This window comes from Cydia amplana, chromosome 27 (assembly GCF_948474715.1).
Source record: "Cydia amplana chromosome 27, ilCydAmpl1.1, whole genome shotgun sequence".
Classification (NCBI taxonomy): Eukaryota; Metazoa; Arthropoda; class Insecta; order Lepidoptera; family Tortricidae; genus Cydia; species Cydia amplana.
In genome coordinates, this window is record NC_086095.1 from 2,981,022 (window position 1) to 3,111,526 (window position 130,505).

At 36.8% G+C, this 130,505-nt stretch overlaps 1 protein-coding gene across 1 annotated transcript; it reads left to right on the forward strand.

The window, feature by feature from the left end:
• The first annotated feature begins 45,567 nt into the window (after positions 1-45,567).
• Positions 45,568-116,630, forward strand: LOC134660402 (AT-rich interactive domain-containing protein 1B-like). The gene is made up of 17 exons (XM_063516139.1): positions 45,568-45,712; positions 70,077-71,673; positions 90,921-92,028; positions 92,146-92,276; positions 92,677-92,761; positions 93,416-93,553; positions 93,962-94,031; positions 94,293-94,540; positions 94,845-95,164; positions 95,453-95,860; positions 97,355-97,512; positions 99,231-99,356; positions 100,127-100,287; positions 112,237-112,400; positions 113,041-113,119; positions 114,750-114,956; positions 116,126-116,630. The coding sequence occupies exons 2-17, from the start codon at positions 70,081-70,083 to the stop codon at positions 116,578-116,580; spliced, it is 5,451 nt and encodes a 1,816-aa protein (XP_063372209.1). The 5' UTR covers positions 45,568-45,712; positions 70,077-70,080; the 3' UTR covers positions 116,581-116,630.
• Positions 116,631-130,505: the final 13,875 nt, after the last annotated feature.

The following is a 130,505-nucleotide window of genomic DNA, read 5'->3' on the forward strand; positions in this document are numbered from 1 at the left end:
ATTTTATAAACTTAAAAGCTAATCACTTTTTTTATACCTCGGTGGCAAACAGGTATACGGGCCATCTGATGGTAAGCAGTCACCGTAGCCTATGGACGCCTGCATCTCCAAAGGTGTTGTATGCGCGCTGCCGACCTTAACGACCTTTTAAAAACCTGTACACTACTTTTTTGAAGAACCTCGTACTGTAGACCCTCGGGAAAACCTCGGAAGGCACACTATTTTGGTGACAGAACGGCGTGGCTCCGTTGAATCGTCTGTTCTTGTGTCGGATTCGGCCATGGCGATAGGACCAGATACCGCATGCGAACGGGTAATCTGTGGGTTGTACCTATATTATACACAATCGATGTTAAGGGCGGATAGCTTCGTGTGACTCTTAAGAGTAAGGCTGGTTTTAGTATCACGCGGACCGTCCGTGCGAATCGCTCCGCATCGGAACGTTCAGGGAGCGTTTTAGAGTAAAGCTGACGGGTCCGCGCGGATGACCGTCCGCGTGGACCGCTTTCTCATACAATTTGGCGGTGCGGAGCGATCCGCACGGACGGTCCGCGTGACACTAAAACCAGCCTAAGCGGGTTTTACTATATATGTATTGTATTTGCGCGTCTTTTTTACAGATTTAATTGCATAACGGGCAAAACCCAAAAAACCGAGAACAGATAAGGATTACGCACTTCCTTTTATGTTTTATATCGTAAGACTATAAAAATAAACACACAGTTCCACATCTGTGCGAATCCGGTATAAAAACCCATTAGATGATTTTATACATAATTATACCTATATGTATACTATGAATGTATGTTATTGCTAACGTTTATCTAGTACCTTACCTACATCGCCTCAAATTTTCAAAATTGTAAAGTTCCCATAAAAATAATGTTCTCGGTATTTTTATCTGCATGTTTATTGCCAAAGCTTACAGTTAGTTTCGATATCTATGACACTTGAAATATACGCCAATGAGTTACGTAAATATTAAATGAAACAGTCGTCAACAGTTACGGACATTGAGGAAGGCTTGTATATACAGGATGACCTTAGCCATTGGACAAACCCTGAAATCCCACGTTGGATTACTTCTAAGGAATGCTCTATCTTTTTTTTTTTAATTAGAACAAAAGGTAAAAATATAAATTTTCAATCAAAAGTTATTTCCAATAATCTACAACAAAAAGAAACATACTGTATTAATTATTGGCAGTGCTTTTGATTTTTTTTTTCGAAAATGTGCGGCAATGATGACATTTGTCAAAAGTCAGAATCTTATTAGTGACATAAATTATAAAGATTATCAAAAAGGTCGAAGAAGGTTTCACACATACAGGCTGATCCAAAGAAAAAATCGTTATTTTGTTAATTTCTTCGTAACCGCTACACCGATAGTTATTATCATACTTTGCATACTGGTTCTAAATACCCTAATTCATATGTACATTTCGGCTTTGTCCAATGGCTAGGGACACCCTGTATATATGTCACCGTAAAATTGTAAACACTCGTCAGTTTATAATCTCGCTAGTTAAATTATAAACTGACGGTAGGGAGATTATAAACTAACCTAACCTAACCTACGTTAGATTGTAAAGTAACGGATTCCCAATCTTACGGTGTCATATATACACCTTTTTCTACTCCCGTACTTTTATTTGTCATTTAAAGGATCGTGCACACCCCTTTAAACCCCTATCTTATAGTTGTCAAGATAAGTTTTTAGTCTATTCCCCAAAAAAGGATTTGTGCATACACGCAGTATCTGTTTGGCACTTTTACGATACTTTGTGTAATCACCTCTTAAAAAATATTGTATGAAATACATTGTTGCCAACTTAATTTTAATTGTCATCTCTGGCAGATGAGTGAACCATAGACATGTTTTTTTTTATTTCATTCATTATTTTCCCGCCCGTTCCCCTTCATTCTTTGCTACTTCTTGAATGAAAAATATTTGTTAAATTTACAATTTTATTTCAAAGTAAGTGCTTGGTCGTAGAAAAAGTATTGTATGCAACGTTGTTTAACTGAGTCAAAAAATACACGTGGCGTCTTTATTAATTTCTGAACACGATTTTTTTTCTGTCCGTGATGAAAATCGCGGGTTAGCATCAGACAATACTTACCAATTTTTTTTTACATAAAGAAGTCACACTTTCACACCGAGTTCCATATGAATTCACTGATTAGTTGGTTTTTAGAGTACACATAAAAATACCTAAAGGCTCAAATTACTACTCCCGTGCCCTGTCCGGAATCTACTTTTGAGCATAATGAAAAACCCTACGAAAAATTCTACATTAGTATCACTAATTTAGTGTCAAATACTTAAACTAGATGATATTTACTATCACTGAGCACATATACTATTAACTTCATTGTGGTAAACAACTCGTGATCGATGTTTAAATTTTGTCCGAGCGCGCGAGTAAAATTTCGTCGGCAAAACTCAAAGGGCTCTGACAGCCGACGTTTGTATTTGAACCGCCTCGTGTCCCGCCTCACCTGTACTGGCAGTATTCGGCTGTCTCTCAAAGCAAGCGGATGTAAGTCAAGCCGCGGCGTGTTCGAGCAAATCGCGTAAGTATTTCGGAATCCGGGTGGGCGACAATTTTTTTCTAATTTCGATGCCCCTTATAAATTTTATTTTCCACATAGCTTTTCAATAGCAATTGTCATATTTAGGAGCCCTTTATGTATCTTTATGTAAGCGATAACATAACAGTTTGGTCAAACACGATTTAAATTTTTGGCGAATTTTTTTATTACGAATTCTAATTTCCGTGCCCTAATTCCCATAACAAATTTACCTAAAACAGCTGATTAAGTGGCACGGGAATTAGAAAGTATTACATATATTGTCAACAAATCTTTTATTGGGGGCACTGTAAGTTAATTGGCAATGTTTACGTCATATTATTATTACATATATATATTGGCATTGAATATATATTATATGTAATAATAATATGAAGTATATCTTTTTATTTTACATTTAAGGAAATCTTAAAGAATGCACAAAAATCTGTGAACGGTTTTTTAGTATAAGTATTATAGTACATACAGGGTGGACCCGAATAACCCGGGCAATTTTAATACGTAAGGTAAGGTGGGGTAAGACGACACCGGGGTAAGACTATCACTTGTATGGAATCCTTGTACTGTTAGTCTTGCCCCACCTTACCTTATTCATTGATCATATTATAACATTAAAATATTATATAAACATAAAACTATTTCTGGAATGATTACATATTATAATACCTGTACCTAAGGTTACATGAAACAAAATGAATCACATTTGCAATGTTTTGTTTTTGTAAATTTGACAGCTGACAGCGTATGCCGTATAAAGTTTAAATATCTGGGAGACCGAGCTTTGCTTGGAAAACATATAGGTACCTAACTACCTAAAAACTCAAAAATGCGCGTTTTTCCAGAGATAACACCTACCTAGATAGATTTTTCACCCCAGAAAACCCTCATATATGATAAAATTTCATCGAAATCGTTAGAGCCGTTTCCGAGATCCCCGAAATATATACAAGAATGCTCGTTTAATAGATTAGTTGTTATAAATTAGCTTTTCTAATACAAGAAAAATTAAATATATCCTATTCTTACTATATTATAAATGCGAAAGTATCTCTGTCTGTCTGTCTGTTATCTCGTCACGCTTAAACCGCTGAACCAATATCATGTTGATGATATTTGGCATGGAGATAGTTTGAGGCCCGGGGAAGGACAAAGGATCTGGGGAGACGGCAGTGCCGCCGCCAAGTCGAGCAAAACAAAGTGGCACGGTCAAAATAACATTTAATTTGAACATGTAATCTAAGAATTAATGCACTTTAAAATCCCTTAGTTTTGTCACTGACACAATCACTCACGATCATCATTATTCTAAGGTACTTCTAGCATACCCACAAGTTCCAAATTTGAAACGTAATTAGGTTTAAGCTTTTTAAGCCAATAAAAATCTAATAATACTGCAATATTAGTCACGTTCTAAAGATCTAATAACTGCATAAATAAGTTTGTAATCCTATAGAAATATATGCGATAACAAATTTACCTTTTAGTTCTTACAATTAGTAGGGAAAGTAAAGGTACACTACGATGTACGATGTGAGTATGAATAAAGATGTATATAGTTATGATATGTGTATACATAGTATCAGTATGGTATGGGTATGATTACCTGAAAAGAAGGACAGCCTACAAAAAGAGATGGGATCCTATCAAAAACATTACATGTAAAAAGATGCAAGTCTCGCAACGCAGTTCTTCTACTACAAAAAAAGTTTTGAGATGTAATGTGAAACCAAGTCGGTTATTTTAGACAATGCCAGGGGGGTATTAAAACCGTAATACTATTAGATACCTTATTAGGGTTCCGTAGCCAAATGGCAAAAAACGGAACCCTTATGGATTCGTCATGTCTGTCTGTCTGTGATAGTCTTACCCCGGTGATAGTCTTACCCCACCTTACCTCATATGTGGTTAAACAATTGTTTGTGTTATGAATTTATTAAGGCAGCATATTCGATTTCTTCAGATTAACTTACACAATAACTTCTTCTCTCTGTGCCCCTATTTATTTCTTAGTATCATTTCCTATACGGCCATAAAGCAGATCATACACCTTGTACCTATCTACATGCAGATACATAATGACACTTTTTAATGAATAGTTTTGTATGTAAGGCGGACATGTTTACGCAACTACTCAAAGTATTGTTTTGAAATATATATATTTTACTAAGAAAGAGAGATTAGTTGCCATTAAAATCAAGGAAACTATTAGTCAAATACGTAGTTTTTAGTGTATCATACTTTCGTAGATTTGTCGTCCGAAACTAAAATTAAAGTAGATAAATATGTTCGATGCCGCTTCAGTATGGTTGAAGTATATTATTGTAGATTAAAATATACATAAATTATAGTTTTAACTACCAAAATAAGCTAAGAAAACAATTCCTGTGCCATGTTCTAATTTCCGTGCTAGTAAAATCTAATTCCCATGGACACACTAATTCCCGTGCCCTGACCAAAATTTTAAATTGAAATAACTTTTATAGTTTTATGAATATTTTTACCCCATAAGAAAATTATTGTTTATTATATTTTTTATCAAATTATCAGCATATTTTTTTTTGTGTAATGTTGGTATTTCAAAATTCCATGGGAATTAGACAAAAATGCTCGTTTGGTGAAATTGACCCAAATTTACGTTTATTTGATAATTTTGATATCGGTAAAAAACCGGAAAAGACGAGGGAAACATGAATGAACGGTCTTTTATTATCGAACTGTAAATAAATCATTAATCATTAACTATAGTGAGGTCATCAGGATCTATAGTAGGAAATAATGGAGATTTACTAGAAAAATATATTATATTTTAATTTGGCTCTATACCTTGACGTGGGATTTAGTAATATGGTTTTCTCATTCAATGGCTTAGTGCACGTTTTAAAAGTTGGATCGTCTGATTTTATAATAATTGCATTAGGGATGTTTGCATTAGGATGAATTAATGAGTAAATGAATGATTCTGGATGACAATTATGAAATAAAAAAATTATACGTAATATTAAAGTCTATTTTTTTATTTGGTAGACTAAAATGACATTTCATAGTATGAAATGACATTTTATGTTCATACTATGAAATGTCATTTTAGTCTACCGAATAAAAAAATAGACTTTAGTTGTATAATGATTGCTTAGCAATCACGTTATGCACTTACCTATATGCCCAATACAATCGCCATTTATGTAGATATTGACTTTTCATTATCATAATTTGTGAAGTATTCTTTAATAGAACATTACAATACAAGTGCGAAAAACTAGGAAATTCGCATCGAGTGGCGATAAATTAAAACACGACCGAAGGCGGTGGTTTAAAACGACACGAGTTGCTAATTACGTATTTGCACATGTATCGTACAACGTTTTACAGTAAATATTATACCTATGGCCCTTTAAATTTTAGACATGGTTACGTAATTATCGCACTAGTGCGGTAAAGTAGCAAGTAAATTTGACCAGCCTCTTGAAATTTTCCATTTTCTTTGAAACAAGACAACGAAAATAATTTTGACCCAACTATGTACCTCACGGGCAACTCAAAAAAAGGGGAAATGTTCTATCTTGATATATGACTGTGTTTCACAGCCTGACGGATGACAGACATATGAGTCATGGCTGACATTTGAGAATATAATTAGAGAACGAACACCTTGCATTGTTTATTAGTACGCGTATGAATATATTAAAACTAAGTACTGAGAGAGGTTACCTCAAATACTTGAGTGTCGAGATTTGTTAGGCCCCAGCTAGACTTGTTTATGCTTATTAGGGTTCCATACCCAAAGGGTAAAATCGGGACTCTATTACTAAGTGTAAGGCCTGAGTGGACGTTCGAAGCGGAGCGTTCGGCGGGGCGTGCAGCGTGGCGTCGGGCTCATCAGTGATGTGAGCAGCGTGCACTAAGGCCGCTCCTATACGCTTGCATTTGTTTAACATGCACGCCGCACGCCCCGCCCCGCTGCACGCCCAACTCGAGCGTCCACTCAGGTCTTACACTAAGACTCCAATGTCCGGCTGTGCCGTCCGTCCATACTCCGAAGTTAACGGAATTCAGTAAAAACACGGTGTATAGCTAAGTACTAGCATAGAATAAATAATAGTACTAAGTACAGAAGACTCACTCTCTAACAAAACGCGTCTGTTACGATCAGCACAGATATGGCCGCTAGGTGGCGACAGCGCCACGCGCGGCTTATGGCTTTCCCCAAAATTGGGGCCGAACGGATGTACTTTTAGTTACCTGTAGCAAAGCGACGAAATCGCGGAGTGAGACACGCCTGGTACTAGCTAGTTAAGACAGACCACACGCACTAAAGTTTTTTTCGGAATAATTATAAACGTAGTTTAGTCAATGACCTTGTCTTGAATTCATTATTGCTGTCAAAAAACTTGTAAATTAAGTTAAAATGACGTAAATTCAGTGCGGAACTGAGTCTGTTTACGAAATCATGGGAATTCGCGAGTTTGAAAAAAAATGGCCAAAAAACTGCATACATATTAATATAAGTATTCATAGTTCACTCGTGTAACTTGAAATTGGCGAACCATGTCGTATACATCACTACATAGTATAAAACAAAGTCGCTTCCCGTTGTCTGTCTGTCCCTATGTATGCTTAGATCTGTAAAACTACGAAACGGATTTTGATGCGGTTTTTTTAATAGCAGAGTGATTCAAGAGAAAGGTTTATGTATAATTTGTTAAGCCGGGGCGGGTCGCTAGTATTAAAATATTATTTTAAAAGCATGTGTAATTTTATTTGGAACTGTGTTTTTGTAATTTAGATGTTATGAAATAGAACAATGCGATACAAGTGCGAAAAGTAGGAACCTTTTCGCACGTGTATTGTACAACGTTTTACAGTACATATGGTTCTTAAAATTTTTGACATAGGCACGTATTGTGCTAGTTACCGCACTAGGGCGGTAAAGTAGCACCATATGTACTGTAAATTATAATTATTCTTTATGCGATTTAATTCTAATTTACGAATTATATACATATGAAAGCATATAGGTACATACAATGTATTTAATGTTTTACGATCAAGCGTAGGTAGCGACCCAGTAGCAATTAATTCAATTTTGGTATATTATTAAAAACCAGTATATGTAGTTCTATTCGTTTAGCATATCAAATGATCAGTTTTATTTGCTGTAAAGTGTATTTGAATGTACGTACATGGAAAATAAAAACATGCGCCAATTTATTTTCATTTATATTTTTTTAATTTTACTGTTTTATTTATGCATCGATTGTACCAATTTTTTGCAGGACTGTACCAGTTTTTGATGATAACACTCAAACTAAATTTGAATAAATTATTCACACTTAAGCCTCTAATGAAAAAAAACAAGATCATAAATTATTTTTTAACCATAAGTAGCTAGTTTGCTAATGTTATAGAGGTTTGTGGGCGTTTTGGACACAATAACATTATTATCTAGGTATGTTTAACTTACATAACTTTAGTGTTAATTCGTTTAAAATTAAAATCCTCGACACGTTTTTCGAGACGTCAAAGACGAACCCAAATATGTAGATTTCGTATATCTAAGGATACGAAAAAAGCGTTTTTTTAGACCATGTTTAAAAAAATCATTAAAAAAATGCATTTATTTCTTTCAAAATCCGGTCAACAAAAATGGAGATAAAAGATTGAAGAACTGATAGCCGTTAGTCTGAAAACCGCAGGTAGCCCCTTAAGTGGGTTTTCTGCTACGGAACCCTACACTGAGCGTGGCTCGATGGCCGATATGCACGTAAGTTTTACTTCGTCCTATCAGCCTATACTATTTTACGTCAATGTGACGATACCATTACCACTCCCACATATAATGTTCCAATTTTAACCCTTTCAACGCCAAAGACGTCAATAGACGTGCGCGACTACTTACGGCCCAATGTCAACCCTCGTGCATTCAGATAAGGTTCACAATGACGCACCGCGCACGAAAGGCGACAAAGGGTTAAACCCATCTGACCAGTTCAACCACATTATGATGACATATGTAATATTAGATTACCATATAAATGCTTCCTTATTAAACATATGAATATGTCGGCGAAAGATGGTCCCGATGGCGGTGGGCGCGTGGGGGTAGTACCTAGATGTATTACTTCACAGCCAAAATAGTAGGTATGCTACCTACGCATGAAATAAACATTCGGACTCATTAACCATACTAGTGCCTACTATTATTTCAGTACTAAATAATCAAAATAACAACGATCTTACGATGGAATCAGATTCGATAAAAATAAAAAGATCACATGAAATCATTCAAATCTTTATTTAAGTCAAACTACACCGGCTCCAACCCTACACCTCTGACCCGAGAAGATTTAACCCGGCAACAAACTCGGCGGGACACATCTTTTCAAAACAACACATAGTTTCTTTATTTTACAAAAGTAAGCTTATAATGGCACATAAGAAATCAAAATAACACTTGGAATAAAACACTTAGCTAAACGGTTAAAGAACGTGAGAATCCATAAACTTTCAGAATAATCCTTCAGGTGTAAGCCTTCAGGAACGTAGCGAATTAGGCACGAGCTTGGCTAACGTCCGATCTCTAGCGCGGTCCGATCAAGAAGAAGGAAGCCAGTTCCAGCGGCGGAGCCAACCGCTCCCGCCTCCAATTCAAGTTGGTAAACCTGCCTGACCAGTCTACCAACATAACGACAAAAATGCCTGCTCGTGCCTACGTTCACTCAAGATACTCCTCTTGACGTTCCAAAGCCTTCTACCTGTCATCTTAGTTCAATAATACGCCAATAGATGGTGGCGCCACTCACTACGCAACTTTACTATTTCGTCACAAGCAAACAATACGCAGCCAAACATTGCTAATCGACTTTTACAGGCGTCTAACTATGAACTGTAATGCTGCAATACGTCTTTCTGGTGTCTCGCTCTGACACGGCCGTCCTGCGTTACACACGTCCTCGTGTGTGGGTGTATGCATTTGATACTGAAACAAAACATACAGCACAGTATCTCATCGCTCGGTCATTCCTGACCAACAATTTGGGTCTCACTCAAATTACTATTAAAATCAAACTTTGTTATCAATCAAACCAGAAAAAATAATTGTTCAAAATTACTTTAACAATCCTCAATTCTCTAGTCAAAAATAGTCCATCGAGCAACGACTAAATAAAAATAATCATCAGTAATCATCGCCGCTATCTAACGGATACACTCCAATAATCATCGCCTCCATCTGGCGGATACTCTCAAATTTATGTAAAAACAGAACAATCCCAAACATCAAAAACACAAATCACAACAGCTCTAATTCATTGCTCGACAGTATCACTACTATTGTCGTCAATATCAATTTACGGGGAAATTATCTGGCATTAAAAAAAATTGGTCATATGTGATCTAAATTTTTGTAAGACATCTTAAAATAAATAACATTCTGAATTGATAGTTCCAATTTTACTCATATGAACACAGTACATAAACGGGAATTCATTTTTAACAAAACGAACACCAGTCCTTCGGTGTATTGCCACTTGCCAGTCCTTCGGCAGATACCAGACCCTCGTCAGAAGTAACCATCTCAGCCGCGTAAGTGCTACTCCTCGCAAAGAGCATTCTGCACATAAAAAGCAGACCACGTGCACATCTTACATGCTCCGGCACTTCTGATGCGGTCACTAAAAAAAATACCCAGTCCATCGGGCATACTTTCAGTCCATCGAAAGCAAAACAGTATTGCCCAGTCCATCGGGCGTGCCTTCAGTCCATCGAAAGCATGACAGTATTGCCCAGTCCATCGGGCGTGCCTTCAGTCTATCGAAAGCAAAACAGTAGTGCCCAGTCCATCGGGCGTAATTTCAGTCCTACGAAAGTACAAGCTTTCAGTCCGTCGAAAGCAAAACAATGTTAACAGTGAACTCCAAAAAAAGAAAATATAAACAGGTCTTTAAATCATGTTACTCAGAACCATTGGTACTATCAGCGTCAACTGATCAACTGAAACTGAACATTACTGATCAAAATCACTAAAGATAGCTTTCTTCTTTAGCTTTAACAACAGAAACTCGCTCAAGACTTCTATGCAGAAGTAAAACATCTCAAAATAATCCCAACGAAATGGGAACTGCTCACCAGCTTAATAAAGTATGATGCACGTGACCAAGTCAAAGGTGGTGGTGGTGAGGTCCAACCCAAGCACGGAGGCTGATCCTTTCCGCTTGCCGTTGCCGTTGCTGCGGCAGATTGCGAGACACGATGTGGTTCAACATAGCTGGCTGTTACTGAAATCATCATTTGCACGGTATCAGGTTTATCATGTATGCAGGCTAAACTCAAAAGGTTTATGAAATGCAAGGTAGCGGACACAAAAAACATGTTTCCAATGTATACGGGACTTCAAAAATCTCAGAATTAAATTTAAACTTTAATGAGTGCGTTTTATTTCATTATATGAACAAACACGTGTTCCAATAATAAGTAACAAGGTAAAATGGGCCAATACGAAAAGTGACAGCTTATTAGTTACGTTCGACTGTTATGCTTCGCCATTACACTCAAAATAAAATTCACTAATAAACAATTAGAACGAAACCTGTCCTTTTATTTCCAAATCTCCAGCACAGAAGATAATGCACAGCTGCTTCTGTGTCACGGGCGTAATGCTGTCTGCAAGTTCGCTCGGCTCTGGCTGCAGGACACTGTAACATTAATTTTCATATGCGTAGCTCATGTTTCCATAGTATGCACTATTTGTGATCTATCACGGCATTACGAGCAATAATTTGTCGCAATTTTATTAATTACTAAACGTTACAGGGTAAAGATTATATAATCCTATGCATTGGCAAATCAGCAGGATCAATTTCTAACGGTGCATTGTATTTTCATAAAAAAAAAAAATTTTGAGGGTAGATGCACAAGTGAGCGATGAAATAATATCACGTCGCGACAGCCAATATTTGATTTTAATTAACAATATGGATTTCATATCAAAATAACTTAAGATCACTTAGATTTAAATGGATTTTAAAAATTAATTGTATGGCAAATCAATTATTGAGGGTAGATTCACAAGTGAGCGATGAAATAATATCACGTCGCGACAGCCAATATTTGATTTTAATTAACAATATGGATTTCATACCAAAATAACTTAAGATCACTTAGATTTAAATGGATTTTAAAAATTAATTGTATTTTCATGAAAAATCTATTATTGAGGGTAGATTCACAAGTGAGCGATGAAATAGTATCACGTCGTGATAGCTAATACTTGGTTTTAATTAACAGTATGGATTTCAAATCAAAATAACTCAAGACCGCTTTGATTTAAATGGATTACAAAAATTAATTATAAAGAAACGTGGCGATACCAGAGATGACGTCACGTCACGACCAGTCTGTTCGACAGCCCCAATCATAATTCACAATTTCACAATAATTCTCACCAAATAACAATGAATTACACTCACCATTCAATCAAGGTTAGACACGTGAGCTTGCCATTACAAAGTGTCCAGATTATGGAATGTAGGTCACCAGAAATACACCACGCTCCCAGGTGGCTGTGTAAGCAATACATGAAACTCCGCATCTATCCCACTTGCTGATGTCGGCGAAAGATGGTCCCGATGGCGGTGGGCGCGTGGGGGTAGTACCTAGATGTATTACTTCACAGCCAAAATAGTAGGTATGCTACCTACGCATGAAATAAACATTCGGACTCATTAACCATACTAGTGCCTACTATTATTTCAGTACTAAATAATCAAAATAACAACGATCTTACGATGGAATCAGATTCGATAAAAATAAAAAGATCACATGAAATCATTCAAATCTTTATTTAAGTCAAACTACACCGGCTCCAACCCTACACCTCTGACCCGAGAAGATTTAACCCGGCAACAAACTCGGCGGGACACATCTTTTCAAAACAACACATAGTTTCTTTATTTTACAAAAGTAAGCTTATAATGGCACATAAGAAATCAAAATAACACTTGGAATAAAACACTTAGCTAAACGGTTAAAGAACGTGAGAATCCATAAACTTTCAGAATAATCCTTCAGGTGTAAGCCTTCAGGAACGTAGCGAATTAGGCACGAGCTTGGCTAACGTCCGATCTCTAGCGCGGTCCGATCAAGAAGAAGGAAGCCAGTTCCAGCGGCGGAGCCAACCGCTCCCGCCTCCAATTCAAGTTGGTAAACCTGCCTGACCAGTCTACCAACATAACGACAAAAATGCCTGCTCGTGCCTACGTTCACTCAAGATACTCCTCTTGACGTTCCAAAGCCTTCTACCTGTCATCTTAGTTCAATAATACGCCAATAGATGGTGGCGCCACTCACTACGCAACTTTACTATTTCGTCACAAGCAAACAATACGCAGCCAAACATTGCTAATCGACTTTTACAGGCGTCTAACTATGAACTGTAATGCTGCAATACGTCTTTCTGGTGTCTCGCTCCGACAAATATATATTATCAATACAACGATTATATACAAAGTATCAGTTTATAATCTTTAAAATTACTTGCTAATGCAAAAGATGGCATGTGCAATTGTGCACACCATTTTGCTGGATATATTTCATATTTTTATTACGATTAGGTATATAAAATAGTTTACACGATGAATGATAATATGGGTACATAAACTCTAATAAAAATTACCGTTCCGGACTAAAAGTTACAGCTTTGTATGTAAATAAATCTTAAATAGGCTCTATACCAAATTTCTGCTTAGAAGAAGTGTCCTAGTATTCTACTAACATCTAGTTTCTAAGTTTTCGATGTAAGTAGACTAACACTATGGATGTAAAAGTCTGAAATAAACAAATTTTATTTTATTTTTATTTTATTATTTATTACTTAGTATTCACATAAAAACCGGCCAAGTGCGAGTCGGACTCGCGCACGGAGGGTTCCGCACCATCAACAAAACATAGAGCAAAAAAATCGTGTTTGTTGTATGGGAGCCCCCTTAAATATTTATTTTATTTTATTTTTAGTATTTGTTGTTATAGCGGCAACAGAGATACATCATTTGTGAAAATTACAACTGTCTAGCTATCGCCGTTCATGAGATACAGCCTGGTGACAGACGGACGGACGGACGGACGGACGGACAGCGAAGTCTTAGTAATAGGGTCCCGTTTTTTACCCTTTGGGTACGGAACCCTAAATAGTAAGTAGATATATATATATATAATATATATATATATAATATATATATATATATATGATCTTTGAGTAGGGCGGCGATAGAGTCATGCACGGTCATAGACTAGGAATCCTCTAGAGGGAGTTAGCAATTATTTCATGAAACCGATGCTGCCAAAAATACGGGGGTGCGGGGGGACGAGGTGAGCGAATCCCGTGCCGTGATTGGTCCGTTCAAAGACATGGACCAATCACGGCACGGGATTGACTCGAAGATGGAGTAAAACTACCGTATAAGTGGCAGAGGGGGTAGCGTTACTATGCTCAGTCTAGAGGATGTCTTAATTGTCTGTGTGCACGGTGCACGGAGCGAATAGAATTCTGAAATGACATCATGGTGGTCTATTAGAGGGAATATCGAAGATAGGTGACCTTTCTCAACTTAAATAGTGACCTTTAATAAGCGGAAAGGGACCCCTGCTGTTATAATATAGTTCATAACACTCTAGGCCAGTATCCCTATTAATTGTATGTCAAAAACCATGTTGCGATCGGGCCGAAATATATCATCATGATTGTTTGTTTAAATGTGAGTAATTAGAGTTTTAATCTGATTTATAAGGACTAGTTTTTGTGTTGATATTGTTATGATATTCCTTGAAAAGGTCGAATATCCAAGTAAACAATACATTTTTATAATAAGATACATAACAAGGAAAAAATAAATAAAAATAATAACAAACAAAGTTACGACTCAACTAATAATTGATTTGTGTCCTAATATTTAATAACTAACCATACTTGAAATATCATGTTACATACACGGTCTGCAATAAATATTTAAATTTAATTTTTATTTTTGGGCTTAACTTAACCTTTTTACTTTTGCTATAGTATTTTATGCAACCGTTGTTTAAGAGGGGTCAAAAAAGGCGAGTGGCGTGAGTAACAATTTGAGGCGAAGCCGAAAATTGTTAATAAAGACGCCACGAGTATTTTTTGACTCAGTTAAACAACGTTGCATACAATACTTTTTCTACGACCAAGCACTTACTTTGAAATAAAGTTGTAAATTTAACAAATATTTTTAATTCAAGAAGTAGCAAAAATGGAGGGTACGGGCGGGAAAAGAATGAATGAATGAATGAATGAATGACATTTAAAAGGTTGGCAACACTGTATTTCATTCAATATTTTTTAAGTGCTCATTACACGAAGTATTGTAAAATCGCCAAAAACATACTGCGTGTATGCACACATTCTTTTTTGGGGCATAGACTAAAGACTTGTCTTGACAACTAGGTATAAGGTAGGGTTTTAAAGGTGTGTGCACGACCCTTTAAATGAAAGTACGGGAGTAGAAAAAATAATTAACCGTCAAACACTACAATCGGACTACAATGTTCCAATTAGACCCATAAACATTACCTATCGTCAAAAGTCAAAGACCAGATTCTCACGACCTTGGCATTAGATCAGATCTAACATCAGATAAGAACGGACGATGGCACGAACTTATGTAATGCTCAATATACGGTTTAGGCTGTTGTATTTGTATTATGCTATTTATAAAGGGTGTCCCAAAAAGGACGCAAGATTTCAATTTGCCGCCATTTTTGTATTTTAGTGCGGGCAACCCTAAAAAAAACTATTTGACAGCTGAATATTTAGGGTTTGTAAAAATGGCGGGTTATACGAAAGATCGACGCATTTTTATTATTGAACAATATTTCAAAAGTAATGAAAGTTTGGCGGGTACGGTAAATCTGTGGTCTCTGCCTATCCCTCCGGTAAATAGGCGTGATTATGTGTATGTATAAATAATAAATTGAAATAGATATTGTAAAAATAACAACACCTTGAAGATATTTATCCATTTATTTTCTTGTCTTCTTCCAATTCACAATAATCTCTTCTCTTGACAACCGCCTGCTAGCACGACTTAACAACCAAAGAGAGCTGTCCGCCAAGTGTCTTTCTTTTTATACCCAACCAATAACAGTCTTCAATTTCAAACTACCCTTAACTTTAAAAACTTATTAAGTAGGTATGCTAGGTCTTATTTCAAACTACCCGTAACTTTAAAAACGAATTAAATAGGTATGCTAAATACCAAAAACCCTACACTCGTCCATCCTGACTCCGTGTATGTCCTCATACACGTGCCAGGTGGAAACCCTACACTTGGCCGACAGACTACGTATACTACTTAACAGTGGATACACTAATCGCATAGGATACGAAACAGTTTCAATCAGGCATCAGCAAGTCAAAATCTCAAAAACATCATCTAAATAACCTTTCGTATGCCTGCCACACAATTTGGACTAGAATTTACAGTTTCAAGGTTATTAATTCAGTGGTAAATTTTGACTAAAGCATACGAAGGGTTAAAATTGTTACTCTTCTGCCGGAGACATCCTGCTGGAGACGGCTCGCACCGGACTCTGGCGGCGCGAGGCGGGCTCCTGCTGGAGACGGCTCGCACCGGACTCTGGCGGCGCGAGGCGGGCTCCTGCTGGAGACGGCTCGCATCGGACTCTGGCGGCGCGAGGCGGGGGACGCCGGTAGAGGTGCGGCGCTCAACTTGCTAAAAATATCCAACATTGGGTTAATAATCACAACAGTGTACACCTTGACTAGTAATTCAGGGTAACAGATCATTAATTGCCATTTATTATTCGATTTTCATGAGTAATGATCATCTCTATCTGCAGGTAGATAGTACACGAACCAATTCAATTCTCGTGACTGAAACAACAGAGTACACGAACCAATTCAATTCTCGTGACTGAAGCACTATCAATCTTCCTGCCATATATAATATGAACCAGTTCAAATCTTTTCTAAAATGGTAGTACTTAGCTGTGTCAGCACACGAATCAAATCAAATTCTCGTGGCTTCAACATCATTTTCCATTATCATGTCAAGAAATCTTCAATTATAAACCTCACTCTTGAGACAGGAATATTTCCCGAGAACCTTTCAGTAACTTTAACCCTGACTATAATTTATAAAATATTACTATGATGAATAACAGCGATAATTAAGTAATTATTGTGTACAACTTGACCTATTATGTTCCCATTATCAATGCATTAATCATCTGGTACTAAAAACCTATACCTAATAGCTCCCCTCCCAATGTTTTCAGAGAAGGTCGTATATTCTAGCCTGTTAGGATTTATCCAAGCTGACAAAGTACTTAGTCCATCAATTGCAAGACGCGTTGGGATTTTCAGACTATTAGATTTTTTTTATAATATGCATATTGTTTTATGAAAGACTTGAACAGTATATTAATTCACTAAACGTCTTTACAGCATACCAAATCCCGCAGTTCGGGAATAAACATAGCACCTAAATAGGCGTGTTTCCGCAGAAAAAGGACCAATAATATTCTCTCTACACGTTGAATTAAATAAATTATACGTTTCAAATGTTACATGGCAGACATAAACGATAGAACTGCAAAAACCTGATGTTTTACCTATCCGTACCTTCCGACTTGTTCTAGAATACAATCAAAAATGTATACCATGGAATCGCATATTTTGTAACTGAAATATGATATCATTTAACTACTGGGGTGATTACGACGACGTTGTAATTATGTTTAGGTTGTAAGAAAACTGCCCACGCAACATGTATCACCAATATCCACTCAGAGATTTCTTCAAGGAAATACTTGCGTTAATTGAGATCTACATACTGGAGCTTCGCCTTTTTGTAAACATAAAATATTAAGAATAAATCTTTTAATTACGATTTGCGCACTAGTATAAATATAATTAACAAATTTCAAGTTCGGCAATAAGTAAAAGTATAAAAGTCCAGTTGAAATTAATATCTCTTATTATTAAATTATCTCTTTTAAAAACTGCCTCAATGGTAATCTACTATTATTTGACGAGTTTTTTATAGTTCATGCATTATTTAATATATCAGCTTATCTAGTAATGAGATAATGTTTATTATTGTACATCTATTTTTATCAAGTCTTAATTTAAACATAATATTTAAACATAATAATATAACCAATAAGAGGCCATCAATCCTCCTCGATCTCGGTTTAATTGTGGTGAGTTCTACAGGTTCAACCATGCACTCTTCATTATCGCTTATATTAAAATCATCATATTAAAATCATTTCAATGTAATGCTGCAACATTAACTGCAGTAACCTATGAATTAAAAATATGATTCAATAATTCAACGATTCAATAATTCAATAATTCAACGATTCTACAATTAGGGCTTGCAATTCGAATATTCGAATATTCGAATTTGTCGAATATTCGACCTGTTTTGATATTCGAATATTCGGCCGCTCAGGTTTCGAATATTCGAATATTTTTTATTACTATAAAAAAATCTATGTCATCCGCTGTAGTTACAGTTTCTGTGTGTTTTACGGGTATTTACAGTGAATGAGGAACGGTAGGTACCCAAATACGAAGGAAATAATATTTTTACTGTATTCCTCTCGATAGACTTCGTGAATACAGTGAAACCTAACTCAATTTAAAAGAAAACGAAATCAAAAAGTATGTTATTTTTACGGTGCGTAAGTTTTAAGTTAATTTGCAATCCGGAGGTCGCGGGTTCGAACCCCGGCTCGTACCAATGAGTTTTTCGGAACTTATGTACGAAATATCATTTGATATTTACCAGTCGCTTTTCGGTGAAGGAAAACATCGTGAGGAAACCGGACTAATCCCAATACGGACCTAGTTTACCCTCTGGGTTGGAAGGTCAGATGGCAGTCGCTTTCGTAAAAACTAGTGCCCACGCCAATTACTGGGATTAGTTGCCAAGCGGACCCCAGGCTCCCATGAGCCGTGGCAAAATGCCGGGACAACGCTAGGAAGAAGAAGTTTTAAGTTAAAGGGTCATTCTGTATATTCAGTACAAGCGTACGTTAAGCGAATTTTTGAAGTCTAAACCTTGCCACTTATCGCAATTCTCAAATTTAATCATACCAAACCTGCCCAACTTGGTAAACTAACCATGCACCTTTAGCTGACGAATAATCCACCCAGTACTCACTCAACTAACTTTTCCCCTTAAATATTCCAATATCATTATAATTAGCCGGTCATTAGGAATAATAACTTGCCAAAACAAATAAAGTCAATAAAGATTCAAAATACAATGAAATTAAAGGCCTTTTTACTGGCCTCTGAGTGACAAGTTAATTTAAATCGGTAAATAATTACCTACTAAAAAAATATCTTACATACCTAGGTGTTTGGATGGTTAAAGTTATATTATTTCACGCAACGACGCATTTATAATAAGTTTTATCAAGAAATATTAAATACGTCTAATTTTGGCGTTTTACTTGTTTTATAAATGTGGGCATCTTATAAATAGTAGGATGATAAAATCTAGTCAGTTAAGTGGATTTCTGCCGAATATCCTTAGTTTTAGCAATATGTGAAAAAAGCTTTTGAATAAAACGATAATAAACCGATTTCTCGTTCCTTTTCTTATTTTTTATAATATTCGAATAATTATTCGAATATTCGAATACGTCGTCAGAAAAAGTCGAATATTCGAATATCTGAAAGTTTCGAATATTTGCAAGCCCTATCTACAATTCAATAATTCAACGATTCTACAATTCAATAATTCAACGATTCTACAATTCAATAATTCAACGATTCTACAATTCAATAATTCAACGATTCTACAATTCAATAATTCAACGATTCTACAATTCAATAATTCAACGATTCTACAATTCAATAATTCAACGATTCTAGAATTCAATAATTCAACGATTCTACAATTCAATAATTCAACGATTCTACAATTCAATAATTCAACGATTCTACAATTCAATAATTCAACGATTCTACAATTCAATAATTCAACGATTCTACAATTCAATAATTCAACGATTCTACAATTCAATAATTCAACGATTCTACAATTCAATAATTCAACGATTCTACAATTCAATAATTCAACAATTCTACAATTCAATAATTCAACGATTCTACAATTCAATAATTCAACGATTCTACAATTCAATCAACCAACGATTCTACAACTCAATCAACCAACGATTCTACAATTCAATCAACCAACGATTCTACAATTCAATCAACCAACGATTCTACAATTCAATCAACCAACGATTCTACAATTCAATCAACCAATGACTCTACAATTCAATCAACCAATGACTCTACAATTCAATCAACCAATGACTCTACAATTCAATCAACCAATGACTCTACAATTCAATCAACCAATGACTCTACAATTCAATCAACCAATGACTCTACAATTCAATCAACCAATGACTCTACAATTCAATCAACCAATGACTCTACAATTCAATCAACCAATGACTATAATTCAAACCCAATAACTATAATTCAAGCCCAATGACTATAATTCAAGCCCAATGACTATAATTCAAGCCCAATGACTATAAATTATGACTTTAATTCAATCAACCAATGACTCGATCATTCAATAAACCAAACGACTCTGTCATTCAATAAACCAAACGACTCGATCATTCAATAAACCAAACGACTCGATCATTCAATTAACCAAACGACTCGATCATTCAATAAACCAAACGACTCGATCATTCAATAAACCAAACGACTCGATCATTCAATAAACCAAACGACTCGATCATTCAATAAACCAAACGACTCGATCATTCAATAAACCAAACGACTCGATCATTCAATAAACCAAACGACTCTATAATTCAATAAACCAAACGACTCTATAATTCAATAAACCAAACGAATCTATAATTCAATAAACCAAACGACTATAATTCAATAAACCAAACGACTATAATTCAATAAACCAAACGACTATAATTCAATAAACCAAACGACTCTATAATTCAATAAACCAAATGACTATAATTCAATAAAGCAATGACTATAATTCAATAAACCAAATGACTCTATAAACCAAATGACTATAATTCAATAAACCAAATGACTCTATAATTCAACAAACCAAATGACTCTATAATTCAATAAACCAAATGACTATAATTCAATAAACCAAATGACTATAATTCAATAAACCAAATGACTATAATTCAATAAACCAAATGACTAATAAAACAAATGACTCTATAATTCAATAAAACAAATGACTCTATAATTCAATAAACCAAATGACTATAATTCAATAAACCAAATGACTCTATAATTCAATAAACCAAATGACTCTATAATTCAATAAACCAAATGACTCTATAATTCAATAAACCAAATGACTCTATAATTCAATAAACCAAATGACTCTATAATTCAATAAACCAAATGACTCTATAATTCAATAAACCAAATGACTCTATAATTCAATAAACCAAATGACTCTATAATCCAATAAACCAAATGACTCCATAATTCAATAAACCAAATGACTATCAATACTAGATACTAGATACTAGATACTAGATACTAGATACTAGATCCTCGATACTAGATCCTCGATACTCGATACTCGATACTCGATACTCGATACTCGATACTCGACCAATAAATAAACAAAGCAACAAATCAATCAATTCACAGAAAATGTGCCGTTAATGAGCTAATTATTGTCCAATTTTGTTTATAATCAGATGGCATTATAAATGTGGAGCTTCCTTGCAGTTCAAATAGAAATCACAAAAGTTGGTCAAAGGCCTGACCGGCTGAGAACCACTCATAGATCGTATCTATTATTTCGTAAGATAAGATATATACGCGTTATTATATCGCATTGACATATTTAGGCAAAAATTTCTCATAATTGGTACACAAGTAATAGTTTCTATCGGTTCATCAAATTTATTTTTCTCAACTTATCCTCTGGCAATATATTCATCTTATACTTATGTTATATGTGCTAGATGTCGATGAACGAGATGAAGTCAAGCAATTCACGGTATCTAACACACATTACCATATCAAATCATTCATAATATAATAGTAAAAGTAGGTGTACATGACCTGATGTCCAGTGGCGCGTGCCTCTCGCTAAGGCTGTCGAAGCGGGGTTATTCCTGACATTCACAACAAGACTCTGCTTCGGTCTGGATTCCTTTTTCACTGCCGCTGTTATTCCAGCTACATTCCCTTTCGCGAAGACCGAGGCTTCTGGTGTTCGCAAGCGCCGTTGATCATCATGAGTCATCGTCAGCCATATTCTCCAACAACTCGGCATGAAACGTAAAAGTATCCGGTGTTACATATACCTATATACTATATCATAATACTAACCTATAAAGGAATTATATGACAAAATAATGTTTAATGGTAGTTCAAATTATAAACATTTATCTCAAAAACTATGCGTCGTAGCCATAGAATTAATATGACTAGAACAACTGTCAATCTTCAAAAGTGCGACCAAAAATGAAATGCAAGTGTGTGCGTAAATTGTCTATGTGAGATCGAAAATAGTGATGTCATGTTACAACATATTAATAATCTGTCGATGTTAGATTGCTTTATCGACTACTTTTTCAAATGTGTTATTTTAAACATTAAAATTCTACGACATTATGACGTATAAATAACACTTGCACTGCGTGTACTATCAAAATCGTTGCAGACTTATCTTAATGTAACTCTTACTGTGTTGGAAAGTGAAGTTTAAATTTACCGCTAAACATGAGCACCTTCAAAAAGGTATAACAATCGTTATTATTTGAAGTCGGTTATAAAAGCTAATATCTTAATGATGTCTTGTGAAGAAATAATTACATAGCTATTAATATACCGACAAGTTATCGATACTGTCATATGAACATTTTGTCAAGCCCTAGCGTAAAGTAACAGGTTATGTTTTTACACAAAATATTTTAAATTATAGGCTAATATGATAAAATATTAGCGCACAAAGGAAGAAAAACTTATAATGAACTTTATAAACCGGCTTCTTACACTTTTTACGCTGTTAATTTGACAAAATATCGTTATGAAAATTTCGCTAGGAATATCATAAATCCTCTGAAATAAGTGTTTGCTTGGATTAATTGGCACTGTAACACTGAAATCCGGCACACTACAAGACACAATCTTCACTGAATTACTTTATTTAATACTTTTCGTCCTAATCCGTGTATATTTTTCAATTTGAAAATTACTGTGATACGCTCTTGGCCGTCCGCGGCCGTCGTCAAAGTCAAAAGTGGTCACGTTTTCTCATTGGTAGTCTGACTCTTTCGCACTCATGGTATGTTCATATACGTGATGGCTTCCCTTTCGCACACTTCAGCTGTCTGTCAAGCGCGAGCGCGAAAATGACAAGTCTGTGGTCGTAGCAAAAAAAATGACTGAAAATTCAATGCCCCGTTTGCATAGTAAGCCATCTACTTATATTCCACAAATTTTAACATTAAGGATCAAAATCTTCAATTAAATTGCGAGACCTGGTTATAAATCATAAATATCAATTTATCTCTGAAACTATGCGCCGTAGTGAAGAAATAATGAAAATTAAGGCACCCTTGAATACTCCAACCAACACATATCAAGACCCACGTGTTGACATATTCTGCCTAATTCCCACATGTGTGTGGGTAAGTAAGTAGCAAAGAAGTTAATAACTACAGTCGCGTATCTATTTATTAAGAAGAACACGTGTACTTGATTTTGTTAACTGAACATTATTATGCCTAGCTGTCGGTGGCATGGTGGTTAAATACTTTGAATTCTCGACCAACTGACGCATATATTCTTATGATTACACATTGATATTATGTCCATTTAATTACATTTATGGGTCAAACTAACCTAAGTTTAACTGATATGCAATTAGATAGCCTATAATCATAATCATCATAATATTATTAATAAATGATGCAGGTACTCATTTAAATTAAATAAAAATGTTACCAGTACCATATTTCTTACGTAATCCATTAGAATTTCGTATAGTTAATTAATTATCTCCAAGCTCAGAATAAGGGTCATGTTATCAGTTATCTCACTAAATCAATAAGTAATAGCAGTAGGCGTGTACTTACGTTCTGCACACTTCTGAAGTGTAAAAATAACAACACCTTGAAGATATTTATCCATTTATTTTCTTGTCTTCTTCCAATTCACAATAATCTCTTCTCTTGACAACCGCCTGCTAGCACGACTTAACAACCAAAGAGAGCTGTCCGCCAAGTGTCTTTCTTTTTATACCCAACCAATAACAGTCTTCAATTTCAAACTACCCTTAACTTTAAAAACTTATTAAGTAGGTATGCTAGGTCTTATTTCAAACTACCCGTAACTTTAAAAACGAATTAAATAGGTATGCTAAATACCAAAAACCCTACAATATCATACAACAAAGAAAAAGTGACCGGTGGACTTGGTCATTTTTTCTTTAGTGTATGATATCTATTTGAGTTTATAATATAGGAAGGTTCGGTAGGCGAGTAGAGTCATTACTCATTAAGAGCCTGATTAGTGATTACTTCGAGTAATTAATTAGAGCATGCGAGCCCAGGAAGGCAATTTCTTTCTTTGTAACCGATGATTAGCCATTAAATTGTAATTGTTAGTAGACAATGGTCAATCTGTTTCATAATGTAATCAGACGCTTCGTGGTAAGAGCATAGGTTGGGATTACAATCTTTACGTTCTTTTATTTCATTCATCTATAGGTGTTTACTGTGGGGTCCCTTTGTTTCCCATAAAGTTTTAAGTCATAATGTATTGTTTGTCATATTATCGTTATTCATAATACTGAAACCGTTAACTTTTCAGGATTTTCGTAAGGTTATCCTATAGATAGGTTAGGTTGATGCATATGCACCTAGGTCTATGTTGCTCTGTGGTCTATGACCGATTAATACGTCTTTGGCGTTGGACCTGCGGTGCGTATATATCGGTCATTGGCGCCCAAAAGGTTAATAAATAATGTCGATGTAATGAAACGGTTAAACCGATTTTGATACAACACGTCTAATGAAAAAGCGCTAGAAAACCTGCTTTCAATTCAAAAACCGCACACACGCGCGCACGCATGCATGATCCATGCACGCACACACATTGCATCGTGGATAAAAACAAGGTTCAACCATTGTGTAAATCTATTGAATATCTAATCTATTATTGATAATGTTAATCTAAAATCTAGAATGACCCTAGGTCATCCGAAGGTCAGATGACGCAAAATGCATTTGACTCAGTGTAAGGCCTGAGTGGACGCTCGAAGCGGAGCGTTCGGCGGGGCGTGCAGCGTGGCTGTGGGCTCACGCGTGATGTGAGCAGCGTGCACTAAGGCCGCTCGTATACGCTTGCATTTGTTTAACATGCACGCCACACGCCCCGCCCCGCTGCACGCACAACAAGAGCGTCCACTCAGGCCTTACACTCAGAAGGCGACGGTTGCGTCACATGTGACGCACGGGAAAGCCTTACGGATTGATTGCAAGGTCGCCGGTTCGATTCTGCGTATGGTTAATAACAAAGTTATCTCAATAGTTATTTAGTATTGTGAAATAAGTTAAATTCCTGATTGTGAGTAAACAAACAAATTAATGGTGCAATTTATTGAAAGTATTTTTTGCAAAACTACGTACCCTAAATTCACCTTTACAGCAAAACTTTGCCTTAATTAATATTTAATCAACATACTACTACTAAATATTAACTAGTGTTGGTAATTCAACATTCAACATGTAGGATTCGAAATAAAATTGATAAAATAAAATAATAAGGGGACAAAGTTAGGGCATTAGAAGGTTTTTTTTTCAGGAAATTATGGGACAACCGCGGTTAACCGGTTCTGCAAAAAACGTGGTCTCCATTTTCCTCTTTGTCATTAATCATTAACATTAAACGAAAAATGAAAAAGTCAAACATTAAATTGTGTAAAAATATGTTTCTTAAAGTCAATATTGAATGGCCTGAACATATTTAGGGAGGAAAATGGGGACTACGCTTGTAAGGAGAAGCGGTCACGTGACGTGGTCTCCTTTCCCCTTAAGATAGGGTATTATCCTAATTAGGTCAGCAATATTTTGAGCCATAGTACATTAATATAGAGGCCGGGAAACGAAGGGTTGCAGGCCAAGTAGATATAGATAGGGATACGCGGCCGACAACCCCGTTTCTCGTCCGAGATTTGTATAGTGCTTTTCTCAAACTTGCAATGAAATATCCATAGGCTACGGTGGCCAAAATCAAGAAAAAAATGTCTAAAAATGGAATTCAGCAAGGCACAAGTACCAGGGCCTCGTGAGTTACGAGACGGTGTCTTTGACCAACCCGCCGGGCCCATAAAAACAAAAGAAAGTTGCTTTACAGGCTGTATGAAATTCCTTTACATATTATGTTCACTCATCGCACCGAATACGTAGTATTTCCGGACCTAATTTGAAGTAAATTATATCAACATTTCATTGCAAGTTTAAGACAAAAACTTTCTGGAGTTCCCTACCTCTAAAATATGGCTGCAACATTGATTTCATGACAATGTTTCCGAAAACTGTGTAGCATTTCGTATGTAAGTGTGTCAATCGGTTGGACTAATTATTTCGCATTTAAAGCTCTTTCTCCTTCCAACTTGAGCATATTTATGCAACAGTGACTAATACCTAGTATACCTACGTGATTCGGGTATTTTTAGCATTAAGTAATACCTAATGTAACCTAGAATGGTTCACGGTCCTACAGTTAGGTCAATGTGGCTAATTCCGTCATAGGGTATATTCCGTCCATTAGCGTTTTTCTCGAACAACGAATATAATTGATAAATTCATCGACAAAGCAGCGATTGCTTTTAGGTCAATGTGGCTAATTCCGTCATAGGGTATATTCCGTCCATTAGCGTTTTTCTCGAACAACGAATATAATTGATAAATTAATCGACAAAGCAGCGATTGCTTTTAGTTTCAGCAATCAAAAGCAAATGGTTTTTTTCCAACGATTGAAAATCAAAGAAATATACGCTCGTGGACGAAATAGTCCGTATGACGGAATTAGCCACATTGGCCTTACTTATTAAATTCAATGAAATTTAGATCATTTTCAATCGGAATAGGGTTGCATTTCTTTTGTTTCGTTTAATTTTGAAACAAACCAATTCAACTTTTTCCTACATTATAAAAAAAAAATTCTCCGAGATCTGGATTCCCACGTTTCAGACTGAGCCTAGTGTGGGGATCATTGTATTGCTCTCTCTTGGAATATTAATTTCTTGAAATAAATATATAAATACTAGCGACCCGCCCCGGCTTCGCACGGGCTAAACAAATTATACATAAACCTTCCTCTTGAATCACTCTATCTATTAAAAAAACCGCATCAAAATCCATTGCGTAGTTTTAAAGTTCTAAGCATACATAGGGACAGACAGCGGGAAGCGACTTTGCTTTATACTATGTTACGAATCGTTCAAAAATGGACTCATTTCACCACCTTTACAACACCTGAGTCTAGCAAAGATTTTACAACTATGTAGTGATAATGCTCAATTGCTCAAGGTATCATCATCTTCCTCGCGTTGTCACGGCATTTTGCCACGGCTCATGGCAGCCTGGGGTCCGCTTGGCAACTAATCCCTGCAAGAATTGGCATATACAGGCACTAGTTTATATAACGCTCAATATATAATGTTTGGATTAAATGATTGAATACAAAAGCAAAACAAAAGCAGGCGCGGCTCACTCCGCGATTTCGTCGCTTTGCTACAGGTAGCTAAAAGTACATCCGTTCCACACCAATTTTGGTGGCTAGCCATAAGCCGCGCGTGGCGCTGTCGCCACCTATAACAGCCATATCTGATCGTTACAGACACGTTTTGTTAGAGAGTGAGTCTTCTGTACCTAGTACTATTATTTATTCTGTGACAAAAGTTCATCCGAATCATGCCAAGGTTAATACAAACAATAAAGAATAGCGACTTCTGTAATAATATCATAAATAAGGATTTGATACAGTTACGCAAGATGGCGCACAAATGTCAACTTCGTTATGATTCATAATGTCCTGGCTGTTTATAAGTAGAAAGGGTATAGTGAAATATCATCTCGCTCGATCAATTTGGAACAGTCACATTACCTCTCACGACCCGTCACATCTGTACTAAAATCAGCTGAAGACGAAAAGCAGAGAAAATATTCCACGGCCAGTGAAATGCGACATGCAACGTTCACCCCACTTGTAACATCTGTTGACAGCGTCTATGCACCCCAAATGTCCTCCTTTATAAAACATATGGCAGAAACTATATGTCAACGGTGGAACCGTTCTCTAAGCACCATACTGGGCTGGCTGAGATGCGGGATCGCCGTTATACGCGCCACCAGCATGTGCATCCGAGGCACACGCCACCGGTTCAAGTCCACTGCCAGGTGGCTTGGGTTCGACGACGACACATCGATTGAAACCCCTTTTCTACCCTACCTATGTATTATCTACACCCCTTTGCCTCTGTATTATGATCGTTATAATAAATGCTTGTATCTGTTACAGTATGTTATATATGTGTAATCTACGATCTACTCACAAAACCCTATCATTTAGTACCCCACATGGTATGTTTAAAAAAGAAAAGTAAAAAAGTTTTTACTGCCGACTTTATGATGTCACAGCAACTATCCCCACCACTTTCGCGCTTATCATCTCATATATTTGTATTCAGGACATTACACGAATGCATTAATAGGTACCATATTCACCCATATCTGAGACGACATTAACGAAAACTAACCAAAGCCTGTTCGTCCGTCGCCATCAGATATATCGGAGCGGCTAAGGCGCTCACAAATATCTAAACACGCCTCTATTGTCAGGGCGTTAGAGTGCGTGTTCAGATATTGTGATGGCGACTGTACATCGAGCATCGTCAATACATGAAATAAACCTACACTTCAATTAGATGCGTCAGTCAATTTCTCTGTCCTTACCTTGTATAGTAAACGAAACCGAATCTTCGTCTAAAACTTTGTCACTGAACTTTGAACCTTATTTTACGAGAAATAAAGTCTTCAGATCATATATACATACCTCAGTAAAGCTACTGTTTACAATTACAACTGTTAATCACACGCAAGTTTTATTTTGCCAATTTATATTGTACTTCCTATCAATGAGGATAAAGTTTATTTTTACTTGAATCGCAGTGTAGTAGTCGCTATTAGATATATCAGAGCGGCCGAGGTGCTCTAAAATATCTGAACACGCACTCTAATGCCCTGAACTTAGAGGCGTGTTCAGATATTTGTGAGCACCTTAGCCGCTCCGATATATCTGATGGCGACTGTACAAAATTGAAACAAATGTGATTCATAGTCACAGCAATCAATTAAGCCTCCGAGGACAACTTTTAGTCGTTCAAATTTGAACCTTGCTTCAAATATTTTATGGTCTATTTTCAAATGTATTTTTCTGATGTTATATAGAGTGAATCAAGTGTAGTGTAGGTTTCTAAGAAGGTTTTCGTAGGTGAGGAAGGCCAAGGTGCATAGTCTTGGGTTCGAATCCGTGCAAGGTGCTACTGTGATGCAACTTTCTTATATTTATGGTAATACTTTAATATACATATAGTATACTAGTGACCCGCCCCGGCTTCGCACGGGTTAACAAATTATACATAAACCTTCCTCTTGAATCACTCTATCTATTTAAAAAAAACCGCATCAAAATCCGTTGCGTAGTTTTAAAGATTTAAGCATACATGGGGAAAGACAGACATCGGGAAGCGACTTTGTTTTATACTACTTATGTAGTGATAATCAGTAATATATTAATATAAACTCTCACCTCCACCGATGTACATCTGCCAGGCACCTGGATCAAGCAATAAAGATAGAAAAAATAATTGCAAATGTGCTCATTAGAATTGTCTTAAGAGTAATTTTACTGCAATAATAACTATAATCTTTAGATAATCGTTTAATAACATGATTTACCTGGGTGGATCGACTATTTCTTGTTGTTATTCTGTCCGGTCAGCCAAGAGACAATAGTAGCATAGTTTGTTAGAAGACATTGTACACCACCTTCTTCTGACACGCTTGGTAGACGACCCTCAATGGAAAGGGTTTATAAGTATCACCAAAACGCGTGTTTGGTGAATTTAAATGCCTAAAAATCAGGTTTTAAAGAGTGACCCAGGAGGAGAACGTAACCATGGCAACGATGTGACAAGAAAAAGTTGATTCACCCACCTAATCACCTAGTCACTACTCGTGTTACAATTTGTGAGAAAAGATGACCGTTTATATTAAAAGATGAAATTGTATACTTTTTAAATTTTTCGTAGAAAAATGGTCAAAGTTTTGCGGTTTAAGATTGAAGCCACATAGCTTAGTGCGTAAGAAAATGATCTAATGTTCATTTTGTTTATGTTTATTATTTTTTAGTTCAATAACAAATGACACACCTACTAAGAATCGGTGACAATTAACTACATGGCAACGGTCTGATGACTCATTTAATTTTGTTTATGTATCAAATGATTCATAAAGGCGTTATTCATAAACGTCTGCTAAGTTAATCAGTTGATGATCGTCGTTTGTCCCTATCTGTCGTTATGCCATAGAGAGGGACAAACGACGATCATCAGCTGATTAACTTAGCAGACTTTTATGAATAACGCCGTTAGCAAATGGCGCCAGCATAGCGCCCTGTCAATCCCTAGAATTGTGTCAAATTCTTGTTTTTTTTTAGAATTGTATGCCCCGGATGCCATCCCTTTAAGCTAAATCTCATAGAACTCAACTATAAGTCTGTAATTTTAAGTATTTAAATAAACGTAAACAAAATCTACCCTCAAATGACTCCTTAAGCCAGTTGAGGGTAGATGAGAACATTACACGATCAAATAAAGTAGCTTAAAGTCAAGTCGTTCAGTGACAGATCCAGGCGGTTTTGTATTTGGTTGGTTAACCAATAATTGTTATAACTACCCGAAAATGCACGAATTGTTTGTATACGTTTATTTAAATACCTAAAGGCTAAAAGTACAGACTTATAGAGAACTAGCGACCCGCCCCGGCTTTGCACGGGTTAACAACTTATACATAAACCTTCCTCTTGAATCACTCTATCTATTTAAAAAAAAACCGCATCAAAATCCGTTGCGTAGTTTTAAAGATCATACATCTAAGCATACATACAGACAGACATACAGCGGTAGCGACTTTGTTTTAAACTATGTAGTGAAGGGGCAAGCTAATATAATGGCGCCATCTATGCAAACCTTTGACAGTTGCCAACCCCATTGTATGATTTGATTTGGTATTTCCTAACGACTTCCGGTTCGAGCGCCATTTTGATAGTTAGCTTCGTGATAAATTCCTTTGTTTTTTGCTCATTAATATTGTTTAAAGTTTAATATCGATAGCTTATTATACAGTAAACGAATGTGGTAGTGTGCAGATAATGGACAATTAATCTTAAAACGCGTTTAACCACCATTTTGGAGTCAACGGCCGGTAGTCCACGTGCTACTCGTAAAGGCCAGCTATCGCTTTACAAGAGCTAATATAATCACCATACACTGTCTTATACTAAGCTTTGGTTTCCTCCGAAAGCGGTGCCGTCATATAGCGGCCGTCTCCATACAAATACTACGACATCCATATTTAGCCGTATTATTTAGTATGGAGACGGCCGCTATATGACGGTGCCGCTATCCTAGGAAAACCGATCTTTACCCTACAATTTTTTGTCGTATTAATCATAAATGTTTTGAATAATTCCACGGATTTCAAGACTATTGATAAGTCATCTCGTGTGACAAAGGCGGACTTATTACGCGTAACGTCTTCCAATTGGCGGTCAGGGTCGGCGCGCATCCGGCGTAATTATATTCATTGTTGTTACGTACACTCGGACAAGTTGTTCATAACTGACTCATTTACCTTTCATGTGTGTGGTGGTCTGTCTAAAATCCTGGGTCCAAATCTGCCGTATAAAGCTGAAAAATACTCATAACACTAATTCGACTACTTACTGCAATAGCTTTAATTAGTTCAATATGCAGCCTCCCGCGAGTTATTAAACGAATTTATTCACACTTTCACATTCACGGCAACTTATTGAGTCTTATGACAAGAAAGAAAAATATTATATTTTGGAACACACATGAAAATTTAAGTACATACAAACAATAAATTATTTTAATACTTAGCCACACTTTACGGTTTTTGAAAATTGCAATTGTCGCGTAAGGTTTTAATTTGAAATTTTTATGCGTTTTCCTAGCATTTTTTTAATGCAACTGCAGTAACTGTTTCCGAGTGTACTTATGCGGAAAATAACGTCTCAGCCGGACATAAAGGAAAATGCATTAATGTAAAATGCATTCATTTTCCTATGAATAGGATGCAACAGAGGTCAAACGCATCCTTTATGACTTCGTGTGTTCATGTGTTTGTCGACCGTTCTTCATAAATTCTCAATCAAAGGTTAACTGGAAGCCCTTAAAGGGATAAGTTCGCCTTTGTAATGACTATCCTGTGCCATAATTAAGTCGGTATGGGTTATGTAACAAGAGTTCATATTTTGAATGGATACCTACATACATACTACAGCCATCTAGTACCCAAAACACAAACCTTAAATAGAGTTTACTGTGGGACTACTGGGACTAGTACCCGTACCACAAGTCACTGACAGTGTCAAAACTGACATATACGCTATAACGTCTCGCTCGCACTAATATGTCAGTACGAGTGAGATGCATATAGAAAGTTACGTTCTCGATAGCGTTTATGTTAGTGCCAAACTAGTGGCAGTCACATAGGTCGATTTGTGTAAGAATGTTCTATAGTATTTATTTATTTGTATCGCAATATTATGTTAATCGATACATTGTTTACTTCTAAAACATAAATCGATCGGTAATCCCCAAGTTTTCTGTGGGGTTTTCTCAAATCCTTCACTTGACAGATGTATCCAATAAACAATGAGTCATTCTGACATCATCAATGAGAGTTTGTATGCTAATATGGACATTAGCGTCGCCATGGCAACGCCTCCGTGACAGGCGGGTGACATTTAGAAAATACATTATGACGGGTACTAGATAAAGTTAATTATTAAGTTAACTAATAATTATTATTATTTCACTCGTGACTTTGGACCCGATTCGGATTTTGAACTAGATATCTGTCTAATAGAGAGATCACCAAGATATATGTCAGTGCCAAACAAGTGTCAAAAGTGACGTTTTTGTTTGAAGAATTGTCACTTTTGACACTTGTTTGACACTGACATATCCAATCCATATCGTTTAGATATCTGGGATTTTTCTAAAATAGATATCGAAAACCCGATTCTTTCAAATCTGGACATTCTTGGGCTCATTCTACTCAGAATCGACAGCACTCTCCATCCTACCATTAAAAAAAGATGTCCCAAAATGTCCATTCCATTACGTCACGTTTTTAGTATGAGAAAATTTTTCACTTGTATGTAACGTGACGTAGTGGAATGTACAATTTTATTTTCATACAAAATTTTGGGTCAATTTTTTTATCATCAGGATTGAATATGCTAGTGATTCTGAGTTGAAAGAACCCAAAAACACCAGAATCTGGGAGAATCGGGTTTTCAATATTTATTTTAGAAAACGCCCATCTAATATTTGACGTATCTTAAAGTTCGAATTTGGCTGCTAATCTGTGTTAAATGATAATGATTGATAAAAACTATTATGTCCTTTCCCGAACTTTCAACTATATCCATGCCGAATTTCATTCAATTCGGTTTAGCGGTTTAAACGTGAAGAGGTAACAAACAAATATACAGATTTTCAATCATATTACACGCTTTTATTTACCTTACCCAGTTAGTATGTTAGTTAGTGTGGGTCAAATCTTGGAAGCTAAATTGGACCCACTTCACGATTTGAGATTGAGCTAAAATTTTGCATAGGTACATGTGTAAATCGTGACAATGCAATATTATCATGACATGGAGCTGATCTGATGATGGAGACAGGAGGTGGCCATGGGAATTCTGTGATAAAACCCAAACTAATTGTGTTTGGGGTTGTTAGAATTGTCTCGATGAGTATTAGTTGCCGGTGGAATGAAAAGTACCTACACAAAAATATGTGACGATCTCTTATTGCGCTACAAATAAGATCGAGTCAGTAGGCCTAGCCAAGGTGACAATCGCTATCGAATCGCTTTTTGTCTCTCTATCACTCTTCCATATTAGAGTGACAGTGACAGTTGCGTTTCGTTCGCCACGTAGCGTTAGCGATTGGCATGTTGTCTACGCCAGATATTTTTGCCGCCTTCGTTGTGTAACTTATTATTGCTGGTGACTGTACAGCTTAAATTAAAAACTGATCGCGCTTTTCACATGTTTTACAATGCGGTGTGCGAATATGTGTAAAAACCAGCTATTTAAATTCATTTTACGGTGGTGCGCGCGCATTGCCTTCTTTTTGTTCGTAAAGACAAAACGGTGGCGGACTAGCATGAGTATATTATAATGTTTAAATAACATTTAATAAAAACTTTAATAATTATTTAAAACGCACAAAGATTTAAATTTTTAATTAAATGTTATTTAAACATTATCTACCTACGCATGTTTTCATGCTAGTCCGCCACCGTCTTGTCTTTACAGAAACGGATAAATCGATGTTGATCGATGCTAAGAATGACCACCGCTTGAAAATCTGCTTTTATAGGAAAAAAAATTTAATTTTTTAATTTTTAATAACACCGTTTTGCATCGAAGGTAAAAAAATTGAAAATGTGTTTCGAAATCGCGGAAAAATTGCGAAAATCTCGGAAAATTCAGCAAAACCTCACAGGAAACAATGGGAACTTTCATTTTGGAAATGGAAAATTTCAATTTCTAGACAAAAATATGAGAATTTTGCTAAATTTTTGAAACTTTCCGACGGACCACATCAGGGTGAAACGCTTTGTGTCTCTCTGTCACTCTTACATAATAGTGTGACAGTGACAGTTGAGTTTCGTTAAGCGATTGGCATGTTGGCTGCACACCCAGCGGGCTCAGCACGGTTCCATTTTTATGGACTATCACTATGCCCGTCACTTTCGCACTTACATACTTGTTAGAACGTGACAGGCATGGTGATAAACGATAAAAATGCGACCGTGCTACTAGGGCAGGTGGCCTAGCCGAGTATCAATCCTTTGCATAAAACGCAACGAAACTCTATTGTCTCTCTGTCACTCTTCCGTATCTTTTATTTCCAATTTTCCATATTTGTATGTGTGGAAATAAAATAAATAAATAAATAAATATTAGTGCCTATGATAGAGTCAGATAGCGTTTAGTTTCATTTCTCTGCGAACGATTGTCAACTTGACTAGGCCCCAGTACCGATCATGCTAGGAGTCCAGGATGCGAGCGAAATGTGTGGTACCCGCAATTTATGTATAACCTTTTAGCAACAGGCTCATCATAATGGGACCATTAAAATGTCTGAGAAAACCTATAAATATCGTTATTCGACGGATAACAATTAGGTGGTATATATATTCTGTATATTTAGAAAAAAGCGCTGGTGGCCTAGCGCTAAAAGCGTGCGACTTGCAATCCGGAGGTCGCGGGTTCGAACCCCGGCTCGTACCAATGAGTTTTTCGGAACTTATGTACGAAATATCATTTGATATTTACCAGTCACTTTTCGGTGAAGGAAAACATCGTGAGGAAACCGAACTAATCCCAATACAGGCCTAGTTTACCCTCTGGGTGGAAGGTCAGATGGCAGTCGATTTCGTAAAAACTAGTGCCCACGCCAATTACTGGTATTAGTTGCCAAGCGGACCCCAGGCTCCCGTGAGCCGTGGCAAAATGCCGGGAAAAACGCGAGGAAGATGATGATTAGTGTGACAGTGACAGTTGCGTTTTGTTCGCTACGGAGCGTTAGGGATTGGCATGTTCTCTACGGGGCCAGACACGTTGGAAATAATATGTTTACGTTAAATCCATGCAACATAGCAAACTCTTCAACTACTTACATAGCACAGTACCTAAAGGTGACAGTCCATTTCCAACCGCAGCTGCACTACTGTTCATTTTACTATGGAAATTGACAGTAACAGCGACGCGTTTGTACCAGTAGTGCAGCTGCGGTCAGAAATGGAATGTTACCCTATAGTAGAGTAATTATATGTTTTCAGACAAACAAATTAATATAGTTTTCAACCCCCCCCCCCTCTACCTGACGCTCCCCCCCTACCTTGAAATGTGTCTCCGTTGGTGGTTTTTTGACATTCTCACGAAAACTATAATAGATATCATAAAAGTGCCAAGGACAGAATTAATCCTCATTAAATTTAGAACAAAAAAGGTTCTATGTGTTTTTTTACAACTTGGACGGTATTCAAGCTATAAATACTTGTATAACTTAAAATAACAAAATAAACATACTCGTATGAGGAGATTTTTTTTTTTTAATAAATAAATATTATAGGACATTTTTACACAAATTGACTAAGCCCCAGGGTAAGCTCAAGAAAGCTCGTGTTGTGGGTACTCAGACAACGATGTATATAATATACAAATACTTAAATACATAGAAAACAACCATAACTCAGGAACAAATATCTGTGTAATAAATGCCCTTACCGGGATTCGAACCCAGGACCGCGGCTTCACAGGCAGGGTCACTACCTACTAGGCCAGACCGGTCGTTTTCAGAATTATATTTTCAAAACGGCTAGAGTTAAGTGTTTCGATTTAGTAGTTAAATCATTGGTTTTATTTGCACCTGTTCTGTTGCCGATAAAACGGGTACTCTTGCAGGAATCTTTGGCATTAAAATGGCGTCTGAACCCGGACCTGAGTGGGCGGACGGCATAGCGACCAAATGACATAGTCGATGCCGCGGCTTTGCTTGCACCTTTCACAAATCAGCCTACACGATTCCCTGACAAAACCCTGTGGTCAACACAAAGAGGTATATCTCAATTGTTCGAACGCATCTCGGTTGCTTCAAGTAATAGGGAGTATTACTGCAATGTTTGCCGCCAGAGTGCAGCACTAGCGCCTTTAGTATCCCATAGAGTAACTTACACCATACTGTACCTTAAACTGTTTTTTGACAGATTTTCACAGACAATCAAATATGACTTTGATACACCAAGGCGGTTTGTTTACAAAGGGTCTACCGGGAAACGCGAAATCGAAACTCAGCTATCTGCCTCTTCATCGCTCGAATATGTAAGAGTGATTGAGAGGCTAGATAACAAAATTTCGACTCTCTCGTTTGCGGTAGACCCTTACATTGTGACTTATTGTGGGAGTGGCACCCCCTAGTCAAAATTCGTTAGAAACTTTCAACCCTATATATTTACTTAAATCTTTGCTTTCAAGAATTAAGGGCCACTTGCGCCATCCAGGGTTAGCCTCTAACTGGGGGTTAACCGGTAAAACCCTGAAGCACAATTTAACCCTGTGTTAACAGTTAACTCCGAGTTAGTGGCTAACCCTGGATGATGCAAGAGGCCCTAAGACGAAAGCGGACGCCCGTCCGTGCCTCTCCATACAAACGTAGTCCCCATTTTCCATTCTGGATATTAGTGGATATCACTACATAGTAGTTTCTTTTCTCTTAATGAATGTGTTAATTATACAGGATTCTGTCTCTTGGAGACCCTATACATCTCTAAGGATAATTTGATAAACTAATATGTTATCTTACAGTTCTGACACTTAGAGACATTTACACCTCTAAATAAGTAGTATAGATTTTATCTTTTTCTATGTATGTGTTTTTTTAAATAATATTATTATAGTTTTTAGGGTTCCGTACCCAAAGGGTAAAAACGGGACCCTATTACTAGGACTCCGCTGTCCGTCCGTCCGTCCGTCCGTCTGTCACCAGGCTGTATCTCACGAACCGTGATAGCTAGACAGTTGAAATTTTCACAGATGATGTATTTCTGTTGCCGCTATAACAACAAATACTAAAAACAGAATAAAATAAAGATTTAAGTGGGGGCTCCCATACAACAAACGTGATTTTTGACCGAAGTTAAGCAACGTCAGGCGGGGTCAGTACTTGGATGGGTGACCGTTTTTTTGCTTGTTTTGCTCTATTTTTTGTTGATGGTGCGGAACCCTCCGTGCGTGAGTCCGACTCGCACTTGGCCGTTTATTTTAAATGTAATTCGACATTAAGAGACCTTATACATCTCTAAGTAATTGTAATGCGTTAGATTGATTTGGTAGTTGCAGTTATAGTCTGTTCGGAAAGAGAAGAGTCGTGGAATGTATTGGGCTCCATACATTCCACGACTCTTCTCTTTCCGCACAGACTCTAGTTGTATTTTATAACTAGCTGTAGCCCGCGACTTCGTACGCGTGGATATGTATATTGGTGGTTATATATTCTACATTAGCTTAGAACATTATGCAGCAAAAGATAGCAGTAGGGGCTGTTAATCATTTGTTAATTATTATAAATACACAACCTGGCTACGAAGTTTCAAGCCCCTAACTGAATAAAATTGTTCTCGATATAATCCCTCTCAACCCCCAGCATATTTTCATGTCCACTATTTAGTAAAACCTACTACCTAACAACCTATTTACGAAGTTTGAAGTTCCTAGCTTTTAATAAAATTTGAACTCTCTACCAACTTTCAACCCCTTTTTAAACCTTTTAGGGGATGAATTAAAAAAAATCTGAAATTACTTTTCATGTATTCTAATAATATGCCTTTATACAACGATTCAAGTCCCGCTCTCAAATAAATGTTTGACCTCCATACAAATTTTCAACTCCTATTTTACCAACTTGAGGGATGAATTTTCAAAAATGCCGAAATTACTTTTCTTGTATAATATGCCTTTATACAAAGATTCAAGTCCCGCACACAAAAATATGTTTGATATCCATACAAACTTTCAACCCCTATTTAACCCTTTTAAGGGTTGAATTTTTAAAAACGCTGAAATCACTTTTCTTGTATTCTTATAATATGCCCTTATACACAGATTCGAGCCCCGCACTCAAGAAAATATTTGATGTGCGTACAAACTTTCAACTCCTTCTTCACCACCTTGGGGGATGAATTTTCAAAAACGCTGAAATTACTTTTCTTGTATTCCAATAATATGCCTTTATGCAAAGATTCAAGTCCCGCACTCAAAAAATGTTTTGGTCTCCATACAAATTTTCAACCCCTATTTAACCCTTTTAAGGGATGAATTTTTAAAAACGCTGAAATTACTTTTCTTGTATTCTTATAATATGCCCTTATACAAAGATTCAAGTCCCGCACTCAAAAAAATATTTGATTGACTTTCAACCCCTTTTTCACCACCTTGGGGGATGAATTTTCAAAAACGCTGAAATAAGTTTTCTTTTCTTTTATTATAATACCTTTTTACGAAGTTTCAAGTTTCTAGCTTATAATAAAATTTGAACCCCAAGACAAACTTTCATCCCCTTTTTAACCCCCTTAGGGGTTGAATTTTTAATAATGTTTAATTAATGTCATTTTTTATTTTATGTTACGCGTTTATAAGAAGTTTCAAAGAATTTGTAATGGATTCCATCTTTCAACCCCTTTTTAAACCTGTTAGGGGATGAATTTTTAAAAACGCTGAAATACTTTTCTTGTATTTTAATTTAATATATTTTTGCAGTGTCAAGTTCCTAGCTTAAAATAAAATTTGAGCCCTATACGAACTTTCAACCCCTTTTTAACCCTGTTAGGGGATGAATTTTACAAAACGCTGAAATTACTTTTCCTGTCTTCTAATAATATCCCCAAATACAAAGATTCAAGTCCCGCGCTCGAAAAAAATGTTTGATATCCATACAAACTTTCAACCCCTTTTTCACCACCTTAGGGGATGAATTTTCAAAAACGCAAAAAAGATTGTTTTCTTGTATTTTAATTTAATACCTTTTTGCAAAGTTTCAAGTTCCTAGATTAAAATAAAATTTGCACCCCAAGACGAACTTTCTTCCCCTTTTTAACCCCCTTAGGGATTGAATTTCCAAAAACGTTGCAATTACTTTTTTTTGTAATCGGCTATTATGCCTTTCTAAGAAGTTTCAAAGTATTTGTAATGGATTCAAATTTTCTACCCCTTTTTAACCCTGTTAGGGGATGAATTTTCAAAAACGCTGAAATTACTTTTTCTGTCTTATAATAATATCCCTATATACAAAGTTTCAAGTCCCACACTCACAAAAATATTTGATATCCATACAAACTTTCAACCCCTTTTTCACCACCTTGGGGGATGAATTTTCAAAAACGCTGAAATCAGTTTTCTTGTATTTTAATTTAATACCTTTTTGCAAAGTTTCAAGTTCCTAGATTAAAATAAAATTTGCACTCAAAGACGAACTTTCATCCCCTTTTTAACCCCCTTAGGGGTGGACATTTCCAAAAACGTTGCAATTACTTTTTTTTTGTAATCGGCTATTATGCCTTTCTAAGAAGTTTCAAAGCATTTGTAATGGATTCAAACTTTCTACCCCTTTTTAACCGTGTTAGGGGATGAATTTTCAAAAACGCTGAAATTACTTTTTCTGTCTTATAATAATATCTCCATATACAAAGTTTCAAGTCCAACACTCACAAAAATATTTGATCTCCATACAAACTTTCAACCCCTTTTTCACCACCTTGGGGGATGAATTTTCAAAAACGCTGAAATTAGTTTTCTTGTTTTTTAATATAATACATTTTTACAAAGTTTCAAATTCCTAGCTTAAAATAAAACTTGTACCCCATACAACCTTTCATCCCCTTTTTAACCCCCTTAGGGGTTGAATTTTTCAAAATCGCTTCTTATCTCTTGTACACTTTATAAATGAAACCTAGTGTGCAAATTTCAACTTTCTAGCTTTTGTAGTTTCGGCTCTGCGTTGATGAATCAGTCAGTCAGTCAGTCAGTCAGTCAGTCAGTCAGGACACTTGCATTTATATATATAGATTGTTGATGTATTTTTTTTGTTTGTATGTACGTTGACGTGTAAAAGTGCCCTTGTGGCCTATTTGCTGAATAAATGTTGAAGTTTGAAGTCTTCCCGCTGTCTGTCCCTATTTGTATATGTATGATTAGATCTTTAAAACTACGCAACGGATTTTGGTGCGTTTTTTTTATAGGTAGAGTGATTCAAGAGGAAGGTTTAATTTAAACTGTTTATACGACAACGGTTTCACTCACTTGAATTTTTAGTCGCTATTGGCGACATGTTTCGGGCCCTTCGGGGGTCCATCTTCAGGCTCGAGTGCTCGCGGCACCGTTGTCGTATAAACAGTTTAAAATATGTCTCACGAAAGTTTAATATCGAAGGTTTAATTTGTTAACCCGTGCAAAGCCGGGCCGGGTTGCTAGTTACTAATATTATTGTAAATATTTTGACACAATTTGATGAATATTACCTCACAGCCTGGGTTCGAATCCATATCCTCCGGTTTTGAAACCGCACTCTAAGTACTATTTTTACTATCGAATCTATGCCTATTACGTCTACAGTTTAATTATTTGACTGTATCCTAGTATGATCGATTACATTTAATATGGTAGTTAAAAGTCAATCAGGTCACTTAATTGAAGAAATACTTACTAGGCGATTCCGGGATTTAATCCGGAATCAAAATCAACCATTTGACATTAAGCTTTTTTTACGAAGGAGGCAAACGAGCAGACGAATCAAGAACGAAAGAGGGTTCAATTTTGAGTCCAATACCAATCAAGATCAAATTCGGTTCAGTGGTACAGCCGAAATCGAAAGTTAGAAACCGGGAATAGTTATTTACGATACAAGTGCGGAAAAGAGGAAATTCGAAACGAGTGGCGATAAATTAAAACACGACCGAAGGGAAGTGTTTTAAATCGACACGAGTTGCGAATTACCTATTCGCACGCGTATCGTACAACGTTTTACAGTACATATGCCCCTTTAAAATTTGACATTCGCACGAAAAGTGCTATTTTACGCACTAGTGCGGGAAAATAGGACCATATGTACTGTAAGATTTCTTTTTATTTCTCATGCTCTGAAAGAAGGTCATTGTTGTTCTAAAAGGTGGGCAGAAAATGATACGTTTCTGCACTAGAGCATTTTACGTTTCAAGTACGACTACTTTATTTTTTTACGATAAGAAATTGAAATTTGGGTTTAAATAGATTTTTATACTATTTCCATTCTGATATTTAACTCCCCATTCCATAAATAACGATACTTTTGCCTAAATAAATTGTTAATTGAAAGTATCCTCAACATTTACTATTAGAATTTCTACTTTCTCATGTTTAAAAAAAACATATGCATTTTACTTTCCTCGTACTCGAAATGAAAAGTAGAGTGTTTAACTCGGGTGAAAGGCATCATTTCAGCTTCGGACTATTGGCGCTCTCACTGCGTTCGAGCACCAAACTACCTCGGCAGGAATGAGTGCCTTTCACCCCTTGGTTAACAATCTACTATTACCGGTCAGAAATACGAAATGCATGAATCAGTATATATAGGTGTCAAGGCTATTGATAAAGACGTGATCTTTCTCACAACTCTCTAGAGTTCGTCTAAGACTCTAAGCGAACTTTGGGAATATTTTTCTCTAACATTTCATTGCATAAATGTTGACAAGACTTACTAACTTAATTTTTTTTTAATTAGGTCCGGAAATACTACGTTTACGTATCCGGTGTGATGAGTAAAGATGATACGTAAAGGAATTTCATACAGCCTTCAGTCAATCTTTGGGTAATATCATAATATGGCTCCATCGATACTCCGCGGTATTCGGAAAACAAGATCCGTTCTAGACTAGAGAACGATACGATATGTACTAGATATGTTGTAGTTTAGATTTCAACTAGTTCTCTTTTGCAGCTCAATTCGGGCAGCAAATGTCACTTTTACGTTAAAATATCGTAATAATATCTTGTGGAAATCGTTCAAGAGTATCTCCAGAATCGCGGCAATGTCAAATTTGACAGGTTAGATCTTAGAAATATTGTTGTCGTATCTTGGTGATGTCTAATAGACATCTAGTAGATGTCTAGTTGAAAATCTGAATCGGGCCCACTGTCGATGATTTCGCCAACGTCAAGGTGGATCCCACGTGGGATCGAATTAATATTATTTGTAATAAATAAACTTCAGCCAGTGTACGGTATATAAAACTATAAAATTATGGCCAGCTTAGCAACTATCGCTGCTGACTGTTGTACCTACTCAGGAGCGTTAAAGGGGAACGAAAAATTTTGCACTACGACGCACGGTTTAGGAAACACGGCCCTATAAAGATTTCTGCATTACTAAATAATTTTCACCTCAGCAGCTCGAACAAGGGTATTTTGCTACTTAAAAACAGTGAGCAAAATCGCATTTTGCTCACTGAGTGAGACAAAATGACATTCAAGTGACCTTAATATTCAAATGTCATTTCAACATGCGGGGTCTAATACAAGTTCGAAATACTTGGATTTTATTATCTCTGTCCCTTTCACGTGGTTAGCAAAAAGAAAGAGATAAAAAAAAATTTCAAACGACATTCAACGGTATATTGACGGTTTATAATAGACCCCCGAAAAACTTCAGAACGCATCGTTCCAAAACACATACAAGTATGAATTCTTAATATGCAATTAATGAAAATTAAGTTTCAGATTTGATAAAAACTGATAAAAACACTATATTTTACGTAATTTATTGTACGATTAAAATAATGGACTCAAAAAATACACAGTATATCACGTAAAATAAATACTTATACTTTTAAGAATCTCTACAATAGTATACAAATAGTAAGTATCCGCAATTCGGACCGTATCTTACAATGTTTTTTTTTTACAAAAAAAAAGTTGCCGATACAAATGTCAATCAATTATGGTCGTTGTTTTCATATATAACCTATTTTACTGAAATTTACTACGTTTTGTTTTTGTGTTTGATTGTGGTAATTATACTTAATTGTTAGTATATGTTAAGAAACATGATTGAATAGGTAAGTGATGGAGAAGGATTACATTTTTCGGGTTGTCTAAATGTTCTCACTGCTGAGGTGAAAAGTTTTATGAACTACACGAGATCAAAGTTATTTACATCTCGTGCGCTTTTGAGTCCCTTACTACGCTCAAGATTCTAAATTAGATTCACTCGCTACGCTCGTGAATCTACTATAGAATCTTTCGCTTGCACGGGACTCAAAATAAGCACTTGAAGAAATATCAAACTTTGATCTCTTGTTGTACAAATAACTATTTTCCTGTTGAAAAAAAGGTTAGTTGCCACATTTTTGGGTACAGTCTATTCATGAAAAAACGCGAACGGACACGTTCTATGGCCCAATTCGAACAATGCTTATATGAGAGACGTCACACCGATTCAAGAGTGACGTTTTTGGTTAAATAAATGTTACTTTTGACACTGACGGATCGCTATCGTATCGGTATGGCATCTTATAAACATTGTTTGAATTGGGCCACTACTCGTACTGACCCAATGCAGGATACTTCACATACAACCTTTGATCTTCGCAAATGTATGCAACATTCCTCACGATATTCTAATTTACCTAAATCCTTGTAAGAAATGTAAAATAACATAAACCGGCTTAAGAAAATTCTGAAAGGTTACTCCAAGAACGCGTCTAAAATAGAAGAGTGTATTAAACGTGGAAACAAGTTACCAAACTCATTAGAAATGCGATTTTGCTCACTGTTTTTAATTAGCAAAGTACCCTTGTTCGAGCTGCTAAGGTGAAAATGTCCTTTTCACACCACCTATTCGGAAAAGAGCTTTTTCTTCCCTGCTAGGAGGGATCAAAGTGGCACTTTTCCTCCCTGCTAGGAGGGATCAAAGTAACACTTTTCTGTTCTAGTACACTATTTTTACATTTTTTTGCACATTATTTTTTTAGCTTAAATAATCTGTTTAAGCATCAGATTGTGTCAACACTAAGATTTTTTTATTTTCCTCATAGTTGATGTGAAAAGCAGTATGTGTCACACGGTATCAAAATTATTTCATCTTGGGCGTTAACATTTGAATCCCTCATTACGCTCAGGATTACGCCCTTGACGGAAATCATTTTGATCCCTTGTTACACAAACTACTATTACACTACGCCATGGGATTCTTCAAGAAGCGCTCCTGTGATGTTGCTTGCTTGCTCCATGGGCGACGGTGACCGCTTCCCATCAGGCGGCTCGTCTGCTCGTTTGCTGACTATCACATAAAAAAAAATTTGGTAATCCGCAAATCTTCCAGAAACGGTCATCATCATCATCTTCCTCGCGTTGTCCCGGCATTTTGCCACGGCTCATGGGAGCCTGGGGCCCGCTTGGCAACTAATCCCGGTAATTGGCGTGGGCACTAGTTTTTACGAAAGCGACTGCCATCTGACCTTCCAACCTAGAGGGTAAACTAGGCCCGTATTGGGATTAGTCCGGTTTCCTCACGATGTTTTCCTTCACCGAAAAGCGACTGGTAAATATCAAATGATATTTCGTACATAACTTCCAAAAAACTCATTGATAAGAACCAGGGTTTGAACCCGCAACCGGATCGCAAGTCGCACGCTCTTACCGCTAGGCCACCAGCGCTTCCAGAAACGGTATCACTACATAGTATTAAACAAAGTCGCTTCCCGCTGTCTGTCTGTCTGTCTGTATGCTTAGATCTTTAAAACTACGCAACGGATTTTGATGCGGTTTTTTTTAATAGATAGAGTAATTCAAGAGGAAAGTTTATGTATAATTTGTTAACCCGTGCGATGCCGGGGCGGGTCGCTAGTAAAATATATATGGAAAAATAGTTCAGTAATTATCTTAGCCACCCTACTGGATCAAGGACGCAAGGCCACTAGAAGCCGCATGCTATATAAAAGCGTTACGGCTGCCACATAAGGTTGTTCGAACGCGGGACGACAACGAAACGACGTGCGTGTCAAAAAAAAACTTTTTTTTTAAATACGGACGCATCCTTATTTCATATTCAGTGCGGTGTGGTGATTCGCTGAGTGTGGACGTGTTTTTTTGAACTTTTTTTTACATGTAAGTACTTTAGTTTATTTTATTGTGATTTTTTTTAATTTTAGAAGTGTTTTTTTTTTTGGTTTGGAGCCCGTTTATGTGGATTCTGTTTGGTAAAATAGTTTAAGCTTTATAATTTTTTTTTTGTCTAATTAAAATATTATTAATTTAAATAATAAATCAATATCCAAGAATAATAAAAAAATACTACTTTTTAAATATCAAACTAAAATTATTAATATAGCAGTCCTATTTAATACGAGTATATACTTAATATACTTAAATTTAATAACGTCAAAAAAGTTGTCATAAGAAACTTAACCAAAGTTACAACGCATCTCGTCCGCAGTTCGATTCCCGACAAGTGTAATTTGAGTATTTAACGTAAAAAGTTTCCTTAAAAAAACAAGTTTTAGTTTTTTTTTATATTGAACTGTTTCACACACTTTCTGCACACTTATCATTATCAAAGACTGATTATAGAAAAGATGTGCCCTTTTCTACTAAAAGGGTACTTATTATCGGTTTCTTCTCCAATATTGAAAGCAACCTCATCGACAACCGGCAATGTGGTACCTTCTAGTTGTAAACGTCACATATTCAAATTAAATACATTTATAATTTTTGCATCATAACTGTATTTAATGCTTATAATTATAATATATTAACCTTGGCGTTTTATTTGCCCATCGAGACCATGGGCATTGTGAAAGATCGAGGTATAAATATAAATATCATCTTGTATATAAATATTCTTTAACTAAATTGGACTTTATCCACTTTAAGAACTCTTAACAATAAGTATTCTTTTGGCTTGTTTCTCTCTGATTTGTTAAGAAAGGCCAATTACATACTATGTAGTGCCAATAACTATAGCACTCACCCTATATACCTAGTATTGTAAAACTATGGTTTTATAATTTTCATGCAATAAATGTATAGGTACCTATTACCATCTATTACCTATCTTAAAAAGACATTGTTGTAATATAATTTAATTTACAATTGAACTAAAGGAGAGGAAGGCCAAGAGGAAGGGGTATATATAATTTGTTAACCCGTGCGAAGCCCGGGCGGGTCGCTAGTAAATAATAAAGATATAATGTAAACGGTACCAATTTGTCAATGCAGTTATATAAAGGATGTTACAAAACGATTTCCATTTTAACACCTCACTGCGATGTGTAAGATGTGTTTTACGTCCATCATACAAATTGTACTTATGAATGAATTATTGAACATTTTTTATCTCGCAATATATAATTACATACCTGCAACATTACATAAGGTATAAATATTTGCCTTTGATTTGTGAAATGATCCAAAAAAAACCTATATAATATACATATTACGGGAATGCTTTAAAACATTTTAAAGTATACGCGATATAATGCGTTTTAATTGATTTATTTTCATGCTAAAATCCTTAATATTTATCACGTCGGAATTAAGGTTTTTAAACATAAAAATAAATCGCTCTAATACACAAAATAGGTCAAAAGGCAAAAAAATACTAAAAAATAATTTTGGCAATATTACATACCGGAGTTGGCAATATTTTCGAATCCTGAAACTAATCAGATATGTGCATTTTCGTATGGATATGCAAATCTCATGCAATAGTGTATTATGTTTATTTTACACGCGTTGCTAAATAGCAGTTATTGTTTGCGTTGAGACCACACTGGAGTATGTGAAATCGATTTTATGTTACATGTAACTTATGTGACATAGGTCGCACCTGGATTCTGATGAGCTAATGAACTTTTAAATAAACTAGCGACGCGCCCCGGCTTCGCAAGGGTTACACAAAACTTTAACACACTTAAACCTTCCTCAAGAATCATTCTATTGATAGGTGAAAACCGCATGAAAATCCATTTAGTAGTTTTTGAGTTTATCGCGAACACACACACAGAGAGGCGCGGCGGGGGAATGTGTAGTGATTTTGGATACAATCTTACACAGATCGACCTAGACTCAATCTCAGCAAATCTTGTACTATGGGGTAGGTGACGATATGCATACTAACATTGATAAATACCTAAATACTTAGATATATAGCTAACATCCATAACTCAGGACCATCCGTGATATTATTATAATAACGTCTTCCCTATTTAGGAACTATGGTGTTAGAGACATTATTAGGGAGGCGTGAGCGGAGCCGAAGCCTACACGTAGAGGCCCTTTTGACACTTTAATAATAACGTTTTTATTATGATAACATTATAACTACCTATAGCAAATAATCGTGATAAAACACAAATAAAAAATTACCTAAAAATATTAGAAATACTAACTATAGTAAGCTGGTGACTAGTATTAGATGTAGTTGAAACCAAATGAATTCCTTATTGAAGTATGGGTAAATATTAGTATTGCAGGTGCGCTCAGTTTTACGTTACTGACTAATGACTAGAGATGCCACGAATATTCGGCAACTATTCGGTATTCGGCCTATTCGGCCACTTTGCCGAATATCTGTTGCACCTCCTTAAAAAGAAAAATTGCACAATAAAAATAACCAAAAACTATGTAGGTATATTTAGAATGTGTTCTTGGAAAGTTGTTAAATACGAAGACCATTTTTTGAGCATTTGTTTGTTAAAAAACATTTTATTTTTATCATTAGTCTGATTTGTTTGACTCTATTCATTAATGCTGTTCAACAAAAATATACCTTAGCTAACGTTATATCTAACGTTGAGCTTTGTTTTTTGGCGATCAGTTTTCATAATAATTGTGACTCAAAATGTTCGCATGTCATGCCGAATATTCGGTCGCCGAATATTCGGTATTCGGCCGGGAAAGGGGCCGTATATTCGGTATTCGGTATTCGGCCAGAACCACTCACTATTCGGGGCATCTCTCCTAATGACCATCGTAAAATTATAGACGGTGAAACGTCCACTTATAGATAGGTACTTGCAATCGGTAAACTATGAACGCCATATAAAGTTGAATCTTATTTTGTGTCAGATTTACAGAACTTTACAATATGAGGCTAATTTATATTAATTACAATACTTACGTTCTTATAACTTCAAATTTAAGCCACAAATATAATTACCATATTCGATAAACGGCGGGAAGAAATTGATAACTCGAGATATTTTATTGAAGAAATCTGAACTTAAAATTAAATTGCATAAGGTTCAAATTTCTTCCGTTTTTTCCCGCGAGTTATCAACTTCTTCCCGCCGTGTACGGAAATATCCTCAATATACAGCCCCCTATACTTGTACATTTAAATTTCAGGCTATCTAAGGCAAGCCTACCTAGCTTTATTTGACGTTCGATAAGCGCATTGTAATTATGCCTACTTGAATAAACTATCTTTTATCTTTATCTTATCTTATCTTAAGCATTTCCCTTTTTTATACACAACATTTACATTATGTAAAACTGTGACTCTAGGTTCTGATTAAAAATATGATATTGTCTTCTCAAGCTTTTTATATCAAAAAAATATTACATGTTAATTTGGAAATCTTAATAAATAATGTAACAGAACGTCCTCACATTCTTTACCTTATTCACACGCGTCCACATAAGTTACAATAACAAACATATGTCATAAACTCAGGGTTACAGAAATAAACCTCTAATTTCAACTGGTTGCCTTAATAATCGTATTTTTTCGAATTTGAATATTGTATAAAGAAATAATTAAAAAAAAAAATCTTACTTTTTTCTTATATCTAATATTTTTTGTTCTTACTTAACTATCAAAAATTAATACACCAGTTTGATTAAGCTAAGACCTATAAAAAGCATGAGCTAGTGGCTTAAAACTTAGGGTCTGTTCAATAATTACTTATAACAATTAATAATTCAATTAATAGTTCAATAATTACCTATTACAATAATTACTTATTATAATTAATTATTACAATAATTAGTAGATAGCGTTTTATGTAAAATTTGCATGTCGTTTTGTGCGACTGAATACTGTACACCACTTAACAAAACAACATCTATGTATTTTAGAATTAAGTATACTTTAAATCGAGGATTTAAATAAAATATCTTTATCTTTAAATTACGTCATCTATTTTTGACGATTTTGACCCCCCCCCCCCCCCCAAATCATCCAAAAATCATGCTTCGAATGACCCCGTTTCCTCCTACGTCATGCTACCATCATCCGATGTCCAGACCCCCCTCCCCAGCCCCCAATTTGAAATGACGTAATTTATGAATAGCCCCTTATTTGTAGTTAATAGAAACGTCTCATAAATTTTTACCTAGTTTTGATATTGTATACGGAACGATTTAACATACAATTATTAAAAAAACCGACCTATTTTATCAAGGAGTTACGGACCGCAATGGTCATTTTATTTTAACAGCCAGACCCCTGAAAAAACTAATTGGTGACCGCTGGTCTAGAGAATGATCTGTTTACATTTGCTTAATAAAGTTTTACCCAAAACACAGTTACGCCAAACAAAAATACGAAAATGAGGTTAATTGTTCGTCTTTATCCTTAAAGGTGAACTATAAAAACAATACAGAGACTTTAGTCACCACCCATTCTAGTAAACGCATAATACCTATTAACATTGGAATAAAGCTGACCAACACTAATTACTGGTTAATTGTTGAAGTAAAAAGGTCAATGTTGAGAAGACATATACAATTATTGGTTGGAAAGACAGTCATACTAAGGGAAGGAAAGCGATGCGGCGCGGGGTGAATCAATCCTTTGATACCTAAAGTGTCATTCAATAGAACTTGCTAACTATGTAAACAAACCGCCATACTAAAATTGACACTGAATGTCAATTTACTAGTAACTTTTGTTTACATAGTTAGCAAGTTCTATTGACTGACACTTTATAGAAGTGTCCTACATGGGCGATCAGTCGTCTTGGGTCGTCCCATTCGTTTTTCGTCAAGTTCTTAAATTAGTCCTATTCTGCTTTCGTCACCCATTCTACATTCGTCACAATCGTCGGTGGCTTTCAATGTAGAATGCGTGACGAAAGCAGAATAGGACTAATTTAAGAACTTGACGATAAACGAATGGGACGACCCAAGACGATACGGCGATCTTGTTGCGAACGCGAACGCCGTGGGCCCGCCGCGCCGTAGTGTAGGCAATAAAGGTACTTGACCCCGCTGTAATTCCTCAGCCAGAAAAAACTTTACAGTATGATAAAGTATCAATAAATAAATAGTATTGTATAAATATCCAAAGAAAAATAATAATAGAATTTAAATAAATACCTAAAATCTTAAATCGTTAATATCTTTTTACGGAAAAATGCTCAGTTCATACTTTCTTCATCGGACATATGCATGTAACGTATTGCAACAATATATGAAATATCAAAAAAAAAATCCCAGCAGAAATACCAATATTAATAAAATATATTTCATCGACTGAGGAATTAATGCATGGGTCTCCATACAACAACTTGCTTCATTTCCTACACTACCGCGCCGCGCCGCGCCGCCTCGCGTACGCGAGTTGTTCGCTTACGTAAGACGCAGTGTTAGAGGATATAAATAACCAAACGGAGACGCCTTGTCTGTAATCTTCTGTACAAAACTGTCTGCCGGTTTTTGCGGGGAGGGGTACGAACGGAGACGCCTTGTCTGTAATCTTCTGTACTAAACAGTCTGCCGATTTTTGCTGGGGAGGGGCACGTCAAATATATACGTAACATAAAAATAGCCAGTCAGATAAACGTCAGTGCCTACATTGTGTATGACCACTGGCCGCCTATTTTAGATATAGAATAGAATAGAATAGAAATAATTTTATTCGTGAGCACAAACACAAAATAGAAACAGATGTAACAGATATAACAGAGATATAACAAGAGATATAACAGAGAATAAAAGGATAAAGTGCCACGAAATGGTCTCATCTCAGCATGTTGCTGGCGACTTCCAGCGCTGATCTTCCGATGAGACCATCCGGTGAAACAATCACGACAGGTAACATGAATACAAAACAAAATTAATATATAACATACAAAAGACAAAGACGGCAAAAAGATAAAAATACATTACAATAAATTATAAATTACTATGTACAATGTTGGGTCGAACCCGTCTTGGCCGTACATTGCGCCTGACAGCTAGCGCCATGCGGCAACTATGCAGACTAAACTAAAAAAAAAATGACGAGATGAAGAAGACAGGTCGATTTCATGAGCAACATCAATATTTTATGAATCTCACAGATTTAACTACGTACAAACAGACAAGTGACGGCGACAGAGGGGAACGCCTGTTAATGTCTACTCCTCTAAAGTCTATTTTTTTATTCGGTAGACTAAAATGACATTTCATAGTATGAAATGACACATGATGTTCATACTATGAAATGTCATTTTAGTCTACCGAATACAAAAATAGACTTTAAGCTGTCATAAGGGCAAGAACTCTCGTATTAGTATACGTATATGGCTCGGACACAGTCAGAAAATAGAAAGGAAGAGCTTAAAGCTCCTTCTGCTCTACCTTCTGTAAGTGGATTTTAAAAATTAATTGTAAATTATTTTAGAACTAGTCTTAGTTTAGTTTCGTTTAATTGTATTGTAAATATTTTATGATGTCGAAATGAAAAAAATCTGTTAAAGCATGAGATTTTTTAAAGGTGTTTTTATTTGTCAGAATCTACATACCTATATCATATCACCTAAGAAACATTTAAAACTATTTGGTGTATACAAAAAAATATTTGGTGTATCTCATATTCAGAAATAATATTTCATTTCAATATTATATCGACATTAAAATCAATGATATATATACCTATTATAATCGACATAGGAGAGGGGAGGCCTTTGCCCAGCAGTGGGACACACACATAGGCTAAAAAAAAAATCGACATAATATTGAAAACATTTCAAGTATAGCTTGGCAAAAAAGAATAGAATAGATGTCGTCCCTTTCAAACCAATTTATATAAGAAAACGGGACGACACTACGGTGTTGTCACTTTTTAATTTCTACTCTTTTTTGCCAAGCTGTATTTCATATTTCATATTTCTGTATTCATAAAATTACAAACTTTATATGTCAAAACTTTATACTTATAATTAGTCAATTTCAATTCATTAATATAATATTCATGAGTTACAGTAAAATAAAACACTATTATAATAATCAACATAATTCAAATAAATAAAATAAATTAAAAAATTAAATTACAATTAAATCATTATTATTAATATTATTATATTCTGACATGTCATAAAAGGCATTTCTAGTGAGCCATTTTTTTAACTGAGAGTAGAATGTCAGGTCATTTTCAATATTTTTAATGTTGTCGAGTAGTTTATTATAGATACCTGGCCCCGCAATAGATACCGTTTTATTGGATTTTGCAAGTCGACAACATGTCGAGTCCAACATATTTTTGTGTTTTTGTGTAATACGTGAACTTTTAAATGTCTTTATTGGAAATAGGTGTATGTTTTTTCTAATATATTTAATTATGTAAAATAGATATTGTGATGTGAGTGTCATTATGTTGTTATTTATGAATAGTTGCCTTTAACTCCTGTTTTTACAAATTATTAAAAAAAAGGACGATTGACCGGATTTTGTTACAAAATCGTTCCGCATAATTATTTTTCACATAAATTCACATAATGATTCACAGTGTCCGTCAGCCTTTACGCGCATCCGTGATGACGTCACGGCTCGATTGCGTAACGAGCTGGGATCGAATCGTACCGATAATCGACTGGAATCGATTGTGGCAAAAAGGACGATTTGTGACACGCTTGTTTGTTTACGTTGTAATTAGGACTTAGACATGTCGATTGTGTAGGGGTAAAAAAGGGATAGTAGTGTCATTTTAAGGACCTACTCGTATTTAAAAGTTAAGTTTATAATTACGAAAAAGCGTCTTAAAGTATTTAACACCGTCTGTCAAATCTAGCAAGCCGTCTGTCAAGCTTACCAGTTTCTGTCCTCGACTTCGTCTGTGAGGGATGATGATGATTATTATTATTATTAAAAACTATTCTCTGTCCTTTCTCGGGCTTCAAACTATCTCCATACCAAATTTCATCTAAATCGGTACAGTGGTTTAAGCGTTAAACAGGTAACATAGAGTACGCATTAAAAAAAATAGATTTTAAAATTTGTGTTTGTTAGAAAAAGACAAAATATAACAGAGGTTTGCTGTTTCATGAATAATTATTAAAAGAAACAAAATATTGATAGATTTGTACAAATTGCGTGTCGTTCCATCATTCGTATAACTCATCCTTTACTTGCATCCTTAACTTGGCATGGTATTTTTAAACTTTCACATTTTAATCACCATTTTCTATTTATGGCTTCATTTTTTTTCCATTTGACGTGGCTAAGCGCAATTTTTTTAATTGATGAAAAAGGCTTATAACGTTTTACTGCGTTAATAATTTTATTTTTGGAAATATTTTACAGATTTTGCCTTTATTAATCAATACGGAAATATTGCCCATACATTATTTTTATTTTATTTTTTATTAAACATTTGCCTCTTAATCTAAAAGAATATGAATATGCTTTTCGTAAGTATAGAACAATTTAAATCATTTGTGTTGAATGTAGGCAGACTATAAGATATTACACTGTAGATTTATGCGCCTAATTATGTATTTAAGTACATATGTCATAGTAAACATACTCGTCAAACGGCATATAATATAAATATGCCAACTATAAAGGCGAGTTCATAATGTAGACTGATCATTATAATATGATATTATTATATGGTTTCTTGATATTGTTATAGATAAAGTCCTATTCATGTCCCTGGCCTGTATGCCCATATTGAAAAGTGTTCTGTTCTGTGCTTAAAATTCACTCACTATGAGTGAACATGAATGATTTTTGCCCCCCTGTGTTTGGAATTTTATTTGAAAATATCGACCGATAATCTTTATTGAAAAATTTTAAAAGGACCTTGCTAGACTCTATTAGGTTCTATTTTTAGTATGGTATGGTTTTTGGTATGTTTTACAAAAATAGTATGGGTAGCGCATCGTAACTGGTGAATTTCCAATATGACTTGGAACTCCGGTAGCCGTTCAAGAAGTGTAACTCTCTTACGGTAGATGTCGCTCGGGTCCCCTTGACCCATATGGTGGAAAGATTTGCTGGCTATGGATGAGGTCTTGGTGGCTCAAATGGCAGAGCGCTGGAGTATCGATCCAGAGGCCATGAGTTCAAGTCTCACCCAAGACAGTAATTTTACCACTTTTAAATTTATTCTATTAGGTTCCACTTTAAAATAAAGTTAAATTGATTTACTGAGAGAGAAGCGATGTCTAGTCTAGGTAGTTACCCATTTCAACGTTCTACCCCAAAAATCACCCCCAAGAGAGTAAAATGGTACACGGCGTTTATTAAGGAAGTACTCGCAGGTCGCAGGGTCTCGGTTAATGCAGCTTTTAAAAAAAAGCTTTTATTTCGGACAAAATATCCCTAGTAAACTTATAAAAAATTTAAAAAAATAGTTTAAACATTTTAAAACTAGCGACCCGCCCCGGCTTCGCACGGGTAAACAAATTATACATAAACCTTCCTCTTGAATCACTCTATCGTTGCGGTTTTAAAGATCTAAGCATATATAGGGACAGACAGACAGCGGGAAGCGACTTTGTTTTATACTATGTAGCGATAGGGAGGTTATACTCGTATGTGGGAGAAAACACGGGCTGAGGCTCTTATTACACCTAAATATACTATGTTAACAAATCGTGTATAATAATTAGCATACCAATTAACTGCTATCAGATTATGCAGTAGCTGGCAATTATAATTACTGTGAATATCTTCTATATGTCAGATTACGAAATGCTCCAAGACAGGTTTTGGAATATTTGGCTTAAGTGGTATGTGGCGGCAAAGCTTTGAATTTAATTTAGATGTCATAAATACAGGTAAATGTTAAGAAAACTTTATATCTATATATTTTATTATTCTTTATATCTAGAGTATCAATCCAGAGGCCGTGAGTTCAAGTCTCACCCAAGACTCAAATTTTTCCACATTTAAATTTATTCTAAGCTTAATAGCATCGGTCGCAGGTCGCAGACGTTTCTGCTTGTTAAAAATTTACATATTTTATATTTACTCATGTTTAGTCAAAACATATTTGACATAATATGTACTCGTATACATATATGTAACTGAGAGTCAAATTCTTATTCATCATATTATCTTCATATTTATAGAATTTAGTTGTCAAATATGTTTTTCCTGAAACGAAACACTAATGTTAGTACATCATTTCAACGAGTAAGCGAAAACTAAAAAAAAGTAGAATTAAAATGCGTGAAATACCACAGCCATTCTATTAATATTGTTAACTATCCTGTCCTTTATATTTTCGTATATTTGAGAGCTATTTTACATATTATGCATTCATATCTATGTATAAACTATATATTAAGATGTTAGGTATTTACATTCTTACTAGATGTTTTGCAGTTGACGCATAACTAATATTAGAATCTTAAAAAAACTGGTATTTAAATAATATGGCTTGGACTTGCTGCTATTCTATTGTATTATTTATATATTTACTTACAGATAAATTATCTATCCTTATGAATGAGATAATAATAGTAATTTTACCAAACAATGATTTTACATCTCGTTTTTATTGAGGCAAAATTAGTACCTATTCTTATTAATTTTGATAAAAAGATGAAAAATATTTTGATAAATATATCTATGCTAAGTTAATTGTATCTATTAGAACAACAGGTTTACGCATTGTACAGTCGCCATCTTATACATATATTGGAGCGGCCAAGGTGCTCACAAATATCCTAACACGCCTCAATTATCACGGTTTTAGGGTCCGTGTTCAGATATTTTTGAGCACTTTGGCTGCTCCGATATATGTACCTATTTGATGGCCACTGTTCAGCAGTTTATTTTATCCAAGGACCATATTACGTTGAATTAAAGTCTAAAATTGTGTCGATAATAAAATAGCTTTAAACGAGCAATTCTTGTATATATATATATATATATATATATATATATATATATATATATATATATATATATATATATATATATTTATTTATTTATACATTTTGGGGATCTCGGAAACGGCTCTAACAATTTCGATGAGATTGGCTATATGGGGGGTTTCGGGGGCGAAAAATCGATCTAGTTAGGTCTTATCTCTGGGAAAACGCTCAATTTTGAGTTTATATATGTTTTCTCCCAGATATTAGTACATAATATCACATACATAAAGCTAATGTACGAAGACGGATAAATATTTACACAGTATTGAACAAAAGATTAATGTATAATTAATCAAAACAAAAAAAAACTATTGACATAACTATTCAATCATACTCCATTCAAACAAGAATTACATAGCTACCGAAGGTCAAAAAATGCAAAAAATATGGCCAGTTTCTAAAAATATGGATTTCCGTCGATCATACTATTCCGTCATCGGTACTATGTAATCATTAGACTTTTTATGTGTTTTTGTTTCTTTGTGTAATTTATTATGGCGAATATTCTGTCAATATATTTTTTTTACCGGAAATATTGCCAATTTGCCAAAATATATTTCTTGTTTAACATTTTACGTGTTTTTGTTTGATGATACATTATAAACAATTATTTATTTTTTTATATTATTTCTATCTCGTTATTTTTTTATGATACATTATAAACAATTATTTATTTTTTTTAATTTTGGAATTTTAAAAGGTCGGCAACATGTATATCTCATATGATTGTGCCAACGTCCATACGCTACGATGATCGCTTACCACGCTTGTTTCTTTAAAAAATCTCAAGGAATTATGAAAATCTCGCCACATATTTGTATCCTAGTTACCAATGGAATTCGTGAAACTCGTTTTTAAGAAGACCGGACCCGGTTCGCCTTTGGTTGCGCAAGAGTTGCGACAGGCGAATCTTCAAGTGTGTTGCGTCCCGTGATATTTTCTTAACGACTGTAAAGACATGGAGATTGAGATTTACAGGCATATTCTAATTTTAATTGTAGGATATATTATTTGGATTTAGATTTAGGTATTTATTCTCATAACATATAATTACCTCATTTGTGTGTGGCCGAGGGATCCTCTTTCGTATAGGGCTTTACAGCCACGAACACAAGTGTCGTAACCGGGATGCTGCTTAAACATCTGACACAGATAGTAAAAGGTCTTTTATATAAAATTACAATATAAATTATCCTATACTAATTTACCCAAATTAATATTTATTTCGATAAAATGCAAATATTAACTAACATTATAATTAAATCTAAGAAAGCCCCTACGGTATGACACGTGGGGTTCGTTTTGTTTAGTGTGTTTTTGGTAAATATATTTAAAACATAGATACTTATAGGGGTTCGTTAATCACCAGGAACTGATGATTTATGTTATATTAATGGAATAAATACGTAAAACAGCAATTTAAGTAACTATTATTATACTGTTAGAGACTGTTTGACTGGTAGAGAATGGCTTTTAGCATTAAGTTCGCCATTTGTAAATTTTTCATTGATGTGCAATAAAGTTTTAATAAATAAAATAAAAAATATTATTTATTTAGGTATATTTTCGTGGTAAATTACACACTTTTTAAATATACATTTAAAATTAAAATTTACAATTCCGTAAAAACAAACGCGTTTTTTGTCAGGTTTTTAAAATCCTCAACTGGTACATTATATCAGGCTACTGAAATACGATAATAATATTATGATTATGAATACCTACACTATTTAGTACAATGTACAATACAAATTTACTTAAAATTGTGATGTCAAATGTTGCTAGTGGAATAATTATATATTAACTTGCATCGTTTCTTCTGAATAGTGGATTGAGCAAGTTAAGCTATGTATCGCAGAAAAAAGTGTGTGTGTTTTTAAGGTTAATTTATATTTTATAAAATGTAATTAATAGCTACACAATACTTTTATAAGGTATTAATCTATGGGCGAGTTTTCTTAAAATATTTTTTTTTTGTTGTTTATCGTTTAGCGCGGTTAAACACTGTTTAATCTAAATAGCACGATTATTTTGACAGAATGACATTAACTTTTGATTAAGTAATTGGCGTATGAATACGTTATTTATTTACTATTATTTTTACTACATTTAACGAAATAATCTCTATCGTCACCTGAGCCCGTACCATGAGTCACTGACAGAAAACTGACATTTACGCTATCGAGGACGTAATTTACTTTCTATATATCTCGTTTGCACTAATATGCGAGTACGAGTGAGATGTATAGAAAGTAAATTACGTTCTCGACGGCGTTTATGTCAGTGCCAAACTGAGCCCGTACCATGAGTCACTGACAGTGTCAAACTGACATAAACGCCATCGAGAACGTAATTTACTTTCTATACATCTCGTTCGCACTAATATGCGAGTACGAGCGAGATGTATAGAAAGTAAATTACGTTCTCGATGGCGTTTATGTCAGTACCAAACTGATGGTAGCCGTACTTATGGTAGCCGTACTGTGTCATTTGTAATCGTAACAGTGACACTATCATAACAAAGTCAAATTAATACATTCCTACCTATCACTTTCATTATTATGTAAACGGATTACATGTCCGGTGCTTAATCAATCTGACAAATACTGTCAATGTAATTTGTTTCTGTTATCTGTGTTATACAATATGTTGTTGTTGATGTGTGTTGTGTTGAAATAAGGTGAAGGACTTTGGGGTCAGTGGTCAGGATGCCGGCGACATAGCGATGTCATAAAAAGGGTTCATCACTTCACTACATAGTATAAAACAAAGTCGCTTCCCGCTGACTGTCTGTCCCTATGTATGCTTAGATCTTTAAAACTACGCAACGGATTTTGATGCGATTTTAAATAGATAGAGTGATTCAAGAGGAAGGTTTATGTATAATTTGTTAGGCCGAAGCCGGGGCAGGTCGCTAGTTAGGAATATAACCTTAGGCAAATCGATTATTGGTGTTCTGAGTTTATGTAATACAATTTTAGGTGAAACATACGTTAGGTATTTCGTTCATTGGACATTAAGCTAATTGATGATAAGGTATTTTTAAAATTAGGTGAATTGGGCCTAGGTATTTCAACATTGGGTAATTTTATTTTAGATATTTTGAGTTATTGTAACTTTTATTGTTTCTTTATTTTTGAAATACATATGCAGTAATAAAAATTATTTTTGTTATGTTAATTTCAGCATACATTAGTTTAAATTCTCTATAAATCGCAAAACATAACGTTTTTGTTCCTGTTAATCAAGTCATTTTGAATAGTAGGTAGTTAGGTATATTTTGTTTTAAGTATGACTAATTGGTTAGTACTTATGACTTTTTTCGGGTTAGTATGACTTATTTGTCGCTAATTTATAGCAATTAATTCTGTATATTAGTTTAAAAAGCTCCTCAATAATGTACAAGTACCTAGTGAATTCTTAGATCTTTGTTGACTAAGTAATGACTACTTTTTAACAAACAATATTGAATAAATAAATAACAAAACCGAAAACAAACGCCACACAAATCGATTTCGACTGACAAGTCTTTACATTAAATAAATTCACTTATATCGGTTCATCAGTTTAGGAGCTATAATGCCACAGATACACATCTTAAAAACAGACCACGTTCAATGTGATCATCATTAGTTCTCTTCGAGATGGCTCGACCTGGTACCACACTAAAACGAATAAATTTATATATTTTTAATCTATGATACGGCTCAGTACACGTCATCATCAGTGTCATAGACACTCGGTGTTTCCAAATTAGGCATTTTCCTTCAAATAACACATAAAAACTTGATCTAAATATTTAATCTGCATACCTGTCTTCGTGTGAGCATAAATGTAAACTAGTTTGGTAGACAAGGTAACATTTAGCTTCGTTCAGCAGTTTTATTACAAAGTGATTGAGCTATTATTTTTCTAAACGACCTTTAAAATGTACTTGGCGTTTCGTAATATATCATCTTTTAAAAAAGTTACAATTTGTTGCCTGTACAAATTTAGTATCATCATCATCTTCCTTGCATTGTCCCGGCAGATTGCCACGGCTCATGGGAGCCTCGGGTCCGCTTGGCATCTAATCCCAGGAATTGGCGTAGGCACTAGTTTTTACGAAAGCGACTGCCATCTGACCTTCCAACCCAGAGGGTAAACTAGGCCTTATTGGGATTAGTCCGGTGACGATGTTTTCCTTCACCGAAAAGCGACTGGTAAATATCAAATGATATCGTACATAAGTTCCGAGAAACTCATTGGTAGGAGCCGGGGTTTGAACCCACGACCTCCGGATTGCAAGTCACACGCTGTTACCGCTAGGCCACCAGCGCATTTAGTATCAGACGTTGGATTGTCTTTTACTAATCCTAACATACCTACTAACTGTAATGTACAGAGTTAAACGCTTGATTTGATCTGACTTCTTCTTTTCCGAAAATCCCGAAGATTTAACCTCCTAAATCCCTGTGTACAAATTTTTGTACATATTCCAAAAAATATTTTGAATTTTGATTGAGTAACTAAGGGTTCCAAATTCAAAAACAAAACAAATGCTTCTGGGTTTCAGGAGGTTCGAGAACAGTGAAGGGATTTAATTTCTCTGCCTCTTCGTACCTGTCACAGTGACAAACAATGAATGTCGCGGAATTTCACATTATTATCACTGCGACAAAAAAACAACGGGTTGCACTCAGGGAGTGCCGGCAGAAGTGAAAACTCAATGACTAGTGCAAAATGCACTATGTATAATTGAGGTTAACGCCATCTAGCGTTATTTCGTCGCATTACTTGAAACCCCTAAGCACATCACTGTTAGTACTCGAGTTATATTAATACCAGATAGAGCGAAACTCACTAGATGGCATTTAAATCAATAAAGAAAAACTCAATGACATTACATGTAACAGTTTTTCGATCAGGTCACGTGTCCGTCTTACGGTCACGTGATCTCTCGCGAGTTAAACATTTTTTCCCCACCTCAAAAAGTGCACAGCGCCGCTAAAGAAGTTTTCACTTCAAAAATAAAATTCCTCAGCCGTACGTCAACATTTATATTGACTAATCTTAGTCCTCTAACCTTTGGTTAAATTAATTTCGGGGAAAACTCGCAATTGGCTGTCGAAACGTCGGCCATTAAGTCTTGAATAAATTTACAATAATTGTGAATCCGGGTTGGGAGTGTGACGCGGTAGACAAAAGTGTGAATCTGTTAGATTTGTGTGTAATTCTTGGAAGTGTACATTTTTTTAGTTTAATTTATTTATGTATTCGAATTTACAACTTATTTACTAAACATTTATATTCTCGCTAAACCTACGTTTGATGGTGAGATGCACTCCGTTTTTTATACAATTAACCTCTTAAACTAATTTTATAACATAAACTAACAATTTCATTGTTTTATTCCATAGCGTGACACGACGTACGTACGCGTTAAGTGTCATATATTTTTGTATGGGATTTTGAGTTTCCAAAACCCGCTTGGCGCGCTGTTCAAAATCCCATACAAAATGATATTACGATGTCACGCTATCCAATGAAAATCACATTAGGGGTTTAGTAGCGTCGTCAATTTTTTGCAATATTTGAGGTTAACGCCATCTAGCGTTAGCGTTAATTACTGGAAACCCCTAAGCACATCGCTGTTAGTACTCGAGTTATATTAATACCAGTTAGAGCGAACTCACTAGATGGCATTTAAATCAATAAAGAAAAACTCAATGACATTACATGTAACAGTTTTTCATGTAATGTCATTGAGTTTTTCTTTATTGACTTAAATGCCATCTATATGAGTGGCCATCTAAATCTTACGGTCACGTGATCGTCTTACGCTGTCTCGAGTTTAACATTTTTTCCCCACCTCAAAAAGTGCACAGCGCCGCTAAAGAAGTTTTCACTTCAATAAATTTAGTGGTCATATTGTCTGAAAACAACACCCGGTATTTCTGAGTTACGAATTACTGCTAATTTACCGTGTGATAGTGATTCTTTTGACTGTTTTTTAAGCAATAAAACCAGCGGCACGTTACCGAAGGCGTCCATTGGTTGCATTTTAATTAATAAGCTGCGTTTTATAGTGTAGTTAAACTGGGTAATTCGGACTTTATAGTACCTAAAGCAATTAACTGGCAATCTGGAGAAATAAAATGTATTTAAATCTTAGTCTAACTAGAGATCTATATAACAAAATTAGATGTGGAACATTAACATGATTTTTTTAGAGGAAATTGAAGTTTAATTTGCGGCTGTTAAATTAAAATTAGCATTTTATTCGCACAAACAGAGACTTTTTCTTGAGGATCCTAAGATAACGAATATAGTGTATTTTATTTGTATAAAAAAAACATTAATGACGGGACAAAGTCTATACGATGCTTCTGACTCACTCATTGGAAATATTCTTGAATACGGAAAAAAAATGAGTTTTCTAAAGGTAAGTACTTACATATGGTTATTATGAGTGATAAAGCAAACCTGTGATAGTATTATGTGGTTTGGTTTCTTGCATATCTTTTGATACTTGTAATTTTTTTTTCCGTTATCACTTAAAAGTAAAATCCTTAAATTTTGCATATTAATGTACAATATGCGTAACTTATAGTAAAATATATTGAATAACCACCAACGACATCATTACGATGAACGTTGTCTTCGTAATATCACAAACATCATCTGATAAGATAATTTAAACGCCTATATGAATAAGACGTACAAGGGCGTGGTAGCAGAAAAGATTTGACCTCTCGGCTAATCAAAATGAATATACCCATCATAGATAAGATTAACATAATGTGAACCTACATCAGAGATGATCTAATGGCAATAAGATACAAAGGTCGAAGTAAACTCATTATCTATCTAACACAGTGTCTTAATAAAATATTTATTAAAAAAAATTGCCTAAGTTTTAAGCATTGAACTTTTAAAATAGTAGTAAGCGCTGGTGGCCTAGCGGTAAGAGCGTGCGACTTGCAATCCGGAGGTCGCGGGTTCGAACCCCGGCTCGTACCAATGAGTTTTTCGGAACTTATGTACGAAATATCATTTGATATTTACCAGTCGCTTTTCGGTGAAGGAAAACACCGTGAGGAAACCGGACTAATCCCAATACGGGCCTAGTATACCCTCTGGGTTGGAAGGTCAGATGGCAATCGCTTTCGTAAAAACTAGTGCCCACGCCAATTACTGGGATTAGTTGCCAGGCGGACCCCAGGCTCTCATGAGCCGTGGCAAAATGCCGGGACAACGCGAGGAAGAAGAGGAGTAGAACTTTGAAAATAGTATTCTTTATACTACTTTTCATCAAATAGATAAAGTGTGTGAGCGATACTATTAATTTTAATATTAAAGAAAAAATAATTCAACACTTCAGGCAAGACTCTAATTTGCGATCTTTCGGAACACATAACATCTCCTCTTCTTTTTAGGGTTCCGTACCCAAAGGGTAAAAACGGGACCCTATTACTAAGACTCCGCTGTCCGTCCGTCCGTCCGTCCGTCCGCCTGTCCATCCATCCGTCCATCTGTCCGTCTGTACCAGGCTGTATCTCACGAACCGTGATAGCTAGACAGCTGAAATTTTCACAGATGATGTATTTCTGTTGCCGCTATAACAACAAATACTAAAAACAGAATAAAATAAAGACTTAAGTGGGGCTCCCATACAACAAACGTGATTTTTGACCGAAGTTAAGCAACGTCGGGCGGGGTCAGTACTTGGATGGGTGACCGTTTTTTTGCTTGTTTTTTTTTTGCTTGCTTTGCTCTATTTTTTGTTGATGGTGCGGAACCCTCCGTGCGCGAGTCCGACTCGCACTTGGCCGGTTTTTTAAAATTGGTTTATAATAAGTATATAAAAAATCCTTTAAGTTGTGCACATCAAATTATGCAAAAAATATATTATAACCTCAAAGGTTATCATTACAAATACACGTTGTCATAATTTATACGCCTATACGAACAAGACTTTCAAAGGCGTGGTTACAGAAACGATTTGACCTCTCAACTAACCAAAATGACTGATGTACTTACCAATCAGTATAGATGTTAACACATTGTCTACCTACATGTACAATTAGCAGCAGAAGTTGCTAAGCGAGGTGTTCCAAATGATCTTGACGCGACTTTATTGTTAAGAGAATAAGAGCAAGATAATTTTGAACATCTCGCCCGATTAGCAACTTCTGCTGCTGACTGTATTGTACAGCGAATTTCTAACGCCAATCGAACAAGGCTAGCGCTAAGTATACCGATCGGACTAACAGACATACGTTACGATTCCTAAAATGGGATGCGTGGGTTCTAGGACAGAAAGATAATTGGAGATGCGTAAGAACTGTGGTAAATCCACACATTATAAACTAGTAGTGTCTCTGTGAGCTGTAGAATTCGCGAATAACTTAAAACTGAACAAATGTAAGGCTCCGCCATTTTGAATATTTCTAAAAACTAAATCAACAAAAAATATATTTCCCAAAAATTTGTTGAGAATATTCAGAGTTGCGACCTGTAAACTGTAGAGGACATCCGGATATAAGAAAGTATTTTCAATAATAAATTATATTAATAAACGCGTCTAAAGCATCAATAACTATTTAAAACTAGTGATAACATCAAGAACTTTATTTTATTAACTAGCGAAAATATTGCCAATACACAATTTTTTACCAAAAACTGGTTTAGATTTTTTTCCTTCATTAATTTCTTATCGATCCCTCTAAGGTAGTGCTATATAGTGCTAGTATAAGTAAACGATATTCTTAAAATCCTTAATTTAATAATTATTGTAAATATTGCCAATCTCAATTATTGCCAAAGACTTTAATAACAAAACTTCCGTGAGACAAAGACATATAAACATGTCGAGCGTTTTTCGACTTAAAATACGTGAGTGACCCGTTTTTTTTTAATATATTTAATATTGCCAAAAACTCGTTATGAAATTTTCATTCTCATCTCATCACTAAGGTAGTGCTAATATAAGTAACCGATATTCATACAACACTATGCGTAAGTGACATAACGTCGCGTGGGCGTGCATTTCAACTCATTGTAACCTCAAACGTATTTGATTAAGATATTTGTATGACTCTGGCATTTCATACGTGTGACATTTGACATTTTGGCACGTTTTGAGTCAATTGTGTTAGTTAGAAGCCGTTTTCGTCTTTTATTTATGTTCATCGATCTTGTTTCTTGTGACTATTGCTTATGAGTCAGAATTTGGAATAGTGAAGAAACACACATCTGTTTAGGCGGTAACTTATTTAAGTTTCAGTCGGTACAATGCTTTTTTATGATAAAGGAGACAAAGTAATAGACGAATCGCCTGATAGTAGGCGATTACCGTCACCCATGCAAATAAAAAATACATAAAAACAACAGTTGTTTTTTGAAGAAACCAGACAAATAATATTTGAGAACCAGTAATATAAACAAATACCTAAAGTCGTATGACTAAATATCAGTTTACCTATATATGAACTTGCTAACCGTTGACGTCACTAAAAAAGTTGATAAATTTTACAAATGTAGGCGCGGAATGTAGACGTAACTTTTTTTTTATTTACCAAATACCAGAAATACAATATCAAATCCTCATGCAGATTTTTTTTACATGTAACAATGTTTTTTATCAAGAGAGTGTAAAAATTGCATATGTTAGTTGTATCGGATTAGTCATGTTTGTGTGTTTGTGTGTGTACTGCCGACCTTCGGTAGTGCAAACAGTTTGACCAAATAATTATGCAACGTTTAAACCCATAGTTAAACTTAAGTAGACATTTGAAAATATTGCCTAACCTTGAATATAAAAAGATTATAATTAGATATTATTAATGAAAAAAGTTGACATAAATAGATTTACGTTACGCCAAGAAAAATTAAGAAAGTAAAATGAAATAATGATAGACAGAGATTAAATTTAAGACTTGTTTATTGCCGTTTTTTTTAATAATATTTTTTAATGCCTTGTTTGGCAAAATATTTTTTTTTAGTGCCTTGTTTGGCAAAAAAAAATATTTTGTTTAATTAGCTATAACGAACGAATTTATACAGTATTTAAATAATAAATGATCAGGAATCGAACGCGACCTTTAAACTGTTCAAATACATAGCTTTGTCTTCAATGAATGTCGGTTTTCACACAATCGAATGCTTCCTAGGCTTGTAATAATTATTTATCACACCTTCGGACAAACCAAATACGATCGAGTCAAATATCTCATCTGTAATAGTTCACGGCCGAATATATTAATATTAATCCACCATCTTTATTTTGCCGCTCATAAAATAAAATCATTCCTTGAAACCACACCAATAAATACTGAGATTGTACAAAAAACTAAAACGGCAACTGCAAATTTATTATAGTAAAATAACCTTAAAAGGATTTGACATTTGAAAAGGTATGTCAATTTTTAATTTTAGTTTTGGACATATAGTTGTTTTTTGCTTAACTGCGATAGTTACATGTTTTTTTGTTATAATAGTACCTGTTATCAACAGTATATCAAAGGGATGTAATGTGTAATGTCAAGGTGGTTTATAATTTTGACAACTTCCTCGATGAGATTAATTAAATGTATTATATAAATGCATTAATATGTGTCAAATGTTGACATAATGTTTTTTAACGTTATTATAAATTATTGCTTTTAACTTAAGTTTAAAATTGTTGTTCAAGCAGAGAAGATTAATTGTTTAAATATATAAACATTTAATATTCATAATTTATAGTATTTCGCTTGGTTCTGTGATATTGAGATTTTTATGCCATTAATAAAAATAAATAATAACTATTTTGCAATGTTAAAAAAAAATGATTTAACACATTTTCGGAAATATTGCCATAATATGTTTCGCAAGACTGCGTCTATACTATACATTTGTGACGTCCCACGGGTAAAGGTACTTTATGGCGGTTGGCGCTTACGCTATTAATAACGCCGCTCCAATATTATTGCGGCGCCATGCCACGTAAGCGCCAGCCGCCATAAGGTACCTTTTGCCGTGGAACATCACATTTATATATGCAAAATGATATATATACGTAGAATTTATAATCGATATAACATAATCCATAAACAATTTATAGACGTATCGATAATTTGCGTCATAATTGCCCACTGTTCAATAACAATATGGGCCCGATTCGGATTTTGAAATAGACATCTATTAGATATCTTTTAGACATCACCAAGATACGATAACGATATGTTTAAGATCTAACCTGTCAAATTTGACATTTGCGCGATTCTGGAGATACTCTTGAACGATTTCCACAAGATATGACTTAGAGATCCAATTCACATCTAATAGATATCTAACTCTATCTAACGTAAAAGTGACATTGGTTGCCCGAATTGCGCTGCAAAAGAGAACTAGTTGAAATCTGAATTATAACGTATCTAGAATGGATCTAGTACGTGTCGTCTCTTGTGAATATCTTGAAGTTCGAATACGGCAGATTAAAATTTATTTTACTTCCAATCAGGTGTTCATGAATCGGCTTACAAATTTAGAAATAATCATTATAAGAGACTTTTATTGTAAAGGTTGTTAATGATAGATGACATTTTGTCTAGTTGAGTGGTACATAGTTATATTTTATTTTATTTTAAAGCAATAAAAAATATATATCACATTAGACAGCTTTGTTGTATGTGTGACTGGCTATTGATAGACGTACGAGTATTAACTCACATTAAATGTGAGTTCATAATAATTTTATAGACGGGTCTATCGCGAAATTTGAATAAATGAATGAATGATGATTTTATTCGAAACACACATACACAACACAAAAATAGGCTTAAATCTAGGTAAATTAGTAGGTAAGTAACAGTGCTGAGAGGGGTTCCAGAAAAGGATAACACTCAACACGTGTCGCAGCACATGAGTTGTGTTACGACGCTGATTTTCAGTGTACCCATTGAACACAGAACATAAAAAAGAATACAACAGAATGTGCAGTTGACACTGTAATTTATTTACCAAAAACCAATTTATTTTATTACCGTAATTTAATAAATTTCGCGATAAATAGAACCCGTCTATACATGTGATTCAATATCTGCTCAAAACGCGAAAGTTTTAAATATTAGGTATATTGATAGATGGACAAAAAATAAAATATTTTGACATTTTCGTAGTAATAAAAAGAATTAAAGTCAAATCTTATATGTTAATGAATTCATTAATAATAATTTACTGATTTTAAATAGTCAGTTATCAACTAGCGTTTTATATAACATTCTACTTCGTCTAAAAAGCCGTTGATAATAGCTTGTTCTCATCTATTATACAGAAATAAAATTTAACAGAAGTAATTTCTACTATCAATTATATCAGAATGGCCAAGATGCTCATAAACATCTGAACATGCACTTTGACGTCATGATTATACGGGCTTGTTAAGATATTTGTGAACACCTTGGCCGCTCCAATATATCTGATGGCGACTGTGCGAACATTAGACCAAGTTAACTACAGTCAGCAGCAGAAGTTGCTAAACTGGCGAAGTGTTCAAAATTACCTTGACGCGCTCTTATTCTCTTAACAATAAAGTCGCCTCAAGATCATTTTGAACACCTCGCCCGCTTAGCAAGCCCGCTTGCTGCTGACTGTAGAACTATTTGCTATTCATTGAGTTTTGTTGCCAAGCGAAAATATTAAATATACTTGAGTGAGCTTATTATTATGTCAAAACTAGTTTTTTTGAATAATTAACTACTCACATGTTCAAAGTTGTCACCAGGTCAGGTATAAGTAGGGTCAAACATGAGTCAGATTAGTGTCAGATGAAATATTCTAGATGTTATTAATGAATTGACACACCTGTTATTCTTGTCTAGTGTTAGGCATGAGATCATATTATATTTTTTATTTACTTATGTCTAATTAATTAGATACACATTTATTACAATGCTGATTCAATATGACAAATAATTTATGAAAAACAGCCTGCATTGTAATGACGAAAGATGATGTTAAATAAATAAATTATAATTATTATCAACAACCAAATAAACAAAAGAATACTTACTTGCACTAAAATTAAGTATAACCTAATTTAAATTAAAAGTAAACTAAACAAAGTCAGCAAATAAAACCTAGTCAGCAAACATCTTGTTCTGAGCCCTTCCGGAAGCAAAGGTGCCCATCACACTCACCGCGTTGCCACGTTGAGTTCCGATAGACAGTAATTTAGAGAACCATTATGATATAACAGTTAGGCTCTCATTACTATTAGAAATCAACATATTCAAAATTCAACATCAGGGTTTCTTATATGTTAAAATTATACTATGTAAGACTAACAATAGTTAATAGTATTTTTTTTTTATTCAGTGTATATTTCCACTTATCTCAATTTTCCATTGTTACAGAACCATGAAGCCACTACTACGAACAGTGGTGGCATTGTGCCTCCTACTGGCCACTCAAGCGCATCCGGACAATATCGAAGAAGCCAAAGAATTGCCTCAAAAGAGCGAACCCGTCGTGGAGGCAGAGGAGTCCTCACCGCAAGTGAGAGAAGAACGGTGTACCACATGCAAAGGAGGCGTTAATTTGAAATTCAAAAGCCCTAATGAGGTCCTAGCAGCTATACAGGCGTTGCCTGGTGCTGAAGTGCATTCCCAGTCCTCGTTCGAAAGCTGCTCGTCCGACAAAGGCTGCGCCGGACTCAAAGTAAAGGACGGACGTGTCATCGAACGGTTCGGTAACGTCGACGCTTTCAAAGCGGCGGCCGCGTCCGACACAGGAAACGAGTTCACTTTCCATGCCGCAGGAAATGTGTTTGAAGGAGGTATCCCAAAAGACGGACCCTTCTGGTGGATGAACCAGAATTCCCCTTTCAAGAACGCTGCCGCTGGCGGTGGCGGAAGCTTCGAGAAGTTCAGCCAGTCTAGCTCCTCGTTTACCAGCAGTGGTAACGCTGGAGGCGCTGGAGGCGCTGGAGGCGCCGGAGGTGCAGGACTAGGCGGAGGTGCCGGACTAGGCGGTGGTGTCAGTTTCGACCTGAACGCGAATCCCTTCCTGAATGGAGAGTTCTCGAAACTCGCCGGCTCCGCCGCCGCTTTCGGAGCGTCGGCGCAAGGCAGTGCTAAGCCTGCTGGATCAGGTTTCCAATCGTCTTCCTTCGAGTCTTCCAGCTCGACGTTCAGCAGCAACGGAGGTGAAATCGATCTGAAGAGTAATCCGTTCTTGAACGGCCAGTACAACAAGAATGCGGCTGGATCTGGCTTCCAGGCTGGATTCTCGGCCGGATCAGCTGGACAGGGCGCTGGTGCGTTTGGTGCTACTGGACAAGGCAGCCAAGGTGCGGGACAGTTCGGCGCCCAGGGCAGTCAATTCGGAGCCCAAGGCAGTCAAAGCTCATTCGGATCAAGCTCAAGCGGCCAGAGCGCATTTGGATCTGGATCTAGAGGAACCGGAGCTGGATTCGGTGCAAGCGGAGGTTTCGGTGCTGGTAGCGGACAAGGAGCAGCCGGACAAGGCTTCGGCGCTAGCTCAGGACAGAGTGGTTTCAGCGCTCAGGGTGGCTTCAACAGCGCCGCTAGCGGAAACGCCGGGCAAGGAGCTCAAGGATTCGGTCAAGGTTCCACCGGAGGCAGCGGCCAGAGCACATTCAGCAGCCAATCGAGCCAATCCTCATTCCAAGGCCAAGGTTTCGGTCAGGGCAACCGCGGCTACACGGGCTCCACCCCCAGCCCGTTCACCGCCTCCACTGCTGGATCCAACGTGAATCTAATCCAGAATACTCAGAAGACGAGTGAATTCGACTTCGAGCAGCAACAGCAGACCCAGTCGAACATCGACGAAGCTTTCCAGGGTACTGGGAATGTGCAGAGCCACGCGCATAGCGGTAGTGAGCTGCAGCAAACCTGCGCCGGTCAGGGATATGTGTGCGTCCACAAGGCGCAGTGCAACAATGGAGTTGTGAACACAAATGGCGCCAGCGTGCTACAGGCGAAAACTAAGGTAAGATTTCTTTTATACACAGTAGAATATGGCTATCCACCTAATCAATATCCGTGTGGAATATCGCGAACACTAAAATCACTATCGGTGTCCTTATAATTCTAGATACCACTTACCAGTTAGTAGTAACTTTGAAAAAAGATTACGTCACTTAGCTTAAAGAAATTGATTACCGGTTTATTTGCAATGAAAAATATACCTTCCGGTATTCAATCCCTGAATCAAATGACGCTTTGACGAATCGTAGAATATATTATTTAAAATATATAATCAAAATATCCGTAGTAATAACCGATCCGTCATTAAATTACTAATTACTTAAATAAATATTATGGGATAATCTGAATCTTATACAAATCGACCTAGCCCCGTACTATTAAACATGTTCATTCAAATTACTTAAAGTTTGCCTTTATCTATATCTTAAAAAATAATTAGAGTCTGTGCGGAAAGAGAAGAGTCGTGGAATATATGGGGCCCAATACATTTCACGACTCTTCTCTTCCCGAACAGACTATCTAATAGACATACATACATTAGAACAAGTTTCTAATAATCCGGTTTCTAAATGTCACTTTGGTTACTGGTTTTTGAGGAACATAACATGACATCCAATGTCAAAATTGCTTTGAACATCTGGTCTCAATGACAACTGTGATATAAAGTTAACAACATGTTTACAAAAATGGAGCCAACATTATTTTCCACAGTTTTCCACGGTGTTTATAACTCAAACGAATACTTACTTGCTACATATATAGAGGGTATTTGGTGCATCGTTTGCTAAATAAAAACGGCAGATTAGTTGAGTCATTTGTTATCTGCTCATGCCTAGAAAAAAAATTGCGCACGTTTTTTTTTCAGCTCTATGCCAGTTTTTCGTAAATTTCAAATTGTTACCTGCCCAGTAATAAACAAAACCATGGCCATGTTTTTTTTCTAGGCATGAGAAGATAGCAAATGACTCAACCTATCTGCCGTTTTAATTTGGCATACGATGTAACAAACATCCTGTATAAAACAAACGTTATTTTGTGGACTGCAAAAAAACTATTTTAATCATTTTGATATTTTGACTACTTAATCACTACGACATTAATTAATTTGCTTTTTATATTAAGTACGATATCGTTAATTTTTAACCGATTTCGTCCCACGGATATCGCGACCGAAGTGACAGTAAAATTAAATTCTAAATTTAGAACTTCAAGATCGTTTTTTGGCTGGCAAATTTATACCTGGGTCCATTCGCACGAGTAGACCAATTTACACAAAATCTTAACAAATTATACATTTAAACCTTCCTCAAAAATTACTCTACTAATATGTGAAATCAGCATTATAATCCGTTCAGTTGTTTTTGAGTTTATCGCGAACATACATACAGACTAAACCGTATTTGTTTTAAGTTAGTGATAAAATCAGATTTTTTTCTAATGCCAAAATGACACAAGAATTCAAAATGGCAACCTTTGATCAGCTGATTGACATTTAGCCTTACATAGAATGTATTGATGTTCGGTAATTTTGTCCGTAAGGTCACTCGGTTCAATCAGTTAGATTATCATTTTATTGATTTAACTCATTAAACTATTGACTTTTAACATAATCATATATGTTAAGGCTAAGTATTTAATTAACTTATTGATGTTTGGGGTTTAGGTAGAGAAACATTTGTGTACATTCAATTGAATGAGATTCCTAAATCTTATTATGCAGGAAAATCATTTTATTCAAACTTCCCCAAACCAAAATATTTTTTATTTACCAGTTAAGGTAAATTTACGACAATGATAAAAGTAAAACCTTAAAAATCTTACAATTTCTAAATAGAAGTATCTGTTGCAAAAATAATTAATGTATGTATTAATTATTTTTTAATGACCAAAGTAAGATCGAAACACCCATACAATGGGACCTTATCATAATAAATCTTAAATACCATGTGTTAACTTCTTAGAAATAGGTAGTTTTATAAATACATTTTTCTACTCCAGCACTTAAATGTGTCAATTAAATGACTGACAGTGATATCTGAAGCAATGTCATTTGAATGCTTTGTCTATAGGCTCATAAGATGACTGCTAGCAGTCATCTTATGAGTATAATACAACTGCTTTATTTTTTTTAAAGATACAAGTTCCGATCATCTTGATTGAAAGAGGTATGTTTTCATTTACAATAATAACTCTTTTTTTTTTAAATAATAACTCTTTTTTTTTAAATAATAACTCAATTTTTTTTAAATAACAACTCTTTTTTTTAAATAATAACTCTTTTTTTTAAATAATAACTCTTTTTTTTTTAATAATAACTCTTTTTAATAACTTTTTTTTTTTTTTTTTTTTGCTGCAGCTGTCATAGAAAAAGTAATGTATGCAACAGCTCATAATTGGTTCTTAAAATTCTCGGGTCTTTTTTTACAAAACTCGACTACGTCTCGTTTTGTAACTTCGACCCTTGAATTTTAAGAACCCTTATTATATCACTGTTGCATAAACTACTATTATGTCTCAAGATTACTTTTTGATACACTATCGCATTGGGCAACTGTTATACCAATATTATCAAAAAATTGAAAAAACTAATTAAAAATATTGTCGGAACGATTCGTCTTTATTACGGTCCTTAATAGTTCATTTATTAAATTTTTAGCATTAGAAAGAAGGTAACCGATCTGGACACATGTCTTTTTATTAAAAATCACCATTGAAAAATAAGTCACAGCAAATATGTTAGAATTATAAATCATATACGATATTTTACATTATTTTGCTTTCATAAGTAATATAAATTTATTTGTAGAGCGTTTTTCAATATTTTTCAATAAAAAGACACATCAAGATTGTTCACCTTCTTTCTAATGCTAAAAAACGAACTAAAATATTGGTAATTTACCGGAAACCGAACCAGATACAACTAAGGTCAGTATACTCAGTGAAGTGACCTTTTCGAATTGTTTATCGATTAGCAAGTAAAAGAAAAGCCAAGGCGACGCTCTTTACAAAACATATTACAAACCTGACACTCCACTGATGTCATTTCAACATCAATTCTAAGTCAATCACCACCTTTTTGTCGTTTTTTAATGCCATCGGTGACTAGTGTTGCGTTAGTGACATGTCAATCGTATAATGATAAGTCATTATTATCGGATTTCGTGAAATCGTTAAATCGTCATCAGATTTGACAGTTGATGGATTTTACGGAGTTGATATTGATCAGGTTACTTGAATAATCGCTACAACATTTTTGTCGTGATATTTTACTAAGCTTTTTACTTAAATTTTGACGGAGAATTCTTGTATTAATACCGAACCCTTAATGGAAATTTCATTCGATAGCGTGACGAGCGTTCGCGTTTGCGTTATGTCTATTTTAGTATGGGATTTTGAACAGCGCGCCAAGCGAACGTTTTGGAAACTCAAAATCCTATACAAAATTACACTAAACGCAAACGCGCCGCTTTTGGGTATTTATTAATTTAAGAATTTTATAGTATTATGCGCGATGGGCTTTAAAAATAGTATACCTACCTAATGTTGTATATAGTTGTTGTTGTTGTAGTATATGTATAATTGAGCGCGTCAGGATCGCAAGCCCTTTTCATCCTTATAGGAGAAAAAAAGTGTCCTAAAATTTCCATACATTTTTCAAACTTTCATTTTTGTTACCGTCATACAAAGTATATGGGGAAATGGTAACACAATAGGAACACAACACTGGGACACCATTTTTCATAGACTTTGTATGGCGGTCACGGAATGGAAAAATCGAAAAATGTATGGAAATGTTGGGACACTTTTCTCCCATTAGGATCGAAAGAGCTCGTGAGTCTGAGTAGAAATAACACAATAGTGGCAAAAAAGGTCACAATATATAAAAATGGCAAAAAATAAAAGACACGCGCAAATATTTAAAACCGCGTATTTAACAACCTAAAATAGTTAAACTGCAGTAAGTAATAACCGTTTAATTATTTAAGTATTCAAATTTATGTAGATTGTCGGATCATTCTTCAATAATGCCTCGTTATCGGCGGTCCCGGGTTCAAGTCCAGGTGCGGCATTTAATTGCTTACCTTGACATTCAAAGGTTTTATACGAAAAGGTCGTATATCTTTCAACGTACGTCCGTCTGCTTTACGGCCCAATTCGAACAATGCTTATAAGATATCACAGCGATACGATAACGATATGTCAGTGTCAAAAGTGACTATTTTGATTGAAAAAATGACACTTCACACTGACAGATCGGTATCGAATCGCTGTGACATCTTATTATGCATTGTTCGAATTGGGCCGTTTATATGAAACAGGTAGATACCATTAAGCTTAGAATAAATTTAAAAGTGGAAAAATTACTGTCTTGGGTGAGACTTGAACTCACGGCCTCTGAATAGATACCTGCTCTGCCATCTGAGCCACCACCAAGACCTCAACCATAATCAAGAAAGCCAGCCAAAGAAGCCAAAAGTTCAAGTCTCACCCAAGACAGTAATTTTTCCACTTTTATATTTATTATAAGTTTAATAGCATCGTTCGCAGACGTTTCGGCTTGTTAAAAATTAAAATTAGGTAGTGATACCATGTATGTCATCCTATTTATAAATTTGATTTATTAGTTTTCCGGTTATTTGTTTATTAATAAGCATTTGTTAGTTAAAGTCTATAAATAAATACGAAATTTAGTCTTGTTATGTACAGATTTATATTACTTATTTACCTAATACAAATTAAATATACCTACACGGAAATATTTCGACAAACGTTCTTGGGCTCGGATTATGTTTTTGTGTGGTATCTATTAACTAAGAAATACTAAAGATAATTATCATCCAAATTTATTAGTAAAAACATTCTGTTCTCAAAAATGTAACTAAAATGGAAAGAAAAACTAACGCGAAACTATGCGAGAAAAATTTAATATCATATCCATGATACTTAAAAGATCCCTTAGAAAGGGATCTTTCTCTTTTACTCCAATGAAGGCGTAATTAGAGTGACAGAGAAAATGCCCGCAATTTGCGAACTTCGATTTTCGCGGTTATAGCCCAGACCAGCTGTCATGGCTGCATTTTTATCACCTGTCATGCCATGCGTCACTTTCGCACTTATACATATTTCGCCGGCTGAGAATACATTTGTGCCATATCCATTTTTGAGCAAAACCGTTTTTTAATGATTTCTATAATAACAAAAAATATGCTATAATTGACACTAATCAGTAAAAATAACATTTATCTAAAATGTTGTGCCATATCCGTATTTTATTTACTACAGGATAATCACTCTGTTATCAGAAAATTATCACAAAAGTGTGACATATCCACAACTTTTGTGTCATATCATACGTACGTTTAACATTTACTCATCAAAAACGGATATGGCAATAATAAAAATGCTTATAATTTCATGATTACCACTATATTCACAATATTTGTATGTTACTATAAATAGTAAAGATATGTGCCTAAATGATAAATAAGTTCAATATTTCTTAAATGTAAAACTTTTCGAAAAAAAAATTTTTTTCTTCTTTTCGCTCTCCTGTAAACCAATGTATTTGGCGTATGTCACAAACATATTCTCACCCGACGATTTGTTAGAACGTTACAGCCATGGTGACAAATGATAAATAGCCGGCCATCTTAGCCCTAAGGACTCTTTTAAAGACAATCCCATACAACAGTAGGTACCAGTATGCCTTGACCAGAGTCTAAAACGGGCCCGCGGGCGCCGTGACATCATGAGCGCATCCTTATACGTCCACATTACTATATAATGACATTAATGACACTAGTTAGATTAAATTTATATGTAACTGAGTCATATAAAAGCTCCGTTATAAATATGTATTGTTTAAATGCTGTTTTTATCCCATAGACATATTCTATGAAAGGTACATAAGTCTACTGGACAATTATTATTACGAAATCGTTAAAATATAATAATAAAAAAAACTAAAAAGAAATGGTCGTCTCAAGCAAAATATCTGAGGTCAATATTTTTTTGCAACAGCAACCAAGGGCAACCCATTGACCGCCAATGCCACGAAAGGCCGGTCTAAGGGTTAAATATTGTAGAATAATATAACTTTGATATTCCGCTAAATATAAAAATAATTATTTCGTTACCTATGTACCTAGTGTTTAGTAGATATACTAAACACGTAAATCCCAAGTTGTGTTGGCACATTGCTAGTCATTCATTCTGTTGTGTTATTCTCAAGTTTTACCAAGCATAGCATCTGCTGCGAATCAGTATGCGTTCAATCCTTTATATATGTATATTTAGAGATTTGAGTTTTGATACATATGTTTTCATACATATGTTTTTATATATTCTATCTATCTATTCTAATCTAATCTATCTAATCCCTTTAAACGAGCAATTCTTGTATATTTATTTATATAGGTATATATTTCGGGGATCTCGGAAACGGATCTAACGACTTCGATGAAATTTGCAATAAGTATGGGGGTTTTCGGGGGTGAAAAATCGATCTGGCTAGGTCTTATCTCTGGGAAACCGCGCATTTTTGTGTTTTTATATATGTTTACCGAGCAAAGCTCGCGGTCTCCCAGATATTTATATTTTATACGTGGTGATGCAGTATGGCAGTCGAGACAAGATGTTTTGTGAATAACATGGCTAGTTGCAATGTAAACATCTGCATGGAAACGACAGTGGGGCATGACGTTGTGAATTTGCAACATGTTGGCACGGGCGTAAAGTTTTTGACGTTTATGTACCGTTAGAAGAAATATTTTTAAGACATTATTAAATGTTATATTATGTTGTGTATATAATTCTTTATTTTACTATAAAATTGGGCGTTACAAATAAACTTTACATGTATAGGTATATTAAAGTACTTATAATAAGATTAAAAACAAAAGAGGAATGGGTTTGACTAATGAGTGAATTGCAAAAAAGGCATATTCGGTAGCGTGATCTGATTAGGAAAAAGTTAAATATTTTTCAACTGTCTAGCTATCACGGTTCATGAGTTATAGCCTGGTAACAGACATACGGACAGACGGACAGCGGAGTCTTAGTAATAGGGTCCCGTTTTTACCCTTTGGGTACGGAACCCTAAAAACTGGCTCCAGCTCGGTGCCTTTTGGTTAGTTAACTTATATTTTCGTCACAAATACAGTCGTGCCAGCTCCCCGTAAGGTGTACCTATACATATACATGTTCAGAGGTTGCAAACCTTATCTGCCGACTATCCCCGCGTCCTTTTAGTAGCACGGGTTGCGACACGACCCCTGACCTCTTACAAAATGGACTTGTCACATGTAGCTAAATACCAAAGGGATACCTGGTAGTTTCATAAAACTTGTATGTTATACGGTGCAAGCAAAGTTCGTTTATGAAATTTTGACCTATGTGTTTGAAGTTAAGGAATGATATGAAATATATTAAAACAGTATTTACTTGATGAATAAGTGAATACCTAGGCGCATCATATTAAAAACCTAAACCTAACCTAAAAAATAAATAAAAAAACCTTGAAGCTAGCACCCAAAAGAAAAGGATGAGTATACTCAATACTCAATACTCAATATCTTTATTGCAAATAAGGAAGAGTCCATGCATATAGTTTTTTGTTCTTATTTACTGACAAATTTGTTTTGACCAACTATAAATCATTAAATGAACATATTTAATCTGCTATATTCATTCACTTTTCCTCGTCGCGTGTAACACACTCATTCATTTTATCAGCTGTACGCCAAGTTAATTGCTTTTCGAACACATAAATACTTTAAATAGGTAGGTACTCGATAACTATGTCCTGTTCGTTTTTAATTGACGCAGTCCAAAACGAGAACCCGGATGCATACCGACGAGATGAGTGAAAATAAAACACACATGACTATGTGGACGCTGTAACAGGATTATTTATAGGGTTCCGTAGTTAACTACGACCCTTATAGTTTGGCTATGTTTGTCGGTCTGTCTTGCACGCAAAGGGACGTCAAGTTGTGTCAACCCTAATAATTGCTCGGAGCCATTGACATAGATATCTAGGGACTGGCTTTACGGGCAATAATAATGAGGCATGACAGGGGCCAGTACAGCGGTGTGAAATCGCTACAACGCGATTGGTTGATGAGTTCACATCACGCGCGCGATTGGTTGACGAGTTCGCATTACGCGCGCTACTGGACGCAACTAGTCGCGTTAGACTGCACGATTGGCTGGAATTCGTGGGTAGCACCGCTGAACTAGTACGATGTTTAGTGCCCCATTAGCCCGTCCTTAGATAGGTATTAACGTCAATGCTCGGAGCGATACTGAGCCGAACGGAGCCGAGTTTGCCCGAAGTCAGGAGTGTCTGGTTTAGGTTTTCTAAGTAGCCCTAGATCGGACCAGATCCGTGGAAGGTTCTTAGTAAAAAGGCAGATGTCAGACTAATAATGTTGGTTTTTCTTCGTGAGAATCATTGTTCATTGTCTATTGTTTTTTTTTTTTTCATATTAACATGTAATTGGTCAGGTTATTTCCGGTTTTTTGCGGGTTCTGTATACAGGGTGTTTTCAAAATACTTATGAGCTACTTATGGGAATAGTCGGTATAATATTTTACTTATAGTACTGTGATGGAACCGTAGAATTTTTCATTTTTCAAGCAAGCGTATTACTATGCGCCTATGAAAGTCAAATAAAGCTACGCCGGCTCTAACCCTACACCACTGCCCGAAAAGATTTAAATGGTTGGATCAACTATTTCTTGTTGTTATTCTGTCCGGTCAGCCAAGAGACAATAGTAGCATAGTTTGTTAGAAGACATTGTACACCACCTTCTGACACGCTTGGTGGACGACCCTCAATGGAAAGGGTTTATAAGTATCACAAAAAGCGTGTTTGGTGAATTTCTAAAAATTTCTAAATCTGGTTTTAAAGAGTGACCCAAGAGAACGTAACCATGGCAACGAAACGAGTGACAAGAAATAGTTGATTCACCCAAATCCCTCCTAAATAAGAGGAGAGTATACCAATATGGGACCGGTAAAAAACTCGAGACACATCTTTCCAAAATAAAACATAAGATAACAAAAAATGAAAACAGTACTATGAACAAGGATCTACAATCTTAGTTAACTGTGTTCGCACGGCTGTCACAGTAGTTATTATGTATAATTAATAACAATAGCTTATGTGGAAACACTTATCGAATTAAAAGAAAATTGACAAGCTGCATATGACGGAAGAGCAAGTTGCATAATGTAATCGGACCACTGAACAATTCAGCGTGATATGGGCACGATAGCGCAACGTCGCTTTTTGACATGGGTGGATAGGAAGAAACAGCTTCACCCTACATCATTACACAGCGTACGTAGTAGTAGTAGTCATATTATAAAAAAAACTATTGTAATTAAAAAAAGTTAAAGTTTTTTTCGTTTCACACGTCAAATTTCTATGAAATTATAAATAAATAAATAAATATTATAGGACATTTTTACACAAATTAACTAAGCTCCACGGTAAGCTCAAGAAAGCTTGTGTTGTGAGTACTCAGACAACGATATATATAATATACAAATACATAAACACATAGAAAACAACCATGACTCAGGAACAAATATCTGTGCTCATCACACAAATAAATGCCCTTACCGGGATTCGAACCCAGGACCGCGGCTTCACAGGCAGGGTCACTACCTACTAGGCCAGACCGGTCGTCAAAAATTATGACGTTTAAATAACACTTGCACAGTCTGGGCTATCAAAATCGCTACCAACTTAACTTGATCTAATCTAACTCTATGTACTTGCACCATCCCACTAACCCGGGGTTAACCGGTTAACCCAGTATCAAATTGTACTGGTAACCATAGTAACTCCAGGTTTAACCGGTTAACCCCGGGTTAGTGGAATGATGCAAGTGGCGGTTAGCTAGTTTTTGGCCCATATCTTTTATGGAAAAAAAACGGCAATTAAATATAATTTGCCCAATCAGACTTCCCAGTTTTAAGTCATTTTTTACGAAGTATAATTATCACTACATAGTATAAATCACAGTCGCTTCCCGCTGTCTGTCTGTCTGTCTGTCTGTATGTATGCTTAGATCTTTAAAACTACGCAACGGATTTTGATGCGGTTTTTTTTAATTGAGTGATTCAAGAGGAGGGTTTATGTATAATTTATTAACCCGTGCGAAGCCGGGGCGGGTCGCTAGTTAGAAATAAAATAATACATAATTTGATACTACGGCCCCTTAATCACTGATGATCACACCAGTGAGTCAATATTTCGCATATCATATTGGCCATATTCGTCATATTGGCTTTACGTAATTAAAAATCGCACCAATTTTTAAGCGTTTTTCGATGTATTTGCTCTGCTCACACTTATATAAGGTTGCGACATGTTAGAACTGTGTCATAATAAACCGGCCAAGTGCGAATCGGACTCGCGCACGAAGGGTTCCGTACGAACAGCGGAGTCTTAGTAATAGGGTCCCGTTTTTACCCTTTGGCATAGAGAAAAAAATACAGTATTTATTTCTCTATGGTAATAGTTAGTTTAGTTAGTATAAGAAAGAGTAGGTAGTTTAATTTTAACGTTAAGAAGTATACAGGTATAGGCACCAGAGGTGAAATTAGTGTTCTTTTATTGTAGGTACCTACCTTGTACCGATAGGACTGCAAACTAGGACCGAGTAACTGCAAAATGTAAAATTGACCAATTTCTTTCGTGTACACGGCTTGGGAAAAATGTTAACTTTCTTCATAGTATTTGACAGCTGTCAACTGTCATATAATTTACATGTTCCATTCACGCCAGGGCGGCGCCACCATCAAAGCAATATTATATTCAGCCGATGACACTCATAACTATTAACACCATTGTGTGACCTTTACCTTTCCTAAAGCATTTAAAATCAAATTTTAAAACGTCAACACGTGAATAAATCAATCCCTTTGGGTCAAATTTAACCTCCTGAGACCCAGAAGCATTTGTTTTGTTTTCGAATTTGTAACCCTTAGTTGATCAATGAAAGTTCATTTTTTTGGAATTTTGACGCAAAATTTGTACGCAGCGTCTTAGGAGGATAACTTGCAAGATTTGACCTTAATTAAAAACCTTATTACAAAGGCATAAGGTCCACCAATGGACTATCATACTTATTATACTAAGAGTTTTGTTGTTTGTGCTAACTTGCCACATGTGGGGCATTATCTATGGAAAGGGACCTTATCGTCGATGGCGCTTACGCCGCACAGCGTCGCGCGGCATTGTATTTATATCGGAGCATCGTTAATAATGGCGTAAGCGCCATCGACAATAAGGTCCCTTTTCATAGATAACGTCACATGTGACTTGTCCCGAATCGTCCATGTCTGTCTGTCTGTCTGTCTGATTTATCCAGCCATTTGTATTGTTTATGCCGTTGTTGAGTTTAAACTTTGATCTTCGATAAGTTATCGGAGATCGCATTTAGTTACTGCATTTGGAAATGCCTGTGTCGATGAGGTAAGCTGGAAATCTGTGATCTTCAGCTATATTGCGATGTGCGATACGTGTCTTCGCGCAAATTCCAATTAAAAAAAAAAAACTTAGCGCGTGACTTTTTTATTTGACGGCTTTTTCTACTGAAAAGCTGGCTGTGCCCTTTGTTTATAAAGAAATAGTCTAGAAAACGCATAGATTAAAATGTTGAATGAACTTTGAAATCACAACTTGTACCGAAAATGTTCATTATCAGTATCAAAATTTACGAAAATTCCATATTGGTAACTCAGTGGAAGATTTTTAGGACATTTGGAGAAATTGCGCTTATACTACAGAATACAAGAACTCTATATATGTAATATCTCCCCAATTTTATCCAAATCTGTCTAAAACATTCGACAACAAAATTAAAAATCTAAATAAGTCTAAGAGATCGCTTCTATGCGATAAGACAGCCTGTTGTCAACTTGTCACCCAGTTTTCATTTGCTGTGCACAATCAAAAATATTTGTGCTGTTTTTAACCAGAAGACGCTACTAGCTTCAATTTGAAATCAACCGTATCGACAACCGATAATGTGGTACCTTTTAGTTGAAACCCTCACATTTACTTACTTAACCCTTAAATTGGCATTGTGCATCACCGTGTACGTTAGTTAATAAAAAATCCTGTCATAAATATATCGAATTTTCTAAGCTTTTATTATCAGAAACTACTTAATAATGATGTTATGAATAGTAATAAAATATGTGATATGACAAAAAATTTAAATTAACGTCACTATCAAAGAATCTGATCAAAGCGGCGACGCTCGCCAGTACCTCTTATAAGTTTGATTAAATTTTAACAACTTTTCTGTATGCAAGTTATGATTATTATGTTTTGTGTTTTATAAGAAAATAGTAAAGTATATGAATAATTGATCATTTTGTGTGCATAAGGCATAATAATAAAGATAATCACTGGTAAATAGGAATGTACACCACAGTTACCGTTGACAAGTTTGTAAAGATGTACTTACATTCAACCACGGTAACCACCGTGTACGTTGCCAACTACACGGTAAATAAACATAGGTAACCGCGGTGTACATTACCAACTTATCTGTACTTAACTTTTGTTTTGAAACTAACGATTTTGCGTGTCCTTGTTTATTTAAAATATTTTAAGCAGTATGCTTTCCTTTCTTTGTCTGTAGTACTTAGCACTGTGTAGATCACATAAGATTTTGGCTTTAATTCCCGTAAAAAATGTATGTTCTGATGATGAATCTGACTGATTCCGATGAGGAGCCTACACGCATTTACACAATTCTATTCTGATGATAGCGGGTCTCTATTGTTTCCCAAAAAAAATTAAGTCATAATGTATTGTTTGTCCGCATTTTCGTTAGTCATAATTTGTTTGGTTCAGACACGCGTTACTTTTCAGGATTGCTATAAAACAAACCTAACATAACCTATCTATAGGATAACCTTACGAAAGTCCTGAAAAATTAACGATTTAAGTTTTATGACTAAGTAATGAAAATATGACAAACAATACACTATGACTTAAAACTTTATGTGAAACAAAGGGACCCCCGATAAATAATATAATCAAGCACGGATTAATTCTGAAAGCACGTTGATTGTCTTTCGACCATATTAGAGGAACTTCTACATTCTCCATCTACAGTTATTTACGATGCCTTGCCCACATTAAACTCTGTACAATCCGTAGCCATGCCATCTACCAACACTTGAACACTCATCGCCATTAACTACTAGGGTAACAAGAGCTTCATATAAACACGTGAAATGTACCAGCCTGAAAAAAAAAACCAATTAGATACAGCTTTAGGTTACCTACTTTTAGAACTTCCGGTTTGAGCTATTCAAAGGACATTGTAAAGCGGCGAAGATTGGTAACCGATGAAATGAAAGTTGAGAAACTGTGCCATAACAAAAAAAAATACAAAAGGTTGTGAAATAGAGTCCTACAGACAGTCTTTGGTTTAACAACTTGGGGCATTTTCCTGAGAGTGGACCGAAAAATGTATGCTGCAGATACTGCAAGGAGGGAAAGACGAAATTTTATTGCATCAAATGCAATATGCTCCATTGTTTCATCGTCGGAGAAACAAAAAAACTAAATTGCTTTTGACAGATCCACACTAAATTATATTTTTTCATAATAATTTACGTTAATTTTTATATAATATTTTACTGGCTTCTTGGCAGCGGTAACCAGCGTTTACATACAAGAATGTTACTTTCCTTGTTATAAAGTTGGCAACGTGCATAGTGATGTACATAGATTTTCTGAAAAACTAATAATACTGGATTTTTTTAAACATTTTTCTGTAGACCCCCAGACGGTATTAAATAAAGGTATGATACTATATTACTTGTTTTTACAAATTTTTACTCTTGCCAATTTAAGGGTTAAATTGGCCCGTATATCTTATCTTATCCCTTTAAACGAGCAATTCTTGTTTATTTATACCTTATACCTTTAAACGAGCAATTCTTGTTTATTTATTTCTTTATATATATGTATATATATTTCGGGGATCTCGGAATCGGCTCTAAAGATTTCGATGAAATTTGCTATATGGGGGTTTTCGGGGGCGATAAATCGATCTAGCTAACTAGTCTTATCTTTGGGTAAACGCTAATTTTTTGAGTTTTTATGTTTTCCGAGCAAAGCTGGGTCTCCCAGATATTAAAGGGGCCCACTGATTATCAGTCCGCCGGACGATATAGACCTGTCAGTTAGAACAAAAAGTTGACAGTTCCGAACAACTGACAGGCCGATATCGTCCGGCGGACTGGTAATCAGTGGGCCCCTTAATAATAAAAACGATAAACATTTTCGACATTGTTTGATGTGTACCTACCGGGAATCGAACCGTTGCACAAACGTTGGTTCAGCATCCATCACTCATCGTTGCGCACGCGCTGGTACACTCGCGCACACAGCTGTTTATACAGAATAAAACTAGTAAAACCGTTTACAATCGAAATTTAGATAATGTATGGAAGTAGTCACGTCCTGTTGGTCATCCTAAATATCGTTGGGAATAGAGTGTGGAGGTAGATCTTCGTGAGCTGTCGTGATACTGCTCTGGACCGAGCAAAATGGCGTTCTCTTGTGTTGCGAGGCCAAGGCTTATTTTGGGTCGTCGCGTCAGCCAAGTAAATCATGTGACTTTTCGAAGCATCTGTTATCCCGATAAATTTTTCTTATTAACATTTTTTTTTCGGCCATTTTAATTCTAGCAATATCATTATAGTAGTGGTTATGTGAGCTGTTAGGACCTCGAGTTAAGCTTATAAATTGTTAAAGTGAAAAATACTTAGTTAGTTGAGTCGTTTTCACAGTAAACTCACAATGGTCTTAAGCGCCATAGGCGCATTTGTCTTAAGTAATTTATGCCAATTACCTCATTTTGAAAAAAATCCAAAAACTGGATCGACAATTTTTTTTTAATCATAGAACTAGAATCTGCTGCTCACAAATCTTCACGAGAATCTGTTAAGAATTGCGACCTGTAGAGGAGAACATCCGGACACACGAAAGCAAAATGCCCGAGTTAAAACGCCTTCGCTATTTAACGCGTCGGTCAATTAGATCTATGGACTCTATGGTGCTAAATCTATTCCTATATTACCTTTAAAATTAGGTTGATTGCAATATGTTACTATATTATGTAGATTAAAGAGAAGTCATTAAACACGTCTAAAATTATTTTTTAATTGTATATTACCAAGTTTTTATTAAGTCACTTTTGTACGCGATTGTACAGTAAAAACAAGCGCGTGTCACCCGTGACCCCTCGCCGCGACAATATATCGCAATTTGACCTTTATATCATTTCTTTTGACGACCATGGCTGTCAAAAAGTCATCTTGTACCCTAGGGCGATATTTTCTAAAAAAAAAACCCTAAGGCAGAAATTGCAAAACTACATATTTTGCAACATAGTAGGGCATAGTAGAGTTAGACCAAGATAAGTCTGCAACAATTTTGATAGAACACGCTGTGCAAGTGTTATTTACCTATACGTCATAATTTCGTAGAGTTTGACGTTTAAAACAACAGTTGCACTGCGTGTGCTATCAAAATCGTTGCAGACTTATCTTGGTCTGACTCTAGGAGGAGGGGGAGGGGTTATTTATTAATGTCTCAAGCTGTGTGATTCCGAATGTCAAAAATGTATTAAGATTGTTATACTGAACAAGGTTTAATTAATCACGACATATTTAATATAAAACAAAGTCGCTTCCCGCTGCCTGTCTGTCCCTATGTATGCTTAAATCTTTAAAACTACGCAACGGATTTTGATGCGGTTTTAATAGATATACTTATCTAGAGTGATTCAAGAGGAAGGTTTATGTATAATTTGTTAACCCGTGCGAAGCCTGGGCGGGTCGCTAGTTCAAAGACAAACTAAAGTTCGAACTGCCATATCGTTCGATATTTGTCAAAATTGTTTGCAATGACAATACCTACTACCTAATAAATGAAGTTTCACTCAAAAAAAAAAAGTAAACTTTAATAAGTAAAAAAAAATGACAATTAATTTCGAATAGAACGTCATCTCGACTAAAATAGAGGTCCAATCGAATTGATTGTTTATCAGTTGTTCGGTCGTTATTATAAAATCGATTTTGATGTTATAATTTTGCAATAACAACATTTTGACACATAATAAATTTGCTCTAACAAAACAGTTTATCTTTAATAGTCTTTATGTTGGTAGTAATTTGCGGTTTTATGATGTTTGTGCAATGTTTGTGTCACATGAATAACTTTAAGAGCACGGAAAATTTTTCGATATCAAGGAAAACGCGGAAAAAAGTTGAATAACAATAGAGATATAGTATTTTATGCAACCGTTGTTTAAGAGAGGTCAAAAAAGGCGAGTGGCGATGGCGTGAGTAACAATTTGAGGCGAAGCCGAAAATTGTTAATAAAGACGCCACGAGTATTTTTTGACTCAGTTAAACAACGTTGCATACAATACTTTTTCTACGACCAAACACAATTTAACAAATATTTTTCATTCAACAAAAATAATACTTTAAACAAGTGGAATCATATAGGACATATATGTGGGTAAACAAACCAAACCCGGCCACCGCGCCCCGCGCCCCACGGCCGGTTGGTCAGCGACACCTTCTTGTAACTCATGAGGCCCTGGTACTTGCTCTTAGTTAAATTACAATTTTTGACAGTTTTTTCCTCGATTTTGGCCACAGTAGCCCATGGAGACTAACAAGCAATGCTAAGCGGTGTTCGTAGTCTATGGATCTCGCTATATTACGGGTGTCACATGCGCGTTTCTGACTTCTGAAGCAATTTTATTGTTTCTACTAGTTAGTACTCATCTGTCAGAGATGACAATTAAAATTAGGTTGGCAACAATGTATTTCATACAATATTTTTTAAGTGGTGATTACACGAAGTATCGTAAAAGTACCAAAAAGATACTGCGTGTATGCCTTGGAGGATACAACTAAACGGAGTAGCCATTAACAGGCTTTCCCCTCTGTCGAAAATAGGCGGCCAACGGTCATACACAATGTATGGACTGACGTTTATCTGACATGGCTATTTTTACGTTACGCATACATTTGACGTTCCCCTCCCCCGCAAAAATCGGCAGACTGTTTTGTACAGAAAATTACAGACATGGCGTCTCCGTTTGATTATATCCTCCAAGGTGTATGCACAAATACTTTTTTGGGGAATAGACTAAAGACTTGTCTTGACAACTATAAAATAGGGGTTTAAAGGTGTGTGTACGACCTTTTAAATGACAAATAAAAGTACGGGAGTAGAAAAAACTATTTATAGTTGGTCAAACCAATTTGTCTGTAAATAAGAACAAAAAAAAACTATAGGTACTCATTCTTTTCTTTTGGGTGCTAGTACTAGTGTAAGATAAATATAGTATGATTCTCTCTATCTATGTTTGAAATGAGAGTCCTTAGACAAACTATAGCAGGCCCGTTCAGTGCACTTACTTATATTACTTTGATAATAATTAAATGAAATATAACGTATTGGTCAAGCAAATCTTGTCAGTAGGAAAAGGCGGCAAAAATCGAGGGGATAGCAACACCACGTTTGAATTGTTCGAAAATTGCGTGTCATTTATGTCTTATCTGTGGAACTGTTTTGTTTACATTTCATCGTTGTTCGATGTACATTGCTGCTTTTTGTTCGTTTCCTATAGTTCGTTTTTTTTAGCATTAGAAAGAACTTGCAAGAAGGTAAGCGATCTTGACATATCTTTTAATTGAAAAACGCTATTTAAAAATCAGTAACTATTACTTATGAAAGCAGAAGAATATAAATGATCGTATTAGATTCATAATTGTTACATATTTCCCGTAACTTATTTTTAAAATGTGTTTTTCAATTAAAAGGCATATCAAGATTGTTTACCTTATTTCTAATGCTAAAAAAACGAACTATAGGGATACAATAGTTTAGTTTGCTTATACATTGCTACTGACTTTCCAGCTTGACAGACTATGGTTTGAAATAGAAAGGCCCTCCTAACTCTGATAATAGTAAAAAATATCAAAATTTTAACACCAAATTTTGTTAAAAAAAGCTCGGTATTTTAATATCCAGAGAGGAAAATGGGGACTACATTTTTATGGAAAAGCGTTCTCCCGTAGTCGTCCTCTTTCTTTGTTAACTACAATAAAATGTTCACGCTTGACTTTAATGAGCATTTAAGTATAATATATTCATTGAGGAACGCAACTTGACAATAGTCATATTGACAGTCTTTCTTATTTATATGTCTCTCATACGCATTTCCTAACAATGTAACAAGCCTATTTATGCATTCAATTTGTCTTTACTGACGATTATTAATAAACTGACAGTAATCATCATTATAAATGATCATTATTAATGATTGCGTCAAACAAGGTTTTGTAATAATAATTTTATGGGCTCCTGATTATCATAGTAAGTAATAATCACAAATACATACCTGGTCTGATAAAAACTGACCAAGAGCATGTCGGGTCATGCTTAATGTAGGGTTGCGTATAAACTATGTATATATAAACAAAATAATATTTTCTCAAAGCGCTTTATTTTTTTTTTTCAAATAGGTTATGTATCAATTTTACATTATTTTTAAACGGATCACTTTAGATAGAATAAAAGCCGCTAGAGCTAGACCCGTGTATAATAAAAAAAAATAGTTTGTAGCTTTCTAATAGAGCCCGAAGGATAATCCTATTGTCTATTGTTAAGTAAAACCGCTCGTGCCACGTGCCACAACCACCTGCATAAAAAATCGGTACTTCGGTTACTGAGTGCCGGCGAGTCGAACGCCACCAACCAACCAACCAACCAACCAACCAACCAACCAAGCAACCAGTCTAAAATGTGTCATTGAACTCATTGAGATGCGTAACAAAGGCGCGTTATCGGAGAGCGCACCTACACTGGTTTTTTGAGCGTTGGACTAGCCCGCGCTCAGGTGCCAAATAGAATAATTAGGACCCTTTTTGCAGGTAAGTAGCACGTGCGGTTTTACTGAACAATAGACAATAGGATAAGCCTTCGGGCTCTACTAATAGAAAGCTACAAACTATAATAATTTCATCAGTCTCGATGTCACGAATCAACACTAAATATTGTCACTTTATCTGATATTTGTATATTATAATATGTATTTTTTTGGTCACGCCAGCAGATAGTTCAGGAATTTCGACTTCAACATTGCGAAAATGCTGAACGTTATGTCTCATTGTTACAGAAACAATACTGCAACACCAGAACCGAAATTTGCTGCCGCATCGAAATCTCCACCCTTGCTGGAGCCAGCGACCTCCAAGGTTCCCTCGGAGTCGGAGCTGGCACCTACAGCGGCAGCAGCTCCTCCAATAGCAACCGTCAAGGAGGACTGTTCGTGTCATCTAGCCAATCAGGAAACAACGGCTTTGGCGCGGCTGCTGGCAGCAGCCAATCTGGGCAAAGTGCTTTCGGCGCTGGCCAATCAGGACAGAGCGCTTTCGGCGCTGGCCAAACAGGACAAAGCGCTTTCGGTTCCAGCCAGTCAGGACAAAGCGCGTTCGGTTCCGGCCAGTCAGGACAAAGCGCATTCGGTTCCAGCCAGTCAGGACAAAGCGCGTTCGGCAGCCAATCAGGACAGGCCTTCGGCAGCCGAGGCTCAGGATCTTCATTCAACGCTGGCGCTAGTGGAACCACTGGACAGGCCGGTTTTGGAGCCGGCTCTTCAACCTTTAACGCTAACCGTGGCTCAACGGCCTCAAGCTTCGGACAAGGAACCCAAGGCTTCGGTGCCCAAGGTACTTTTGGAACCGGATCAGTGAACAAAGCTGTCGAATCCAGCTCATCTACTTTCGGATCAACGACCAGAGGAACAGGATTCGGAAGCTCTGGAACCAAATTCGGAGCCGGATTTGGAGTGGGATCCACAGTCGCCCCGACCACCGCTGGCCGCTTCGGAGGAAACGAAGTTGTTTACAAGCAAACTAGTCAATCCAACTTCGTCGAAACTGACTCCTTCTCATCAGGAAGCGAGAATGCTGGAATCTTCAGACCTGGAAGCGGGCTTAAGCCGGGCATTCCTTACCTGCCTCCTGATAACACTAACCAGGGCTCAAACGTGGTGTCTTCAACCGCTTTCCCGTCTACGTTCGCCCCTCGCCCTACCACCCCCCGGCCGACGTACCTTCCCCCCACCCCGTCGACTGCAGCCCCGGGATACTTGCCTCCTATTGGCGAGCCTAGCTTCAACACGGAGACAAGGCTGCCAGGACCCCCGACTTACAACGAAGGACAGCTCATCTTGGACACTTCGAGGCCTGGACCTACTAGAACTCCTGTGCCTGCTCCTCCTAGTAAGTATTGAATTATCATCATTCTTATAACCTAATCTCACAAACTTAATGAGAAAAGTCAATATCAAGATTATGAAAAAAAAATTGGCTAGTTTTTCATAATCTTCCTCTCTTCAGGTGAAGTGCCATCAGGCTGCGCCGCAGCTCTCAAGTGTACCCCCATCGAGTACTGCACAGCCGAGGGCGTCATCTCCAACACCACTATTGCCCTGACTAGAGACCAGGAGGCCTACAGAGTCCCACTTACGGTAAGACGCAGAACCATCCTCACATTGACTCAGGGGCCGAAAATAGTCAAACTATTTTCACAAGCGACAAGCCTTTTTCTACCCTCTTTATTTCATTTGACCAGTAACTCAATGCCTTGGGGCCCTATCCATATAGGTCCCTATGCTCCATATGTCAACAAATTGGCGCAAGAGTCACCATTCCATCAATTTTATAGACCTTAAATATCACGACTGACATTTAGAGTTCTACTATATCACTGAATGGAGATATATCTGCGCCAAATCGGCGTTATACGACCTTCTTAGGTCTTTTATAGAACCATTAGTTGGTATTTGAGATACGTTCTCTCGACTGGTATAGAACAGAATTGTTTCTTGGCAAACATAAAATTAATCTTCCTATTTTTTCCTTCAACAGGATTGCAAGGATCTTGAGACTGGACGCGTCGGCAAGTGTTGTCGCGATCCCTTCTACACCGATCCCTGGCCAGTCAACCAACTTGGTAAGTTACCCCACTTATCCCTTATCCATAAAATGTACTATTACAGTAAGGTCAATGCGGTAAAGACCGTCTACATGCTCCTTCGTCGCTTTTAACTCTTGCTCAATCCACTTACAAAAGATCAGAAGGAGTAAAGGATGACTCACGTTAGGCCGGGCCGTGTCCGGGCCGGAGCTTCCAGCGCTTACTTTTCTATGACAGCTGACAAGTGACCTCAGGTGGCATGAGCTTTCTCTGCCAAGGTCGTGCCGCAATGCATAAATCGTGTGCAATAGACGCAAAGGCCTGTGATGACAGATGATCTTTGCTGATGAAGATGATTCTTTCCATAGAAAACGAGCCCCGTGATGTTTTCCATAGAAACCTATGCTTACCATAGAAAACGAGGCCCGGTCTAACATGAGTCATCCTAAAAGCTCTTGTTTTGTGACTGTGTCTGAGCAACGTACGTATACAAATACGAGAGTTCGTGCCCTATGACAGCCTTCCCAGCGATAGATTTTATTTTATGACCTTACCTCGGTTAATTTTACGTTTCTAGTGAGTATATAAACTGAGTACCGCTCGAGCTGGATGTTTTTAGTTAAATATTATTTAAAAAAATGTTGTACCAATTGTTCCTCTGAGAACTGTTGCTTATTTTAATCTGTACAGGCAAATGGGTACCCAACACGTTCGGTGGAAACGACGGCAAGTACACTCCAGACAGCAGAGGCTCACCCAGCATTGGCAGACCAGCCGTCACAGCCAGGCCCCCTATCACTGGCTCCACCCTCCTTAACAACTTCAGGTAAGATAGTAGAATGTCTACAAGTGTTGGTTGCTAGTAGTAAACTTTAGACAGTAGAGGCTCACCAGCTGTCACAGCCAGGCCCCCTATCACTGGCACCACCCTCCTATACAACTTCAGGTAAGATAGTAGAATGTCTACAAGTGTTGGTTGCTAGTAGTAAACTTTAGACAGTAGAGGCTCACCAGCTGCCACAGCCAGGCCTCCTATCACTGGCTCCACCCTCCTTAATAACTTCAGGTAAGATAGTAGAATGTTTACAAGTGTTGGTTGCTAGTAGTAAACTTTAGACAGTAGAGGCTCACCAGCTGTCACAGCCAGGCCTCCTATCACTGGCTCCACCCTCCTTAACAACTTCAGGTAAGATAGTAGAATGTCTACAAGTGTTGGTTGCTAGTAATAAACTTTAGACAGTAGAGGCTCACCAGCTGTCACAGCCAGGCCTCCTATCACTGGCTCCACCCTCCTTAATAACTTCAGGTAAGATAGCAGAATGTCTACAAGTATTGGTTGCTAGTAGTAGTAGTAGTATACTCCAGACAGCAGAAGTTCACTAGAAGTTCACCCATCATTGGCAGACCAGTCGGCACAGCCGACTTTATGTTAATACTCCCCCCCATATTGTTAGTAGGTACTCAATACGTTCAGACAATACTTTAGGTGCAAGGGGGGCAGCCTAAAAGCTTCTACGCGAAGTATCTGGCAGCTGTTTAACAATAATTACCAATTTTTTTTTAACAGGTCAACGACCAAACCGACTCCAACCTTCGGCCCTAACCAAGTGACCCCAGGATTCCCCTCCGTCACTCAAACGTCGTACGTCAAGGGCGGCCAAGGTCAATACGAGGTCCGCGGCCAAGGTCAGGCCAGTCAGGTCGGCCAAGGTCAATATGAGGTCCGCGGCCAAGGCCAGGCCAGTCAGGTCGGCCAAGGTCAGCTCGGATTCGGCGGTCAGGGACAGATTGGTGTTGGAGGTCAGGGATCGGCTGGTAAGTGTTTATTTTTATTAACACTTACTGAATATTAGGCATATTTTAAAGGTCTTCTGATTTTAGCTATGAATGCTGGTTCTATTCAAGCTTTAGCTACAGTAGAGTTTTTTTAGTTTCACTAGTCTCTTTATATCTGTAATGATTGATTAGACATTAAGTATGTTTTAAATTTGACCTACTTCCATTAATATCCAATAAGTCTTTTTTTAAACACATAACAAAGAGAAAATGTATATGAGTAATAAGCTATTATGTATTGTGGCCGAATCTTGAATTAAAACGGTATTTTTTTTTGTCTCAGGTCAATTTAACTCCCAGTCCCAGTTCAGCAGCAGCTCGTTCGCTCAAACCCAGCGCGGTCAAGGTCAAGCTGTGACCACTGGCCAAGGTCAAATCGTGCAGCAAGGGAAAGGTCAAGGCGTGACCACTGGCCAAGGTCAAATCGTGCGGCAAGGGCAAGGTCAAAGCGTGACCACTGGCCAAGGTCAAATCGTGCGGCAAGGGCAAGGTCAAAGCGTGACCACTGGCCAAGGACAAATCGTACAGCAAGGGCAAGGCGCCTTCGCTCAGGGCGGCAGAGGACAGGTTGGCTTCGGGTCGCAAGTGTCTGTACAAGAACAGGTATGTACAAACTACTAGGTATAGTTATAAACTCGAGGTCAAGTCATACAGCAATGTCAGGATGCCATCGCTCAAGGCGGCATAGCTACTACTAGTAGCTTAGACATTATACGGACTCTAGAATGATTGGCCGTTACCTCACGTCATATATTTGTATTAGATAGATAGATAGATAGATAATTTCTTTATTCATTCCCACAACATACACGGCATTAAAGTGTTATTAAACTCTAACCGCTCTAAAGTACCTTCGCGGCAACCAATTATCGATAACAATTTTGCCAGCAGGCCGCTTTTAACTCCAGAGACCAAAGCATCGCCCAAAGCCAACAGGCCAACCGCGGTAACGCCGTCACCGGCGGCCAAGGTCAAGCCGTCATCGCCGGCCAAGGTCAAGCCGTCAGCCAAGGATTCGGCCAAGGAGTCAGCCAAGGTTTCGGCCAAGGGGTTAGCCAAGGGGTCGGCCAAGCAGTCAGCCAAGGTTTCGGCCAAGGTGTCAGCCAAGGTTTCGGCCAAGGTGTCAGCCAAGGATTCGGCCAAGGTGTCAGCCAAGGATTCGGCCAAGGTGTCCGCCAAGGCTCCGGGTTTTCCGTGAGCCAGGGAGGCGGATTCAATGTGGAAAATGAGTACTCAGATTCGGCTTCTAGAGTGTTCTTGAGTCGCTACAGCGCCGGAGGACAGTGTGGATTGTTCAATGTAAGTGATTTTCGTCTTTACACACTCACAGCATCATCATCAACTTTGAGTCAGACCAAGCGAACTGTGCATGTTTGCAGTCAGAAACTTGAGAAAGTGTGCCAATGTCATCATTAAGGGGTCATCCATTAATTACGTCACACGAAGAATCGTAGATCTGCGAAATCGACTTCACACTCGTGTTCGCGGCTTCGCGCCGTGATTCGCGCACGTGTGGAGGGGGCTTTAAGTTTTCGATACGACACGATTATAATTATACTCATTATTGTACATTAGTAGTTTATGCAACAGTGACAGCTGCAGCAAAAAAAAAAAAAAAAAAGAGTTATTATTTAAAAAAAATTGAGTTATTATTAAAAAAAAAAAAAGAGTTATTATTGTAAATGAAAACATACCTCTTTCAATCAAGATGATCGGAACTTGTATCTTTAAATAAAATAAAGCAGTTGTATTATACTCATAAGATGACTGCTAGCAGTCATCTTATGAGCCTATAGACAAATCATTCAAATGACATTGCTTTAGATATCACTGTCAGTCATTTAATTGACACATTTAAGTGCTGGAGTAGAAAAAATAAACATACATTGCTGTCTAACGCAGTGGACTGAAGGGATTAGATCTATTTTATAGCATTAGACACCAAAAAATTATATGCCACTTGCAAATACTATATATACCTACATACCTACTTCAAACAGTTCAAAAAGCCTAAAATAATATGCTTCGTTGCAATATCCATAACTATAAAATATTGGGCCGTTTATAAGATGAATTATGTCTTTCAAATTAAATTGCTTAAAGCAGTGATACTCGTATTATGTATGTGTAACCGCTATTCTTATAAGTTATCTAATAATGTATCACCATCACGACTATTCACGGCTAGAAGCTTCAGAAGCAAAAGGCCCGATGTCTCAAACAAGATTTAATAATTTTATAAGATGAGTAAAGTCCAAGAAGACATCTTGTTTTCCTAAATTCCAAACACATTTTTATTGACATGTTTTCTGACATACAAGGTAAACATGCTTACTGCTAAAACCAATATTAATAGCCCACCTAATACCTACCTACTTAGGTACCAAACCGCTACCTACTTAAGTTTCCTAAGTTAATAACTCAGCGTATATCAGTACTTTTTAAATCACTAAAATCTACTTACTTAGGTACTCTAGTATATAGGTATACTAGCGACCCGCCCCGGCTTCGTACGGGTTAATAAATTATACATAAACCTTCCTCTTGAATCACTCTATGTATTAAAAAAACCGCATTAAAATCCGTTGCGTAGTTTTAAAGATCTAAGCATACATAGGGACAGACAGACAGCGGGAAGCGACTTTGTTTTATACTATATAGTGATATTGTTTTTCTAAAAACCAAAAATCAAATCTACTGCTAACAAGATAACAATGTTTGAAATAAAAGAGAACTTCATCTCCACTTTTACCCCTAAATTATTCCTATTCTGACATAACTGTTCCCCACCAGGGCCAGAAACCGTACGGCAACCGCAACGAAAACGAAGTGGACTTCGCCGAGATCCCCTGGCAGGCCATGGTACTCCTGCAGACCAACAAGAGTCTGTTGTGTGGAGGTGTCATCACCAGGCCTGATGTTGTTGTCACATCCGCGTCTTGCCTCGATGGGTAAGTAATAATACCAGTGAAGATTGATACCCTGGCAGCCCATGGTACTCGTCCAGATCAACAGGAGTCTGTTGTGTGGAGGTGTCATCACCAGGCCTGATGTTGTTGTCACATCCGCGTCTTGCGTCGATGGGTAAGTAAAAATACCAGTGAAAATAGATACCCTGACAGGCCACACTCCTCCACACCAACAGGAGGCTCTTGTGTATAGTGTAGGTGTCATCATCAGTCCTGTCCTGATGTTGTTGTGTGGGATATCCATGGTTTTCCTTATATGAACAGTAGTATCTGGAGTTTTGTATGGAGGTGTCATCACCAGGCCTGAATTGATGTTGTTGTCACATAGTAAGTCTAAAATAAACATAATAAATAAGCCATAATTGTAATATCTTTTTAACTAGGGATATATCGTCAGGTGACAAGCAAAACTCACTAATTATTTACTAAAAAATAATTAAACAAAAATCAACCTTCTTTTCGTACTAATATGGTTCACTATGGCTATGAACTTGTGATGGTACATAGTGAGTTTTGCTTGTCACCTGACGATATATTGACACTGAAAAGGAATAGGCGCCTAAGTTGCTTCAGACCAACAGCGTAATATATACGCAGAGACAAACACATCTTAAGGGGTCTAGAGAAAACTTATTGCAACAGCCATCTGGGTCAACTTTCGTCAGGCTGTTTAGCGGCATTCCTGTCAGACAATGTGTCATTAGATATGGCCAGATAATGACTGGAAGTGTCAAGGCGTCAAATTGATGTCAATGTTAGGAATTTCGCGAACTGAAACTGATATGATAAGGATTTTGTTAGGCACAGTTTTTGCAAGGTGTCATTAAATAAATAAATAAATAAAATCATTTTATTTCGGACATAAATCCATAGTTGTTAGTTACATTTAGGCGTGTTTTAGGCGTGATGTTGTTGTCACATCCGCGTCTTGTATTGACGTTTTATTAGGCACAGTTTTTACAAAAGAAATTAATATTTTGGGACATTCTTACACAAATCGACTCAATAAGCTCAGGAGTGTTGTTGTTAGATAAAGATGAATTTCGTATACAGGATGGATTTATAAATAGGGCACTAAGGGTACCTAGTTGATTCCATGCTACCAGGCGATAATGGTCTTAGGAGACCCTGACTTTTAAATGTTTTGGAAAAATGTACAGTAATAAACAAAATGTACATTTTATTCCAAAAAAAATGTGCCCGTCAATTCCATTTCTATCCAGAATCAAAAGCTTCTTGAGAGCCCAACCTAGGTTAGGACACTAGAGAAGCAACAATTTAATTTGCCTATCTATAGAAAACTCTGATGTCTGTACAATGTTGTATACGTAATATTAATTAGCACAAAAAATAAAAATAAAACACTTCATATAGACGAACATAACTGTGCTAAAAGGACCTCACGTCTTTACGTTTTTTTTTGTTAGCCTGGTTTAGTGTCCCACTGCTGGGCAAAGACATGTCCCGCCCAGTCCCACTTAATCTTAGCGGTCTTGGCACACCTACATCTACAACTCGAGTTCTGGAGCGCAGTTCCGTGTTTCTGATTCGATCAGTTCTGCGAACACCTAGTATACTGCGCTCCATCGCTCGCTGGCACACCTTGAGTTTGGACGAGCCTCCGTTAATGATCATGTTTGAGTGCCATAGGCAGAACGTTACCCGCGTTACGTTATCTAACTGTATTCCCTTTTCAACAGGCTCCAAGCCAAGAACGTTCTCATCAAGGGAGGAGAATGGAAACTCGGAATAGATGAGGAGCCCCTGCCCTTCCAGATTGTCCAGGTCAAGAACATCCTGCGCCACCCCTACTACAAGCGTGGAAGGTAAGATAAGATAAGATAGCTATTACTATGTCACTATATTATGCTAATAAATGACTATTACCATGTCACTATGTTATGCTTATCAATGACTATTACCATGTCACTATGTTTTATGCTTATCAATGACTATTACTCGATACAGCGATGATCACTCGGTGACGCGTCGCTGCGGCCAATAGCATTTAGTTTTTACCCCTTGGGTACGGAAGTACCCAAGGGGTAAAAACTATTACTAAGACTCCGCTGTCCGTCACCAGGCTGTATCTCATGAACCATGCTGTATCTCGTTAACCGTCCTCCGGTCCGGCTGCTGCCCGTTCTAGCGTGCTGAGCAATCCTTAAAAGTGTACTATCCAGAGATAGGTTGAACCGGCTGAACAGAGCATAAAAAAGCTCTAAATCAGCTTCAAGTGGGAACTGACATAGTTGCTGTTTGTATGCGATTCAAGATAGTTGCCAGTAGAGTCTGTGCGGAAAGAGAAGGGTCGTGGAATGTATGGGGCCCAATACATTCCACACTCTTCTCTTTCCGAACAGACTCTAGTATCTAACGCCGCAATGTAAAGCCCCTTCCACACTCGTGCGCGAATCGCCGCGAACGCGAATGTGAAGTCGAGTTCGCTGATCTCCGAAATCGACTCCACACTCGCGTTCACGGTTTCGCGCCATGATTCGCGCACGACTATGGAGGGCTTAAGGCAAATCGCATGCAATTTTCGGTGAAATCACAATATCGATGTGCAAACGTTTCAATTGTTGGATATTTCCAGCCTCCTCAACGACGCTGCGATCCTGGTACTCTCCGAGAACCTGCGATTCGCGAAGAACATCTACCCGATATGCTTGCCGAGCGCGCAAGACACCCTGGACGCGTTCTACAACGGCGCCGGAGAGTGTATCGTCACTGGATGGGGGAAGCAGGTGTTGCAAGGTAAGGGTTTTCTTATTGTTATGGTCAAATTTTAAAACAAAATTTTAAATTACACCTGTGGACAATGGTTAACAGATTGTGTGTATACTGTATATAAGTAATACAGTATACACACAATACTACTGTGTAATATTACTTTATGTAAGCTTCTGCCCGCGAGAATGTATATCGTCTCCGTTGATGATGATAATTGACGAAAACTATCCTATCCTCCTATGGCTCAGCCGTACAAATGAAAAATCCAAAATTAGTCACTGAAATTTGAGCCCATAGCGTAGGAAATAGAGTTGATTTCGCGTTGTTTGAAAACTAAACGAAACAAAGCAAAAGCAACTCTGTTCCACTTGAATATGATTTCAAATTCACCGAACTGAATAAGTACTATAGGTAGGGCCTTGGGCTTTAGGAGGCTATGTGCTTCGTTGGGCCTCAAACTATCTTCATACTCGTACCAATATTCATCTAAATAGACAGTTTAAGCTTGAAAAGGTAACCGACACGACAGACAGACACAGTTACTTTCATATTCACAATATTAGTAGGGACGATTCTATCGCACAGGTTAACAGAAAAGATGTACCTACCCTACCTATTACCTAATGCGGATAAGGATAGCAGAAACGGATAGGAAATAAAAAAAAATATGGTTGTCTGTAAAGTCGGTTTACGGACGATAATTTTGCGTGATAACGTCATAAGAAAACATTGATGAAAAATTGCATACTTTTATACGTTACCATGGAGATCTGTCCACAACGTTACCATGGAGATCTGTCCACAACGTGACACTTTTTCGTGCATGCTACCGGTGATCATCGATTTATAAGACGTTGTCGGGCGTTTTTTTTTGTTGTCCCCTACACTTTTTTTTTCAAATTTGGGATTTTTTATGTTATTTCTACTCAGAATCACGAGCTCTTTCCATCCTAATAGGAGAAAAAAAGTGTCCTAAGGTTTTTATTTCCATTACGTCACCATTTTTCATAGACTTTGTATGGCGGTCGCGGAATGGAAAGATCGAAAAATGTATGGAAATTTTGGGACACTTTTTTTCTCCTATTAGGATAGAAAGAGCTCGTGATTCTGAGTAGAAATAACATAAAAAATCCCAAATTTGAAAGAAAAGTGTAGGGGACAACAAAAAAAAACGCCCTATCACGTCAAAATATTAGGTGTTGCAAACTACGTTATGAAGCCAACTTCCATTGCAAATCCTCATCATGTTTTCTTTGACATATATTTCATATGCAACTATAGATACTATTACAAATGACAAGTTACTAATGATGGCACGCGTCATTTATCGTTATTACATAATTTATGTCACGTCTCGACACGACAAGCGATAACTAGGACGCAGGTTACAGGTTAAGTGACAAATTGGCACCTCGGGGGTTTTTATCTAACAATATTTAGGTTAATAGTTTTATATAGCCACGGTAAAGGAAAAACAACATACAATTACCTATTTATAAATTCGATGGAACAGTACAATAGGGTATTTGATTGTATTTTAATTATTTTACACGCTGCATGACATAAGATTCATAGAAACGCATAGACAGCAATTATTTTTAGACACAATTTCTATTTCAAAACCCGTATTAATCTAGAAAGAGTAAGTAATTTGATTATGACGTCACATGCTAGTGTTACATATAAATTTCGTAGTAGCAAAATCGTTTTACAGTTCGAAAAAAAACTGATTTGACTCTAGTCAAATACCCTATTTTACTATAAGTAGATCAATTCGAACAAATGCTTAAATAAGGTAACACAGCAATAGGATACCGATCTGTCCTTGTCAAAAGTGACGTTTTTGGTTAAAGTAATGTCACTTTTGACACTGAAATCACCCAATTAAATTGCTGTTGGGTATAATATAAGTACCGTAAAATGGGGTGAGTAGGGGGAAAAGCTGACATTCAAACCTCAATAACATTTTATTTTTACATATGCAAACTGAATGGTGTATATAATAACTAATAAGTGTTCCGGACGTTTGTATTTTAGTTTTTATTTAATTTTGGGTAGTTCCATTTCATAACTTTGACGATAAACAGGAAATCCCACCTCACCCCGTAGTCCCTCGTAATTGGGGTGAGATGGGATTTCATACAAAGGTGATTTTGGAAGATTGTTGGATCGATTTTTTTTATTATGAGTATTACTATAGCTCCATTTTAAATTGGAATACATTATTTTTGTAGCAGTAGGCTTAAAATCCCATCTCACCCCCCTTTCATCCCTTCTCTCCCCATTCATAACCCAACTCTCCCAGCGACCCCTACTCACCCCATTTTACGGTAGTTACAATATTTACGATAGACCACTCGGCAAAAAATCTTATGTAAACTTACGCAAAACCTCTGTTTTAATAAGTATCCACTTTATAATATTCTGTAAACAATGTAAACAATATAACTTAGCCAAACGCGTTATGAAACTTTAATTACACTCAAAACAAATTTACGAAGTATTGTCTTAAAATATTTCTGCGTATGTGCAAATTTTGAAATTATGGTCCCTTTCGTGTTATTTTAAAACTAATCACGATCTATCAGCGCCGATGAATTTATAGATAATTAACATAAAAGTCGCTACTCGCTACCAGTGTTGAAGATGGCATAACATTAAGCAATCGACATATGCATATACATTATGTATATGCTATATGTTCGAGACCGGTTGGGTGCGGTAGTGGTAGCAGAAAAAGTTTTTAGCCGTACAAATATGAATATTTTAAATTGTTTGAGAACAAATATTGAATAGTATGTTTAAATTTAGCCTTTAGATGGGATATTTAGACGGTTAGTATCCTCAACCCTTACAACAACAACAAGCCTTATTGAGCAGTGGGACTAGGTCAATAATTTGTGTAGTAAGATACATAATATTAAATTTATTTGTATAATTTTATAGTTCACATCAATCATACGGGCATTTTCACTTAAAAGTGTACCATATGTTTTTTTTTTCGAAAATCTATCAACTTTTGGGTTATTTCTACTTAGAATCACGAGAACTATCGATGTAAAAGAAAAAAAAGTGTGTACCAAAAAATTACAGTTTTTTAACGCATTTTCACATACATTTTGTATGCACCGTTACAAAACTGACACCCAAAATTTTTATTAAAACTGGGGACATTTTTTTTCTTTGTCTCATTCAATAGTACTCATGATTCTGAGTACCTACCTATAAATAACCCAAAATTTTATGGTTTTTCGAAAAAAAAAATGGTGCCATTTTTTCTGAAAACCCCCATATACACGAAACACCCATGGGAAATATTGCCAAATAATTAGAAATAAAGTAAAAATGTTTTATCTTTCAGCATGTAATAATAAAAATGAACGAAATACCCCTCTAACGTTATTAAAAGATTGTACTGTATTGTATCATTATCAAAAGTTGTTTTCTTAAAACTTGAAAAGTAAGGTAGGTTTTTTTTAATCTTATAGTTCACATACCATCTTGTTTAATGTCTCAAGTATTGTGTAGCTCTGCCCACGGATTGACATTGTACCCGCAGAAGGCCAGGACGAATGTCTATGTTATCGCAAAATTAACATACAAACGCGCATACATTAGTTTTAAATCACGTAAGACTTGAAAAAAATGTGATTTTCCTTGATAACTTTACATATAAATCGGTTCTCAAGGCACAATGATATAATAACTATAATAAGGCATTCTTCTTCATGTGATTCTATCGGAATTTTAAGACGATTTCTTACATTTGTATATTCAGAGTGATTGTAAAACACTGACAACCGGTTTCAGCGGTATCTTCTTGGGTCGTCCCACTTCCGTATTCGATCTTCAAGATATTCACAAGAGACGACACATACTAGATCCATTCTAGATACTTTATAGTTTAGATTTCAACTAGTTCTCTTTTGCAGCTCAATTCGGGCAACCCATGTCACTTTTACGTTAGATAGAGTTAGATATCTATTAGATGTGAATTGGATCTCTAAGTCATATCTTGTGGAAATCGTTAAAGAGTATCTCCAGAATCGCGAAAATGTCAAATTTGACAGGTTAGATCCTAAAAATATCGTTATCGTATCTTGGTGATGTCTAAAAGATATCTTATAGATATCTATTTCAAAATCCGAATCGGGCCCCCATTCGTCTTTTGTCAAGTTCTTAAATTAGTCCCATTCTGCTTTCGTCACCCATTCTACATTCATCAAGTTCATCGGTGGTATTTGTCATCGTTAATTTTAATAGAGGTGTATGAAATTTATTCTGAATCTCCCTATTGACCACGACTCACGAGCGCTGTAAATGTAAAAACCATAGTAATAGTTTTATTTTATGAATTAATAGCGACCCGCCCCGGCTTCGCATGGGTTAACAAATTATACATAAACCTTCCTCTTGAATCACTATATCTATTTAAAAAAACCGCATCGAAATCCGTTGAGTTTTAAAGATCTAAGCATACATAGGGACAGACAGCGGGAAGCGACTTTGTTTTATACTATGGCGGTATCCGAGGTCAATATTTATTTCTATGTTTATTTATTTATTATTGTAAATTCCCCACGCGCTGACCGTACGCCTTAGCATTGACCCACAACCGGCGCCGGCGCACAATTTGCGCGCTTTCCTTTTCGGATGTATCGCTTTCGTCGGCATTGCAATTATCTGAAACGGGGAATACCGATGTGTTGTTCACCCTTGTATAAGACGAAACTGGTCGACCGCCGCGAAACCGCCTTTTCATAAAAATGTAAGAACACAAACAAACGTGAAAGAGATCCCTGAAAGGGATAAGTTCGTCTTTGTACAAATTATGTGTGTTTTTTCATGTTTTATGTTTCTTTTGTACAATAAAGTGTTTTACTACTACTACTTACTACTACTACGTAGTCCTCATATCTTTATAGAGAGGATATTAAGGCGCTCTTATAGACGAATTTTGGGTTTTCGAGGGGTGAAGTAGACGAAGTGGTAGATAGGCAAGCCTGAATTAAATTTTTTAACATAATTATTTTAGACGTAAGTAAACCACAGATATGCCCAAAACGTGATTTCTTGATAACTTCAGAGACGTTCTTGGTAACGCTGAGTTACAATGTGCCAAAAAGATTTTCAAAAATTGCAATGTCCTGTTCAATGAACTGTTCTCGGTATTATTTCCGCACGTTTATTGCCATTTTTATGACACATGAAAAAGACTCACTCATTGGCAGTGACGTAAAAGTTGAATTAAACAGTCATCAACAGTTAAGAATTGAGTAACAATCTCTAATCTAAACGGGAACTTTCTTAGTGAAAACTTACATGAAAAATTTCTCATGTCCAAAAAATTTAACAATATTCTGCTACGTGCACGGGCCATTTTATTTAAAGTTGTCCACTACACTTTTTTTGATAATTTGTCAATTTCAATGTTATTTCTACTCAGAATCGAGCTAGCTCTTTCTATCCTAATAGGAGAAAAAAAGTGTCCCAAGGTTTTTATTTCCATTCCGTTACCATTTTTCATAGACTTTGTATGGTGGTCACGGAATGGAAAAATCGAAAAATGTATGGAAATATTGGGACACTTCTTTTCTCCTATTAGGATGAGCTCGTGATTCTGAGTAGAAATCACATAAATCATCACAAATTTGAAAAAAAAGTGTAGAGGACTTTAAACAAAAGGGCCCGCTGCACATTGCTACGCCAGAGACGTGAAAAGTGTAGATCCAAAAGTTGATTCGACTTCGATCAAACACACATTATTACTTAACCACATAATATCGGCTGACTTTGAAAATCGTATGTTCAAAAAAGCGGCCAAGTGCGAGTCGGACTCGCCCATGAATGGTTCCGTAATTTATGACGTATTAAAAAAAACTACTTACTAGATCTCGTTCAAACCAATTTTCGGTGGAAGTTTGCATGGTAATGTACATCATATATTTTTTTTAGTTTTATCATTCACTTATTTTAGAAGTTACAGGGGGGGGACACACATTTTACCACTTTGGAAGTGTCTCTCGCGCAAACTATTCAGTTTGGAAAAAATTATATGAAACTAAGCATGTTTTTATTAAACAAAATATAAAGTCAAATACAACCTAAAGAACATTAGAATTAAAAATTAAATAAATTAGTGCCTAACTATAAATACTGTATAAAAAATTATATTAAAAACCTCAATATCATTTTTGAAGACCTATCCATAACACATGGGTTTGATGAAAAAAAATTTGAGTTTCAGTTCTAAGTATGGGGAACCCCCAAAATTTATTGTTTTTTTTTTCTATTTTTGTGTGAAAATCTTAATGCGGTTCACAGAATACACCACTTACCAAGTTTCAACACGTCCGTTTCAACGGTTATTGCACATGCATAGCTAGAGTTACGGCCCGACTCGAACTTTAAGACACATGAAATATTAGTTATTGAACCGATAGGGATCGGATCAGACAGAATCGCAATAAGGACATCATGGCAAGGCCCCCCTAATTCACATCATAATTATAATTATAATTTTGTAATGGTTTTGATCTTGTAAAGTAAACGTACTGGTGCTCGACGCGGTCCCAGTACATAGTATAGTTCTTATAGTTTCGGAAAAAAGTGGCTGTGACATACGGACGGACAGACAGACAGACATGACGAATAAGGGTTCCGTTGTTCGCCATTTGGCTAAGGAACCCTAAAAACCGATATTTCCCGAATGTTAAAGACCCTCACATTCCACTCGGTGCTAATCAACACTGCTTATTTATTCTGTCCAAAGGCCAACCGTCGCAATGTTGACTCGGACACGTTTGCGTTTCATAATCGCCAAAAGGCTTAGTTAAATATGCTTGGGAATCCCAGTAGCTGCTGACGGGCATTTGGACTTTAAATGCTCTATTAAAAAGCATAAGTCTACCTAGGTTCATATAACAATTATTAGAGTCTGTTTGGAAAGAGAAGAGTCGTGGAATGTATTGGGCCACATACATAAAGATAAGATAAGATAAAAGATAGTTTATTCAAGTAGGCATAATTACAATGCGCTTATGAACGTCAAATAAAGCTAGGTAGACCGGCTCCAACCCTACACCTCTGCCCCGAGAAGATTTAAATCCCCCCTCAATTGGAGGAGGGTATCCCAATATGGGACCGGCAACAAACTCGGCGGGACACATCTTTTCAAAAATAATTACATCTTATAATTAACATGCTTTACGAGAAAATAAGGGAAAAAATACAATTTAAATTACTATAGAATTCATGCAATTATACACATAAGGTGTAATAGAAATTTGATTTAGAAAATATACATATGTACATGGAATCATACAAAATCGTAGCTCTTTCAGAAAACATATCAAATTCTTACAAAAGGAAAAGAAAATAAAGTTATTAAAAGAAATGGGAAAACATATTATATAAATCTGATTGATTATTATTAATTACCAACATATAATATTTGATGCGCTTTCCTGCTTACCTGAGCTGTGTCACCTATAACTCTATACATAATACAATGTTTTTAATTGCTACTACTTTTTATTAGTTAGTTTCTGGTTTGGACCATGCATGTTTGTCTGTCAAGTAGTCCTCGACTCTGTAATAAGCTTTTAACATCAATGACTTTTTTAAGTAATTCTTAAGAGCTGGAAAGGGTAATCTTAAAGCATTCTCAGGTAACTTGTTATAAAAATGAATGCATTGCCCAACGAATGACTTTTGTACTTTACGGACACGAAACTTTCTGATAGCAAGCTTATTTCTATTTCTAGTGTTAAAGTTATGGACATCAGAATTCTTAGTGAAGGAGTCTAGATTCTTAATAACATAAATAATACTATCATATATGTATTGGGAAGCTACAGTTAAAATATTAATTTCTTTGAAAAGTTCTCTTAATGATTCACGCGCTCTTAAGTTATATATAGAACGAATGGCTCTCTTTTGTAAGACAAATATAGTCTGTATGTCAGCTGCTTTGCCCCAAACCAGAATACCATATGACATTACACTATGAAAATAACTATAATAAACAAGGCGAGCTGTTTCAACATTAGTCAGTTGTCTAATTCTCCTCACGGCGTAAGCGGCCGAACTTAATTTGTTAGCTAGTGTTCCGATATGAGGACTCCATTGTAGATTTTTGTCCAATGTTAAACCAAGAAACAGAGCTTTATCTACCATCTCTAAGCATTCATTATTCAAAAGTATTTTAGTATCGACTGGTTTAACATTCGGCAAAGAAAATCTAATACATTTGGTTTTCTTAGCATTAAGAAGCAAATTGTTCATAGTAAACCAGTCAAGTACATTAACGAGTGTGCTGTTAATTACACTATAATCGGTAGATTTCCGATCAACCTTAAAAAGTAATGATGTGTCATCAGCAAAAAGAACTATTTCACAAAGATTTTCTACTATACATGGCAAATCATTTATATAAACCAAAAACAGGAATGGACCCAAAATAGAACCTTGCGGCACTCCTAATTGGACTACAGCTCCGCTAGACTGGGTTTTGTTTACAACAACTGTTTGTGTTCTATTGCTAAGGTAAGAAGACATAAAGTTTAGGGCATTTTCTGACAGACCATAGTGTTCTAATTTCAAAATGAGCGTTCCATGATCCACGATCCACATTCCAGGACTATTCTCTTTCCGCACAGACTCTACTTCTCATGACGTAAGTGTAAGGCCTGAGTGGACGCTCGAAGCAGAGCGTTCGGCGGGGCGTCGAGCTCCCAAGGGATTTGAGCAGCGTGCATTAAGGCCGCTCCTATACGTTTGCATTTGTTTAACATGCACGCCGCACGCCCCGCTCCGCTGCATGCCCAACTCGAGCGTCCACTCAGGCCTTACACTAAGGAATGCGTAGTTAAAATCTTTCAAATCGGGTACGGATAGGTATAAAACATCAGTCACTCACGTAATTTTGGTCAAACGCTCAAACTTCGTTCAACGTCAATTATTTCATCAATGTATGTTTAAATATGATAATGCTTGTTCAAACCCTCAAGAGTTTTAAATTCAACTAGCGACCCGCCCCGGCTTCGCACTGGTTAACAAATTATACATAAGCCTTCCTCTTGAATCACTCTATCTATTAAAAACCGCATCAAAATCCGTTGCGTAGTTTTAAAGATCTAAGCATACATAGGGACAAACAGACAGCGGGAAGCGAATTTGTTTTATACTATGTAGTTAAGTGGATAAAACTGTTTTTTTCATCTGACATTTTAGATTTAAGGTTAACCATACTCTTTTTGAGCTTTAATTTAATTTAATTCTTAATATAATGATATAAATATATTTTAATATATATCACTGATATTTCTAGTTAAGCTCTGGCAATATTTCCGGTAGAAAATATTTAGCAACCAGAATGTAATCGGTGTTGGTTTTGTTCAAAAGGTTACCGAGCTTAGCATTTACTTCTTAACTTATAGCAACATTTGTTCAACTCAAAATACCAGCAATTTTCTATTAAATATGGAAAATAATTTGTGGAAATTCATGACATAATTACGGTTCTTGTAAATAAGGTATGTACTTAACATCTCCTGTATAGAGTCATAAACATATAAAGGTAACTAGCAAACATGCCAATTAATTGATATTCATCGGTCTCCATTACGGTCTGACCCGAGACTTGAACCCGCAACCTCTGATGAAAAACCATATTAACATAGAAATCCCACTTTGACATTTAAGATAAAAATATGTTACAAAGTATACGTTGAAACAGAAATGGACTTAGTACGTTTTTTAATATATAGCGAAGTTAATAGCTGCAAAATTGTACGAAGTTTTAAGGGGCCGACTGATTAACAGTCCGCCGGACGGTATCGGCCTGTCAGTTAGAACAAAAAGTTGACAGTTCCGAACAACTGACAGGCCGATACCGGCCGGCGGACTGTTAATCAGTGGGCCCCTTTAGAGGTCCACAATTTTTAGATTTGATTACTTTTGGCAATGTGGTGTCATTTAACTGAAAACGGCCTCCTAGCTTAGTGACCCTGCCTATGAAGCAGGGTTCCCGGGTTTGAATCCTGGGAACGGCATTTATTTTTGTCTTTATCACAGATTTGTTCCTGAGTTACTTAGTGTTTTTCTATTTATATTTAGTATTTATCTTTAACTATAGGTATCCTATATATGTACATCGTCATCTAGTACCTACCGGTCCACTATTACTACTAGGTAAATTTGTGTAAGATTGTTCCGGTAATATTTTTTTACTTATTAAAAACGTCTCAATATTACACCATTACACCATACCCGGATTTGAACAACGGACCATCAGCTTCACCACTGATTGAACTGTAATATTTCCGACGATATGTTTTTTCCAGAATTTTTTTATCCAATTGGCAATATTCCCCAGTATGGACAATTTGATAATATTTGCATTAAATTGATATTAAAGATTGTAAATTTCAAGGATGAAAATTAAATAACTAGTTGCCAAAAGCTGTTTCATAATACGAGGCTAAAGTCGTTTTCATAATATAACCATGATTTAAACTATCTAATCATTTAATTTAATTGATATTGGATGTATTTAATTACGTGAATGACATCGTATTTGTCTAAATTAATATTTCACGAATATTAATATTTCATTGCGAAATCTAAATGTTGTCAAAAGCGAATATTACCTACTCGTATAATGGTTGTATAGGTTAATTTTATACAAGGTACTTTCAAAAACAGACAGGTATATTGCTGACACTACACTCGTTATTACTGACCGAGCGTTAGAGAAGGTCTCCGTTTCAGCTTGTGCAAAAATTGCTTTCGGGTGTTCTCTTTTCGATAAATCTAAAGAAATATCAACGAATAATTGTGAATTTAAAGTTATATTAAGCATATAAGCACGTTAAATTGAATGTTTGATGTTTTTAATAATTTCAATGTCGCCCAATAAGTTTCGGTCCATTATTATGCATATTTATGAGCGATAGTAACATTCTTGGGATGGTGTAAGATTTTTTACACCGAAACAAATCTACATTCTTCGTTTTTGCTGGTAGGTATGGTTCAAAATAACTGAGACGACAGAATTTATTCCGAGATTATTTATCATTGCTTATTTTAATTGTCGGTAATATCTACGGCAAAATATTTTTGTAAATATTGCCGAATAATCAAATTAAAAACTATTTATTAATATTCGCCCCGGCGATTGCGGTGTTCCACTGAGTAAGTAAGTGGGCCATTTTATTTAAAGTTGTCCCCTACTTTTTTTTTTATTTGTCAATTTCTATGTTATTTCTACTCAGAATCACGAGCTCTTTCTATCCTAATAGGAGAAAAAAAGTGTCCCAAGGTTTTTATTTCCATTCCTTTACCATTTTTCATAGACTTTGTATGGCGGTCACGGAATGGAAAAATCGAAAAATGTATGGAAATATTGGGACACTTTTTTTCTCCTATTAGGATCGAAACAGCTCGTGATTCCGAGTAGAAATAACATAAATCATCCCAAATTTGAAAAAAAAAAGTGTAGGGGACAACTTTAATAAAATGGCCCATGTATTATGCTTGAAAGTCGCAACGGTGTAAAAATGACTCGACCTTGTGACTTTTATGTTTACAAACAATACTTTCAAGAGTTTTAATGTGACCAATTGTAAATTAATCTTACTGCTATGAAATTAAAGTCTATAGTTCTACTGAAACTTGTCTCATTATATTAATTGATTAGGATGAGCAAATGTCAAAGCGTGTAGATATCACATTCACTACCTACATAGTATAAAACAACGTCGCTTCCCGCTGTCTTTCTGTCCGTATATATGCTTAGATCTTCAAAACTACGCAACGGATTTTGTTGCGGTTTTATTTAATAGATAGAGTGATTCAAGAGGAAGGTTTATGTATAATCTGTTAACCCGTGCGAAGCCGGAGCGGGTCGCTAGTATTCAATATGCGTCTTTCAATTGGCCTGTAAACCATTAACCAATGTTCCTCTTCCAGCTCATCTCCTGGGCTCCATCATGCACAGCATCAACGTTTCTCTGATCAACCCTGGAGAGTGCCAGGCCAAGATCGCCCAGGACTACCCTCATCTGCTGGACCAGTATGACCAGGACAGCTGCGCGTGCGGTCAGCCTACCAACCCCGTCAACAACATTTGCAGGGTAAGTCAGATGGGGTCTATCAACCCTGAAGACGAGCCACGCTGGTGCAGGACTCTCATCTGCTGGACCAGTATGACCAGGACAGCTGTGCGTGCGGTCAGCCTACCAACCCCGTCAACAACATCTGCAGGGTAAGTCAGCTGGGGTCTATCAACTCTGGAGACAAGCCAAGATCGCCCAGGACTACCCTCATCTGCTGGACCAGTACGAACAGAAGAGCTGCACATGCGGACAGCCTACCAACCCCGTCAACAATATTTGCAGTGTAAGTCCATATTCAGGTTGGACCCTACTCGCGCCTTACGGAAACTCCATTCCGGGTTTTATTTACCTGAAATAAGCGGCGGATTCCTGCAGCCGACATGTCTCCACACGTATTGGCTCGCCTTTCCTGTAGGATAAGACAGTGAAGCCGAGAGAATTTTACAAAACCGCAAAAATCTTAACCTAAACTGACAAATACAAAAACTATTCACAAAATTCGCCCCGTGCCCCTCCAGATACAAAGGAGCCCATCACGCTCGCTTCGTTGCACGAACTGCGAAGGAACGACCCGGAGCGAGGGTCATGACCACACTCCCTCAAACGCCCCCCTCTCTGTCTCTCTCTCTTTGATACTTATTTAAATGTTTTGTTTCAGGTTGACACAGGATCCGCCCTGGCTTGCACTACTGACAACGTTCACTGGGTGTTCAGAGGTGTCTACTCTTGGGAGTCAGGTTAGTGTAGATATTTCTACTCTGGATTTTTTTTAAGTGATCGTCAACAAACGAGCAGACGAGCCGCCTGATGGGAAGCGGTCATCGTCGCCCATGGACATAAGCATCACAGGAGCCACTTAAGCGTCGCCGACCCTTGAGAACCCTAAATACGCGCTTCTTGAAGAATCCCATGTCGTAGTGCAAAGGAAATACCTCAGGAGGCAACTCATTCCGCACGTTCTGGGAAGAAACGAGCGAGAAGCCTGCTTAATATTCTTGGTTATTTGGAGTTATTTTAGACAAAAGAAAATCGAGAAGGCTGAGGCATGAATGCAGCCGCAGTGGACCTACGAAACCTACGTGGGTCGTACGCGCTAGTCAATTATCCTTGCAACCCTTTGCCGCATTGGGACACTCTGGGACTTTGGATCCACGGCCTTTGCATGGTCCCTGAATTTTGCCCCAAAAAATTACAACGTAAAAATCACTGCTCACTTAATTGTCGCTAAAAAAAGAGACTTTAAAAGAAAGTGCTGTCGGCGATAAAAGCTTCAAAAAATACTTTTCCAACAGAAATTTTCGTCACAATAAAAGCTTGCTCTTTATTATAATTTATTTTTATGATCTGTAAGTTGGATAGCTGCCGTTTAACATTCATTTGTGTGTACTTCATGCTATCATCATCATCATCATCATATCAGCCTTTATCGCCCGCTGCTGACCATAGGCCTCTCTTCTAAAGTCTATTTTTTTATTCGGTAGACTAAAATGACATTTCATAGTATGAAATGACACATGATGTTCATACTATGAAATGTAATTTCAGTCTACCGAATAAAAAAATAGACTTTAGTACCCCACTTCAAGTGGGGTCACTTGTCCCGGTCCTGAGCTAATCTCATCCAGAAGTGACCCGCAATCTTCCATATGTCGTCCACCTAACGAGACAACGGACGCCAGGCGCTTATTTCATCCGAAAGCGGTTACCATTCTGTTAACATTTTAGTCCACCTGCCATCACTCTGCCTAGCAACATGTCAACATGACGCCCAACTCCATTTTAGGCACAGATTTACTTTATTGAGTTCTCGTCGCGAACGTATTGATGTCTTGATCCTCTACAAAATTATTAATAACATCAACATCATCGATGCCCCTTCGTTAATACACTCTCTTTCTTTTAGAGTACCCCGGCGTTGTGAGCGAGCTTGTAGAAAAAAACCCCTCTTTCATATCCCCCGTAGTCGTACTTCATATGCAAAACACGGTTTCATTAGGAGAGCGTGCAGGCTTTATGATGAAAAGTTTCAAAATGTAGATATTTTTCATGAAACACTATCTAATTTCAAACGATTATCTTTACAATGTATTCAACAGGCATTATAATTGTTAACTTTCAAGTTTTCTGGCACTGTTCATTAATACACCGTTTAAGTATGTTTGATTTATATAGATAATTCATAATTCTTATGTATTTTCATATTTTAATGTTCAGGTTTATATAATCCAATTAAGGAAACTGTAAGTCTACAATATTACTAAATGCTATTGTATCCAATGTAGCAATACGAGACTGTTTGTTTCTAAATAAATAAAATAAAATAAAATAAAAGCAGCAGTTAGATTAACTACCTACAATTTTTTCCAGGCTGCCAACCAGGCAACCAGCTCGCCGGATTCTACAAGTTCGACCTGGAGTGGTACGAGTGGGCCATCGGACTCCTGGAGAGCGCTCGCTTCGCTCAGTTCTCCAGTTCCAGCAGTTCCAGCTCTAGCCAGCGGTTCACGAGCGGCGTGAAGGGAGGTGCTGGCGGTGCTGGCGGTGCTGGTGGTGCTAGTGGCGCCGGCATTAAAGGTATTTACTTTCGAGATTAAACTTTCGTGAGACATATTTTAAACTAACAGTTTTGAATGATTCACGGTTAGTTTCACTAGACTTATATCGACCGGGATATGAACCGTGATTACCCGTGAACAAGATGCATGTAACTGCGTCGAATTATCGGGAGCTCAGAAACAATACAAAAGGTAATCACGGTTCATATCCCGGTCGATATAAGTATATTTTAAGAGCATTTCTCAAATAATTTGTACATTTCGATCACATCTTAGATTTCTATAAAAATTGATATGCTGGTAAAGTACATGAAGCTGAACAATTTCCACCATATTACCCAAAATGCCCAAGAAAGTTTGTATGAAACATTCCTTTTTTGTTACCAAAGGTATAAATGGTAACAAAAAAGGAATACCAATTTTTATAGAAATCTAAAATGTGATCGAAATGTACAAATTATTTGAGAAATGCTCTTAAACTGTTTAGACAACAACTTACGATGCAGCCGCCGCGAGCACTCGGGCCTGAAGAAGGACCCCCGACGGGCCCGAAACATTTTTTTTTTTTTTTTTTTTAGCGACTACCAATAGCGACTAAAAATTCTGAGTGAAACCGTTGTCGTCTAAACAGTATTTACTTTCTTTTAAAGTAAACAGATGCCACGAGGAAATCAAATTATTTCGCCCGACCGTACGGCGTAAAGGGCGCCCTGTATGTCAAAGCGCGCAAAGCTTACAGTTTAAAGGGCGCCTACGGTGCCCTGTATGTACTTAACAGCGTACTTCGCGCGCTCTGACAGTCCTTAAAGTATGTAGGCAGGCGCCCTGTATGTCAGTGTGCAGAGCTTAAGTACATTAAAATAGGTATTATAGTTACAGAGATATATATAATACTTTTCGTTACATCTGGTTTTTGGTCGGACTTCCTCTACGGGTTTTTAAAGACGTTCACCTTACGTTTCACGTCTAAAATGCCGATTTCGACGCCGTATTAAACAAAAGTCAACTTGTCACTCATACGCCACGTCACCGAAGTGTCAAAACTGAAGTTGAACTTTATGCACATGCACGTAGGTCTATGTTGCTCTATGGTCAGTGACGGATAAATCCGTCTTCGGCGTTGGACCTGCGGTGGGGATATATCCATCATTGGGGTTGAAAAGGTTAAAACTTATCTAATCTATTAATTTTCAGGTGGATTCGGCGCCAGCTTCGGCGGTTTCGGCGGCCAAGTCGGCTTCGGCACTGGACAGTTCGGCCAGTTCTCCTCAAAGATCACCCAGGCCTCCTCAAACGCAGGAAAAGGAGCTTTCAGCGGGGAAGTCACTGGCCCCGTGAGCAACAGCTACAGCGCCACTTACTCCGAGAAGAAGGTCTTCCAATCGGAACCTAAAATCATCACCTACACCACCAAACCTGAGATCGTCACTTTCACCACTAAACCAGAATATTTCACTTTCACCACTAAGCCTAAAATAGTAACTTATACCACTAAACCACAGATAATAACCTATGAGACTTCTGGAAGCGGCACGAACCCGCAATACGTAGCGCCTGGTGTTACGTTCAACCCGTCTTTCTCAGAACTGGTTGGACAGCATAAGCATAATGCTGCTTGCAAATGCTTGGATGGGAAGAAGTAAAGTACTTTTGTAGATTTCTAGAAACTCTTGATAAAAAATTGCATTGAAATTGACAAGTCGATATTTTCATAACAAAACTTCCGTGAGACACAGACATAAACGGGTCACTCGCGAATTTTATTCACGGAGTGAAACATGTCGAGCGTTTTCGACTTAAAGTACGTGAGTGACCCGTTTTTTATATATTTAACATGTAAAGATGCAACTTTTAGAACGATTTTACAGTTTTAACAGCGATTTAAAGTGATCAAAGATTAGTAATCCGGTCCTGCTCAAATAAAAGACGACCCGATTTGAACTTTAATATACGTCAAGATGTAATATTTGACGTATCTTAAAGTTCGAATCGGGCCGACGAGTATATATGATCGACTGTGATCTGTCAATAAGAATTTTTAGAAATCTCGTTTCATAAGAGCATCTACTACCTACTAGAAAAGTCAAATAAGTTATTTCCTATCATCAAATCTAGAAATCTAAAAGTAGTAGATGCTTTGGAAGGACGATCTATGGATCTCCTATTTAATAACGTTCTAAAGTGCTAGAAAATACAGCTTATTTTACAAAAAAAATATAGGTAATAATGTCATAAAACAGTGTTTTTTTAGATAAAATATAAGAAAACTAAAGACTATCAAGTCACTTCTAGCACTTTAGTTCAAAGTAACTCAATGTTTTTTTAATACACTTAAAATATTTTAAAATAAAATATGGTCGTGCCATACCCATCTTGAAAACAGTACAAAATGTGAATTCGGTTTTTATTTTATTATTATTGTATTTGAAGTATCTGTAAATAGGTAGGTTATATTTAATGCGAACTTATCTTTAAACCTGATGTTTCACTATCCGATTATAGCTATTGGCAAATGTTAAAATCCTACATATTGTCATATGTTACCTATATTTACAATTAAAAAAATTGAAACTAAATTGAGTACCTGTATACTGTAAAATCTTCTAGGTATATAGTTATAGTCAAAATTATTATTCTTGCTTGTGATCTAAAATTAATTATAAGTAATTAATGAATCGGATAGTGTAAAACGGGAACGTTGGCGCTTTTCAATATAACTTTTTTTTATTTGTTTAAAAGGTGTTTTAGTGATAAAACTGCCACTTTTGTAAGCCGACAATTGCACATTTATTAATAAGAAAAATTGAAAGCTTAGATATTGGACCATTTTGGAAACTACAAAATAGTCGACTGTCTAAACTGTTTGATACAAGTTATTATATTTTTTATAAAAATTCGCAATAATTATAAGTATTTAGTCAATACATATACGTATATTATCGATGTATACATTTTCTAATTGTTGTAATTAGGATTAAATAATTGAAATAAAATGGAGGTACTTTCAATTTCAGTTTTTTTCTTTCCTTAATGTCATAAAAACTATTTTTGGAAATATGGCTATTATGTCGTATATTTATTTATCAGTTATAATATTTATGGATAGAGTCTGTGCGGAAAGAGAAGAGTAGTGAAATGTATGGGATCCAATACATTATACGACTCTTCTCTTTCCGCACAGACTCTAAAAAAAGCGGCCAAGTGCGAGTCGGACTCGCCCATGAAGGGTTCCGTATTTAGGCGATTTATGACGTATAAAAAAAAACTACTCACTAGATCTCGTTCAAACCAATTTTCGGTGGAAGTTTATATGGTAATGTACATCATATATTTTTTTTAGTTTTATCATTCTCTTATTTTAGAAGTTACAGGGGGGGGGACACACATTTTACCACTTTGGAAGTGTCTCTCGCGCAAACTATTCAGTTTAGAAAAAAATGATATTAGAAACCTCAATATCATTTTTGAAGACCTATCCATAGATACCCCACACGTATGGGTTTCTATTTTTGTGTGAAAATCTTAATGCGGTTCACAGAATACATCTACTTACCAAGTTTCAACAGTATAGTTCTTATAGTTTCGGAGAAAAGTGGCTGTGACATACGGACGGACAGACAGACGGACAGACAGACAGACATGACGAATCTATAAGGGTTCCGTTTTTTGCCATTTGGCTACGGAACCCTAAAAACCGGCCAAGTGCGAGTCGAACTGGCGCACGGAGGGTTCCGCACTATCAACAAAAAATAGAGCAAAACAAGCAAAAAAACGGTCACCCATCCAAGTACTGACCCCGCCCGACGTTGCTTAACTTACTTCGGTCAAAAATCACGTCTGTTGTATGGGAGCCCCACTTAAATCTTTATTTTATTCTGGTTTTAGTATTTATTGTTATGGCGGCAACAGAAATACATCATCTGTGAAAATTTCAACTGTCTAGCTATCACGGTTCGTGAGATACAGCCTGGTGACAGACGGACGGACGGACGAACGGACGTACAGCAGAGTCTTAGTAATAGGGTCCCGTTTTTACCCTTTGGGTACGGAACCCTAAAAATAATCTTAAAATATGTTCTGTAATAAAAAAAAGTTTGTCAAAGGACTGTCTCATTTATGTTCAAACATAGACAGAGAGAATCATACTATCTTTGTCTTACACTAGTACTAGTACTAGCACCCAAAAGAAAAGGATGAGTATAGTTATTTTTGTTCTTATTTACTGACAATTATACTCTATTCTCTTTGATATACATAATTCAATCATAATCAAAGTTCTAAGCAAAGTCATAGAGAAAAAAATACATAGAGTGCTCACTCCATACATCAGTTTTAGTACCAAAAAGACTATTAGCATCTAGCATCGAGTAGCGGAACTATCAGTACTGCTACTTGACAATAGATGTAGCACCGACCGGAAAGTCTTATGCTGTTGAGATAAGACTTTCCGGTCGGTGCTACATCTATTGTCAAGTAGCAGTACTGATAGTTCCGCTACTCGATGCTAGATGTAGGCACTGAAATTAATAGTCTGAACTGATGTATGGAGTGAGCACTCTTGTCTTACTATATTTCTCTATGGCAAAGTTAATAAAGAAACTAGTAATGCTTGCGACAGCGCCATCTGACGGCGAGTAGTCACACTAGGTCGTAACCAGCATAGCTACCATTACCCACCATGTATTGTTGAGTACCTTTCTAACTAGTTTTAATGTTTACCAATAGATGGCGCTGTACACTAGATGTTAAAACGCCACCTATTGATTACTGAACGTACTACGAAGGCATCAGTGTAAGTATAAAAAGTCATAAGTCCAGTAGTTCGTATTTTTATTTAAAGAGGGCATTTTAATTAAAATTTGTTAGTGAATAGACTTCAAAAAGGATAATATTTTATTTCATCCTTTTTGAGGTCGGTTTTATTTTTTTTGTAAAAAGTTTTGATCAGAATATTTACCGAGTGTGTAGCGGCACTTGAGCGGCACTTTCTGGAACTGTCATAGTCAACAGTCATATTAACTGCCATTCAAAATCCGCAGTCAAACACAATTTGCCAACGTTTACAATCTCACACAGTTTTAAACAGAAAATGTTGCCGAACGGTCAAAAGGTTAAAATACTCGAATCGTCGGACGATTCGGATGACTCCTGCAATACGGATGACTCCTGCAATAATTTGAAGCGAAACATTACCAGTTTAAAGTCTATTATGGTCACTGATCAAGATCATGAGCCCAGTAAGTATATAGTGGTTCTGGTTATATTCTATTTGACCACTATCACTAGTATATGGGGCATTATCTATGAAAAGGGACCTTATTGTCGATGGCGCTTACGCCGCACAGCGTCGCGCGGTATTGTATTTATATCGGAGCATCGTTAATAATGGCGTAACCGCCATCGACAATAAGGTCCCTTTCATAGATAACGTCACATATGATGTGTATCATGGATGTATGTATACACATCATATGTACATCATAAAAACTCGAAAACTACTGAACGGATTTTCATGCGGTTTTCGCCTATCAATAGAGTGATTCTTGAGGACGGTTTAAGGTGTATTATTTGCGAAGGTTTTGTGTAACCCGTGCGAAGCCGGGGCGGGTCGTAAGTTATTATAAATAAGATTCAACACTCTTTTATTCTATTTTCTATTAGGTATAAAGTTAGGACTTGCAGAGTAAAAGTCTTATAGTTCGTTTTTTTAGGATTAGAAAGAACTTAAAAGAAGGTAATTAAAAGACATGTCAAGATCATGTCTTTTAATTGAAAAACGCTTTTTAAAAATCAGTAACTATTACTTAAGAAAGCAGAAGAATATTAAATGATCGTATTAGATTCATAATTGTAACAAATTTGCCGTAACTTATTTTTAAAATGTGTTTTTCAATTAAAAAACACTTCAAGATTGATTACCTTATTTCTAATGCTAAAAAAAAACGAACTATAGTCACAGAATAACTAATAGTACTACCGTACAGAAAATTCTATAGTACCTACTACGGGATCTGATACGGGTAAAGCTTTAAGCGTCAAATCTTGGCAACACTTTACATGAAATCTTTTTTTGGTAGGATTTTAAGGCGATTTTCTATTCACACACAAAAAAATTGTATCTATCCAAAAAAATACCTCAGGGCCAAAAAAAATTATCTTAGGGCCACTCCACACTAGCGTGTTTTGAGCGTCAGCGTCTAGTCACTGCTATATAAAAACCGGCCAAGTGCGAGTCGGACTCGCGCACGGAGGGTTCCACACCATCAACAAAAAATAGAGCAAAACAAGCAAAAAAACGGTCACCCATCCAACTACTGACCCCGCCCGACGTTGCTTAACTTCGGTCAAAAATCACGTTTGTTGTATGGGAGCCCCACTTAAATCTTTATTTTATTCTGTTTTAGTGTTTGTTGTTATAGCGGCAACAGAAATACATCATCTGTGAAAATTTCAACTGTCTAGCTATCACGGTTCGTGAGATACAGCCTGGTGACAGGCGGACGGACGGACGGACGGACGGACGGACAGCGGAGTCTTAGTAATAGGGTCCCGTTTTTACCCTTTGGGTACGGAACCCTAAAAATGGCGTCGGTGCGCAGATGCACCCACGTTGCGTCGAGCAGCACTAGCAGCAGCCATAGAGTTGACTAGACGCCGAAGCTCAGCAGACGCTAGCAGTGGCGTGGCTAGGCGTGGGCGAAATGGGCCGTCGCCCGCGGCCTCGCGCCGCAAGAGGGGCCTCGTGCGAGGCCCCTTCGGACACGGTGAAAGAAAAGGGCAGATGCTATTTCGCCCACGGCCAGATTAGTTCAAGAAAGAGTGGTAACTCCATACATCAGTTTTCTTACCAAAACGCGAGTTATTTCGTAGTCGACATCTAACGTCAAGTAGTGGAACTATCAGTACCGCTACTTGAAACCAGATGTCACTACTCACTAGTTTCGCTACTGACGAAAAATATACTAGGTAAGTACTTACTAAAACAATTTACAACTAATATTATAAGCAGAAGGAGTTGAAAATAGAGTTCCGGTGAATTCGGTTATAATATTAGCTAAAAATTGTCGAGCGTTAGAGTTTTTGTTTGCCGCTACATCAACTAGCAGAACTGATAATGTCCGCTACTTGACGTTAGATGTCGACTACGACATAACTCGCGTTTTAAACTGCGTTTAATAGCGCGCGCACAACGAGCAACGAGGCGGGGGGCGCGATCAGTGCACGAGTTGCAGTCGCCGCGAGCACTCGAGCCTGAGGATGGACCCCCGAAGGGCCCGAAACATGTCGCCAATAATAGCGACTAAAAATTCAAGTGAGTGAAACCGTTGTCGTATAAACAGTTTAAAATATGTCTCACGAAAGTTTAATACCGAACTCGCGTTTTGGTAAGAAAACTGATGTATTGAGTTATCAATCTTTCCTTACTTATATTTCTCTATGGTGTAGGGTCACTCTGAGGTGATAATGTTTGAGTTTGTGACGTGTATTTTTGTGGTTTTGAAGTGAAATCGATGATGATGTCACCCATTACAATGGTGGAGCCGAACGCGATGTCCAACCAGGAGCACGCCAGGACGCGGCAGGAATCAAGTCGCAACTTCGGCCTTAGTGACTCAACACTCTCATCGTCTATTGCTAGGTGAGGGTCCTTTATGCCAATTTCCACCATCATCATCTCATCATCATCCTCGCGTTGTCCCGGCATTTTGCCACGGCTCATGGGAGCCTGGGGTCCGCTTGGCAACTAATCCCAGTAATTGGCGTGGGCACTAGTTTTACGAAAGCGACTGCCATCTGACCTTCCAACCCAGAGGGTAAACTAGGCCCGTATTGGGATTAGTCCGGTTTCCTCACGATGTTTTCCTTCACCGAAAAGCGACTGGTAAATATCAAATGATATTTCGTACATAAGTTCCAAAAAACTCATTGGTACGGGCCGGGGTTCGAACCCGCGACCTCCGGATTTCAAGTCGCACGCTCTTACCGCTAGGCCACCAGCGCTTCTTCAATTTCAATTCCCACCAATTCCACTAATTTGAACTTTTTCCAAAAACTTAAACCCCATAAAAACTCCAGATGTCTAACGACCGAACCTGCTCACAAAATATTCGGCGATAAAAGCTTGTATCATTTTGTATCAAAAATGAAATTTTTGACAAAAAAATACAGGCCAATACTAGTTTACGTTATTCAATCTGTTTCCAATATGGTACTGATATGTAATGTTAGTATCAAAAGTGACATTTCCTCAACTAAACACGTCACTTTTGACAGTGACAGTGACAGTGACAGATCCAGTGGCGTAGCGTGAACCAATTTAGCCGTGGCCCGTTGGGCGAAGTCGCATCAGTGAAGCCCGTTTCTTTCAATGTGCCCGACCGAAGGGGCCGCGCGCAGGCCCCTTTGGGCGCGAGACCGTGGGCGACGGCCCACTTCGCCCACGCCATATACATCAGTTCAGACTATTAATTTCAGTGCCTACATCTAGCATCGAGTAGCGGAACTATCAGTACTGCTACTTGACAATAGATGTAGCACCGACCGGAAAGTCTTATTTCAACAGCATAAGACTTTCCGGTCGGTGCTACATCTATTGTCAAGTAGCAGTACTGATAATTCCGCTACTCGATGCTAGATGCTAATAGTTTTTTTGGTACTAAAACTGATGTATGGAGTGAGCACTCTATGTATTTTTATCTCTATGCCCACGCCTAGCTCCCCACTAGACAGATCAGGCCCCGTAGACAACATGTCAATCGCTAACGCTCCGTAGCGAACGAAACGCAACGGCATAGAGAAATATAGTAAGACAAGAGTGCTCACTCCATACATCAGTTCAGACTATTAATTTCAGTGCCTACATCTAGCATCGAGTAGCGGAACTATCAGTACTGCTACTTGACAATAGATGTAGCACCGACCGGAAAGTCTTATCTCAACAGCATAAGACTTTCCGGTCGGTGCTACATCTATTGTCAAGTAGCAGTACTGATAGTTCCGCTACTCGATGCTAGATGCTAATAGTCTTTTTGGTACTAAAACTGATGTATGGAGTGAGCACTCTATGTATTTTTTTTCTCTATGGCAACGGTCACTGTCACAAATGTCACAATAATATGGAAGAGTGATAGAGACACAAAACGAGTCGATAGCGAAGCGCAAGCGATTATCACCTTGGCTAGGCCGCCAGTACATATTAATCGGAAACAGAATGACTAAAACTCGAATTGGCCAATTATTCGCATACAGATTCAGAAGGGAGTTCGACGACATGAGACACAAGCTGCAGATCTTCGGCGAGTCGCTCAACCTGTGCAAGTGCATCGCCGTCGACTTTGAGAAGAAGGTGACGCAGCTCGAGCACCGCCTCAGGGCGCTCGAGAAACGTCAGAGGATACACAAAGTTAGTTCATTGATTGGGCCACCCCACACTATAGTATGAACGCTGAGCACGAAGAATTTCGTTCATTGACCCGCCATTCCCTATATCTATCGCACCCGCATAGTTATATTGCTGTCCGGCTTGCACACTGGCATTGACCGCGGCACATCGGCATGACAGCAATATTTACGCGCGTACGATAGAGATAAGAACAGTCAGGTCAATGTACGGGACGATTTTCTTAGTACTTAGCATCCTTACTTTAGCGTCTCCCGAGCCTCGGCATCCAGTCAACTCTATGGCTGCTGCTCGACGCAACGTTGACGCAACTGCGAAGCGACGCCATTTTTCATAGCGCTGACTTGACGCCGACGCTCAAAATCTTTATCACTGATCAATTTCAAAACTTGAAAAACGCTTATTGTTTAGTTTAATTGGTACTTAGTTTAATTTCGTTTTAGATTTAGTTTAATTATTAGCTAGAGCACCATCTCAGGACTGGGCGCTCAAGAACGTCAGAGGATACACAAAGGTCACAAAGTTAGCTCAATGATTTTAAGAGAAAACTGTTCATAACACGCCTATTTCCGAGTACATATCTACTTAAGGGCCGACTCACACTAGCGTCTTTTGAGCGTCAGCGTCTAGTCAGCGTCGACAGCGCTATGAAAAATGGCGTCGCTGCGCAGTTTCGCCAACGTTGCATCGAGCAGCAGCCATAGAGCTGACTAGACGCCGACGCTCGGGAGACGCTGTGGGATGGCTTATTTATAAGCGCGACACGTGTATAATTATCATAATTTTCAATCCCGATAAGTATGTGTGTGCGTACACTCCTCGCACATTGTTAAGTAAACAAACCGCAGGCGTCGACTATGATATGAATAACAATATACGTCACATGGCACATTGTTTTCCGCCGGCAGAAATACCTGACAATATTATATTATATATGAACTAAAATCGTAACTCAGTCGTGCCTAAATCAGTTGCTCTGCTCTAGATCTGGAATGACATCCGCTGTGCTGTGCCCTACCACGAAAAGCGAGATGACATTTAGTGCCCATACCTCTCTTTTGGACGTAGATTAAGGACATACCCGGGTCCAAAAGGCAGGGGTTGGAACCCGGTATTTGCTCCATACAAAAATACCGGTATCATTACGTTCTTTTTCGTTCTTTGGTTTATTATTTCATTTTTAATGGGACAATCTAATAATACATAGTTGTTACCTACGAGTAAATACATGATTCAGTCCTGAATACGTACGGAGCATAAAATAATTCAAAATATTGGGCTATTTAGACGTTTGGGCTATTTAGACGTTTTTAAAAAAAGCGCTGGTGGCCTAGCGGTAAGAGCGTGCGACTTGCAATCCGGAGGTCGCGGGTTCGAACTCCGGCTCGTACCAATGAGTTTTTCGTAACTTATGTACGAAATATCATTTGATATTTACCAGTTGCTTTTCGGTGAAGGAAAACATCGTGAGGAAACCGGACTAATCCCAATAGGTACGGGCCTAGTTTACCCTCTGGGTTGGAAGGTCAGATGGTAGTCGCTTTCGTAAAAACTAGTGCCCACGTCAATTACTGGGATTAGTTGTCAAGCGGACCCCAGGCTCCCATGAGCCGTGGCAAAAATGCCGGGACAACGCGAGGAAGATGATGATTTAGACGTTTTTAAAAAATACCGATTCCGAGCCCTGCCTAAAGGTGAACAGAATGATGTTTGTATTTTTGAAACAACACTCAATTGGCATATACCGACGATATCTAATCTTGTATCTTTATTTTGCATTTACAACTTAAGTCTGATAGTTCCACGTACGATACTGACGTGATAACATCAATAATAAAAATATCTCAGATAATTGCCATCAAGGCTATTGAACTAAGTTTTTGGATCATTTTATCATTTTACGCAACCGATAAAAGTGATTACGATAAAAAGGAAGATTATGATTAGGTTCTCAAATCCTGTTTGAAGTTTATAGGTACCTAGGTATACTGCCTGGGTCAATTAACTTTCACTTGTCGATCGTTGCCATCTCACTCTTGTTATTGTTAGATTGTTACCCACCATAGACCATACTAAATTTGGTGGGGAATAAAAAAGAATGAGACTGTGACAAGGACAAACAATAATAGCGCTTTCTCTGCTACTCCTACCGAAAAATACTTGAGACTATCCTGTTCGATCATTTCCCCCCACCGCTCATGCCTGATCCACTAGATACATGTGCGAGAACAATATGGACCTTTGCCCTTCAGTACACCTGCATGAAATACGATCTTTTTCGAGCACGTATGATGGAAAATGTAAGTATTGAAGTCACAGATGCTATGAAACGTCACGTGACTATTTCTATGAACAATGGTCATCTTGGCTCGACTGCCAATTTGGCCCGCGAAAAGTACATACCTACCTTTCATACAATCCGGCCCGTGATAAAGAAACAAAGACCTAGCTGCCGCCTTCGGGTCAACGACACCGAGACTACCGAGAGGTACGATATTACTAAGAGCCACCCCACACTAGCGTCTCCCGAGCGTCGGCGTCTAGTCAACTCTATGGCTGCTGCTCGACGCAACGTTGGCGCAACTGCGCAGCGACGCTATTTTCCATAGCGCTGACTAGACGCCGACGCTCAAACCGTTAATGTGGAATCTTTATCACTTATCAATTTCAAAACTTGAAAGACGCTTATTGTTTAGTTTAATTGGTACGGCGACGCTCAAAAGACGCTAGTGTGCGTGGGGTCTCTAAGTATGTTTAGTACTATAGTACTCACAATTCTCACTTACAAACAATATCTAATGCCAACGATATTTATTTGGCATCAAATACAAATACTTACCTTGTTATTATGGCGCCAACTTGTGATTTATTTGAAGAGTGATGGTGAATGTATTAATATCTTGTTTATATTGTGTTTGATTATTGATTATACACCATTTACCTGTATAATTCGCCCGGTTTTACGCCCAATACAGACGGACTGCAACCCGACTGCAATTTGTATGGAAACTGCACGCCGACTGCACGTCAACTGCAACGTCAACGTGGAATTCCCATACAAGTTGCAGTCGGGTTGCAGTTCTATACTGGCTCTTAAAGATGCGGATTTTTTCCGAAAAATAACTTTTTCTTTATGTACTGTAATATGTGTAGGGTCTTAGCGTTATTTTCCGTCCATGCTCTAGTTTTCGTCCACTTGATCATACTTGACGGATTAGCAAATACCTACCTAATTTGTTTCATTTTTAATTTGCTACTTGCGAAATGTATTTTTTATGTAGTATGTAGATAGATATATTGTTTAGACATTAAGGATTGCAATAAGTCCAAATTTTTGCAGCAATGTGGGTTTATATTCAAATTTAGTCAAGTGGACGAAAACTAGAGCTGGACGAAAACTAGTGCAATAACCCTATATTCTCTGAAAAACTATAGCCACTTCCAACGCCGAATAACTATATAAACTATAGCCACTCGCCGAATAACGAGGTACTTGAACTATTGCCATGAAATAATAGTTATTTGTTTCACAAGGGGGCAAAGTTGTTGTTTAACCGCTCGTGCTAATATTGAAACCCGAGCAAGCGAAAGATTCCAAAATTACCACGAGCGTAGCGAGTGGTTCGAAAAATGTAATCTTGAGCGTTGCGAGGGTTTCAAAGCACGAGGGCTAAACAAAATTTGCTCTAGAGTGAAACACAAAATTTTTCACCACACCAATCCGAAGCAAATATTAATCGGTCTTTGGCGTTGAACCTACGGTGCGGATATATCGGTCATTGACGTCCAAAAGGTTAAGGATTGCAATAAGTCCAAATTTGTGCAGCAATGTAGGTTTATATTCAAATTTCGCCAAGTGGATGAATACTAGAACTGGACGAAAACTAACGCAACTACCCTATAATGTTTCCAATATTTTCTTATGTTTCAGATTCAGGGCGAAAGTAACTACTCCTATATAATAACGAAGAACAGAAGGCTATCGACCAGAATTATCAACGAGGCTAAAGTAAGTTGTTAGAGACCAAACTACGTTGAATACGTTTAAATAACACTTGCACAGTCTAGGCTAGGCTATCTAAATCAATGCCGACTACGCAGCGTACTACGTAGGCAAACAACACGCGAACGCGAAGCGAAGCGATGCGGCGCGGGGTGAATCAATCCTTTGATACTTATAGAAGTGTCCTACGTGGGCGATCTCGTTGCGAACGCGAACGCCGTGGGCCCGCCGCGCCGCGCCGCGTCGCTTCGCGTTCGCGAGTTGTTCGCTCGTAAGACGCAGCGTTAGCTAGCTCTAACCTAACTCTACTTTGTTAGAATTATCTATTACTTAGTTTCGAAAACAAACGACTTATAGCTGGTGGCGGAAAATTAGAACTATGTAGGCGCGAAGGGATATCGTCCCACAGAAAATTTGAATTTCGCGCCTTTTTTTACTGACAAGATTTGCTTGACCAGCTATACCTATATTGAGTTTTAGCAAACTATTTTATATTTTTCTTCGACCTTTTCCTATCACTAAAATGACGCAACAGTTAATTAGGGCCACTTGCACCATTCACTAACACGGGGTTAACCGATTAAACCTGGAGTTACCATGGTTACTAGTACAATATGACTCTGGGTTAACGGTTTAACCGCTGGTGCAAGCGGCGCTTACTCATTTAAATTTGATTTTGTGGCTTGTTTAAATAGATAAACATGCAAATCTTAATGCGGATGTCGCTGTAATCATTTAGAGAAAATATACTTTGTCAGTATAAAAAGGCGGCAAACTCATAAAATGCAAGCGCGAAGGGTTGATATCCAATAGACCAGCGGTCGGCAACCTTTTAGCAGCCAAGGGCCACATAGTAGGTAACGAAGTTGACGCGGGCCGTGCTTTGTTAATATTTATGACTAGACTAGACATTGTCGTTTGTCACTATTACATACAAAATAGCCAGGGAGGCTCGCGGGCCGCAAGTGACAGGTTCACGGGCCGCATGCAATAGACAATTTGAATTTCGCGCCTTTTTCTAGTGATAATTGTGTGTTTCAGCATACATGGTTTTAGATATGCCAAAATTGCCAAATTTATAGATAATTATAACTTGGTCAACCAGATCTTGACAGTAGAAAAAGGCGGCAAATTTGAAAAATGTAGGCGCGAAGGGATATCGTCTCATAGAAAATTTGAATTTCGCGCCTTTTTTTACTGACAAGATTTGGTTGACCAGCTATACCTAGTCTGTCAAAGCCATTTCCGTCCCAGTAGAAAAAAAGCGGCCAAGTGCGAGTCGGACTCGCCCATGAAGGGTTCCGTATTTAGGCGATTTAGGACGTATAAAAAAAAAACTACTTACTAGATCTCGTTCAAACCAATTTTCGGTGGAAGTTTACATGGTAATGTAAATCATATATTTTTTTTAGTTTTATCATTCTCTTATTTTAGAAGTTACAGGGGGGGGGGGGACACATTTTACCTCTTTGGAAGTGTCTCTCGCGCAAACTATTCAGTTTAGAAAAAAATGATATTAGAAACCTCAATATCATTTTTGAAGACCTATCCATAGATACCCCACACGTATGGATTTGATGAAAAAAAAATTTTTGAGTTTCAGTTTGAAGTATGGGGAACCCCAAAAATTTATTGTTTTTAGGGTTCCGTAGCCAAATGGCAAAAAACGGAACCCTTATAGATTCGTCATGTCTGTCTGTCTGTCTGTCCGTCTGTCCGTGTATGTCACAGTTACTTTTTTCCGAAACTATAAGAACTATACTGTTGAAACTTGGTAAGTAGATGTATTCTGTGAACCGCATTACGAGGGGTGTTCAAAATATTCTCGGTATGAGAATGAAAACAAACAAGTACGAAAAGTTTGATATTTTTATTTTTCAATATACTCCCCCCCTATGTTCATACACTTAAAAGATCGATCAATTATTTTTTTTAATCCCTCGTAAAAATATTTTTTATTTTTCGTGTAAAAATGCTCCTCCACTGCCGCCTTCAATGCTTCATCGTCAGAAAATTTATTTCCACGCAGATCCTTTTTAAGATTGGGGAGCAAAAAGAAGTCGCTGGGGGCTAAGTCCGGACTATACGGTGGGTGAGTAACAGTTTTAAACCCACATTCAACAATAGCTGCCTTGGCAATATGAGCAGTATGGACGGGGGCGTTG

Coding starts and splice junctions, on each gene's coding strand:
- LOC134660402 (XM_063516139.1), top strand. CDS start 70,081: ATGAAGCCACTACTACGAACAGTGGTGGCATTGTGCCTCCTACTGGCC. Junction 92,029..92,145: donor TCCTGTGCCTGCTCCTCCTA/GTAAGTATTGAA, acceptor TCCTCTCTTCAG/GTGAAGTGCCATCAGGCTGC. Junction 92,277..92,676: donor CCTACAGAGTCCCACTTACG/GTAAGACGCAGA, acceptor TTCCTTCAACAG/GATTGCAAGGATCTTGAGAC.